At 41.7% G+C, this 143313-nt stretch overlaps 7 protein-coding genes across 9 annotated transcripts in view; 5 read left to right on the top strand and 2 right to left on the bottom strand.

Annotated features, from left to right (window-relative positions):
- LOC104372765 (lipase member M) overlaps window positions 1-4929 on the top strand; it is a 9757-nt gene extending 4828 nt beyond the window's left edge. The window contains exons 6-9 of the mRNA XM_086616193.1: window positions 611-762; window positions 1301-1447; window positions 2519-2590; window positions 4621-4929. Coding sequence (XP_086472319.1) covers window positions 611-762; window positions 1301-1447; window positions 2519-2590; window positions 4621-4929 — 680 coding nt within the window. The remainder of the gene's footprint in view (window positions 1-610; window positions 763-1300; window positions 1448-2518; window positions 2591-4620) is intronic.
- Window positions 4930-11847: 6918 nt separating this feature from the next.
- On the top strand, window positions 11848-22235 carry LOC104370425 (lysosomal acid lipase/cholesteryl ester hydrolase). 3 transcript variants are annotated; one of them, XM_086617045.1, is made up of 10 exons: window positions 11848-11979; window positions 13546-13712; window positions 14443-14447; window positions 14734-14932; window positions 15551-15660; window positions 16985-17121; window positions 17692-17832; window positions 19300-19371; window positions 20939-21007; window positions 22002-22235. In XM_086617045.1, the coding sequence occupies exons 1-10, from the start codon at window positions 11848-11850 to the stop codon at window positions 22233-22235; spliced, it is 1266 nt and encodes a 421-aa protein (XP_086473171.1). The 3 variants fall into 3 exon arrangements, with proteins under 3 accessions (XP_086473171.1, XP_086473173.1, XP_086473174.1); XM_086617047.1 differs by lacking the exon at window positions 14443-14447 and having other exon boundaries at window positions 13546-13660; XM_086617048.1 differs by lacking the exon at window positions 14443-14447 and having other exon boundaries at window positions 13546-13660; window positions 16985-17125; window positions 17696-17832.
- Window positions 22236-24570: 2335 nt separating this feature from the next.
- Window positions 24571-37687, bottom strand: ANKRD22 (ankyrin repeat domain 22). The gene is made up of 6 exons (XM_086616789.1): window positions 37667-37687; window positions 28743-28934; window positions 26811-26918; window positions 26424-26501; window positions 25462-25560; window positions 24571-24687 (listed from the first exon to the last, which is right to left on the bottom strand). Exons 1-6 carry the CDS (start codon window positions 37685-37687, stop codon window positions 24610-24612), a joined length of 576 nt encoding a protein of 191 aa, XP_086472915.1. The 3' UTR covers window positions 24571-24609.
- A 1660-nt stretch (window positions 37688-39347) lies between these two features.
- LOC104375795 (lysosomal acid lipase/cholesteryl ester hydrolase) lies at window positions 39348-52623 on the top strand. Its single transcript, XM_086616835.1, has 11 exons — window positions 39348-39355; window positions 42223-42280; window positions 43992-44198; window positions 44969-45075; window positions 45314-45520; window positions 46233-46342; window positions 47214-47350; window positions 48311-48451; window positions 49409-49480; window positions 50815-50883; window positions 52390-52623. Exons 1-11 carry the CDS (start codon window positions 39348-39350, stop codon window positions 52621-52623), a joined length of 1350 nt encoding a protein of 449 aa, XP_086472961.1.
- Window positions 52624-67835: 15212 nt separating this feature from the next.
- On the top strand, window positions 67836-79616 carry STAMBPL1 (STAM binding protein like 1). The gene is made up of 10 exons (XM_009989103.2): window positions 67836-67916; window positions 68820-69037; window positions 70484-70559; window positions 71953-72048; window positions 73434-73788; window positions 74396-74520; window positions 75401-75538; window positions 76165-76277; window positions 77849-77948; window positions 79560-79616. Exons 1-10 carry the CDS (start codon window positions 67836-67838, stop codon window positions 79614-79616), a joined length of 1359 nt encoding a protein of 452 aa, XP_009987405.2.
- Window positions 79617-81587: 1971 nt separating this feature from the next.
- Window positions 81588-120691, bottom strand: ACTA2 (actin alpha 2, smooth muscle). Its single transcript, XM_086616326.1, has 9 exons — window positions 120465-120691; window positions 88055-88226; window positions 86436-86564; window positions 84993-85103; window positions 84408-84492; window positions 84155-84316; window positions 83714-83905; window positions 82567-82748; window positions 81588-81772 (listed from the first exon to the last, which is right to left on the bottom strand). Exons 2-9 carry the CDS (start codon window positions 88181-88183, stop codon window positions 81629-81631), a joined length of 1134 nt encoding a protein of 377 aa, XP_086472452.1. The 5' UTR covers window positions 88184-88226; window positions 120465-120691; the 3' UTR covers window positions 81588-81628.
- Window positions 105060-119875, top strand: FAS (Fas cell surface death receptor). Its single transcript, XM_086616833.1, has 9 exons — window positions 105060-105203; window positions 113476-113641; window positions 114334-114468; window positions 116437-116548; window positions 117046-117110; window positions 117479-117550; window positions 117689-117762; window positions 118251-118275; window positions 119082-119875. The coding sequence occupies exons 1-9, from the start codon at window positions 105060-105062 to the stop codon at window positions 119495-119497; spliced, it is 1209 nt and encodes a 402-aa protein (XP_086472959.1). The 3' UTR covers window positions 119498-119875.
- Window positions 120692-143313: the final 22622 nt, after the last annotated feature.

Here is a 143313-nt window from a genome sequence, read left to right as displayed (position 1 = left end):
AGCCATTTTTATTATGTAGGCATTTTTAATTTATTTTAAGTGCAATAAAACATAATGCACTGCTCCTCTAAGTCTGTTGACTTAGAATTATAATGGAAATGATTGTGGGCCATACAAATTGTTTCTTTCCAAGATGCACGGGTGTACCCAACACCAGATGGTTAGCTGACCAAAATAAACAAAATAGGAAGATGAGAGTACAGAAAGAGAAGTTGGCCAGTTTGGGCAGGACACACACACACAAAAAAGAAAGTCTGAAATTGGATTGACCGGAAGGAAAACAGATTCTCCTCCCAATAGTATATGAAATACATTAATGTACATCAGAAGTGTGTATTTATGTTTAAATGGCTTTGGAAGAAAGCTGCAAAGGCAAAATATAGCAAGAACTTTCTATCTGAAGAGGATAGTAAAACTACAAGCTGGTAACACATGGTGAAAAGGGGTTTCACACAAATCCAGGCTGAACCATAGTCTTTGAACGATTAACAAGGTTGCTTGTAGGTTTGAAATTGCAGAATAGCATTTATAAACACTGAAAACAGCCTAATGTACAAATGATGATTTTCTTAACTCCTTTTTTTTTTCTTTTTTCTTTTTTTTTTCTCAGCTTTCATTGCATTCTCAACAATACCAGAGCTAGCTCAAAAAATCAAACTCTATTTTGCATTGGCACCTGTCACTACTATTAAGTATGCTAAAAGCCCAGCAACAAAACTCCTCTACCTTCCCGAAAAATTGCTCAGGATATGTGATATCTTGGTTTCAACTGTTTAACCATATACTTGTTTGTTCAGCTCTTAAAATGTATAAACAGAAAGTATAGGGCTTTATGGAGTCTATTCATTTGCATGTGGGTAGGTTTACCTTATGGCTGAAGCCTTTGGAAGTTCAGACTGGACAATAAGAAAAATTTTTTATATAGGGCAATAACACAGCACTGGGACAGATTACCCAGAGAGGTACAGAAATGCAGATCCTCAAAGATTTCCAAGATGCCTGTAGACAAAGCCACAACTGATGTGTAAGCTTAGAGCTAAAACAAGAATTAAAGTTAACATTTAACATATCTCTTCATAAAAGTGATGTAACACAAATTGAGTAATGCCTGAGCAGGCTGATGCAATGGAAGGGCTCCTTCTTTCTTGTTTGTGGGAACATCATCTGGCAAATCAAGAAAAAGTAAGTGAGAACCACTGAAAGTGCTGGAGAAGAGGAACAGGACACAAACACTCTTTAAAACAACAGCACAATGTACAAGTGTACATTCTTAAATTAACGTTACCTTTGTATTTCACAGAGTTTGCTTGGCAAAAGAGAATTCCTTCCCCAGATTGAATGTCTAAGAAGGCTAATAGTCCCTGTCTGCAGCCACCAAGCTTTTGCTAGGCTTTGTAGAAGTGTCTTCTTCAGTCTGGGTGGCTGTAACCTGATAAATATTGACATGGTATGTATAACTCTTACCAGCTCTACTGAGTTTAAGCTCCTGCTCCCAAAACTCACCTATCCTGTGGTGTGAATCCTGAATTTCTATTAGTCAGCATCACATTGCAGGGAACAGTCCCCACTACCATACAGCAGTATCTGCTGGTTGCCCCATCACTGGCAGGGGACCACTTCATCACTCTTCAGAAGAACATTTGGCACCATCCCTACAGTCAACAGCTTCTCAAAGCCCCCCAAAACTCTGCAGTCTGCCTTCTGCCAGACCGTGCCTAGGTCACTATCTCCTGATTCATACTGTGACTACTGGTCTTGTTGGAGATCTTCAGTATGCTGGCACATCACGGAAGAAGAAATAAAACCCCTACCAGCTTCACGTTTCCAGGAGCTCTTTGCAACGGAGAAAAGAACACACATATTCCCCCTTGTCTTCCTCCTCCAAGCCTTGGACTGTCAGGGATGTGCTCAGAGGCACAGAATACCCTGAGGGTACCTGGGAGAGAGCTGGCAGACACTGGAGTTTAAGACATACTTGGGCTATTAATACTATGCCTAGCTGCAGGCCAGACCACCTGGGCATCAAAGTTTTGCTCCAGCATTTTCCAAAAGAATGCCTCAGAGTGTGTTCTCTGAGGAAGGATCACATCATACCTTGTTAAGAAACGCCTGCAGGTCTAGGGTGTGTTTTATTTCAGAGTCATGCATTCCTCAGGCAGTTGCAGTTCCTTTTGCTGTTCTGACAGCCATCTTTTCTCACAGAGGATCTACTTGAGACTCCTGAAAAAATCATCTAGTTTGGAGTCTAAGTTGCTGACTTTCTATTGTATGCTTTCCACCTGTTAGCTTCTTTCAGATTCTTAATCATTCCAGAAAATTTTCTGGTTGGGGGGCTGTTCTTTTGGTGTTAATTCAAACCTGACACATCGCCACATCTGGAGTAACTCTGAAGGAGTCTCCAATCATTCACTCTGATTTCTGTTGGTTTTATTGGTACATGACACTGCTGTGATGGATGTTTTGATGTACATCTGAATAGAAAGCAAGAAGAGAATACTCACTGAATATTTTCTTTCAGAACCGAATCAGTGTTTATATCGCACAAACCTCTGCTGGAACTTCTGTCCAGAACATAGTTCACTGGAGTCAGGTACTAGCAAACTTCTGGAACACAAAATAGGTTCTCACCTCTGGCTGTAGGGTATAGAGCACGGTATTGCTGACATTCTGCTGTGAAGTCATTGCTAACTTCCTGGAAACACATGCAACCTGTGGTTTACAAATTCAATTGTAAATTTTCCTGAATTTACAAATTCAGGAAATTTCAGTTCAAGACACTGTTTTTCATTGATCTTTATCTTTTTTTCAGCAAGACAGAGATACCCTATGTGGTACCAGTACATTTGAAGCCAAGAATGAGTGTTAGTGTAATAACATGTATGCTGGAAGCTGTGTATGCAGATGTATATAGAGCTCTTTTTATTATGTGTCCATTACCTTATATAAAGGATGTCTACAGTTGTGTACAGAGCTTGCCTTAAGAATTGAGTTATGTTTCCAATGCGGGATCAAGAAATGAGCAAGACATAGGCTGTTTTGTAAACAATCAACTTTTACTAGTAAAAGCCCTTGTATTTTCATCTCTTGCTTTCAAAACTCTCAGAGTCTGGACAGCAACAGGACTATAAATAATAAACTCTTTGTTTAGTAGACTCACTATATTCCTTACTTACAATGTACTGTCACAGTACATCCTCAGCAAAACTGCTCATGGAAGCTACCTTTCTGCCTTCAGGCTCACACTTCCAGGATTCTTGAAGTCTGGGCTGAGTCACAGAACCTGCTGCATGCAAGGAAGGTTTCCTGGCAGCACTGCAGGCTCTGGAGCAGAGCAGGAAGCTGTTGCAAGCTCAGAGAACTTGCAAGAGTGTTAATGCACTTCTCAACACAGCGAGCACATAGATGTGTTTGAGTGACATTTGCACAGGCGTTTACTTAAAATCAAACAATACTTTTGGCTGTGAATTTACATAAAATACTAGATTTGATTAAGTTGCTTTTGTAACCATGGCCTACACCTGTAAAGAAGAAGGGTTACAAAGGCACAGTGCAAGAAGCTCTGCAAATTGACTCAGGCTTCATTCAGCATCTAGCCACAGACTGGCAAGTACAAACATGCAACAGTAATACTCCTAAGCCTTGATCGTCATTGCTGTTATTACTGTTAAAGGAGTTAACAGCCACTTTACCTTCAATACTAAGATCCCATTGATGGTGTCTTTCACACATCCCACACTGTAGGCAAAGCCAAGGAGCACAAGGAAAGAACTAGAAATGGTGATTTCTGTATTCAAACCAGAGAGGGAAGAGAAAACATAAGAAGCAGCCACTCACAGAGCTGAGCGATGGCAACATGCCATCTCCTCCATCCAAGACTCTAATCCCATCCTTGACCCTCCTACCCTTTAGGTCTCCACAACAGCCTATCATTATGAGTTACATGTTTTAAAGATGGCTTGCATGAAACACAACTTCCTTTCGTTTGTCTTGAATTTGTTTGCTCCTGGAAAGTCACTGGGTGCCTTCTAGGTTTTGTGTTTGTTTACTTCCTGTGTTCTTTCTTCATACCATTTGTGATCATATAAGCCTGTCACCTGTCCCTGCTCTGGCCTCTGTCTTCGAAACTCAGAAGTCCTAAGCTATTTCTTTCTCCTCCTACAGAAGCCACTCCATGCTCCTTTTCATCCTTGTCACGTGTTTTCCAACTAGACCATGTAGTGTTCAACGCCAGGATGGATGAGGCTTTGAGCAACCTGATCTAGTGGAAGGTGTCCCTGCCCATGGCAGGGGAGTTGAAACTACATGATCTTTAAGGTCCTTTCCAATCCAAACCATTCTATGGCTGTATGATTCTGGGGCTGACCAGTACTCCAAAAGGACCAAGATGGGGGGTTATCCAGAGGCATCCTGATGTCTTCTGTCTTGTTCCGGGCTTCTACCCTATGAATTCCTAGCTGAGAGGGCAAAGACTCAACAGTAACTCTTTGTCAACTCAGGAGACATTTTTCCTTTAGCTGTGCCATCAGCTGGGTCATCCCTGCAAGCATAGACAGAAAAGACAAGCAAGGGCACTTCCTTCCTGTTTGGTTTAGGAACCTCTACTTTGAACATTGACTCAAGAAAACCCCAAATACATTTGTAAAGTTTGCTGTGCTATACTGGATGTTCATTCCTATGCTGCTTCATGTTTTCCAGGCTACTCCTCCTCTTTACAATATAGAAGAGATGACTGTACCAACCGCAGTATGGACTGGGGGACAAGACTTGCTCGCAGATCCCAAGGATGCAGACATTTTACTGTCTCAAATTAAGAGGGTCATCTATCACAAGAGGATTCCTGAATGGGCACACCTGGATTTCATCTGGGGATTGGATGCACCTTTGTGCATGTACAATGAAATTATTGATCTGATGCAGAAATATCTTTAACTGACAACCTGTGGCCGTACCTAACTCATTCAATGACACTTGCTTTCACAGGGTACAGACAAAACCTTCTTTTGCATCAGATAATTTCTGCTGGAATCAGAGGAAGGGTTCCTTCTGATGCTATTTTCACACAACATATCACTGCAATGCCTTCTGCATCCTGATGGTGCACTTCATACTTTCTGGAAACTCTATGGGTCAGTGATTACTTTTTAATTGATACAGCCGAGATTCTGCAATAGCCGTACTTTGCTAACAGAAGACAGGGTTTTCTTGCAGCCTGCTTTAGACCCTCACAGTAATGAAAGCATTGGCTTTCTCTGTATATGGTCAGTGATCTCAAGAGGTTTTCCATTCTTCATATTATTTCTGTTTATTGGGTTGGCCATTCTTCAAAGATGTAATGTAAGCCAAGACCAATTCTAGCAGTTAGGGTACTGGCTAATTTTATTATTAGATAAGATGATTATTAGACAAGATGATGACTAGAAAGTGAAATTGAAGTTCAAACAAAAAACTCACTCCTGAAATAAGGGTGGTTTGTCTTCATTTGAAATAGGGCTTCTCACTCTTTTTCATGAGGAAGAGCAAGGAACACAAGGAGAGTAGACCCAGCAGAAAACAGTAGCCAGACTCGTCGTTCAAGCATGCACCTGGAGATGGGAAACTTGGGCTCAAGGCACCCCCTGTGATAAATAAATCTTGGCAGACTCAATCTCTGCTGACAGCACTTTCAGAGTCTGTGTATATGAACTCCCCAGAGTGGGAGGAAGGAGCTGATTTCATGTTGGCAATGACAGCGCTTCAGTGGGACACTTTGGTTCAAAGTTACACTCTGAACCCAGCAGGAACCTCACATCTGCTAATTCACATGGAAGCTACTGGCTACCATAGAGCTGAGCTGTTCTAACCTTTATTATGGCTCTGAGAAGTCTCTTTGAGGTTTAAACACTACAATGAAAAGTACCCAAACATTACCAGAAACAATCCATTATCTCCACCCCACAGGTATTTAGAGCACTTTGCCCATTTGTGGGAAGGACTGCTTCGAAAACAGTGCTGAAGAAACTGTCATCCTATTTAATTTTCTGGGGAAACTCTGGCTCTACCAATCTTGTTTCAAATAGGTAATCATTGTACAGACACTCGCTTGAAGGGTAGCCTCCATGGTTATTAGATTGTAGCATTATGGATCACTGTCCCTCCACAATGAAATGCCATTAGCTTCACTATGAAAAGAAACACACTGCATTTAGGGATTTCCATCCAGCCTGACACCCTCAGTCTCCATTTGAATGTTAACACGGGGCAAGTCTGGGATGCTAACTAGGACAGGTACAGCTGTTACACTAGGACAATTCACTGGTGACACTATGTGACCAAAGGATCCGTGTGTCACTCTGGAAAATAGATCATTAGCTGAACAAACTAACCATAGCTGACGCCACTTCTGACCCTTTCCCTTCCAAGACAAACAACAGGCCTGTTTCATCTCCTGAGCCCACTGCTAAAGCCTGTCCTTTTCCCTTGTGCTCCACGAATGTAGGTAGATCTTGATTCAAACTGAACAGCTCCCTTCCAGACAAGGACATTCTTTACACTCAATACAAATTCCTGGGGACAAAGAGCCTCCAGACAGTCGGTCCTTCAGCTAACTCACTGCTTATAAAGAAAACGCATGAGGACTTGAGACCTACATTATGAGTTTTCAATACTTGTGATGGAATGCAACAGCAATATACCTGAAAGAACCCAGAGCATCCTCCAAATTCACCTAGAAAAGAGGTTGCAGCTGTGCAGCTGTCTTGCAACCTGAGAGACCATAGAGGAGGCAGTGTGATGAATTTTCTGCAAAATCAGTAAAAACAGGTTGGGCAAGCAGCTTTGGAATCATCATGCGGACTGTTGATCCCACTTTGGGACATGAGGAGGGACTAGACATCATGTTTCAGAAGTCCTTCTGAGTGATTAATTTATGGTTTGATGAAAGTTTTTGTCACTTAGAGACATTAGAGCAGCCGAGTTATAATGTTTTTCACTAAGATATTACCAAATTATCTTTTTCACCTTCCCAAACAATATTCTCTACCTTATATGTAAAACAGAACTGTTACCGCGGCTTTGCTGATATCCTGTTCCTATTTCACTCCTTTCTTTCTCCCACCACCCAAAGGCATCATATTATTTTAATGGTGTTCCCAAGAAAGCATCTTTTTCATCTGATGTTCTTCTAAATGCTCATCAGTCTATGATGAAACACAAGTTCTTCTGAAGACACTTATGAGTTAATTGGCTGAAAGGGCTGGTCCTCACGTAGAAGGATTTTACTTTGTTTCTGGCCCAGCTGCCTAAGGGCACAGAACATGTCCTTCTGCCCGTGGTCATCGAGCCAATTTCAGTGAAGACTGAGCACCCAGCAGGCTGACTGCAACTAACTCAGTAGTTAAGCAAAGAGCTCCAAAGATGCTATGTTTTCAGGGTTGATGAAAATGTCTTGGGAGAAACAAGAACCCTTGTTTGTTCCCTCACTGGGAGAAAGGTTCTAAGATGTGTTGAAGACTTCCTTGGCACCAGAGGGTTCCTACCGGAGCCATGTCAACTCTGAGCGACTAATGTAGAATAAGATGGGTTTAATGAGTTGTGCTGCTCACTGAAAAACAGACTTAGGAGTCTATGTGTAATGTCAAAGGTAACATAAACCAAATCAAAAGCAATAGCAGAGACAGTGTTCCTGAGAGAGCACGTTGGGAGAAGCTGGACACTTCCTTCTCTTCATCCTAAAAGATTACATTCGGAACAGTCCCTGTTGGGCAGTGTACTTGACCTGTACTGTTGGGCAACAGTACAGGTCAAGGTCTGCCACAGCCTCAGGGAACTGGAACACCCATGTCCCAGCTAAACATCCTAACCACTGATTTGTAGGTACTTCTTAAACTCTCCTGCTCCATGGTGCAGTTTGGGTTTGTGAATTTAACCAGAAGATCTTTTTCATCACAAAGATTTCCCCACTCCTGAAAGCACTGCCAAATCAGCGCTTAAACACGCTCTACAATACATGCTGCCAGCTCATGACACTCACAGCTGCTACCCTGAAGTGCTATTGTGTTTTGACTTCCTTTTATCAGGGCAGGTTTCTGCCAGTGAATCAGTCTGCTAGTGGAGACAGGCCAGGAACAGCAGCAGAAGACACAAGCAAGGCAGTCAAAGCACAGGTAAGCTGCTTGCACATACGTATTCACGGTCTTTTTCTCTGTTGCCTGTCTCCATAAAGATGTTCTGTCTTGGTTTTGTGCACTTGCTTGTAAGAATAGACAGCTTTCTGCCTCTCTGATCTGTAAGCCTATTGCTATGCACAGAAGTGCATGTTTGCTCAAGTAAGAAAGCAAAGAAATTTGATCTGCACAAAAGGAAGAAAAAAAGCAGCTATTTCATTTTCCTCTACTTGTTTTCTTCAGTCTGAGAACAAGGGAAGGACAGTCTCAGTATTGCAACAGTGTGTATAAATTGCAATTTCATGCACGTGTATATTTTGTCAGTGAGTAAGGCAGAAGATTCTGACGTGCATTGAGTCACAGTTGCTTCTCTGGTTGGTGTGTGTATGCCTTATAGCTTACACAAAATAAATTTTAGACTTCTTAAAGCAGAAGGATAGATGGATGAATTTCTGAAGGGCTTCTATTTTAGTTTCACCAAATCTTAAAAATGTCTAAAAAACTTTCAAGGGCATTTCTCTCTCTGACCTTTTTTCCTTTGAAACATGTTCTTTTATGACAGCTTACCGTGCCCAATATTTTCTTATGACTTTATCTCACTAGATATAAATGGCTCACGGCTTTTCACGGCTCCTAACAGTCAAGTGTTTATTCCTGAAGCTCAAGGGAGCAGTGGCCTGCCAAGATTGATATTATTTAGCCCACTGTATCTGATTTAAAAGGTGAATAGCTGGAAGTCCATGAGCCATGCCAGCTAAGCCAGTTGATCATACCGTTCATTGAGAAAAGTTTGCCCTAACAAGAAGAATAATTTAGCCTCTGCATTGCCTTAACTAGTCAGTAGTGATTTGAAAACAATCTGAGACATCAGCAGGACTTTTTCTTCCCAAATGAGATTCCCATGCAGGGAGAGGAAGGCATATTTTACTCCTATTAGAACAAAGTAAAACAGCAGAAAGCAAAAAAGAGTGCTGTGCTGACTGAGTAGACAGCTGTGAGGCTTCCTGTTTTGACAACAAAAACTAAGAAGTATTTGATATACAAATGGAATCAAATGGAATGTGTTTTGATGCCAAGTTTAAAGTTTTGGGTGTTTCCAAATGCTACTTCGTTCTAAATGTCTGATGACTCAGGAGGTTTGACTTCTTTAAATTTGTTCAGTCAAATTCGAAGATCACACTGAAGATCAGAAAAAGTTGAAACTCCTTCTCCTATAGTAGATTTAAAGAGTGCAAAAATCTCTTGCTTACCTCTCTCTCATTCCCACAAATCCAGCTCATCTTCCCCATTACTTGCCAGGGAATACTCTTACTTTATCTTGATCTGTAGCTCCATTTGCAAGTCCAAATAAACATCATAGGGCAGCATGACTCGTCATAGTAGATGTTTTATGCTAGAAGCAGACTCCAGAAACATGTGGCTGCGTGAGAACCTCTGTTCCTCATTAAAAATTGGATTCTCCACGGCTAGTGGAACTAGCAATGCCTGGTTTCAGAAAGACTTGTTTCTTGAGTCTGCTTAACTTCCTAATGCAAACTACAGTACAGGCAGGTCTCCCGCGCAATTCTCTCATAAACCCTGATGCCCAGTCTCTCATGCTGACTGCTTTGAAGCTGCACGGACACTGACTAGTCAGCTAGGTCAATCTTGCTGACTGCTCAGCTGGCTGCAGAACACACCACAGCTGCCTTCGATCTGTCGAATAGTCCTCAGCAAACAGTTCTCAGGAGGTTCTGTGAACCCCATTACCTTAAAGACTTGTATCTCCATGCTGAACTTGGCAGATATTTACCAATGACACCAGAAGTTAATTACAGGATGGACAGAAAGATGAACTAACATAAACACACTGCGGTCATAGAAGCATGGCCTCTTCTTCAGACGAAATCAAGACTACAAAAGCAGTAATGTCCCCAGTCATTACTGGTGAGGCAGTCTTACCAGATGCCCTGATGAGCTGAAGCCTTACATTGCATTACGTGTCCCTTTTGTCCAATGAATTCTATTGTTGAATATTTAGGTAGCCTGCCTGATCTTTATGGTCTTTATCCATATGCAGAATGGCTCCTACCTTTCTCTTCACAGCTCTTATTCTCTCCTCACACATGCAGGCACCGCATATAACAACAATTAGAGGTATAAGGGCTTTTCCAGAATGTGTAAGCACAGTCCTGAGCTTCATAGATGAATCCTTTTCCTACAGTTCTTCAGATTGGAAAGAAAAATCTTATCCTACCTACTTGCAGGTCTCTTGTAGACAAGGAGCGCTGAACATGTCAGCACTTCTCTTGCTCTTCACATGGTTTTAACTCATAGTCCCACATCCAGTAACTTTCTGAGACACAGAACCTGCTCTTCCCTTTTCTAGGGAGCATTTAAGTCAACATTTGCATGTTGAAAAAAAGGTCTGGGAAGCTCATAGAGAGCAGTGTTTCTGCACTTACGGACTGGATGCTGGAAAACAAAGACTAAATCCTGGAAGCATACCTACTGTAGGTGAAGTTGGCATAAACTGGTGTTAGAGACTACACTCTGAAATTGCTATTCAGAAAAGCTAATTTGGTACCATCAGTCAACTCAGGAAAGGGCAAGGTCTCACCTACCCATGACCAAGACAAGATTTTCAATAAGGATAGCCATTTCTAAGATATAAAGGAGATAGACCCTTGGCAACATGAAGGCATTTTCGGGGTCCGTTGTTTACTGCTCTAAAACCAAATCAATCCATGGTTTCTCCACTGGTGGCAGCCATGGATTTTGAAAGACAGAGGCTTTGGGCTCAGAAGTAGCAGTAGGAAAAATGCAATTATCTGGAGATCACAGAGCAGGGTCTTGGAAGATGTGGGTAGCAAGGGACAGGTGAAGAAGCCCAAGGGGATGGTATATGGAGACCTAGATCACTCAGTTTCAGTCTGAAAGGCAAGGCTGACTGGGAACTGACTCATAGGGCTTCTGGGGAGCCACACATGGTCACCTTATTTGCTTCATATTCTCATAGGAACTAATTTCAAACAGAATGGGACACATGACCCCATGGTGAAAGCATAAACTGGCACTGATCTGGTCCAAGCATGATCCCCTAAGTCTGTTACATTCTCTCCCAGAGTCCCTAAATCACTCCTGGCCCCTGCACAATCCTTCATGAGCTTCATTGACTGACCCCTTACCCCAGCGCACGACTGACCAGCACCAAGAATGGCATTTGATCTCAAAGGAGGAGAGGGCAGATGGAAAGAGAGCCCATCCCAAACCTCTCTTGCCCTTTTCCTGAGGAGACAGAAAACAAACAGTGCTTTCTTTCCTTTCACCTCTCCTGCTGGCAGAGAAGTGGAGGCAGAAAAAGGCAGACAAGATGGGTGATGGTCATCTCAGGTAATCATGCTTCTTTGTCAAGCTTCTGCCAGACTCATGCAAAGAGCTGATCCTACCTACTGACCACAGCTCCCTTGTCATCTGCAAAGTGCTCAGGCATATTCTCGCATAGTATTCCCAAGTGTTTTCTTCACCTGTTCTGCAAACCTCTCTGTTACACAGTGTGAGCTATGGACAGTCCCTCCTCATGCAGGTACTTATTCTGGCAGCTCCTTGGAGAAGAGACCTTAGCTAACCTTCAGGAGACTCCCCACTTGGGTCTTTCTGTGGAATTCCACACCACTCTCCTCCTAACGCAAACACCCCTGCATCTGCTCTTTCACACAGCCCCAAGATGTGGCGCTTCCTTGTGCTCCTGTGTTCCCAGGGAATTGCCTTTTCAGCAGGAGTCACGACACCCTTCACTGTGAATTCAGACAAAGGCCAGTACATGAAGACTCGCAACCCCGAATGCTTTATGAATGTTGTAAGTTGGGTCACCTTCTCTCTCTTTCTTTCTAAATTATCTCTCCCAGTACCATGACCACCTCATGACTAACAGCCTCTGTCAGAAGGCTAAAAGCAGGACCCCTTCAAAGATCCCTCCAGCACTACAACAGGAGCACTTGCCTAGAAGAGACCTTGGTGCTCCTATTCAAATAGTCAAAGCTGCCAGAGAGAATCATAGAATCACAGAATCACAGAATGGTTAGAGTTGGAAGGGACCTCAAAGATCTTCTAGTTCCAACCCCCCTGCCACGGGCAGGGAAACCCTCCACTACACCAGGTTGCCCAAAGCCTCATCCAACCTGGCCTTGAACACTTCCAGGGATGGGGCATCCACAACTTCTCTGGGCAACCTGTTCCACTGCCTCACCACCCTCTGAGTGAAATATTTCTTCCCTATATCCAATCTAAACCTACCCTCTTTCAGTTTAAATCCATTGCCCCTTGTCCTATCACTATATACCCTTATAAAAGTCCCTCTCCAGCTTTCCTGTAGGCCCCCTTTAGGTATTGGAAGGCTGCTATAAGATCACCCCAGAGCCTTCTCTTCTCCAGGCTGAACAGCCCCAACTCTCTCAGCCTGTCTTCATAGCAGAGGTGTTCCAGCCCTCAGATCGTCTTCGTGGCCCTCCTCTGGACCCGCTCCAGCAGCTCCATGTCCTTCTTGTGCTGGGGACTCCAGAGCTGAATTCCAGGTGGGGTCTCACGAGAGAAGAGTAGAGGGGCAGAATCACCTCCTCGACCTGCTGGCCATGCTCCTTTTGATGCAGCCCAGGACACGGTTGGCTTTCTGGGCTGCCAGTGCACATTGCCGGCTCATGTTGAGCTTCTCATCGACCAGCACTCCCAAGTCCTTTTCCTCCGGGCTGCTCTCAATCCATTCTCCACCCAGCCTGTACTTGTGCTTGGGATTGCCCCAACCCACTTGCAGGACCTTGCACTTGGCCTTGTTGAACTTCATGAGGTTCTCACAGGCCCACAGAAGTGGGGGCAAAGCCTGGTTTCTAGTCTCAAGGGAAGAAAAGTTGTCCCCTGCTCTAACAACCTGTTTGCTCAGTACAGTGGCAAGGGAGGTTGAATCCCTTCTTCACACAGCAGATTCTCACAACACAAAGTAATCCAAGACCCCTTCCCAAATCACTAAAGATTTCCTCACAGTACATGCAAAATTCAGTGTAGGTGCTCTCATGAGTTCCTTTGTGACAAAAGCTCCACCCTTGTTTGCCTTGCGTTCATGGCTTGCCTAATCACTCTTTGGCAAGAAACGATTCATCACAGACCCAAACCCCACAGCTTTTGGCATTCACTTACACAGATACTGCTGCTGTATTTAGTCTATAGAAAGGTACGTGCTGTATCAGCCTTGCAAAACATGACAAACTATCTCCCAAAAGGTTAATCACTCAACACAATTCTGCTTTGTCCCATACTAAGGGGTCAATCACCAGATAACTACACGAAGCAGCCCACATCCACAGTGCTCAGCTTGGTTATCCTCCAAAACAGGACAAGTTGCATGTTAACAAACTCCTTTGGGTTCCCACAGAGTGAAATTATCAGATATCATGGATACCCCAGCGAGGAATATGAAGTTACAACAGAGGATGGATACATTCTTGGTGTTTTCAGAATTCCTGCTGGGAGGAACAGCCAAAATACAGGTGTGACACCATTGAAGGACATAGGAGGGTCTGAGAGCCAACTCTTACATGAGTCTCCCATCTTTCCCCTTTGCACATGCATGTTCCACGTCTTTCCATCTCAGTAAGAACATCAAGTCAGGAACGTGGCCTGAATTCTGAATCCATCTGAAGGCCACATATTCCATGTCCCTGTCCTTATTTCCGACTTTTCTTATAATTTAGTCATATCCCTGTTTTTTTTCCTCATGTGGTCTGGGGGGTGGTTGGTAGACTGGATTTGGGGAGGTTTTGCATTAACACTGTAAGTAACATACATTTAAAATAGAAGCCTGGCAGCAAAGCCTCTCAGGATAGGCATATGGATATTGATTTTCAGTTTTCTGGAGGACAGAGATATTTTTTAGGAGGTGACAAGTAATCATGTCATCAATGAAAAGCAAATGCATTACACCTGTTTCTCTTTTTTTTAAGAATTTTCTGAATGGAATAAAAATTGCTACCTGAAATTTGAGGTACGCTGGATACTGCTATTTTTTTTATTGCTCCTTGTTAGAACTATAGAATAACATGTTTTGGATGCCTACTCGTATTTGGATCTCCTCCTTTGGAGATCATCTGGACCAATCTCATTCTCAAAGTAAGGTTAGCCAAAGTTAGATCAGAGGCCTCTCAGCCCTGCTGAGTTGATTACTGAATAGACCTAAGCATAGATGTTCTTCTTTGGATTAATTATTCTTTGTGTTCCATACACTGTTCTGCCTTCAGTAGTTTTTAGCTGTGGGTAGACGGTTTCAATATAGGGAAGGTTCTGTAGGTTGGCTTTCCAGTGCAAGAGGAGGTGGGGATAGGCATCCTCATTAAGCTCTTTACTTGCTAGTCCTGTCATGAAATGGTTATGAAATGTCATGAAATGGTTCCTGCTTGCATGGAAAAAATCCTTTAGGTTTCTTAGACCAATATCTATGCATAGTTCTCCTGGGAGCTTCTCGAAGAACGAAAGATTTAAAACCTCTCACAACTAAACTCAGCACCCAAATCTTAAATACACATTAAGTACCGCTCCAATATAAGAATACTTTCATCTTTTCCAGGGCAAAAGCCTGCAGTCTTCCTACAGCATGCTTTTCTAGGAGATGCTACCCACTGGATTTCTAACCTGCCCAACGACAGCTTGGGCTTCCTCCTCGCAGATGCTGGCTATGATGTCTGGATTGGAAACAGCCGAGGCAACACCTGGTCTTTAAAGCACAAGACCCTTAAGCCCTGCCAGAAAGAGTTCTGGCAGTTCAGGTACTCTGTGGAGAAAGAATTACTTAAGACAGAAACTCCAAGGGGACTAGATAGCTTCAGCCTGATGATTTTTACCTAAACCAACGTCAGAACAGGGTCTACACCAACCAAAGAGAGTAAAGAACCAGATGAACAAGAATGCTTACTACTGCTCAGAGTTGGGAGCATAGGCTGGGGAAGAGATTTCAGACACCGGGAATGAAATGGGATGCTGAGAAAATGGGAGTCTACTGTGAGAGGGAGAGCAAGAATATCAGCTGGAACAGGCTGAGCAGCCTTGTCTAGAAATCTCTGATGTGTCACAGCTGAATTCAACCAAGAGAGAAACGTGTTTTGTAACCCATGCTAGTGAAAGCACTGATTAAATTCAGTTCCCCAAGGGCTGTAACTGATAGGTGAAACTAGCACCTCATTCTCAGAGAGCCCAAGGCATCAGGCAGCCTGGCAGTGCAGCTGCATCCCTCTATCCGCTTCCCCAGCTCAAGCAAGAATACAGACAAAGCGTGCAACCTCATCTTTCAATGTGTTCTGATTGGTGCAATGAACAAAACTGACATTCAGTAGCTCACACTGTGGTAGCCATATTGTCTGCTAGCTTTTTGTGTTTCTCCCCTGTAGCCTTGATGAAATGGGTAAATACGATATTCCAGCAGAGCTGTACTTCATCATGAATAAAACTGGACAGAAGGATATATACTATGTTGGTCACTCTGAAGGCACAGCATCAGGTAATGTCAGGACACTCACAGTTCACACCTGTCCGTGGGTCTCCCCATTGATTTGGTTGTTTTTCTTGTTTGTGGAGAGCTAGCGAACGTAGAAGTGCCTTCTAAGTTGAGATTCAGGAAATACACAAAACTTTTCTGAAAACAACTTTGATCAACCTTAATAAGCAAAGGAACCTAATAGCAGATTCAAATTTAGTTCAACTTTTAAAATAATTAGAGACACAAAAGTGGTTATTTACTGGGTACTTCAGGTACTGGGTATTTTTCTTAAATTCTCAGCAACAGTAATTTTCATTAAGTTCATCTTTTGTACTAAGATACACAATTATTTCCCTTGTGAGCAGGAAGGAAAAACTAAAAAGATAAACCAGTATATATAATATATAATTTCAAATAACAGAAGGCAAGGATAAAGAACGTCAACATTACTAAGTCATGTGATTGAATGGCAGTCTTACGATTTAAAGCGTAGTTCATGAGCGGCTGTAGCTGCCCACATTACTGTTTAAAAATATATTGCCAGAAACTGAAAATTAGGAAAGAAAAAACATTAATCGCTTATTATCTCTTAGTGCCAGCCTTTAGCATTAGCTCACTTCATGACCTCTGAATGCATCTAACTTTCTTTTAGCATCAGCTGAAAGTTCTTGATATTTATGGTTTATGTGTAAAATCCATGAATGGACATTGATTAGAAATGAGCAACTGCCAGTTCATTAGCGTAAATGTCCCAGAAAAAAAGAGAAGGAAGTGTGGGAAAATCATATATTGTCACAGCTTCAGACCTTTTCTTTCTTTTCCTCTCATAAGAGTATTTCAAGACCCTCATGGCAAAACAAACTAACCTCCTAGGCTTTCTCCAACTGCCTTTGATGCAAACACTCAGTTTTCAATCAGTCGAAAACACTCAAAGCTCCCAGTACTCAGCTAATTATTCTACAGTTTCATGGAAGCATAAACATACATTGACCTGTGGAGACTATAATCTGAAAAACTCAATTTTATGAGAATTTTTTGAACTTTAGAGGAAATTGATTTTATCATTAAAACCTCATTGATATGTTGTCTACAAATACTGTTCTGATAAAGGCAATGTCCAGACATGCTCTAAACTTCAGAGTGAACTTTGCTCCCAAATAAATCCATTTCAGGACTTAGTTTCAACACTTGCCTTAGGTAAAACATGCAGCACAAACAAACATGGACAACAGACAATGGGCTGCAAATCTAGTCTCTTTTCTTGTTTGCTACCTACTGCTTCTTTACTTATTTTGTCTGTGGAAGACGTCTTCACTAACTCAGGCTGTTTCTTCTGTGTTTGCAGGCTTCATAGCATTTTCTACATACCCTGAGCTGGCTAAACGGGTGAAAATGTTCTGTGCTCTCGCCCCAGTAACCACATGCTCACATGCTACGAGCCCTTTGATTAAGTTAGCAAGCATGCCTGAACCACTGCTCAGGGTATGTCGTTTTTCCTTCTGAGAAGCACAAAGCCTGACTTACCTTCACAAGGTTCACTCAACCTGAGACGAAGTGTTCTCAGATGGTTGACATGCTGATTCTGAGTTTGGGATGAATCTAGCGCTCTTGAAAAGTCTGTTCCCAAGCTCTGTGGGGAAAACACTGGAGATACAAGGCTTGTAGCAGCAGCTCCCAGTGAAGTAGCCGATTTGTGAAACTGTCATAGGACTCTTGCTGTTAGCTAATATTTTGCTGGCCTCAGGCAGGAGGAACTAAACCAAAACTGCGATAACAGCCACGACAATCTCTGGGACTTCAGAAACGAGTGAGCAAAGAGGTCACTACACTAGAAATGGAAGGACGTCTTCCTCCGGGATTGATGTCAGCAATATGAAAGGATATGTGATGTGCTATAGGGAAGAAGGTGTTTTAAGGGGTACTGGGAGGGCAAACTGTCTCAGCAATCTTTGGATACTGAGTTAGAAGGCTGGGCTATTAGCAATAGTTTCCTGCATAAAATTCTCCTGTAACAAGAAAAAAAAATAGCTTTGTGCTTTTCCCTTCCCTCAGTTAGTGCTTGGCTGCAAAGGAGCCCTGCACCAAATTGGATTTCTGAAAGGACCTGTGACACAGTTATGTTCAAGCCTGGATAAATTTTGTGGTCATATACTCTGTTACATAGCTGGAGGCAACATAAAGAATCTGAACACAGTAAGTATATGTAAGAACACCTACTCAAAGTAAAACTAAGGTGATTTTGGAAGTTACATTTGCATACTCTGTCCTTTTCTAGTAACTGTCGTGCATGTAAATGTACATAAACATAGTTCTCAGCAGACTGAGGGAATGCCAGGACATTATGCAGGGCAAACAGTGCCAAACAGGACTGGATCTAATGATAGATGGGACCAATAACTAGGCACATTCCAATTCCAGAAAGAAAGGACTGAATTCAGTCTGGAGCTATATTGCACGTGTGAATAGATATGCCCTCTTTTGGGGCTAGCTGACCAGATTTTGGTCATACACAGATGCTCTTTAAAAAGAGCCAATAGATGATGGAGTCAGATTACTTCTTGGTAATACAGTTCCCAGTTTCCTTCTTTAGCATGTGGACACAAGGGTCCTCTGAACACTGGAATAATTAAAAGATAGGAAAAAAACCTCCTTTTCTCTTCCCAATTTTCAGACTACTTGCACCTGAACTTGGTCCCAAAGAACTACTGTAAGGGGTATTTTCCCATTTCTGTTGTCCTTAGAACTGGATCCAACAGCTCAATCCACGACATGTAGAGCTACAGAAAATCCTTGCACTGTGCCTGAGGAATGCAACACACCTACAGTGGGATTCACAAAGGCTAGTGCATCAGTCAGAGGGGACAGGAGAGACAGGAGAGTTGTCCCTATGCTTGCTGACATACGGACACTGTAATGTGTTTTAAAGCCCCTTTACAATGGCCAAAGTATGCAGAAGGTGGCCTATGTAATGTTACATAGTTATTGTAATTACTGCAATATCTGCAAATGTCGGGGTACATCTCTTTCCTCTATAACCACTTGTAAAAGCACATAGGGGAAAGCAGTGAGAATCAAAGGTTAAATGCAAAAACAATTAAAGGTATTGCAGCCCTTTCGAGTTGCAGAGCTAAGCCATTACGGATCTTTCCTGACTTGGGTTAAGTTGCTAACGTGGTTCTCAGGGCAAGATAACAAGTCTGAGGAGGAATCCGAGGAGATGGAATTGGAACATCTCCTTAACGGAACTATAAAAATGAAGCAGAAGAAAAAGCAATCTGTTTTGTAAGCTGGCTTCTTTAGCACTAGGAGCAAAGTGAAGAGAGAAAGAAATCTTCAAAAGACTTATGCATGCATGAGGGTTTGGTGTGAGGTGAGGAAACTACTTTGAAAGGACTTTTTCCCTGCTGTTGCTGAACTGCAGGATCCCACGATAGTACTATCTTCATGGAACAGACTCGCTTTCATGGAAAAAGCATGCAGATACATGCTGCTAATCAGCTATTCCTAAGTCTGCTTCTCCGCTTTCAGTTTAATATTTGAAGAATATCCTATTAAAATGGGGTTTTAACACAGTAGCAGAATGTTGCTCAGGTCCTTCACAGCTTTATTCCATCACAGCACTGGATCCCTGCCTTAATAACACTTCTGCTTTCTCTCCAGAGTCGAATAGATATGTACGTAGGACATTCTCCTGCTGGAACATCAGTACAGAACATTATTCATTGGCGTCAGGTATAACTGTGCACTGACATACAAACAAACTCTTACTACTGCTTTTTATGCATCTGACAGTCTCCAGGGAAGTCCAGAGGCAGTTGATCGAGGAAACCACCCATCACATCTTCTCACATGCTGCTGTGAGCACCTGCCAGAGGGAGAAAACCTGCACAGAGGGTTTCCCATGGCTCACCAGACCATTACCTGGATTGCCCCTTTGGTATCAGGCACTGAGATTTCCCCAGGGCACATCACGCCTCTCTGCACGTTAGGCTCTAATGGCTTCCAGCCTTCACCTTTATTTCTGAAGACATTTGCCTTGAGAGCTGCAGAAGTGAACATAAGCACAGTCTAGACACTTGGCAGGCAGTAGGAGGATAGTGGAAACTTGAGCATCTACAGGATAATCCAGACAAAGAAGTGATCCATGTTACAGCTTTTCTCCCAGAGGGTTAATTGCAGCCTGGATCACCCTCCAAAGTCAGTTCACCACATAAACACTTCGGCTAGCACAACGGCAAAGTAGATAACTGTCTTATACTACTCCAGTACATGACAAGCAACATTGCTCAACAGGGAAGTTCCCAACAGCCAGGTTTTTCCAAAATCCTTTTAATCACTCTTGCCAGACCTTGTCCAGATCCTGGATTCCAGTTCTCTAAAGGTGGGTTTCTACTTATGCACTGGCAGATCTGAGCTTGTTCTGCTCATGGTCTGAATCAGACCAGGGCAAGACATCTCCAGCTGAGAAACATCACTGCATGTGTCCAGGTGCACCTGCTGAACAAGGATGAGCAAGGATATATCTGCATACATCCTACAGGCAGACCCTCCATTTCTGCAAACACTTAATGTGGCCTAGAATATAGGTGTGCTCCTGAGAACACCCCTGACAAAAATTCCCAACAGTCAGTCCCACAGGATACACCTACCCAGAGACAGGAAACGGGGACAAACCATTGACAGCCAGTGGCTTTACAGCTTATTTTGCCAGTCTCTAAAAAAGTCAGGAGGCTACAAACCAAACACAGATACAGCAGGATAGAAGAAAACAGCAAAGACAATACAGCAAGCAGATTTCTAGCACATTCCCACCTACTTGAAGCCTTGAAGTCAAGGCTTTTTAAACTGACAGACACCGACTTTCTCTCATCCTGTATTACAACCATTCACAAACGAAACTACTTGTTAAGTTTGTGCAAAAAAATAAAATAAAAATAAAATGGCCAAAAAAAAGACCCACCCAAATTAAAAAAAACACAGATGCATACTTAACTCTTCATTCATCAGTCCCTGCAGGGAATATATCATGTCTTATAGACAACACAGACTCAAGAAGGGTAATGTCTTGCATCTAATATTCCACCTCAAAACTGCTGTCAGAGCACAACATGTATAGCCAAACTCCTCTAAGTACAGAGCCTCAGGAAATGTTGCCACTACTGTGAGCAACCAGAGGAAGGGGTAGGAGTAACTCATGATCCACTGCCTGAGCCTTGGCTTCAATCACAGGCAGGAAAATGTCTCCTGAACTCTGCTTCTTGGTCTCTCAACACTTACATTTTATCTGTTCTTTTAACAGATAAGATTTGCAGACCGATTTCAAGCTTATGACTATGGCTCAAAAGAAAACATGAAGAAATACAACCAGGTAAGGTGATATGGTTTCCTTGAGAATTCATCCTCACGTTCTGGCAAAACTAAGATAAAAATTCAGATTTTAGCACCTTGAGTGCTACAGAAAGAGGGGGAGAGCGGTCTGAGATAATGTTTCACCAGAATCCGATACTTGTAAGCATGGAAGTCTGTTCATGGACAAGGCATGGACAGATCCTTGCAGACAGCTAACAGAAGTTCGTTTTGCCTCCCCTACTGATGCAGGAATGTGTCGAAGAACATGTCAACATACCTGCCATTCCCAAAAGGCTAAGAGCCACACCCAAGTCCTAAGACTGGATGAGTATGGAGCTCTTCTACTTCCCCCAAAATCCTCAAGATCTGCCTTTCAGTTAAGGGAGGAAATGAATCTCCCAGCTATGGTGACCTCTCCTATTGGCTGACAACTATTTCATGTTCAACCAGCACACTTGACTTGCAGTTTCCTGCACTATATCAGAGCAGGCTGCTTTTCACAGACAGAAAGGCTCCAGAAATGTAATCAGTCACTTCTACCCATGCACACTGTCTTAGAAATTTTCTAGAGTGAAATTATAAACGGCCAAAATCTTTCCTTGCCACTTAAGTCCCAAGCATAACAACTGACCAACAGGTGCATTCCATGCCCCAACAAAACTTAAAGATCTTCCCACTCTAAATATACACGTGAATAAGCTCCACAGTCCTTGCCTAATACACACAGACATGGCTGTTTCAATATCCCCACCTCTGAAGAGCACAAGCAAGGGTCAAAACGGACGACAACTCTGAGGCACTCATTCAGGAAAGACACAGGAGTAGGATGGATCATTCCTTCTCATGGTCAACAAGGAATGGGTTTGTACAATAAACACTAAGAGGGCGGCCTTCATCCTTACTGTTTTTTTAGAGTGAGTGCAGGAGGGAGAGAGGTGCTTGCACAGAATCCTTTCTCTAAACACAACTTCTGATACAACAGCATTCACTCAGGTCTTCTCCCTTTCTTACAGTCTATGCCTCCTGCTTACAAGATAGAGAAGATAAACATTCCAATTGCTGTTTGGAGCGGTGGAGACGACAAATTTGGAGATCCAAAAGACATGGCAAAGCTACTTCCTCGGATTACTAACCTCATTTACCATGAGCATTTTCCTGCTTGGGGACATCTTGATTTCATCTGGGGCCTTGACGCAACTGAGAAAATGTATCGGAAAATCATTGAACTACTAACAAAATACTTTTGAAACAACATGCAGAGTGTTGATTCACTCAGTAAAATCCTCCAAAATTCCTATTTGGCAACAAGGGTGACAGCTGGGGAAGATGTAAACACACAGGCACACATAACGAATACCCGTATAGGTATTTATCTGCACTTGTTTGTTTCTTGCTTTCCTCATAGTTTGAGATTTTCCACGGTGTTACTGTGACTGCTGTCTTCCTAAGAAGTTTGAGGTGTATAGGAATGAAAGCTGAAAACATGAATGTATTTGAGCACACACTGGAGAGATCACTTAATTTGCACAGCTTTTATTTCTACAAGACTGATTTTCCTAAGCCTAAACTCTGTTGTTCTCATGTATATCTTACGTATCCTACAGAGGCAAACCCAAGCTCAATTGTGCCTTCCCATGAAGACCCAAAAGTGGAATTTGCTCGTTTCTCTCTTTAAGTACAACTGACTTTTGTTTAAATTAAATCATTTATCCACTTGACAGAGAACTTGGCTTTTTTTTTTCACCTCCACACATTTACCTACAGTGTCAATACAACTGAGAGATCTTCAGACACGAGAAACGGAGCAGGCAATAGATGACTTCCAAACATCAAGGAATCCAATTGTAGAAAAACTCATAGAAGTATTCTCCTGCCGTCTGTGTATACACATCACCTAAAGTTTTTTTTGCATGCTTTAAACCTCCTAACTTCAAAAACCATGGATGGCAGCTGAGGAGAGAGGAGATGCAGACCTGTCAGGCAAACTGCACTCCAAGCAGTACAGCTTTCCCCCCATGAATTATTCTAGATACCAGCAATGAAGTTGTTGCAAGCACTCTGAGCTATCTTTAGCTTTGACTTTTACATAACTCTGTGTCTTGATCATTCTTTCTGCAAGCAATTTCTACAGCATTGGAAAGCAGTCAGCTGTTTCCCTTTCCAGCCATTAGCCCAAAGAGATAGTATCTTCATTATCCATGTAAGTGCCTCACGTCTACTCACCTACAAGTTGATCTGGTAGGTAAAAGTGTCTGTCCCCAAGTTACACCCAAAGTGCTCATTATTACAGGCTCAGACAGGGTAGCTTTGTTTCCCGGAGGTGTTTCTGGGTGGGGCCTCAAGCTCATGTTGCCCAACCAAGACCCTTTGTAGTTGGAGTCAGCATCCAATAGAATACTTACACTGAAAAATAAGTGTTCTACAACACAGAAGAAAATACACTAGCTGGTTCATGCACCTAGTCTAACAGCCATTAGCAGTGCTGATCATGGCATCTATCTTCTGAACTTCTGACAGCTTACAGGAAATGGCCAAAACTGTCATCAAAAATAAAGATCCATTAGACCAAGAAAGCAAGATACAGCAGCATTTGAAAGGAGATTCCCCTTTATTGCTGTGTTATTAAATCACAGAACACTAGGCCACATTAATACATTGCTTATCACCGCATATTTTCTTCTGCCTTCAACTACGCAAGAGGAGACTCATGAATTTATTATTATTTTTGTATATGCATCCCCTGCTGCATGCACCACTCTGGAAATCGTACTATCCTATCTAGTCTCATGGGAAGGATACACCTGGTTTCCATCAACAGCATTTCATTTATTGATTTTTTTTTCTTTAGTACACTGTTTATATTGGAAAGGTAGTCAAGAGACTTGTTCCTCTATTGCGCCAAACATATTCTCATTATTATTTCTTAATGCACTAAAGCAACCCAGGAATTGGCTTTCTTTGCAGTCTTTAGCAGCTCATTTAATCTCTTTTTGCTATTTCTTACATAAAAAACAAGGAGAGAAGATAATCCTTCCTTTGCAGCAACATAGTGAGAATTAAGGTGTATAAAACTTGTGGCAGGGATGGAAGGAGGAAGTGCTAAGCAGAGAGATCTATTTTCCTAGTCACTTCCATTGTAGGAAGAGAAATACACAGGGGAAGGGTACCAGACTTTGTATAAATTGCTGTGGCATATTGTTCAGTTGTCAAATGCATCCTCTACAGAACAAGTAACACACACTCTAAAAGATATTTTATTTTTGCATTGGCTGTCAACTGTTACGTGCAATGTTTAGGCTTCCAGAAATGTAGTTAGCTTTCAAAATCCACAGTCTGTGCAAGTCAATAAAACTGGGCAAGCAAATGGGAAGGGTGATGTTTTGAACACTATTGTAATAATTCACAACTTAGTAGAATCAAATGAACTTCTTTCAGCCCACGTGGCCTTGAGGGTACTGACAAGTCTCACACAAAATAGTCAAAGCCTGCAGCAAGGAATGGGTGGATTTGGACTGAGTCTTTATCAGGTAACAGCCCTCAACCCTCTGCAGGACTCCTGCTGCTGTGCAAGATGAATTGCAAGATGAGGTAATTTTCTGCATGCTCAAGAGTCCTTGATGATTAAGAAGTTTTCTTTAGCATGCTTTCAATGTTGTGGAACTGTAATCTTCTTGCTATATCTAAGGGAGTCTCCCTGTCCTGAAAGAAAGAGATGAAATATATTGCAATATGATAGATATGGGTCAACTACAAAGAGCTTTCCTGAATTTGACACCCACTTGCAGCGTTCTCCTGTGTAAGCTTCACCGTCACATTCTTGCTCTAAAACCAAGGTTTCAGAATGTGCTGGGTCTAATACTACTCTCACTGAATCTGGGCATGGAGCCCTTCCCTCCCCTTCAGTAGTGACAGTCATTCCACTGTTTCCTGGGGCTACTATCCAAAGTCAGTGCAGAGCTAAGCTCAGAGCTGATTTCAAGAGTAACATGGACAATACATTGCTCACCTCAACTCAGCAATGCAGATACTCCCAGGTCAATATTTATTTGGACAACATTTTAGCTTTTCTGGTGACAGAAGCAGCTTGACTTAGCCTCTCCCAGAAGAATGGTGTCCAGCAGCACAAAAAGCACCTCTTACCACTCCCCTGCAGCCCGCATCTTAGGAACAATTGTAGAGCAGCTCTGAGCTAAGAAGAGGTACTCCAAAGATAACTAAGAGATCTGCCAATCCAGCGGATGTGCAGGTGGTGTTTACTGGTAGAAATTCAGCAGTGAAGGCTTTGGACTTTGAAGTTGCTCTTGCCAACAAAGGCAATGGAGCAAACATTGCTTTATACCCCACAGCAAACAGGTCTGCTGCCAGGAAGCTGCGCACCCATTTTTTTTTAACTGCTGCACACCAGCTAAGGCCTACAACATACCAGTTTACCATCATGATAAGGAAATACAGTTATCAACTTCACTTTCTTACCTGATTCTTTACAGAAGTGTCTGCGTGAGCTTCAAGCAGTAGAGGAATGACTGCCTGGTTTTTCATTTCACAAGCATAGTGAAGGGCTGTGTTACCAGACTGAAGGGAAACAGAAACAGATGAATTTTGGTTCTATTACTTCTTTAGTAGACCTTAGGCAAGCATGACTATCTGTAGCCTTATCAGTTTCCCCCTAACAGCTGGGTGCAAAAGAAACAATATTTTCTGTCACAATACACTACAAGTTAAAACAAATACATTTTTATAAAAGCAACAGGAACAAAAAAATCATTTCTTCCTCAGGGATGCAAAAATGATCTGATACGTTCAGATGGAAGCCACTAGTTCTTTACTAATTTCAGAGAATTCCATGATCCTGATCTCAACAACTATGTCTTAAGCAATACTGTTTGCTCACATTTCACTGTTTTAGAATTTGGTTCCTGCCAAAATTGGGGGTTCCCCTTTTCTACCTTAGAGTAGAGGAGCTCTTTACCACACCTAAGTAGGCTAGTGGATACAGAACTGTACACATAGCAAATCAGCGCACTCTGAAGACCAGGAGAAGACATAGGGTCTAGCACTGTGGCATGACCTTTGCCCACAAGTCTGATCCAGTCCAAGAACTCACAAATGGTGATAAACTCAGACCTTTATATCACTAGAATCTTTATAGGATCATGTATTTAATATCTAAGTATCTCAACCCAGCTTGCCTGGATTCTTTTAAGAGGCCATTTGTCAGAAAGGGAGAATTAGTTGATCAATAGAGAATTATTTCTGTGTACATTACAAAACTATTGCCTAAGAGTCAAGGGAAAACACTGAATCCTCCTGGTACATCACAGTCAGTTCAGCCCCTGATTCTACTCTGAAAGCAAGACTGTGTTGCTAGAAGATTCTCAAGTGTGGTTTTAGTATTGTTGCATGCATACGAGCCACATTTTTATAAACCCACTTACAAAGTCTGTAGCATTAACATCAGCTCCAGCTCTAAGCAACATCTTGACGAGGTTTTCATTCTGTTTAGTCTTTGACACCTGTTTGGTGCAAGAGAAAGAGTAACACAGTAAAACAGTTCATCTGCATATAGTACTGAGGAGATTTTGACTAAATACTGTGTTTATTCCAAAAAGAAGAGTGTCTGGCTTCTGCAAATGCCAGACTGATGCAGTCTTATAACTGTGTTCCTTCACCAGCTATATCCACAGCAAAATCTCTGATCCTTCTGTTGCTCCCCATCAGTCCTTGCTTTAAAAAAGCAGTCCATATTCTATACAGATTCCTAGCCTGAAATACTTCCATGAGAAAGGTGATACAGGGTCCTTCCTGCTTTCATCCACACTCACCATGAGAAGATATCCAATAAGCATAACTGGCATGAGGATTACGATGAGCACATAGTCAAGGAAGGTAAACCGTTTTCTCACAGCGTAATGCAGACAAGTGCGGTCCTTCTAAACACAAAATAACTCTGATTAGTACCATATTCAGTGATATAATTATATTTGTTTAATATTAACAATAGTAGACCGTTTTATATTTCACAAGCTTTCTTTTAGATTATCTACTAGAAATATTTGTCTGATTTTCAAGCAGAAACAGGCATATGCATTTTACTTCCTTCAAGTAGAAGCACATTTTAGCACATACAGGCTCATGGAAATTGGGCCACACATGCAAGAAGGATGTGAGATTCAAAGGATTCCATGTGTATGTCTGCAAACTTGGACATGGCTGCAGAGAGAAAGGGGGCAGAGTGGACACCTCATGCAGCTGCTACTGCTGCCCAGCAAGTTAAATCAGCAGGAAGAATCCCTGCAGCTCCACGTTTTACAGAGGTGCTGGTTACTGAAGCAAAAACATACGAGAACTTATGGCATCTCCTTTGGCATAAGTGAGAAACACAGGCAAGTAGCAACACCCTCAGCAGATTTCTAGCAAGAACAGAATTTAAAAAAATCTTTGAATACTAAGTGTACCCAAGCAACTAAAGGGCAAAGCTGCAAACTTCTGTGTTAAAGAACACTTGTGTTAAACCTCCTACAGTTAAAACTGGAGTTTGACAAGGTATGTTACAGTGTTATATTGGGGCCCAAAATAAGCAGAGAAGCCTTTCTGTGCCATCCTCTGTTCGCTGTTCTCAGTGCTGAGCACCACAGCAGAGCTCTGCACCCACGGGCCTGATTCCATCTGTTAAGGAGAGGCAGAAAGGCATTTACAAAAGCCAGGCACGGCTTTCTTGCCGTCAATGCAATTAAAATGATATTACTGAAAAACACTGAACCCTTTCAAAGGGACTTAGAGGTAAGATGGAGAACCTTCTGCATCAAGAAAACTAGATGGGATAGAATGTGCCTCACAAACTTTTATTGCCCTCCTACGAAATAAACAAATGCACTGGGAACCAGAGATGTAAGATGGTCCACAAACCTGTAAGAACCCTCTAGACGTTGTCTTGGAGTATGAGATGATACAATAGAATTGACAATGTTGTGGATTTTTTCCCTAGCTATTTATCACATCACCCTTAACATAATAAGAATAAATTACCAATGAAGCCAGAATGCACATCTTTCAGCTACTTTTTATTTGTAACCTACAAGGAAATCCACCACAAAACCACACTTCCTCATCACCTTAGGGAAACAGCCAGTCACAGCTGTTGAGCAAGGCAGGTAGGCTTTTTAAAGTAGGGCACAGGGGAAGAACAGGTGGAAGGCTTCCCTCCTTGCCCCTCAGCATGCTATTATGTTTGATGCTACTGTTCTGTAGCATGACAAAAGCAGGTCTGCAGAGGAAATAAGGAAGGTTTTTGTAAAGTCAACCTCTCCTCAGGGATACATTTGTGAGAGACAGGCAGGTTTCCCTTCAGACCTTCCTTTTAACCAGGGTGAAGAAAAAGAGAGAGGGAGACAAAGGCTGCAGAAAGGACACATACAAGCTGGAGGGCAAGACGAATGCAGAGCGCTGCATGGGTAAGCAGGCAGGATCCACTGGGGACCAGGGGTGGTATGCAGTATTACCTGAACAGGGAACATGAACACAGAGGGAAATTCAGGTTGGCCATGTTTGTCGTCTTGTGTGCATTGACAAGTTAGGAAAGTAAATAAGGAGAGGAACAGAAACATACAGGTTTATCAAATTATAATTTAGGGGTTATACTTGTGCCTCGGTTGGAAACAAACCTTGGGTTTGGCAGTACTGTCAGTGCCCCCACACATACACTCCAAGAATCTCAAAGAACAGCCGCTGCAAAGGAGGAGCCAGTGGCCACCTACCTTGTTTCTGAGGTTGACATCAGCATTTCTTCTTAGAAGATAGCTGACTATCCTGTTGTTCCCCTGTTTACATGCACAAATTAAGGGAGTGTCTCCACCAAAGCTGTCCTGGATGTTCAGATAGCTGCTGTTGCTCTCCAAAAGGAGCTGAACTTCATTGAAATCGTTATTATAAGCTGCCTGACAAATGGGCTGAAGAGAGAAGATAATATTCATCAGCACACGTTTCACCAAGACATCCATACTTCCCATTCTGACTTGCACATGCTAAGAAACTCCAAGCGCTTCTGACAGAGGTTGTAGTTCGAGGTACTTCCAGAAGATGGTGGTACACACATCTGCAGCTGCCACACAGCTGCTCTCAGCCCCTGCACGGTGAAACGAACGTTCTGTTCATTTTGGACGATGCGTCTATAATCCAAGAAATAAATTCGGTTCATTTGCAGCCATTAAAAAAAGACTTCTGGTCGCACAGGAGTTGGTCACTGTATTAAGCAGCAAGCGCTGACAGGCCACCGCTTCTTTAAGTTGACATCAGACTTTCCCTTTGGATGAGCACTACTGAACAAGTACCACTTCTAACTCATCTGTTACCAGAACAGAACCACACTCCAGGTGAAAGCTGAAAACCTCAGTCCCGACAGTGTTCCTTTTCTAGGGCTTCAAGTTAAACTTCATACCTAAAAAATACAGGCATGTGTGCCCACAGCCCAGATCCTGCTTGGCTTTTGAGAACTGTTTGCTGTGTTTCTATGCACCCTTGACCTCACCTGCAATTCCTTCCCTTTCCAGCAGCAAGAACTCAGACTAAGGAGAGGCCGAGGATGACAGGAGTACTGTGAGTTTCTAATGGCCTAGATAACAGTGGGAAGTCTGGCAAGCCAGTAGCATTTGGAGTTCTCCAGTCAAAAGAGAATAAGCTTCTTTATTTTCTTCTGTCTTTGATAATAAAGTTTTTATCCACCATTTTCTGAGATAGGCATTTTCTTTAAATAGTCTGCAGTTTTTCCTGCTCATTCTCTTTTTATCACATCCTAAATACACTACATGAACAAGATCTAGCCCTGAAGTCTGAGCCCTTTCTTCGTTCTCCCTGAAATTAGCTTTTTCTTTTTTCTCTTCACATTAAAAAGATTAACCTTATTTACACTTTCACTTCAGGCAAACTTTGATCTACAATACAAGTTTACCTCCAGTATCATTGCTGCTTAGCCTTCTGGACAGTTGCATAAGAGAAGTGGTTTTCCTTTGTAAAGACAGTATTTACATGCTTACCAGACCTTGCACCACTTCTTGTTTTGTTTTTATTATATCAGACAAAAATCTACAAAAAATACATGCAACACTGTAGATTTGCATCATCTGTATTCTTTTAAAAGCCTGCATGTGCCATTTGCTATTATACAGTCCTCCAGAACCAGAACTGCTTTAAAGATTTTGAGGAGAAATCCCTCTTCTAAATCCCTCTTGGTGTAAGTGACCTGCACATCGGTGCCACCTAAATGATAGTTTGCACTAGAACCTCGCTGTCTGCCATGTTGGTGTCTAGTACTGTATCTTCATGTCCAGGAAAGAGAAGATCAAGCGAAGTCTGTCTGTAGCTCTGATTTCTCTGCTATTCGTGCTTTTAAGTATTGTTTTTCTTATTTAAAGATCCAGACTTCTTGTTTAGTTGAACACTTGCTCAAATCCCAGTCATTTACTGTACAACTTCACTCCTTTCTAGTCTGACTCTTCCTAGTTCAGCAGCTCATGTCACCAAATGATATGTTGCAAATGATATGCTGTTGTGCTTTTCTTTCTGTACTGCCTCAAAGAGTTTTACTTGCTAGGCCATTAAGCCCAAGGCATTTCTGGTTGATACTCTCATTGACCCATGGGACCTTTTTCTAAAGAAACTACTGTTGAACTCCGTTCTAGAGCCATGAATAATGACGGAGCACTTGCCACTCCCTAAGAGACTACATTATTTGGGCCTGAAGTCATGCACAGAACCCGGCACACAAGAGTGACGCGTGCTTTTTTACCTTCTGAAACCGATTCATAGATTCACAGATTTCTAGGTTGGAAATGACCTTAGAGATCATCGAGTCCAACCGTCCCTAATCCCCATTAAACCATATCCTCAAGTAGATCATCCACCCTATTCTTAAACACATCCAGGGATGGGGACTCAACCACCTCCCTGGGCAGCCTATTCCAGTGGCTGACAACCCTTTCAGAGAAGAAGTACTTCCTAACATCCAACCTGAATCTCCCCTGACTAAGCTTATACCCATTTCCTCTTGTTCTATCACCCATCACTAATGTAAAGAGCCCTTCCCCTGCCTCCCCACCATCTTTTCTCAAGTATTTGTAGGCTGTAATCAGGTCTCCCCTCAGCCTCCTCTTCTCCAGGCTAAACAGCCCCAACTCCCTCAGCCGCTCCTCATAAGTTTTATTTTCCAGCCCCTTGACCAGTTTAGTCGCCCTTCTTTGGACTCGCTCCAGGAGCTCAATATCTCTCTTAAAGCGAGGGGCCCAAAACTGGACACAATATTCCAGGTGCGGCCTCACCAGTGCCGAGTACAGGGGCAAGATCACTTCCCTATTCCTGCTGGTCACACTATTCTTGATACACGCCAGTATCCCATTGGCCTTTTTGGCCACCTGGGCACACTGCTGGCTCATATCAAGCCGGTAGTCAACCAACACCCCCAGGTCCTTCTCCGCCAGGCAGCTCTCCAGCCACTCTTCCCCGAGCCTATAGCGATGTTTGGGGTTTTTATACCCCAAGTGAAGGACTCTGCACTTGGCCTTATTAAAGCTCATGCCATTGGCCTCAGCCCAACGATCCAGTCTGTTCAAATCCCTCTGAAGGGCCTCCCTACCCTCGAGCAGATCGACACAGCCTCCCAGCTTGGTGTCATCTGCAAATTTACTGAGGGTACATTCAATTCCCTCATCCAGGTCATTGATAAAGATGTTAAACAGAACTGGACCCAGCACTGAGCCCTGGGGAACCCCACTGGTGACCGGCCTCCAGCCGAATTTAGCCCCATTTACCACCACTCTTTGGGCCCGTCCGTCCAGCCAGTTTTTAACCCAAAGGTGGGTGTGCCTATCCAGGCCAGCAGTTATCAGTTTCTCAACCAGAACACTATGAGAAACTGTATCAAAGGCTTTACTGAGGTCTAGGAAAACTACATCCACAGCCCTTCCCTCGTCAGCCAGGTGGGTCACCCCATCATAGAAGGTGATCAGGTTTGATTGGCAAGACCTGCCTTTCATAAACCCATGTTGGCTGGGCCTGATCACCCGGTTAACCTGTATGTGCTCATTAATAGCACTCAAGATAACCTGTTCCATGACTTTGCCCGTCACCGAGGTCAAACTGACAGGCCTGTAGTTCCCCGGATCCTCCTTCCGCCCTTTTTTGTAAATGGGGGTAACGTCTGCCAGCCTCCAGTCCAGCGGAACTTCCCCAGTGAGCCAAGACTGTCCAAAGATAACGGACAGGGGTTTGGCAATGACATCCGCCAGCTCTCTCAGGACTCTCAGACAACCAGGGAACAACAGTTCTCAGAAAACAACCAGGGCATAGAGAATGTAAGAAAGCAATTCCCATCCATTCCACCAGCTAATACGTGGGTAATTGACATACTTAAAGTATTTTTTTTATTATTATTATTATTATTCCACTGTGGTGGGGGTTCTTTGCAGAATTGATTCTTTCACACATTAATCTGTTCCATTCATATTAAAAACCAAAACAAAATAAACCAAAACAAAATCTCCAACTTTTTTCATGGTTTTATGGGATATCAAAACAGTTATAAGTTCATTATTTTGATATCAATAACAATAGGACTTCAGAAAAAAATATGTTAGGAAAGACTAAAGATAAGTAAATTTACAAACAGGTGGTAATCAGTCACCTGTGTAAAAAAAAAAAAAGAGCAACAGAAACAGCAACCAGTGGCAAATGTTATATTAGGTAGTCTTTCTCACATAAAGAGGAGGGAGCTGTTATAGAAGACAATTAAATGGAATAGTTGATAGAGTACTTGCCATCTGGGTCCAAAAATGAGATCAGACTATGGCAGAAACATAAAACCTCTACACAACTGAGGAATATGAAGAGCCTGAAGAAAGATTGATTTGCTTAGCTTGGCTAGAAAGAAAAGAGACAGGGCTGTAAGTGTTTCAAAATAAATTCAAGGCTCAGTATTAGAGAAGAAGATCCAATTAATTTCAACAAACAAGGTAAAAAAAGTGATAAATCTGGCGAAGAAGTTTAGCGTGAAAATTAGAAAGAGGTTTCTATCCATGTGCAGAGTAAAGCTCCAAAACAGGGTTCCAGTAGCAGCAGAATGGACACAAAACCTCACTGGCTCCAGGCTAGAGCTTGAGAAGTGTGCAAGGATTTCTGCAGTTGTGAAGCCTCTGTCACAAACACCTCTTCCACTTTTCACTTTTTTGGGTTGCCACTCTGGCAGTTCTATCTAAATTAGGAGTAATTGTCCTCAAAACTGTTTAAAAAAATTCTCCAAACTTTGCTCAGAAGATAATTGATAGAGTTTCTTACATATACACAGTTAGACAGCACCTGTCTGGAAACTGAGAAATTATGCCAATCGTAGTTAGGACAATGTTATGTACAACCAGTAGATTTCATCCAAAAGCCAAGAAAACACATTCCCTTTATGTCTACAGAGAAGCATGGAGGCTGTAAGTCTAGAAACTGTCAGTTTTATAGAGTGTTAGAAGACCACCTCAACAATGATGTAGCTTAACAACCATCTGCCGATTCATATTATGGTTATTGCACTATTGTTATCCACCCATCACAGGCAAGAGAGAAATAAACCTATGAGATATATACTCAGAATAACTGGGCTTCACACACAAGATGGAAGCAGTATCAGAGGAATCCAAAGTTCATGTCTCAGACTTAGGCTTAGCTGTGGAGAGAGGAGCAGGACTACAAGTGCAGGAGTATCACAGCAGTGTAGGACAGCCAGGAGAACCCCTGCAGCTTCCCTCGTTAGAGATGCACTGGCAACTGGAGAACAGACATAAAGTCTATGGCGTCTCCTTTAGGTATATACGAGAAACAAATGTGAGCGCTCCCACAACATAAAACCCTGAAGAAAGCATTAGTGAGAACAGAGCTCCCAACTTCTGGAGAGATTCACAGTCCAAGACACAGAGTGGCTACTCTTGCCTCACCACATTATTTGTAAACTCGTATCCTCACCACCCCCGAGAACTCAGAACAGACTACCCACCTCCACAACATAGCAGGGCAGACCTGGCACAGGCACAAACATTATACCCGATACAAACACGAGTGCTAAGTCTGAAGGGATGGGGAGCAGGACCAAGAATTCCAGCTTAGGCAGAGAGGAAGCGAGGACCTCTTTGAACTCTCTGGCAGCAAAGCCCTTCACCTCTGCTCTCACTCACACTTCTGCAGCACTATCTAACATTCAGACAAGATGCACAAAACGAACCTGACACCATGATGCTGCACAAAATGTATGATGGAAAGGAGGGGAGGAAAAGAAAGAATCGTAACACCAATCTCCTTCTACCCTCACCAGTGGTGTCTTTTCCCTGCCGCAGCATCAGGGCTAATCATGAACTAAAGCACATGGCTCTGCCTGACTGAAGAAAGCAAAAAGGGCAGAAACTGGGAAGTGAAAGTTAGAGTTTGAGGATTAGGTGTGCCAACGACTGACTGATGCTCACCCAAGTCATAGAATCATAGAATGGTTTGAGTTGGAAGGGACCTTAAAAATTATCTATTTTCAACGCCCCTGCCACAGGCAGGGACACCTTCCGCTAGATCAGGTTGCTCAAAGCCTCATCCAACCTGGCCTTGAACACTTCCAGGGATGGGGCATCTACAACTTCTCTGGGCAACCTGTTCCACTGCCTCACCACCCTCTGAGTGAAATATTTCTTCCTTATATCCAATCTAAATCTACCCTTTTTCAGTTTAAATCCATTGCCCCTTGTCCTATAACTACACGCCCTTGCAAAAAGCCGGTCTCCAGCCTTCCTGTAGGCCCCTTTCAGGTACTGGAAGGCTACTAGAACATCTCCCTGGAGCCTTCTCTTCTCCAGGTTGAACAACCCCAACTCTCTCGGCCTGTCGTCATAGCAGAGGTGCTCCAGCCCTTGGATCATCTTTGTGGCCCTCCTCTGGACCTGCTCCAACAGCTCCATGTCATTCTTATGTTGGAGGCCTCAGAGCCGAACGCAGTATTCCAGGTGGGGTCTCACGAGAGAAGAGTAGAGGGGCAGAATCACCTCCCTCGACCTGCTGGCCACACTTCTTTGAATGCAGGCCAGGACATGGTTGGCTTTCTGGGCTTCCAGCCCACATTGCCAGCTCATGTTGAGCTTCTCATCGACCAGCACTCTCAAGTCCTTTTCCTCCGGGCTGCTCTCAATCCATTTTCCACCCAGCCTGTACTTGTGCTTGGGATTGCCCCGACCCATGTGCAGGACCTTGCACTTGGCCTTGTTGAACTTCATTAGGTTCTCACAGGACCACCTCTCCAGCCTATCAAGGTCCCTCTGGATGGCATCCCTTCCCTCCAGCATGTCCACAACACCACACAGCTTGATATTGTCAGCAAACTTGCTGAGGGTGCACTCGATCCCACTGTCCATGTCGCTGACAAAGACGTTAAAGAACACTAGCCCCAATACCGACCCCTGAGGAACACCACTCGTCACTGGTCTCCACTTGGACATCGAGCCATCAACTGCAACTCTTTGAGTGCAACCATCCAGCCAATTCCTTATCCAGCAAGTGGACCATCTGTCAAATCAATGTCTCTCCAATTTAGAGAGAAGGATGTCATGTGGGACAGTGTCAAATGCTTTGCACAAGTCCAGGTAGATGACATGAGTTGCTCTTCCCTTATCCACTAACGCTGTAACCCTGTTGTAGAAGGCCATTAAATTTGTCAGGCGCAATTTGCCCTTAGTGAAGCCATGTTGGCTGTCATAAATTATCTCCTTATTTTCCATGTGCCTTAGCATAGTTTTCAGGAGGATCTGCTCCATGATCTTGCCTTCAGGTGTTCAAAAGAAAACTGAATACGCAGTTTTAAAGCAAAATCTCTATAGTTAATTAGAATTTCTCTTTCTACAATACTTCCTCTTCTACAAGCCCTTCAGAAGAGGATTTAATTGTTCAGGATCTGAGGCTTCAAGAAGGGTGAGAAGTAGTCATAAGACAGGCAAGTGTTTTCATGGCTGAGGTCACTCAGTACAAGATCACCAGATAAGGAGTGCAAGAAAAGTGAAAAAAAAACACCCAACTTTCACTGTTAGGAAGAAGGACAATACCTACATCTACACAACTGATTTTTTAAATTTATTTGCTTTTAATCTACCGTAGGCCATGTGATTGAAACCAGGACCTGGTAGTTTACTCAGATCCAGATGAACTGCCACATCTGAATTTGTCTACTTGTTTTTAGAGATTCTTCCCTCTGCTTAGCTTTGTTGAGGTAGTGATAAATCATGAGCTATTCAGCAAGTTCTGCCACACATGAAATAAAAGTTAAAGGCAAGGCACTAAGGACAAAGCATTCAGCCAATAGAAAGGATTTTAAGGTAATGCCAGTCTTGCAACTTGGAGAGCAATTTCAGATTATAATTGTTTCCTCCTTTCAGAACTGCAGGTGATTGCCTAAATTACATCAATGCTTTGCAGCAGCTATTTAGACAAAAAGGAGTCTCTTCATAACACCCAGATATTCTGAATCAATCCACAGTCTCTTCCTGTTCACTAAAATTCATCCAAAGGCATGCTGCAAACTAAACAGGAGAGTCTACATCATGTTCGTGATGCTGAGGAATGCAGTAGTATCCAAACCGTGCTCCCAGAAAACAAAATCTGCACTTTTTTATTTGCACTTCTGTAGTTTTCTATGCTGTATAAATGAACCATACTTTACTCAGAAAAATATATGTCAAAAATTTTAAAGGAATAGAACTAGTATATACGAAAATATTAACTAAAAAGGATGGAAGATACAGACTGCATTTGAACATTCTCTGAACATCACTTTAATTCAACTACATGACACTGGTTTCTTGTACAATACTATCTGAGTAGTAGATCAAGAGAGAGGCAACAATACCTCTCAGAATAAGGTGTAGTCTACCTGGCTTATCACCTTATGAATGCACAGACTCAAGCTCCCTATAATACTGAAAGAGGAGAAAATACTCAATTTCATTGAATGGCCTTTTAAAAATGAAAGGGTGGCTTTCAGCATAGCAATGTAACCTTTTACAGCAGCAGCTATGTAATGCTATCTCCAGAAAAAGAAACAGCAATGCAATCCACTTTATTCACAGTCAAAAAGGACCGAAATCCTCATTGTTCCCAAGTGTACAAGTGGAAAGTTTATAAAATAATGAATAAATTTAGGTAGCATTTATGCTGAAATCCAGGGGTAAGCTAAACAGACCGTGGTCTGGGGACGAACCCATAGTGATAAGAGCCAAAAAAAATCACATTCACAAAACAATCATGGAGTGGGGGAGAATATTTCCTTAGGCATTAGCTCTATTAGATATGTTCAACATAAGCTGAGGAGTTGTTTGCAGTTCTTAATTATCCACACGCTGTGCTCAGAATCATTCTGATCTCAACACAGAACAACAAAAATGTTGAAAAAACACGTACTTTGTCTATGAAATCACAACAATTACACTGGTTATTGCATTATCTTTATTCCTACAAACAGTATATTTGTCAAATCTTAATAGCCAAAATATAGCATTTCCAAAGGAAAAGAACTTCCAGATCTGTATAAGCCTGTGTATGGGAGGCTGCGAAGGGAACAAACAAAACTCAGTGAATATCTGTATCTCCAATAGCTTCAGTTACTGTGCAGAAAATGCTCACGTACCTCTGAATAGAGTATCCCCATGCCTATTCTTCACTGCTTGAGTGCGTTCTTGTTCACCAGCCCAACAAGTTAATATCACTTGAAATGCTCTTGAGCTTGTTTGAATCTGGTTAATATTTAACTTAAAAGTATCGCTCTTTCTTAAGCTACATTTCCTTTAAGTGATTTCTACTTGGTAGCGTGAAACAATTGTCTTCGTAAACCCAACCCAGGGAGATAAACCTGAGAACAGCAGCTTGCAGGAGACTGACAGAACAAGTTACAACACAAACATTTTCCTTTGTAATTTTTGCAATAACAGCCTCCAGTTGCCTAAAAAGGAAAGTAGCAAAACAGGCTGAGGAGGGGAGGAGGGAGAGAGAGAGGAAGAAAATTTCACAAGTGAAGAAAGGGAGGGAGAGGAGAAAAAAGTGCATGAAACCTAAAACTTAAAACAAGTAACTATGAATGGTAGCTAGTTGGCCACCCAAGCTACTTCTGACTAAACATATCCCAAGCCCTCTGCAAGAACACCTCAGACGCCTACTGGGAAAAGGAAGCAACTAGATCCCACACCTTTAATGAGAGTTCCCAGTATAATTAGTTTCAGTCTTTTATTAAATAGGCCAGCTGCTTTCATCACCTTTTGCTGAGTCTTCTTTTTCTAGCCCAGCCCAAATGATGAATATGCTTTATGTTTAACCTGCTAATTTTATACATTAATTGCAGTAGAACTTCCTTGGGAAGAGAATTATTCTTGATGTCACCATCCTCTTTGAATGCTCATGGCTCTGAAGACAAGATGCTGATAATATTTCTGTACTATATTCAGACAGTCTTTCCGAGTGAGGCGTACATATTTCAGGTGTCTGCAGGCACCCCAAAATATATTTTCCCTTTATAGTTTAAATCCATGTTTCCTGTATTTCAAGCTATTTTTAAACAAGTTTTAAAATACATGCATGTAACTGTCCATCTTAAATCCAAGCCCTCTAACTTACATTTGAGAACTTTCATTTCCATACAGTTTTCATATTTATTCTCCAGTGAAGTGAAGGACCATATAACATTACTTATACTGTCTTTATCCTTCTCTGGTTAAAGTAGTGTAGCACCACTGACTGTAGTGTTAGTTAGCTGGCACCAGTTCTAACCCTTTCAACAGCTGTTTACCTGAAGAAAATCAGGTTGGCTTGTAACACTACACCTACCTGTGACAAACCTCACTAGGATACTCCCAATAGATTTATATTTCAGCATGTGGTGAATATTCTGTTGGCCTGAAGACATGGAGGAGTGAGTAACACCTCAAAGGTGAAAGGGTATTCCTTTCTTTACATCTAGAGCCTAAGGAATGGACATCCTCCTACATCAACTGGCCAGGTTGTTGGAATTTATAAACTACAACTTACTGACAAAAATCTCAAATTGCTCAGCTGTTACATGCAACAACTTAATAGTTTACTTAATCTTCTCATAACACCAATATACAAATGCGTGGTAACATGGAAAAATATTTTCTAAAAAAAAAAAACAAACACACCTATCTCCAGAAAGCACAGGGATAGCTTCTGGCAACACCTTCCCCAAGATTGTTTAAATTACCATTTAATCCATCGTCACATCTCAGGCCTTCCTGAAAATCACTTAAGTGACTGCTTTGGTCAGAGCTTCAGCTAGAGAACAGATAAGCAGCCCAACCATGATCAGGTATGAGACTCATGCAAATTTAGGTAGTCACAGGTTCACTTCTGCTTCACATATCGCTTTAATGTTCTTTATCATGCTTATAAATGAGGATTGGAATCCTGAAAATCTTAATCTTTTTTTGCTGAATAAGTCTTTTCTCTAAAAGGTCCCAAGACTCAGTGCAAGGACAAACTGTCACCTACTCGGTCTGTGTAGGAAATGTAATTCTTACTTCCTGAAAGAATTTAACGACACTTCAAAAATTTAGTGTGAGCCAGAAGTGAACTAAGAGTTTGTTAGAAGAGCCTTCACCACAGAAAGAATAAGGGCAACTCATTTTTTAAACTAAATATCAATTAAACTTCAGAACAGCACATTCAATAAAAGACCTGGAAGATCATTTGTCTCTTTAATTTCCAAGCACTATAAACGATATTGCTCCAAATGGCATGAGTTACACTACTCTCAGGAAAGAAATCTGTGGCCTGCTGGAGTTGTGTGTGCAGAACAGTCTTCAGAAACGTGCATTCCCAAGAAATGCAGTCCTGGAATGGCTGGTGTCTGGACAAGAGGAACACCCACCCCTTACAATTCCCCTTAGAAGACTGTTAGCTACCCAGACAACATCATTCCAGCACTGCAAGGGTCCCTTGCACCTCTGCTTTAGGACAGGATTAACTCAACAGCCCCACTAAGCACAAAGAAAGCCTTTCATGGCACGGATGGGAGCCTATATTTTATAATACTTTAAGCCAGACACAGTGAAGCACTGGTGTCACATGAAAAATGCAGGACTTCCCAGCCCTCCCCTTGTCTCCTGATGCTCATATGGTCACTACTGGATTACTTCTGTTACATTCCTCCTGTGGATAAGCTCCAGCAGCTCATCGTTCATATAGACTGATCCTGGCCTGCCCAAGATTCTGTTCCCCATAATCATTTCACAGGCAGTACTGCACAACGTGGAACACAACAATCCTATAAAAGTTGGTGGGGCTACTCATCTGCACAAACCTGCTGACACATGGATAATTTTCACGATCAGTGTTATCGTACGTGGCAACTCTTAATTTAAAATTGGTGATGTAGCATAGTAAGGGGATGATGCCTCAACAGATTGAAGCATTTGACAAACAGCTCTTTTCCCATACACGCCTATTCAAACAACAGGTAATCATCTGGCAAACAAAGGGAGAGAATTCATGAGAGCCACAAAAGTACTTGGGAAGAGGAATAGGATTCCAAGACAAAAGGAAGAACATATACAGACCATTTCCTTAAATAAACTCTACTTTTTTATTTTACAGGTTTTGCAAAGGAGAAAGGAGCACATGTTTTTCCCTTTGTCCTCCCCCTCCAAGCCTGCAGACCATCAGAGATGTGTTTAGAGGCACAGGATACCTCCGGGGTACCTCAGAGAGAGTGGGCAGACAATGGGGGTTAAGAAATACTTGGGCACCTGATAATATGTTCAGCTGCAGATCAGACAACCCAGCCATCAAAGTTTTGCTCCAGCATTTTCAAAACAGAATACTTACTATCTCAATTGGCATGGTCCTCCAAGTAAGGACAGCACATCCTGGTATACAGGTTCTGTATACGTTTTAGGTTTGTGTTTCCTATGCTCTTTTTATAAGCATCTTTTTCATTGTCTCTTTTCCCTGTTCAGGTGCACTTACCTACCTTTTGCTCTTCACTTGATTCCTGCTAACAGTATCAGAAACAGTACCATACATCCCATATGCTGGCATGAGGTGAAAGTAGGTAAAATGTTGCAGATCATTCCATTCATCATGATAATTCTATAAAATAAAACAATGTAGTATGGCGTTAGCTGGAAACACAGCAGAGAAATGTCTTCTGTATCTCTCACTAAGAAGGGGTATCAGGCTTGCCGAGCTGCAATGTTTTTCATTGAAAAATCACTTTTTTGGCTTTTCCACAGACTACACTCTGCTTTATGAAGCAAAATTGCTTCTGTGGTGACTCTCAGGTTCTGTTTACTAACAAAGACTTACTTCATCCCTTTTGTTCACAGAAGACAGGAGATGATTGGCACCCACATTCCAGAGAATCTGCTGCACCAGGTCACCAGGCCAGTGTCAGTGAGCACTGAGTCCCTGGACTGACTACAATTAATTCAGCAGTTAAGCAGAGGTCTCCAAACATATTGTGTTTTCACAGAGTTCATGGAAATAGCTTGGAAGAAGCAAGAAATCTTGTTAGCATCCTCTACACAATGTTTTCAAACTTAATTCAATATTCAAGAGTCCTTACAGAAGCAGGCTAATTCAGAGTAAACTGGTCTTTGTGTGTTAAGGTATTAAATGAACGACAGATATGGGAACGTGTGTGTGATGCTAAATACATACCTTTCAGATCACTAGTATTTTTATTCTAAGATTACCTAAAAAAGAAGAATTGTTCCCAAGCAATCTGCAAACAGCAGTTCAGAAAACAAGTGACAGGTGTGGAACCAGTGACCACGCCAGCTTCTGTAAAAAGCACAGCAGAGACCATGTTCATAGGTAGAAAGTGTTGAGAAAATCTGGATCCTTCCTCCTCTTCATCCCAAAATAATGTGGTCACAGCACTCCCCGAGACAGGCAGCGGTACAGATCAAGATCTGTCACAGCCTCAGGGAATAAGAATTCTCATGTCCCCGTTAAATATCCTAACCACAGGTTAGACACCTCTTCACCTCTCCTGCTCCATGGTGCAACTTGGTTTTTCAGAATGTTACGCAATGGTGTTGTTTATCATAAAATAACTCCACTCCTTAAATACTGCCAAATCAACACTTAAACACTCTCTCCTATACTTGCAGACATCACACAGCACTCTACTGCTGCTCCTAAGTGAATTTTTATTTCCTTTTGTTGGCAAAGGTTTCAGCCAGTGCATCAGTCTGCTAGAGGGGACACAAGCAAGGCAGTCAAAGCACAGGTAAGCTGCTTATAAATATGTGTTCATGGGCTCTTTCTGTGTTGCCTGTCTCCATAAAGATGTGCAGTCTTGCTTTTGTGCAGTTGCTTGTCAGAGTAGACAGCCTGCATCCTTTCTGATCTGCAAGCCTGATGTTATACATCAAAGTGCATGTTTGCTAAAGTTGAGGAGAGGAAGAAGTCTTTGACCTGTACAAATGAGAAAAAGGAGTAACTGATGGTTTCATTTTGTTCTACTTGTTGAGTTTTTTCCCTAGGGATACCACTGTGAGTGCATGAAAATCTCAGTACTGAAGGTGTGTGCCTCAATTAGACATTTTGCTCTCATAGTTCCAAATGCCTTTAAGCTTTCCTTGATAACTTAACCAGGAGATTCTGAAATCTGCTAGCCACATTAAGTGCCCTGGTGCCTTTCTGTCCCATTTACAGTGTATATAAAAAAAATACTATGACTCTTTCAAGAGTACACTGATGAATTTCTAGACAGTTTAAAGATTATTTGCTTTAAATATCAAAAGTCTCCGGAAATCTCCAGAAATCCCCTTTTGAATGTATCTTTCAGGTCTCTACTCTTTTTTTTTTTTTTTTTTTTTTAATTAAATATTTCAGTTAATTCCAGTTTACCATGGTAAATGTTGCTCTTTGGCATTGTTTCATTACATAAAAAGACTAAATTGCTGTTCAAGGCTCCTACAGTCAAGACTTTGCCACTGAAATTAATGAGACAGTGCATGCTAAGCTTTAGAGTCAATCGGTGCACTCAATCTGATTTACAAAGCATTCCTCTGGAAGTATCTTAAAACATGCCAGCTAAGCTAGATGATGATATAGTACATAGAAAAAAGTGTACCCTAAAAAAGAAAACAATTTAGCTACTCCATTGCCTTACCTTTAGTACAACACACTGACTTAAGCTAGGCTTTTCAGTTTTGTTCCCAAATAATGTTCCATGTGCAGAAACAGAAGAACATGGTTTACTTCTGTTTGAATGGAATAAAAAGGCAGAAAGCAGTGGATTATCTACTATAAAACTGTCATTCCAGAGCACACAGATGGGAGGATTTCTGTTCTATTGACAGAAGAATGAAAGTATTCTCCTAAAAAGCAGATGAATATTAAAACTAAGGGTATATCCCAGTTTTGGTTTAATCTGAATATTCTGGTGACTCAAACGGTATGATAGATTTATTCAAAAATGAAAAGAACTGAGAACTCATGAAGAAGTTCAGAGGAAACAAATCCTTTGGCTATCCTTTCCAGGCTCTCCAAATCATTCCTCATGCATGTCAGATAACACACTCTGGTTTTATGACCTGTCTGTTTTCTCTATCCAAAAAAAAAGCAGAGTACTAACTAGATAGACTGCACTTTACAATTCACTTTACTATTCAGAAAAGCTTCTCTGTGATCATCAGTCAACCTCTAAAAACCATGAAAACGCAGTCTTTCCTCCAGGTGGCCAAGACACAGATTTACAATAAGGAGGACCATATATAAGAGAGAAAGAAAGGAACCCATGGCACAAACTAGCACTGATGTCATAGAAGCACATTTCCCCATGTTGGTTCCACATCCTCCTGGAGCCTTTTACTCACTTCTGGCTCTTGTTAAACGGGGTGAGCTGTGGACAGTCCCTCCTCACGCAGGTACTCATTCTGGCAGCTCCTTGGGGAACAGACCCTAGGTAACCTTCAGGAGACCCCCCACTGGAGTCTTCCTGTGGAATTCCACACCACTCTCCTCCTAACGCAAACACCCCTGCATCTGCTCTTTCACACAGCCCCAAGATGTGGCGCTTCCTTGTGCTCCTGTGTTCCCAGGGAATTGCCTTTTCAGCAGGAGTCATGACATCCTTCACTGTGAATTCAGACAAAGGCCAGTACATGAAGACTCGCAACCCTGAATGCTTTATGAATGTTGTAAGTTGGGTCACCTTCTCTCTCTTTCTTTCTAAATTATCTCTTCCAGTACCATGACCACCTCATCACTAACAGCCTCTGTCAGAAGGCTAAAAGTAGGGCCCCTTCAAAGATCCCTCCAGCACTACAACAGGGAGCACCTGCCTAGAAGAAACTTTGGTGCTCCTATTCAAATAGTCCAAGCTGCCAGAAGAAGACATCCTTTGCAGTGGGGGCAAAGCCTGGTTTCTAGTCTCAAGGGAAGAAAAGTCGTCCCCTGCTCTAACAACCTGTTTGCTCAGTACAGTGGCAAGGGAGGTTGAATCCCTTCTTCACACAGCAGATTCTCACAACACAAAGTAATCCAAGACCCCTTCCCAAATCACCAAAGATTTCCTCACAGTACGTGCAAAATTCAGTGTAGGTGCTCTCATGAGTTCCTTTGTGACAAAAGCTCCACCCTTGTTTGCCTTGCGTTCATGGCTTGCCTAATCACTCTTTGGCAAGAAACGATTCATCACAGACCCAAACCCCACAGCTTTTGGCATTCACTTACACAGATGCTGCTGCTGTATTTAGTCTATAGAAAGGTACGTGCTGTATCAGCCTTGCAAAACATGACAAACTATCTCCCAAAAGGTTAATCACTCAACACAATTCTGCTTTGTCCCATACTAAGGGGTCAATTACCAGATAACTACACGAAGCAGCCCACATCCACAGTGCTCAGCTTGGTTATCCTCCAAAACAGGACAAGTTGCATGTTAACAAACTCCTTTGGGTTCCCACAGAGTGAAATTATCAGATATCATGGATACCCCAGCGAGGAATATGAAGTTACAACAGAGGATGGATACATTCTTGGTGTTTTCAGAATTCCTGCTGGGAGGAACAGCCAAATACAGGTGTGACACCGTTACAGGACATAGGAAGGTCTGAGAGCCAACTCTTACATGGGTCCCCCATCTTTCCCTTTTGCACATGCAATGGCATGTTCCACACCTTGCCATTTCAGCAAGAGCACCTAGTCAGAAATGTGGTCTGAATTCTGTATATAGGTTAAAAAATGCGAAACTAGACTCTGCACTCTAATTTTAACTACACATTACTTAATACTACAGCATAAGAAAATCTTCTTTTTCAGGGAAAAAGGCTGCAGTACTGCTACACCATGGTACTTTAGGAGATTCTATTCACTGGATTTCTAACCTGCCCAACAACAGCTTAGGCTTCCTCCTCGCAGATGCCGGCTATGACGTCTGGATGGGAAACAGCCGAGGGAACACCTGGTCTTTAAAACACAAGACCTTTAAGCCCTGCCAGAAAGAGTTCTGGCAGTTCAGGTACTCTGTGGAGAAAGAATTACTGAGGAAAGCAACTTTTCGGGCACTAGCAAGATTGGGCAGTTAATATTGGGATGCAGAACCTTTCCCCTTCTGGTTATATGAAAAAAATCTCCTCCTGGATTGTATGAAAACCCTTCTAGTTTTCATATAATCTAACTTCAAGCGGGACATGCAACATCTAAGGAGACCAGATCAACTCCTTTCCCCAGATGTAGCCACTTCTGGGCATATTGAGGAGTCAAAAGAAGGGTTTGGCTACATGATCTGGTTTCTTTGGGGGAAAAACTTCCAAAACTAGGAGGCCTTTGTAACCTTGAAGTCTCCCACCAGATACCACATCCCAAATGCAGACAGGAGAGAAGACTGCTCAGCTCAGTCGAGAAATCTGATCTATCGCAACTGATGTTACCTGAGAAATATTTTTTTGTAACCCATGCTGGTGAGAGCAATGATTAAATTCACTTCTGCAAGAGCCTTAGCTAATGATCAAAACTGGCACATCCTCCGCAGAGAGCCCAAGGCATCAGGCAGCCTGGCAGTACAGCTGCATCCCTCTACCCTCTTCCTCAACTCAAGCAAGAATACAGACGAAGTGTGCAACTTCGTCTTTCAATGTGTTCTGACTGGTGAAATGAACAAAACTGACATTCAGTAACTCACACTGTGGTAGCCATATTGTCTGCTAGCTTTTTGTGTTTCTTCCCTGTAGCTTCGATGAGATAGGTAAATACGACGTTCCAGCAGAGCTGTATTTCATCATGAATAAAACTGGACAGAAGGATGTATATTTTGTTAGTCACTCAGAGGCTTCAGCTGCAGGTAATGTTAGGACTGCCTGGATATAAAAGTGTTATTGTTGATGATCCATCAGTGGATATTGGGGTTTATGTATGTCATGGTGTGCCATTGCCCTTTTACAAAAATAAAGTCAGAAACAGAGGATAAAATGGAGGGAAGTGGCATGTGGCCACATTCTTAGACAATTATTTTCCTTTCTTCTCATATGTGCATTCTAAGGGTCTTTTTGCAGAACAAATCATTCAGGCCAAGACAACACCTTCTTTGCATTTAGGTACCTATGTTTTAGGCAACCAGTCAAATTTCTCACCAAAACTGTCAGTGGAGAAATTTATACATGTTCAGAAAACAGGATGGGATGCACCCTTTTTGGTTTTCCTTCCTTTCTTCCTTCCCCATAGTCTTCCTTTATGTGCATGTTCACTATTACCTCAGTTTGCACCTAGTTACAAGTAAAAATTCTGCTTTTAATCTTCAGATTAAATATTATATTACTGTATGCCAGCATAAACATGTACAGTCTTTTAGAGACTTCAAGCTGAAAACTTCATTATTTTAAAAGAGTTTGGGGAACTTTGGAGGGAATTTGAATTAAGAAAATCTGATCGATACATTTATTTCCTTAAAAATCTCCTTTACACAAATTTGTCATTTCAGAGAATATCAACATCTAGATATGCACTAATGAACCTATATCCTTAGAATGAATTCTGTCTCCCAAATAAAAGTTGCAAGAATCAAACACTTTCCTTGTGTCTGCAGCACAGAAATGGACAATAGCCAATGAGCTGCTAATCTAGTCTCACTTCTTTGCTGCCTACCGCTTTTTTTTTGTTTGTTTGATCTGTGGAGATCTCTTCACTAACTTGACTGGTGCCTTCTGTGTTTGCAGGCTTTATAGCATTTTCTACTCATCCTGAGCTGGCTCAAAGGGTTAAACTGTTCTTTGCTTTGGGACCAGTAGCCACAGTCACACATGCTACCAGTCTTCTGGTAACACTTACGCGTCTTCCCCAACCAGTGATCAGGGTATGTCGTTCCTCTTTCTAAAACACATAATTGTCTGCTTTGTATCTACTGGACTCACTCAACCTGAACTGATTTTAAGGGGGTAATGAGTTAAGAATGAATGTAATGCATCAGAGTGCTGAAAGTGCTGGTAGACTTCAGACTTCCCACAGAGCTGAGCTGCAAGGCTTGGTGCCGCATCTCTTTTGCAGCTTCTTTAAGATAACAGGCATACTTTCACCATTATTTGTTTAAATCAAATATTTTTGAAGGAAGCTCACAAATATCAGAACAAAAGGAGTCTAACAGTCTACTAAATCTAGCCTTAAGCACTAGTAGAAAACTACAAATAAGACATTTCATTTCTTAATTTTATTAGACATGCAGTTCATTCGTGCTTTTGAAATATTTACTTGTAAAATGATAAAGGAAATTTAAAGGGAAATACTTATTCCATGCCAGAATTTGCTAATTTAATAGATTTTGCTGGGAATGGTGGAAATCCTGCGATGCTATACTTTATTTCAAACTGCAGGGGCACATCCTCATTTTGTCCAAGCTGTACCCATTATGTGACTATAGAGTATCCAGCTCTACACCCTTCTTATTCATCTGCTCCCTCTTTACTTAACAGCAAAGCTAACAGTACAGTTTGTGCACCTGCTTTGAAGAAATATTAGGGCAAAAAGGGAATTCCTATACTCTGCAGTCATGAGTGCAGCCAACTGCCCTTTCTCGCTGAGATCAGTGCACTAAAAGCAGATGGATAGTGACCTCCAAGACTCATACCTAATAATAAGAATGAGGAAGATCATGTGGTGTGCTCTTGGAAAGAACAGACTTTAAAGGATATTGGGATGGCATGCAGTTTCAGCAATCTTAGTTAAGAGGCAAGGCTATTAGAGAAGAGGGAGTGACAATTTTCTGCATGAAATAATCCTGCAACAAGAAAAAAACATTTTTCACTTTTCCTCCCCTCAGTTAGTACTTGGCTGCAAAGGAATTCTTCGCCAGAATGAACTGCTAAAAAGACCTCTAACATGGATATGCAGATCTCTGGGAAAAATTTGTGGCAGTATCTTGTGCTACATAGCTGGAGACAGAATACAAAACCTGAATGTGGTAAGCATGTTCAAGAACACCTGAATATAAGTAAAGCTAAAGTAATTTTGAAGAAAGACAGTTTTTCTGCCTTATGTCTACATACAGTTGCAGGGACATAGGGAAATGCAAGGGTGGTTTCAAGTAATGCCAACTAGGACCTCGGCTAATGATGAGATGTGTCACCTGACACACTCAAATCACACACGGAAAGACTGAATTTAGAATGTTTCCACCTTGCAATGATTTCTCTCAGTGTCCCCTCTTTGGAGGCTAAGCCAAAGAAAAGTTGGATAGATACTAAAGCTTTTTAAAATGGACAAATGGATGAAGGAAGATCTTTTTTTTTTTTCTTTTGCACAATTTGTATTTCCTTCCTAAATAGAAAGACATCCAGATCATCTGAACATATGAGATTTATATGTAGCAACCGAAAAGAAACTAAACATTTCCAGCCAAAACTCAAAGCTGTTTCTTCATACTTCTCTCAATGGCAAGATCTCATTTCTTTAATCTGACCGCTACCTTTTTTTCTTGCAGACCTTCCACATGTCTGTTCTCCAGTGGCCTTTGGTCTCTCATACTATTGAACAAGTGTTCCCATAAAAAGCTCTCAAACATGTAGATTCACTATGCTCAAGCAAACAGTCTATTAACAATCCTCTACTGATTAAGAACAGCACTATTTAAAAGCATCATAGAAAATGGGAAAAGCAAAGGCCATACACATTCCCCAAATGATGTTTTCCGTATGACTTTGGGAAAGACTTTCCCAAAGGTACAAAATTCCACGTATTCATTCCCACTGTAAACTCACGTATTTGTGAGGCTATCCTCAACTTTCTTTTTCACATTTGAAGAATATCCTATTAAAATGGAGTCTTAACACAGTAGCAGAATGTTGCTCAGGTCCTTCACAGCTTTATTCTGTCACAGCACCGGATCCCTGCCTTAATAACACTTCTGCTTTCTCTCCAGAGTCGAATAGATACGTACGTAGGACATTACCCTGCTGGAATGTCAGTACAGAACGTTATTCATTGGCATCAGGTATAATGCACACTGATTTATAAATAGACCCTTACTACTGCTTTTTATGCATCTGACAGCCTCCAGGGAAGTCCGGACGTGGTGGATCAGGGAAACTGCCCCTCACATCTTCTCACATGCTGCCATGAGCACCTATCACAGAGGGAGCACTGTTTCCCATGGCTCACCAGACCATTACCTGGATTGCCCCTTTGGTATCAGGCACTGAGATTTCCCCAGGGCACATCATGCCTCTCTGCATGTTGGGCTCTAATGGCTTCCAGCCTTCACCTTTATTTCTGAAGACATTTGCCTTGAGAGCTGCAGAAGTGAACATAAGCACAGTCTGGACACTTGGCAGGCAGTAGGAGGATAGTGGAAACTTGAGCATCTACAGGATAATCCAGACAAAGAAGTGATCCAGGTTACAGCTTTTCTCCCAGAGGGTTAATTGCAGCCTGGATCACTCCCCAAAGTCAGTTCACCACACAAGCACTTCTGCTGGCACAAGTGGCAAGGGAGGAACTGTCTCTTCTCCTGGCATCTTACACCACTCTCAGACCTAAGCTTGCTCTGCCTATGCTCCTAATCAAACCAGGGCAAGAGTGTTTCGGCTTCAAAACACTCGACTGTATGTGCACAGAATTGTGGCCACTTCTGCCAGCACTTAAATATGTGCATGCTTCTCCACACGTCCTTGACTAAAATTCCCAGGATCCAGGCCACCAGCACTCAGAACCAGAAAACAGAGTCAAGCTAGCAGATTTCTAGCATATCGTGACTTACTTAAAGGTTTGGATAAAAAAAAAAAACATGCAGGCACATTTTCAGTAAGACAGATTCATCTTTTATTATTTTTTTTTCCTTTTAGACAAAGCACATTTAAAAAGACAATGGTTTAGTGTTAAGCCAATCACACCCTGCTCCCAATAGCCAAATTCTTGTAAGAAGTACAGAGCCTCTGCAAACGTCACCACTGCTGTGAGGAGACCAGACAAAACTGATACACAAAAGTCAAAGTGTGTGAGAAGGTATCTGTCATATGTTACACTAGACTAGTAAAAGTCCTGACACACTTCTACATCACAAACAGGCACTCCAACTTTAGCTAACTAAGATAGTCAAGCAAAATTTTAATAACAAAACATACCAAGGGTGGTGGCTGAGGATCAGGAGAGAATGTTAGCAATGGGAAAGGCGATGAAGCCACTCACCCTACAATCCACCCTCAGTATCCCTGGAAGCCTGTCTACTGTCTGAGCCTTGGCTTCAATCACAGGCAGAAAAATGCCTTCTGCACTCTACTCTGTCTCTTAACACTTTCATTTTATCTGTCCTTGTTATAATATTCATAGCTAACACGTGCAGACCGATTTCAAGCTTATGACTATGGCTCTAAGGAAAACATGAAGAAATACAACCAGGTAAGGCGATATGGTTTCCCTGAGAATTCATCCTCATGTTCTGGCAAAACTAAGAAGAGAAAAAAATCAGATTTTAGCACTCTGAGAGCTACAGAAAGAGGGGGAGAGTGGTCTGAGATAATGTTTCACCGAAATCTAATACTTGTAAGTGTGAAAGTCTGTTCGCAGACAAGGCATGGACAGATCCTTGCAGACAGCTAACAGAAGTTGTTAGTTTTGCGTCCCCTACTGATGCAGGGATGTGTCCAAGAACATGTCCATTTACCTGCCATTCCCAAAATGCTAAGAGCCACACTCAGGTCCTAGGACTGGATGAGTATGGAGCTCTTCACTTCCCCCAAAATCCTCAAAGTCTACCTTCCACTTAAACACTAGATTGGAGAAGGGTGAGGGAATGTGGAAATGTATACCTTGGTTTTGGGAAGCTACTTATAGCAAAAATAAAAGAAGGGATGATTCAGCACAGCACAGCCCAGACCACTGTTGTGGGGAACTAATGTACCCTGTTCAGAAAAAAAGAAACAGACAAAACTTGGTCACTAGGAGCTTTGATTACTGCCTAGTCAGCACTCAGAAATGCTGTGCTCCTCCTGCAACACTGAAAGCATGTTTGAGAATTTTTTCAGATTTGATCGGATCAGTTGAATTCTAGAGAGCTTTTCTGAGTCAGGGCAGGTTATTTCATGGGTGGCATATTATTTTACAGGTCGAGAAAGACTCCAAAGATTTCTCAGACACCTTCCATCCGCACGTATGGTCTTTAAATATTGAAGTTTGAGTTTTGGAATGGTCAATGTTCTATTCCCAATACTTTGGATGGTTAGGAAACTGCCCTCAAAAAGCAGTCAATGAGAAAAATAACAGAACCACTCTTAGATAATAGGGGTCAATTTAAAAGCATCTTGTGCATGGTCCCTTACCACCCTGTAGAAAAATAACCATCCTACATTAAGTCATTTGGCTCAGGTCTCAGAAGATCACCATTCTACTCTTCTGTGTTTCTTTGATTTTCTCTGTGATGATACTTAAGGCAAGTATGCTCACAGGCTATCACTCCATCAGTAGCAACACTGTGACCTCGAGACAGTGTCAAGTGAAGTCTGGAACCATACAACTAAAAGTCTTTCATTCTATGCCCCATAAAATCATGAAGAGGATCCTACATAAGGCAACAATGGGACACACATGAACAACTCTGCAGTCCTTGCCTGATACACACAGACATGGCTGTTTCAATATCCCCACCTCTGAAGGGCACAAGCAGGGGTCAAAACGGACGACACTCTTAGCCATTCATTAAGGAAAAACCCAGGGATAGAATAGATAATTCCTTTTTATAGTCAACAGGAAATGGGTTCGGGCAATAAACGCTAAGAGGGCAGCCTTCATCCTTACTGTTTTTTTAGAGCGAGTGCAGGAGGGAGAGAGGTGCTTGCACAGAATCCTTTCTCTAAACACAACTTCTGATACAACAGCATTCACTCAGGTCTTCTCCCTTTCTTACAGTCTATGCCTCCTGCTTACAAGATAGAGAAGATAAACATTCCAATTGCTGTTTGGAGCGGTGGACGTGACAAATTTGCAGATCCAAAAGACATGGCAAAGCTACTTCCTCGGATTACTAATCTCATTTACCATGAGCATTTTCCTGCTTGGGGACATCTTGATTTCATCTGGGGCCTTGACGCAACTGAGAAAATGTATCGGAAAATCATTGAACTACTAAGAAAATATCCTTAAAGCTTCACGCAGGGAATTTATTAATTGGGTAAAAACCTCAAAGATTTCTCTTTAGCAGTTGCATATGGGTATAGAGACACCCACCCCTTACACTTCCCCTCAGAAGAGTGTTAGCTACCCAGACAACATCATTGCAGCTCTTCAAGGGTTCCTTGTATCTCTGCTTCAGTATGGTATTAGCTCAACAGCTAATAACACTGATTGGTATAGGGGTTTACAAACCACTGTCGATTGGTTAGCTTTTTTTTTATGTTGTTTTCCATGGTGTTACATTATTTTGGTGACTGCAGTCTCTCTGTGAAAGTTGAGATACATGGGGATGGCTGCTGAAAATACAAACATATTAGAAGGAACACTTAAGGGATCACTTATTTTGGAAGATTTTAGCTTTTACAAAACTGATTTTGCTACAACTGAAATCTCATTTTCTCTTCTCTTCTAGATTAATACCACATATTCCACCTGAGACATAGGTCTTATCCCATGAAAACCTAGAAATGAAAGATACCAATTTCTCTGTTGAAGTATTACTGATCTTTGTTTAAATGAAGTCCTCTGTCCTCTTGATACAGTGTTTCACCTGTTTTCCTCTCCTCGCTTTACCAACAGCAGCAAGCCAGACACAAAAGACCTTCACTTATAAAACTGACAGCTAGTGAAACTGTAGTTGGCTTTAATGGCCCAAATGCCAAGGAACCCCACATCAGAAAACTTATGTCAGAGAGAAATCACTTGATTGTTGGACAGAAGCAAATACTTGCTTAACCTCATACTAACTAATGGTTTGTTAACGCCCTTACTACAAGGAGCATAACTGTCTTCATGCTTGTAACCTGCCAACTGGGGTTTGAGGAGATGCAGACATAGCATCAGCCTGCACACAAAGGACGATAGCATCCATCTCAAGAAATATTCCTGGCACTGTCAGTAAAGAAGTTGTTTCAAGTTCTTCTAGCTTTTCAGTTCACTGTGTTAGTGTGTCCCACATGCTCACCTACATGATTATTCCAGGAGGTGAAAGATCACATCCAAACGGTTCATCGTTACAGGCCAAGACAGGGTAGCTCAGGCATTGTGGGTGTTTCTGGGTGGGGGCTTAAGCCCAGATTCCTCAATCAAGACTTGTGGCAAATGAAACCCATTTGATGATAATCTAGGAGATAGACATCAATATATAAGCAAAACATGTTTGTCTCATGCGAAACAGAAAACACATGCTAAGGAGATGACACATATTCTCTAGCAGCCTGTGGTACCACTGGGAACTGAGCTCATGACTTCTGGAGAGATTCACAGTCCAAGACATAAAGATTGTAAAGTGGCTACTCTCACTTACACATTATTTATAAACCCGTATCCTGATCACCCCAGAGAACTCAGAACAGACTACCACCTCCACAACATAGCAGGGCAGACCTGGCACAGGCACGCCAAACATTATACTCGATACAAACACAAGCGCTATGTCTGAAGGGAGGGGGAGCAGGACCAAGAGTTCCAGCTTAGGTAGGGAGGAAGCGAGCACCTCTTTGAACTCTCTGGCAGCAAAGCCCTTCACCTCTGCTCTCACTCACACTTCTGCAGCACTATCTAACATTCAGACAAGATGCACACACTGAACCTGATATCATGATGCTGCACAAAACATGTGATGGAAGGGAGGGAGGGAGGGAAAACAAAGAATCGCAACACCAATCTTCTTCTGCTCTCACCAGTGGTGCCTTTTCCCTGCCGCAGCATCAGGGCTAATCATGATTTAACTCAGATTCTCCATGAAACAGAGCAGATGGCTCTGCCCGACTGAAAAAAGCAATGGGCAGACACTGGGGAATGCCCTTTCTGTGAGATGAATGAAGCGGGATCTAGCAGTTCCTCAAAACCTGGTTGTGTGGACACAGGTCTGAGATTAAGCTCACTCAGCTTGGAAGTAGATACCAAGGGGCACTCCAGCACATCAGGTTCAAACTTCTCCAGAAGGCTTCCTGTGCTGTACAAGAAGAACCAGCCACAGACACATCCTGCAAGAGGTTACAGGGGAGCATTCAGGTCAATGACCAACACTACTTGGGAAAGAACGCAACATGCAGTCTTCCATACTGAACACCTAAACCAGCCTAATGTTCAACCTAACATCAGCTCTGACCTGAGTCTTACAAAAGATTGCCAAATTCTCTAATGGAAGACAACAATTTCGAAATGCTCATCAAATAGGCTCTCCACTTGTCAGAGTTTCCTGCAACCAAACGTTATCTTCTTATTGCCATCCATCAGGAAAACAGTCCTGGAATGGCCAGTGTTTGGACAACAGGAACACCCACCCCTTACACTTCCCCTCAGAAGACTGTTAGCTACCCAGGCAACACTACTGCAGCTCTGCAAGGGTTCCTTGCATCTCTGCTTCAGTATGGCTTAGCTCAACAGCCCCACTGAGCACAGACAAACCCCTCCATGGCATAGACTGGAGCCTGTATTTTATAACATTTTCAGTCAGCCTCGGTGAAGCACCAGTATTGCATGAAAAATACAAGATACTGAGGTAAGTGTTCAAACAAAAAAGACTTTTGTTGCCTGCCCAAATCAGTCCCTCCTGTTCTTAAAGCCAGGACCAAGATCTGTTGCCCCACACCACAGCCACCAGAACCAAGAGTAGTACTTCAAGGCTGGGATGCCAAGCAGCCAGAACAGCCACGCACACAATGAAAACAAGGGAAATGCTCTTACCATGCCTCGGGGTGCAGGTTGAGCGAAATACAAGAATCTTAGACCACATCTAGACTTCTGTGTCCAGGTTTGGGCACCAGGAAAGACATCAGTATGATCAATATCTGCTGAACAAGTTCAGTAGAAGGCCATCCAAACTTATCACGGAGCGACTGCTGTGTTGGCTAGACACTGCACTGCACTGCCCTCGCAGAGACCCAGGCCGACAGCCACTCCTCCTGCAACTCCTACCTCCTCCACCCTAGGGGGGAAAGTCCCCTCCTCTCCAGAGATTCCTCTTCCCAGGTACCACAGCCCCACACTGACCACCACACCTTCGCTTAAACCTTCCTCCTCTTCCTCCTTACCCATAGATACCTTCCTCAGCAGCAGCACTAATTGTGCTCTCCCTCAGTGAGCCGCAGCCCAGGTGGGCAGCGCTCGCCCACCGCTGCCCGAGCAGGTAAGTGATGACACCAGAGGCGTGGGAAACGCGGAGGGGACACCCGCCAGGTGAGGACGGGCCCCTCCGCCCTCGCCCGCCTCCGCTCACGCAAGGCAGCTCCGGCGCTCGCCGCCGCTTCCCCTCGCCCCTCCCCGGGCAGCCGTAGGGCTGCAAGGGCGGCCCCGGGCGGCGGCGGACCCCGCGGCGCAGAGCCGAACGCGGTCACGCCGCTCGCCCCGGCGCCGCGCAGGCTCCTCCCTTCGCCCCACACCGCAACCTGGGCCGGCTGCAGCGGCGCAAGGCGCTCGGCTCGGCTCGGCTCGGCTCCTCTCCGCCGCGCCGCCGGTACCTGCCGCCCCGCCCGCCGCTCCTGCGCAGGGCGCCCAGGGCACCGAGTCCCGGCGGGACGAGGCCGGGCGGCGGAGGCCCAGGCCGCTCCTGCCTCCCTCCTCCCCGCACCGCGGCGGGGCGGGCGCCCCTCGCTTTGTCTCCAGGAGCACCGGCCGCCGGGCCGCTCACGCGGATGCGAGACCCGGTAAGCAGCCGTCGCCTTCCCGGTCTGGGGTGCGCGGGGCAGGGAGCTGGCGGGGCGCTGCCTCCCCGCCTTCGTCCCGCTGCTTTGCGCCAATGGTCCCCGCGGGCAGAGGGAGAAAGAGGTGGCGCCGCGCCGCGCTGTGCCGTGCGCTGCCTCTTCCGGGGCCGGGGAGCCGCGGGAGCCGGGGCCGGTGCGAGCTCCATCAGCTCCGCTGCCCAGGCCAATGTCCCCGGTGCGCGACCGGTCCGGCCCGTCCCCGCCCCGGGTGTCAGGTGCCGCGATCCCAGGAGGCCTGTCGGAAATCGCCCTCCGCCGGGCAGGGCGGAACTTTCTGTATGAGCAGCCTCAGGCGGGGAGCGCCTTCGGGCACGGAGGAGAGAGGGAGCCGCTCCCGGTGCGCGGGAGCAGCGCGGGCATCGCGGTGTCACTGGCAACTTCTGGTGCGCGGGGAGGCGGGGGAGCAGCGAGCCCGGGCTGGGTAAAGCTGCTGGTTTCACTGCGTCTACAAAAATAAATGATTATAGCATGGCGGGGAGCAGAGCTCCGAACGTTATCCTGGGAAAAAGTGTCTTCTATGGGAATTCCTTTAGGTTTGGAATTTTTTTATTTGATATGCACATGTTTCTAAATGCTTGTCTGAGAAGTCATGGGCAGGAAAAAAAAAACAAAACACCTTTTACTGAGAATGAAAAGTGGGGAAATTACGAGGTCTTTCATGGACTGTAGTTCCCGGGAAGTTCATTTCTCAGGCAAAGACCAGCTTTGATAAAGTCTTCACAGAAGTGGGTTTTTCTCCTTATTGCAGGCTAAAGTGGTTGACTGTCCAAAGCAGTAGTTACCATATATTTGATTAATTGCCTTAGATTCTTGGGCCCTAGAAAATGGGATATAGACCCATAACTTGATGAAATATTCCTTGGACAATGGTGTTCAGGTTTGTTGTTGTGGATGTTGCTGAGGCAATATGTTGTGTTATTCTGTAACAGCTGGATTTTCTGACGAGTGAAACGCATTTCTGCCTGGTATATTGCATGCCTAGGTGCTGAAGGTACGAATAACTAAACCAAAGGCCAGTGCTGACAAATCCAGAGTTTGGTAGATCACAGGAGAGTGTAGGAAGCATTGATCCCAGATGCCGTACAATTCTGTAGGTGCAAATTTCATGGTTACCTTTTTTTTCGGTAGTATTTTAAATAGCTGTAAGTGCAGGGGGGTTCTTTGTAGTATTATGTTTAAAACTAGGATTCAGTATCTTGGTCAATTCTGCAACCGTGTGTATCACTAACATTGTTATGGGAATACTGTGAAGGTGTTTATCGTGTGGTTTTCTTTATGTGCATGAAGTAGCTCAAGGTCAGGCCTTAAGGCATTTCCTGGAAGTTATCACCAAGCTGAGGAAGAGTATAGCTCAAGGTGAGAGGTGTTGGGAAATCTTCAATTGCTGAGGGAGCGACAAGGTGACTTATGCATGAAGACACTGAGCAAATGCTGTATAAAAATAAATATTTGGTGTCTGTTTGCCGGACTTGTATGCATAGTGGAAGGTTTTTTTCTGTTCTTATCTGACTCCTGAGATTTTATTTCTGTATCAAAGGTTACATTCCAGTTTGTGTTCTGAAACGTAGTTTGATGCCTTGTCTTTGTCTCTATTGTTTTAATCAATATTTTAAATTTAGACTGCCATGCCAGAAAACGTATTTTCTGGTCATAGTTTCCATTATAACACAGAAGCATCAGTCCATGAAAGCAAATTATCTTGCTTGTGCAGTTCCTGAATGATCCATATGTGATGGCTTAGTATTGTTGTTGCATAGGCATCCCTCTTATAAAAATCCAGTGTTATAAATCTTACATAGATGATGATACCTCATGGTAATGCTGTGAATCAGGCACCTGCTCAGACACAATCCTTTGGCTACCACTTCCTATTGGCAGCTCTACATGACTCATAGTTCAGCAAATAACATATGGAATTGCATTAGGGAAGCTGTGGGCTCACTACGGTATCAACATAGAAAGTATCTTCCTCTTTTATCATCTCTGAAACACTGTCAAAAGGCCTTCAGAGATGTCTAATTCCCTCCTTTGATATGAAAGGAGCTTGGACAGGCTGCAGAAATCATTGGACTCAACTTGAAGGGAAAAGCAAGTAATTGGAAATAGGCTCAAAGGTAGTCTGTGCATTGCTTTGCTGGGATGACTAGCCTGTTGGCCTGCAAATGTATAAAATTTTAGCCATTGTGCTCAGCTCTGATGTTCTGGAAATTCAGCTGACTTTCAAGCAGCCCTGTGAGCTGACTGTGTTACAGTCAGTGCTGCTACAAAACATGTGCTTACCATTGTCAATCTTAGCACACTTACAAAAGAGAAGTTAAATATTGTAACTATCCAAGTAGAAAAAAAATTATCTAAAGCACACTGAATTCTTCTTCTAGAGCCAGACATTCCTGTTTTATTTTCCCATCTGCTCATAGCATGAGACATCCTGAATTATCTAGTATAGGGCAGGAGGTCAAAGACTTCATTATGAAATCAACTAACTGTATTATCTTAATATAAGCATTGTACTGAAGAAACATGCCAGATTAACTGGTAGTTATTTGTACTGGTTGACCACACTCATCCTGCAGGTGACATCACTGTCAGTTTTTTACTCACACTTTGCTTACTTAACCGTTAGTGTACAAAATAGTCAGAGTCCATTGAACTAATGCCCCAAGTTATTTTTTCTATACTTGTGGCCACAGGACAAGCTTCCTTCTTTATCGACTATTTAATAGACTTCTGATGAACTGTGAATTTGTATGTCAGAAATGTCAGTTAAATTTAATTCTCCTTTTTTTTTGGTCGCCTGCATTATGAACCATAAAGAAGTAAGACAGAATAGGAATTTGTCATCAGATAGACACAGAAATTGATTGTTGCAACTGGTTATTCATTGAATTAACAAGCATCTTTATTAGAGGTTATGGAGTCTGAAAGGGTTATAAAATTAAGTAGCAAATACTGCAAGAAAAAAAATTCCTTTTATAGGAAGAACAGGAAGGTTCTTAACCCTTCTATCCTAGTGGGACTTTGCCTCTGAGAGAAATGGAGTTACAGGCAGAAAAATCTGTGAAACCTGAGGATTTGCAAGGAATCACACTTTCTTTGTTTCTTAGAAGTCTGTGAAGTGTTGCAGTCTTCTGATTTTAGCCTCTCATTTGCTTCCCTGAGCAACACAGCTTCTTGTCTTCATGTTGGAAGTTAGTTTTATCAGTGATGTTATGTATTGCAGGTATCTCTTTTTTCAGTATTTCAGCTGAGTCATCAAAGAACAAATTATATAACAACAGCTATTTCTTTCATTTCTGCTCTTCCTGCTTACTGTGCCCTGGTACACTAATTTTGATGGGGGATTGTTGTGGATTTCCTAAAGGAAGGAAATGTCACTTATTTTTCTGCTCCATGTCTAGAACATCCTTTTAATGGGTCACTGGAATGATACTGTTCAGTGTTGCATAAGCATATTTCAGTGCCTGCCTAAGATGGCTATTGCTTGTTATCCAAGACATCATATCATTGGTGATACATTGTTCGTTATATTAAAAATGCTTTTCTGTTGAAACTGAATGGTGTTACAAAAAGAGGGAGAGGGAAGGAGGGACCATGTTTTGTTTTGACACAAGAAATCACAAGAGAAAACTGTCAGCAGTTCGCAGATGCATGTTTCAATGTTCGATATTTCCTGTCTGGTTTTTAGCACATTCTCTTAAAAGTGGCTCATATCTTTGTAGACAGAACATATTAATAAATCTAATAGTGGGCTATCACCTATGCATAGAGCTCAAATGCATAGGGTTATGTTGTAGGAGCACAAACATACAAGGTTTTGACTTCAAAACAGTCTGCATAGAAATGAATGAGAAAATGGATGAAGGTCAGACATCTCCTCCATGCTCTGAAGCAATGGGAAAAGCCTCTAAGTTCTACATTCATATTCTGTGTAGGGAATACAAGTCAGATTCTTGCATGTGTCATGTTAGACATTATCTACATATTATAGTGGTCTATCAGAGTCTTATCAAACCCAGTAACAAACTAATTTTATTGCTGTAGCTTCTTAATGCAGTAATGTTCATATTTGTTCTAAAAGGAAAACTGTCCCTAGAAATCAGCCAGACAATTATGTTTAAGTAGCTACATTAACTAACTGCAGTCACCCAAATATTTGCAGAACAATTTTAAAAGTCTTCAAAGAATTGCTCCAACTTTTGTAACTGTGGAAAAATAAACCCTTGTGTCATCTACATTTTCTTTAGATGATGAAAATAAAAGCTCATTTTTGTCATGTAAGATACAGCACTGAATGGTGTAAGCTGTACAGGCAAGACTCGGATTTGGCAGATCTGAGCATAGAGGACCTCTGCACATGATTTCTCCCTTTCAGTACCCAAGGAGGTGAAGATGCTTCTCTCTGTGTGCCACTGACACTGTCTACAGAGAGACCTCTAGGCAACATGCTGGGAGGTGGGTGGGGGACTGGTCCTTCACAACAGGTGAAAAAGGCTATAACCTTGTCCCATTTCTGGGACAGATGACTGTGTAGCTCAGCAGCTGCCTCTGGGAGCTAGTGGAACCTGGGAGGAAGTCTTGGCAGTGCTGTTTAAATGGATCCATGGAGCTAAGGGTCAGTGTTAAATTATGAACCATTTCTGAGTCAGGGTTTTCTAGAGCCAACCTTGGTAGCTCCTTCCATGAAGAACAACTTCTCCAATGAAAGGTGTGGGGTTCTCAGCAAGTGGCTACTTGCAGTGCTGCCTTTTGCTGAAAGGCCCTTGTGTTGGTTTTGGTTGATTGGGGTTTTTTCTGTGCACAAGAGAATGATCTTGCTAGTGCTTCATTTTTGTTTTTTTTTTTTTGGGGGGGGGGAGGGTTCTTAGTTTATTTTTGTTGTTTGTTGTTGTTTTTTTGTTTGTCTGTTTGTGGTTGGTTGGTTTGTTTGTTTGTTTGTTTTCCCAGAAGAGACTGCTTACTATACTAGCTGAATCACTTGCTGTAATGGTGAATGGTTGTTTCAAAAACTGCATTGACAGATGAATATGCTGTTTCTTTTCAGAGAGAACCAACAGAAGGCAGTTTGCTATTTAGGCTGCTTTTTAGCATATTTTGTATCAAACCCAAGTGTGTGTATAAATGATTATGTGCTGTGCCAATGGTGTGGCATTTCAAAAAGAACTGAATGAGTAAGATGTCTGTATTTCTAACTTATTTTTCACCAAATTCACTGGAACATCCTCTTCAAAGTACAAAAGTACAGATATCTGCACCATGGGTAATTTATTGGTGTGAAACTGTACTTTTATCTTCATCTGGCAATCATTGCATGTGCCCTATCTCAAGTTTGTTGAGATAATTTCGTTCCATTATGGGTAATTAAAATATTTGATTTTTTGCGCTTGCTAATTTGGCTGGTTTAGTCAGGACTGACCCTTTTATTGTTTGAGACTCATCTGTATTCTAGAATTCTATAATCATCACATTTCCTAGTGTAGTAAAAGAGTATTAATGTTTTACCTTCTCATGACAACATTGACGTAAGCTTTTTCTTAAGACAGGATGAATGCAGAATAGTGCTCTCAAGTAGTTTGTAAAAAGTGAAACTATGCCACATTTTAGCTCCTATATTAGCAAATATTTCTGGATGTACTTAAGGATCCCGATCCCAATGAACTGAAATGAATTATTTTGATGGGAACCACATTTAGATTTTACATTCCACCAAAATATCAAACAAAAGGATGAGTATTTCTGAAATAACCCACTATTAAAAATATACAAAGAGTAAATCACTGCTAATGCCCCATGTCCCTTTTCTTTTTAACAGTCTAAGCTTTGAATGAAAAAAAAAAAAAGTGCTTTGAAAAATTTTACCAGTGATCATTTTAATGTAGCTTTTTAGTAAGACCGATAGTAAAAATATTGACAAATGTTCCTGACAGCAGTGAAGTTAGTGTATTACAACTAATTCCGCTGGAATTTAAAAATATCTTACAAAGGGGAAACTAATGTTTTGAGGAAACTCACAGCAATATTTTGACGAAACTCGCAACACTGTTTCGAGGGACTGGCAACACTGTTTCAAGTGATTAGCAACACTGTTTCAAAGAAACTAATGTTACAAAGTAGACACTAACGATTAAACTAATATATTGAATTTAGGCAATTACTTGTTTATAAATCTAAAAAGCTCATTCAGCATTTAAAAACTGCTGAAGAAGGAAAAGCAACCTTAAGATGATGAGGAGGAGTTGAAATTCAGTCCTCATGCTCTGCAGTCAGCTAGTTTCTGGAAGGCACTGGTACTCTGAGCTCCCATTTGGGGCTGTGTCTTCTCTAGAAGTTTTAAGCAGAGCAGCTTTTGGTGGAGTACTGCCAGTCACTGTGTGCATCCTTTGGCAAAGCATGGTCCTGCTTGGCTTCATTGTCTTTGCTGGTCCAGTCATCTCACATAGTCGGGTTATATCAGCGAGGGATGTACGATACTAAAACACACATCTCAGAGCCCATCATAGGAGCACATGAAAACTGATACAAGCTCTTTCTGCCCAGAACGTGAGCTGGCTTCATACAAGGCATTGCAAACACAAACTGTGTAAATCAAATAGTTCGTACTGCACTTGAGCTAGCTAGCCTCGCTGTGCAGCCATGTGTACCACCTTCTGCTATCACAGAGCACAGTTGCATAGCTTGCAAACTTAGCTGGGTCATGCCTCTTGGGCTCTCAGCACAGGTTCTTGTATGTCCACATCCGTCCATCCTGGGAATTGTTTGAAACATGCCAGCATGCAGCGAACTGTGAAGGCATTGGAGAATTTGTGATAAATTATGATATCATACCTCTCAGAAAACTATGAGAGGCTGTGTGTGCATTCTCCAGATCTTCTCATACCATCTCTGTCTTATTAGCCTACTCTTGAGGTACTTGTTATGTCTTCATATGCTTACCCTCTCTTCATGTACTACTATTTGCATATACTTTTAAGTTAAAGTTGCACGCTACTTTTCACTTCCCTGATACTTGGTACCATGCTTGTTAGCCTGAACAGAAAGAATTACTTTCAATGCCATTTAAAATGCTGATTTTCTGACTTTATTTTCTGTGGCTGAGAGCCTTGGACTTACTAAAGCTGGATTTTACAAAGGATTAATGCGTAGTATAATAAGCTGGATCATATAGGAAAACAAATGTTCTTTAAGGAGGAAAAGAGATTTGGTGAGGAGTGCCAGTATCAATGAAATCAAGGAAAGTTTCTTAACTGTTGAATGAATGTTGAATTCTGGTATTCTGATAATGACTTTCAGAAAATTCATCATTAGAAAAAGCTTGATTTTCATGCTAAACGTCCAGACATTTCTTCTTAATCAAACATTACCTAGGTTCATCTAAGCTAGTTGAAATGTCTGAAATTGTAAAGCAGAAAAATGCATGTTTACTCTTAGAATTTAGATCACTTTGCACTCTAATAGATTAAGACAGCTCCAAGCTAGCATGGCTACTTATCCCCTGTGGTTGAGCTTGGAGCGTATTGTGTTAGTATAACTATTTAGTACATCAGAGTATAATTAGTTCCAGTTACACAGAGATGTTTGATATTTGAAATTCTCTTTGCTCTTGTAGAGTTTAATCTAAGTGTATTTCCAGAAGACAGAGTTACTCATCAGGACTGGGCAATTCTTGTAGGTACTGTACACACTTTTAGGGTGCGTTTTCAAAGCTAGTTCATATCAGCCTAGGACAGCACTGCCTCGGAAACGGGCAAGTCTCTCTGTTTTACTGGCTTCATGTTTCTGCCTCCTCCCTTGCATTCTGAGTCTGAGAAGGAAGTAATTAATTTAAGAAGTCTATTTGCTTTTAATTTAGATCAGCTACAGCTTGCTTTGAAGATACTGGTGTCACCAAAGCAGAAGTACAAAGAAGTATGATGGGGCTGTATGGAGCCCCTTGGAAGTATCATGGCCTTTGGCCAGCTGAAGGTGATTGTGAAGCTGTGCCATGAGGAACATTATGCACAGAGGCTTTTCAGGGAGCTGACAGACATGCCTATGGCAGTGTTTTTAGTAAAGCCTAACTTTCTGCATTTTAATCATTTATAACTCTGGCCAGTGTGTCCGCGTGTTAAGGATAATAAACTGGAGTGTAGTCATAAGACAGCCCATGTTAATTTTAGGATTTTTTTTTTTTTAAATTATGCTGCCACTTCTAATAGCTCATATATTTGAGTCTTATTTGACTTTTGCGTAAGTGATACAAATTAATCCTAGTATTTCTTCTTTATGTACAGTGCCTGGTTTCTAATGTGTTCCTGAAGCCAAATTTAAAGTTAGTTTCCTCTTTTACTTGCAGTGGTTCTTCTGCTAAGCTCTTGCACTGTGGCTTGACTTGTGCTCTCTGCAGTGCCTCTTCATCCTTTTAAAGCTTTGACACAATTTTGAGGAAGTGTGAGGTTTCTGCTGTTACCAGATGTCTCCTCTTTAAAATACCTGATATTGCACTCTTTTTCTTATTATTAATGGTTCTTTAGGTTAAAAAAAAAATCACTGAAATAACTTATGTTTATAACTTTGACATTCTTAGAGTCAACTAAGACAACAAATGTTTGCAAGTAAAGGGTTCTGCGATGTCTCCCTGTACAAGTTTCAAAGAGATTTTGTCTGGGGAATACCACAGGCTTTTTTAACAAAGACCTCTTCGGGAATACTGGCTCCCAAAAAACCAAACCAAACCACCAATTAGTGGTTTTTGTGTTTCTCACTTGCTGCACTAACATTTTTCCACTTGTCTACCAGCTAGGCTGAAAGATCTTCAAGGTGTGGTAATAGTTGAAAGAAGCATATGATCTGTATCCCATGTCTTCCATAGGGAAGTATCTCAAGAGCATTCTCTTAAATGTCCATTTCCTCACTTGGTTTTGGAGAAAGTCCATTAAGGGAGAAAGTCTTGAAAAGCAGTTTTCTTGCTCAAAAGCTGCTAACTGAAATAGGGAATTGAACAGAAATACATTTCTGCACCCTTTACTTTTTAAAGTTGAGGGTTTTTTTTTTTTTGTTCTGTGTTTTGGGTTTTTTAGTGTGTTTTTATATATATATATATATAAATTGAATTACTAGAATATTCTGCAGTTTGTTATACTTGGATGCATACTTTAGACCAAAACCAGCCCTCCATTCAGATATCATAGATCTCCCAGTTGTTTCCAGGGGAAATAAAAACAAAATAATCTACAAGTGATGAGTGAGTGAATAAATGGTTTTAAAATTAAAAATAAATTCTAAAATTAAAATAAATTTAAATAAATGGTTTATATAATTTTTAATATAATTTTTTTCGCTCTCTTTTTTCTTTTTTTTTTTTTTAATTGTTATTCTTGAGTCACACAGAGCGTATGAATGCAGAGACTCTCATTGTGTATTTTATTTCTGCTTAGAATCTGAGCTGCAAGGGCAGAAGACTAACATGAGCTCTGCACTGGCCAAGCTTTTAAGCCTCTTCTTTCACAGTTTACCACATCTACAGTGGTCCAGCTGAAGAAGGGTTTCAGGTGGAACTAGTCATAAGAGAGTGTGTTTCTTAGTGTAGGCTAAAGTAAAAATACTTCATTATTGTGATCCCATGGGGCCTTTCTACAGATCATAAATAGGCTCTCCTGCCAAGCTGATGATTTACACCAGACCTTCATGTATATAAAATAAAACTGTTCAGAGAACTGTTTCCATTAGCACTGCAACCAGAACTAATGTTGATGTCTTGGGTGTATAAGCCATGCTCTTTTTTTTTTTTTTTCTTTGTCACAAATTGTGCAAACATTTTGAATACCTTAACTTCAAAAAAGCATTGAAATTGAATTCACAGCCCTGTGACATACCTGATGATGAGAATAATAATTTTGAAAATGGCAAACATGGGTATAAAGTCAAGCAAGAAAATGTTCATTGAGATTGGGAGGTCATACATAAAAGCAGAGTAAGATTAATTTAATAAGGTGAAATGACTATATCAGTAAGAGCTTTTACAAGTAAAACAGGATTATTCTAATTATTTTAAAGAAAGTATATTACTTAAATGAGTTTAATGTCTCCTGCAGTACTTGCACTAATGGTTAAAATTAAAGACTGATCTAACAGATGCTGTTAGTTTATGGAAAAAAAAAAAAAAAGAAGACTTAAATACAGAAATCAATACTTGAGAAATGCAGCCAGCTAAAAACACATCAGGTTTGTTTTTCTCAAACCCGGAGTCCTCTGGCCTCTAGAGAGATGTGTGCTGAGAAAATATCTTTGCTGAACCCACTCTTTATGCTTTACAAAAGCATAAAACATATTTATTGCAATATATAAAGGGCCTTCAACATTCAGGATCAAATCTGTTTAGACTGAGTGCATGGAAGTGAAAAACCATGTTAGGAGCTTCATTTTCATATTTCCATTGTAATCTACATGATTCATTTCCCTTTTAGAGTTGGGATTTTTGGGGTTGGGTTTGGGTTTTTTTAGCTGATGACCACAACATGTCTGAATATTTGTCTTTACAAATATTTAGAGGAGTGGGACTTTTTACAAGGACATGTAGTCATAGGACAAGGGGTAATGACTTTAAACTGAAAAAGGGTAGATTTTGATTAGACCTAAGGAAGAAATCCTTCACTACGAGGGTGGTGATGCACTGGAATGAGTTGCCCAGAGAAGCTGTGAATGCCTTATCCCTGGAAGTGTTCAAGGCCAGGTTGGATGAGACTTGGAGCAACCTGATGTAGGGGAAGGTGTCCCTGCCTGTGGCAGGGGAGTTGGAACTAAATGGTCTTTGAGGTCCCTTCCAGTCCAAATCATTCTATGATTCTATGATACTTGTTCAGAGCTACGTGAGGAGCAGTTACTTTCAGTTGACTCATCAAAGTTCATTGTATTTTGAGTATTGTTGAAGTCAGCAAGCTGTGCAGGTGGAATACATGGTGCTCAAAATATTTTCTCTGCTTTGTATTACTGATATGAGTTTGTGTGCTAAGTTTTATTTTTAATTATAGGCTTAGCAGGAAAAAAGATGCCAGATTCACATTGCTTATAAATGTTTGTCGATTCTGTGATTAGTCTTTGAACTTTTCAGTTTTTCACTTAATGCTTGAAAGCTGGGTTTTTTTTTTAAAGCTGCTGTGAAAATTGTAAAAATAATTTGTTATATTGTGTTCAAATCCACTGTAATAAGATCAGAACAGGTCAGCTAGTCCACAGCTGTCCTGTAAGTCCCCATGCATTCCCATTTCAAATTCTAGTTATAATGTGGAAATTCTAGTTAATATGGAAGTACTGTGATACCAAAGTAATGAGTGGGTGCAGGCATGCAAACTTTCGTGACGTTTGAATGTGTTTCTAATCTGAATGACTTGTCATATTTTTTCCAGCACATGACCACAATCAACATATCTATGTTCAAGTTTCCCTTGGGCTGATAAATCCTGAGAGACTGAGCGCTGGATTGGTACTGCCTGTTGCAGTCAGATGGAGACTTTGGAGGAAAAGAGTGATCTCCTTGATTTGCAGACAGAGAACATGGAACAACCATTCAGTGTCAGCTCCTTGGTATGTATTACAAAGAAATGCTGTAATGGTTGAGCACCCTCCCTTTCAAACAGGAAACAATTCAAGAGAGCTGTTTAGCAGTGTCAGCTACAAGGGTCTCTTCTGCATGCTGCCAGTTCCTCCCACCCTCTGTCTGATGATTTTGTTGGAATTAATTTTATTTTTATATATGTGGTTTATGGGGTTTAGCTTGTTTCAGTGATCAGATTTTTAAGTGAAGTGAACATTTTGAATAGAAAGAGTAAAAATTTTAATCGAAGTGAGAAGAAACAACTTGCAGTACGCAATTATTTAGCCACTTAACAGGAAGATAATGATTATAATAAGCAGCTATGATTCTTCTTCAGTACAGTTAATTCTAACTTCTGACGCTTTAACTACTTCGCTTGAAACTGGAAATTAACATCTGAAGGGAACAGTTGACTGACCAGGAAAACTTCTTGCTCTTGGTTAGCTGAACTATACCCAGCAGTCACACCATATACATCATGTGTGGGAGTCTGAGTATTCAGGTCCTCCCCAAATTATTTCAATAGCTTAATGCTGAACCTTATAGAATTTCATATATAGGGAGTTCTAAAGAGCACACACTTTGTGTTGCCTTTGATCATTTCTGCATGGGTTTACTTAATTGTATCTTAATTTTTTTTTTCTGATTTTTTTTTGAAGTTAGAAGTTTTGGGGAAAGGGATAAGATCACTTTTTAATTGTAATTGCAATCACAATTTATTTGCAATTAAGAAACATGTTGGAATGTTTCAACTGTGGCTAGCAGCAGGGAAACCAATACCTATTTTGAGAAAAAAAGCTGAAGATTTCCCTTGAGTGTCTTGAATGAGATCACTTACTGAAAGTGAAATGTAATATATGGTTCTTTTTGCTAATCTCTCTTTTCTCTTTCAGAAAAAGCTGGTAGCTATTCCTGACCATACAGACATCTCTGTGACCCCAGAAGAGAGAGTACGTGCCTTAAGCAAACTTGGCAGCAATATCACAATCAATGAAGATATCACTCCACGTCGTTACTTTAGATCTGGAGTAGAGATGGAGCGAATGGCATCAGTATACATGCAGGAGGGAAACCTGGAGAATGCTTTTGTTTTTTATAATAAGTTCATAACGTAAGAAACCATTTGTAGTAGTAGTCGTCATTACAGTAGTAATTCTGAGTAATTACAGCTTGTAGTTCTGAGTAAACTGAAATAAAAGTTTGCAGTGAAAACAGGGCACCCCTTTATATTAGGAGAAAAATGTTTAGTGTGTTTTTGGAGAATAGCTTTGTTCTCTGGAGATCTTTGCTTTAACCACAGGCTTATAATTTCATCTCAACTGTTAGTATGGTAGTTCTATCCATCTATTAACTGCCAGGCATGAGTTGCTCTAATATAAGGAGGTTTAAGTTTACTGTACCAGGCTATACTATGAGCACTGTTTCCCACAGTTTATTTTGTATCTATCAGCATGTTGTTTAAATACAGTGCACGGCTTGAAAAGCGATGTTTAGATAAGTTTTCTGAGCCTTTAATAGTTACACCCTATGAGCTTCTGCCGATCTTAAATATGGTAGTATTTCACAGCACTTTAAACAAATAATGAAAAAAAAAAAGGCTTTTGCCTCTTTTTACTTTTCTTCCCCCAAAGGATTAAGTATAATTTGTTGCTTCTTACAGGAGCAAATGCAAAATCCACAGTATATGTTCATTGTATGATTATTCTCCCCACTCAAAAAAACTCAAATCAGGACAGCTTTCATTAAAACTCTCAAAATAGCCAGCTGAAAAATGTATCAGTGGCAGATTTAAACTTTTTAACTAGCTAGTTTTGCTGTAGGATTGATTAGTTTGTTTTTTTACTTCTGAAATGGTTTTGGATTTTTTATATGCATATTTTAAAATTTTTATATTAGAAGATCTCCTTCCTCATCCATTACCTTCCTCATACTCTGAAAACTAGACCAAATCTTTCTTATTCCACTTAATTTTAAATGTATGTATCTCTATTAAAAAAGGGTATGGAGGTGAACATTGTACAAATTGCTGAAAGAATGATAGCAGGTGTGTATTCCAAACTCTTTGCAGATGAGAGTTACTATAATTTAGATGTCTGAGTAGGTGAGTAATACTGAAGTTAGCCGTGCAGCTTGGTCTGGTAAAAATAACCTCTTTAATGATAGTCACAGCTACATTTTGGAATTCCCATTTGCGATTCAGCATTTCAGCTAAGGACAGATAAAGACAGTAGAAATAGGATTTATTAACACTGGCTAGGGTGGAGCATGCTTTTAGGTGCTGGCTGCTAGTTAGTCCTTTTCTTAATCCAACCCACTACTAATGAAAACCAAAAAATGTTCAGATGTAGAAAATAATCTCCTGTCATTACCCTATGTGTCCCGTATGAGTCTATACAAGAATTTAAGGGCTAGTTTAAACAAATGTGTAGAAATCTGCTCCAAGTCATCTGGAATTCAGTATTTAAGTTATGTGAAACTGATCTTTCTGCCAACATAAAAGCTATTGTGGATATTTTTCTGGCTATTGAGGCAAACACATGCATGTTTAATTTTCTAGGTTGTTTGTAGAAAAACTGCCCAGTCACCGAGACTATCACCAATGTGCAGTACCAGAAAAACAAGATATTATTAAGGTAGGGTTATGTTTTCCTGGCCTTCAAGAAACATTTCCCCCAGAATCTCTCTGTTCTTTCCCAGCACTCTTTTTGCCCCAGTGCACACATAGCCCATGGCAGCCACCACAGCTTGAATTTCTGATACCTTTCTCCACTAGTCAGTCATGTTTTATTTTGATTTAATCATCTGATCATTACCAGAAGTTAAAACATAATTCTACAAGGTGAACAAGAACAGTCCATGAATCAGTTGATAGATTGTTGGAAACTGAGGTACATCTATTTCTGAAAGTTTACATATTAAAAATACACTAATTTAACAGTACTTAGAGTTTGATTCTGGTCCCAATTATGTGAGTGGATAATGGTCCAAACCAACCATTGCAAACAGTGTGAAAGGGAGATGCATGGCATTACTGATATCTGTGCCATATTTGCTTACTCTGCTAAATAATCAAAGTATATTTTTGCTTTCTTTATTACCAAATATTCATTCACTTAGTTTTTACCAGATTTTTTTTCTCCATTTATAAACAAAATAGTTTTACTTTTTTGTTTTATTTTCTAAAAGGGAAATTTCAAATACAGCCTTATAATGAGCTTAAAACATCTGCAATTGCCCAGACAGAATTGTTAGAATAAGCATAAGGGTCTCTTGCTTCATCCTGCCATATTTGCATGCTTTCTCTACTGTTAAAGCTGAATAATGTTATATTCAAAGCCAAAATGCTTCATGCCAAGTTTTGACTGTGGCCCACATTCTAAGAAAACATCCCTATTGAGAAATGACATCTAACATGCTCCCTCTATGGCACTCAGTAGGAATAAGCACGTGGTCTCTTTCACTCCTTTGCCTACAGCATCTAAATTATTTTGTAGTAGCCACTGCATCAATAGAAAACATTGGGCATTGATTTTGTATTACAAACAAAATTGTTTTATCTGCCAGGGCTGCGACAGGAAGCTACAGGTGTAGTTATCTCTGCAAATGAACTATTTTTTTCCCACCTGGAAATGAGCATAAGTGATGATCCTAGCTGAAACATTGAAAGTTGGACTTCAGTTTTTTTTATAAATTACACCTACAACAAAACTGTTAGTTATCACACACCTACTAAACAAAACAGAGATAACAAATTGTTAGAAAAAGGACGAATGTTTCCTTGAGATAAGATGTGTCACACTTTTCACTGACATAGATTAACATAGCTTTATTGAAATCAGTGGACTATAGAATTTTCATAAGCTGATGATTTAGTCTGTATTTCTTCCTTTCTTTCCTAAAGAGCAGTATTTTTTTCTGGTTTGTATTTTTTAAAATCTGTATTACAGCTGAGTTTGTTTTCCAGGTGGTTCTTTTAAAAAGTGAAAAGTAAACTTATCTATCTTTCTCCCTCATCCCACCCCAAAGAAATTGAAGGAGGTTGCATTTCCACGGACAGATGAATTGAAGAGAGATCTTTTAAAAAAGTATAACTTAGAATATCAAGAATACATGCAAAACAAAGTAAGTTTTAAATGGTTATTAAATAATTGTTGGTATGAAGATTTTCCTGTCATATAAAACTTCTTCAAAATTAAGCAGTGAAATGCCAGTTCTACAAGAACCTAATCATTTCATGGGCTGCTTAGAATGACTTTTCACTTCTCAGAATCTAATCAGTTGGCTGTTTAAAAACAAATAATGCAAGTGTGTGCTTGGAAATAAACATGCTGTGATATTTACTTAATAACTGTCTACAAATATCTAAATAGGCCTTTGGTACACTCTGATTCTGTTTTATAAAGAGGATACTGTTTGTACATGAATATGTGGAAAAGGTCCCTTGGCTCTGAATGTGCTCCAGTTTGAAATCAATCCTGTTTGAGTCTCTAAGTAACTATAAATACCTGCATCTTATATATCGAAGTCACTGAAAAAAGGATCTGTAGTTTTAAAAACTGGTCTTGGAAAGAGCATCTGAGAAAAAACATCTTTTTCTTTCCTTCCCTTAAAATTGACCTAGGGAATTATGAAAAAAAACACAAACCAAACCAATCCAAACCAAACACAATCACCCAAACCACCCCACACTCCATATTCCTGTCACTGTTTGTTTTGAGGCTTTCTTTCCCAATCAATTTTGTTAATGACATTTAAGAAATTACTTTGCTCTGTTTTGTTTTTTTTTTTTTTTTCATTTGCTTCTGGAGATACTTGATGCTCTCCTTTACCAGGGAGCAGGAAGGGCTTTTGAAACCTGAAGCTTCCCTTGCAGTTTGTGGAACAGCAGATGGCTTGGGAGCAAGGCAACATCGACCAGAGCAGAGAAGGCACTTAATGTGTCTGAGGCTGGGGAGGCTATGCACCAGAGCGAGGCTAAGCAATCCAGGGAAAGTTCAGGAAAGAAAGTAGCAAGAGAAAGTTGACCAACCTATCCAAACAGCAGCAACAAGCAACAAAACCAGATAACATCATGGATTATGAAATCTATCCAGAAAACCCATGTTGCTTGCCGATTTCTCGTTGCATTGAAAATTATAAGGCTTGCATCTCATCTCCTTACCATTGTTATTCTGAAAACTCTTTTTTTTTCTTTTTTTTAAATGACTTTACTGTAATGGGCAAATGAGGCAAATGTGATTGCTACTGAAGCAAAAACACAAAGCACTGTAGGTATGCAGATTGGAAGCTTTGTGTTAGGAATTCCTTACTTACTGTATTTCTTTCCATATCATATTATTTTGGGAGATACAGTTGTATTTGCCAATTCAGCAAACAGGTTCCAAAAGACTTCATTTTTAATGACAGGATTTGATGGTTTTATTAAACAATTAGATTACTTCTTTCCCTTCATATTTTGTAGCAGTTTTTAGTGTTCTGAGAATGTCGCTATTTTGCATATGTTTCAGAACAAATGTAAAACTGAACTTCTGAAGAAACTAGAGCATCAAAAGCTAATAGAGGCAGAGAAGAAACGAATTGCGCATATGAGACAACAGCAGCTTGAGTCGGAACAGTTTCAATTCTTTGAGGATCAACTTAAGAAACAAGAACTAGCTCGAGACCAGAAAATCAAAGGGAGCGTGGTTATGTCTGAACAGATAGATGGAAGTATGCTATCTTGTATTTCTGTACCGGAGAACAGTTCCGTATCTGCAGCACTGCTTGAGAAAAAAGAGGGGAGTGGCACATCTGGCTGCACTGGACATTCATCTCCGGTAAACCGGGTCTTAAGGCCAGCGGCCACTTTAAGTGCTGTTCAGAGTAAGTGCAGAGATTTTTTTTTTTTCCCTTTTTTATCTGCCTCTGCTGCTTATAGCAGTTGCAGTGATACATATTGCATATGCATGTGTATTTATTCACTGTGAGGATGTCCATAGTGAAATAAGCATGAACAGCTTGATGTACACACAACAGTTCCATATAGTTTCTTTGTTTTAAGAGATAAGGATAGTTGCACAGTTTCACATTTTCCAGTTGAGTACCAATAGAAGGATTCATCTATTGGACCTTAGTGTTCCTGTGGAATTAAGTCTGAATTTTGCCATGGACTTCAAGGAAACAGAAGCAGAACCTGCAGTGGTTCGCCTGGAAAGCCCTGGCCTGGGAGATGGTATCAGCTCACCATCACCCTCAAAGGCAGGCTGGTGAGCACATCTTATGGGCTAGTGACCTCAATTTAGGGTGAAGTGCTTATGCAGTAGATTTATTCTCATTAGAAATCTGTGATGTGGTAAGTGTAATTCTTTCACTTTTAATAATTTCCTGTAACTGTGTATATTTCCTTATTTTAGAGAACTTCACTGTGCAAGCTGCAAATGCCTTTTTATCTCTCTCTCTTTCTATTTCTTTTTAATTTTTTTTTTGTTAGCTCAATTGGCCGAAGCACTCAGAGGCGTCATTTTGCCCAGGGATCTCTGTCACAAATTTCTACTGCTAGCAGAGGCAAATACAGTAAGAGGAATAGAGACATGTGGAATTCTCTGTGGAAAACTGGTACAGTTTAACCCTCACGTTTGTATGGGGAAGACATATTTGATAGTTCTGTATTTTCCTGTAATGTATTGATTTCGGAGCAAAAGCAGATCTAAACAATTAGTCTTTAATGTAATTAACCTCACATTATACCCCGAGTGGTCACTTCAGCAGTGTGGACTTGCCTTATTGGGGAAACATCTGATCAAAGTACACTGCTGTCATTATAAAATGTAGCAAGTTTTTCAACATGCTGTACAATACAGGCTTTTTCCAGTGCTTTCTCTGGCATTCATCTAAGGTAAGTGAGGTTTAGTTACAGGACAATGAAATATAAAGACTGTTAGAATCTACTGGAGTCATCAAATTCATAATGGCACAACAAAACAGAAGAAAATCCCCCCCATCAAGCTGTAGAACATCTGATTTTCAGGCTGTTTTTTTTCCCTTGACCTAGATAACACTCAATGACCTTTCAGAACAGAGAAAGATGTTGTGCCTGATGCTGGCATACAAAGAATTTTAAAGATGATGTCCAAGTGTATGTGAATTGTATGAAAAGGAAGAATAGCAAGAGTAGTGATGTTCCACAGAAAATAATTATAATATCCTCAAACCTCTTTTTTCATGTTTTTAATTATTTTGAAGGACAACCTTTTCACATTGGTCTCCGAGAACATTTCAATACAACAGTCTTGTGTTGTTGCTAATACTACTCTGTATGTTTTCATGATAAAATGCTAAGGCAGATTTTCAGGTGCAGTAGGTCAGTATAGCTGCATTGGAATCAGTGGAGATATACTGCTTTGTTTTAGCTGATAGGCTGACATCTTTCAGATTCTGATTCAGCATTTATTTAGTAGTTCATTTGTTCCACTTTCAGACAATGTTTCTTTTACAGACACATAATGAATTTACTATTACCCATGTAATAGTGCCAAAGCAATCTGCAGGACCAGACTACTGCGACATGGAGAATGTGGAAGAATTATTTGGTATTCAGGATCAGTATGATCTCCTCACTTTGGGTTGGATCCATGTACGTATGACTCGTAGATTCTAGCTTTTCTATATTGGCTCCGCATACCCTGGAAATAACAAACTAATGAATAACCGGAATTAGTTTGCTCACTTAATTCTAATTGTAGTGATGTAAATGAGCACTAATGGTCTCCGCAGATGAGTATTGCTTAATGCATTTGAGGCATCCTGTTGATGCAATGGGCCTGCTTTTGCCAGTGCAACTTTTGTTTATGTCAATTTAGGGATGTTTTATTTCTTTCTAATGCCATTTATTTTTCTACTGTATTCAAAATCTGGGGGGGGAGGGTGTTGTGTTGTTTAAACTTGATATTAATTTCAGTCTTTGGGATTTTGGACAATCAAGTCATTTCCCTTTGTCTTGTGCTTCTTCATTCCACCTTTTTCCCTCCCATGATCAGAAAATTGCTTGTACATCTGCTTGTGAATGTGCCTCCATAAACCTCGTACTGAAAAGCCATCTTAACAATGTAGAATCTGGGTTAATTTAAGAACTTAAGAAACCAGCCTGGGGAAGTACTGACACTTTCACTTGTTACAAATTATTGTTCCTTCTTGAATGTATGTCAACCTTGATTTGTAAGAAATATTTCATGATGTTGAGTTTTCCCTTTCTTTTTGTAGACACATCCAACACAAACTGCATTCTTATCCAGTGTTGATCTTCATACTCATTGTTCTTATCAGCTAATGTTGCCAGAGGCCATTGCAATTGTTTGTTCACCAAAGCATAATGAGTGAGTCCTGATTTTTCTAAGTAATATTTAGATATTTTCCCTTGTTCTTTATCGTAAATTTGATCAAATGCAAACAGCACTTGTCAACTGGGATGAAGGGCAGTAATATTGTATTGTGAATTTATTTTCTTTAAGTTGTTTAGACTTGCATTCCAGTCAGTCTCTGTGCACAATATTGTTTCTGGCTTCTTTCTCCTCCCTTCCTAGCCCCAGGTTTTAAATTTTATTTCTTTTTATGCTCTGCTCAGTTGAGTAGTAATGACAGGAGCTGTTCTTCTGGAGACCTCATTGCCAGTGTCCTGCCACAGACCTATCTTCATTCTGTCTGATGAAAGAAGTGGTGGAGTTAGATCTATTTCTCTAGGATGATATTAAAATTGCAGTTTGGGGAGTAGAGAGATAAAGATAACTTTTTTTTATAATGAAGTCCTAGTTTTTGTATTTCATAAAATACAAACAATAACTATCTGGAACAAACCTGGAACTATTTAAATATTATTGTGAATGTTTATAATGGAACAGGTTGCCCAGAGAGGGTATGAAGTCTACATCCTTGCAGATATTCAAAACCCAACTGGACATGGTCCTGGGCAACCTGCTCAAGGTGATTCTGCTGTAGCAGGGTGCTTGGACTAGGCAATCTTCAGAGGTCCTTCTAGCCCCAACAATTTTGTGATTCTCCTTTGGTGTGCTTGGCATTTCAAGGCTCCAGGGCTAACTCCAGAGTTTAGACTGTGCACTTCTTCAGCCTTTCTTTCTGGCTGCCTACTTCTGTAGGTGACTTCTATGAGTCCTTTTCTGGTTGCCTAACTTCCTATATGGGCCATTCAGGTAGCAGAGCTGTAAATACAGGTTGAGTGGCCAGTGTACAAGCACTAGGCTTTGTAACCCGGAGCGCGTCTGTATACCTTTTCAAATCTCTGGTCTTCCAAACTTCTTTCGTAGTTTGTGCTGTTACCCTGTAACCAGCTCTAACCTGTTACTCTTACCTGTAACATTTATTGATCAAGTGCTGTCCTGTAGTTACTAGGTATTAATATTCTTTACAAAAGCGTGCGTTTTCTAACGTTTTTTTCAATACTCAGTTGTTAGGTCATACAGATGCAGCAGTGCATTTTCTAGTGCTTTGATTACCTGAAGAGTGGGGAGGACGTGTACTCTCATTAGTGATTTACACAACTAGCTTAAAGGCTATTCTCTTTTTAAGTTGCTCCTCTAGAGTTCAGTAAGTGAAATGCAATCCAGAACACCTAAGTTTCTGGTTTGTATCTGTCCCTGTATGAACTAGCCTTGGCCCTTAGTAGGCTAACCTGCCTAATGGGAATAGCACCAGTACTGTGACTTTTTTTTTTTCGTCTCCCCTTCCCCTCATCATCTCTTCCTTTACAGGATTACAACTCCCTTTCATTTCAAATACTGTAAAGAATCCAACTCAGACTTGGCTCCTGTGTATCAAAAGTCACTGAGTACCATTCTGTTATCCTTCTGTTAAGCTAAGCAATTTGTATGTAAACCTTGGACATGTATTATGGGAGCAGTATGTAACAGGAGTATCATCTTTTGCTTTCCAGCACTGGCATTTTCAGACTTACAAATGCTGGCATGCTAGAAGTTTCTTCTTGTAAAAAGAAGGGATTCCATCCACATACAAAGGATCCTAGATTATTTAATGTAAGTATATAATCCATCATAGTTTTGACTATTCAAATTCTTGTCCATGATTCTGCTGCAAGCAGAAATTATACATGCTTCAGATTAGATTTCCTTATAATTTTTCCTTTGTTTTAATAATTCATTATGCTTACCTCATTGACCAAGGTAGACATCAGGAGTCTACTTAAGCAGTCAATAGCAGCCATGAGATGATTGTTACACCCTGCCATTCAAATGGTGGCTAAGCAGAGAGTTACCATCAGCCACCACTTTTGCCTGCTTTCAGAAGCAGCAAAAGCCACAGTTTCAAATGGGAGTTATTCCTGTGCTCTTCAGTTTTTAAACAAAGAATTCAGTTCATCTCTTCCAACTGTAGTGTCTCAACAGAACATCCTAGCTTCTAAAAAGTGCATCTATGAGTAGATCAAGCCACATTTCCTTCAATGCCTATATTTTCCCCCGCCTTCTCATAAGACTTTGTCAGTAACTACCATATCTTTTGATGTTTTAATAGCATAGTGTGTTATATGTACGGCTGAACAGTATAGTCAGTCAGAATTATCAAAAATGTCACTGTTATCTGGAAGAAAACAATCTTTACCTTTGAATAATTAAGATTTTTTCTTTTTAAATGGGGCTCGCTTCAAATACAGAGTATCTCACATAGCTTGAAATAAAAAGATCAAATGCAGAGAAGTAATGCTGAAAGACACTGGAAATTACTTTGTTGTAGAACTCTGAATGTCAGTATTACTCCTCAAAAGAAGGAAAGGTTGGGTTTCTTTGTTTTGTTTTGTTCTATTCTTTTATTATTTAATGTAGAGATAATGAGAAGGTAGTTCAACTCTGAAAAATTTTAAGACTTTTATTCCAGATGAGCTCTTTTCAGTGGTCCTTTACAGACTCAGTTCATCAATGAAGATACTGGCCACTTGAGCTCATTTGTAATCATTGGACACACTGTTAGTATCACGTATCACACACAAATATCCTTTCAAGTACAACACCCAAAACACATTGATCTTCCAACAAAAACAGTAAGATTGCAGCCTCATTTCCTGGAGGAAAAATATCAGAGGTGATAATAAAGGAAGCTTTATGAAACCTGACTAAACCAATCCTAATCTGCATCTGTTTTCTGGTAAAGACTCTTCTTCACAGACTCAGTACAAGCTGTTACTTAGTCATGACTGTGTCTAAAGACACAAACCAGTCCTAAACACTTAAAAGAAAAAATCCATCATGTGAGCAGACACATCTGAAGCCACTGCAGGAAGAGAACTTAGTTCATGCTTTCCTTCCAGGCACCCATTCTAATGCAGCACACAACACCTTCCTTCTCCATTTCAGGTATCCCATGCTGAAATACAGAAAGGATAGCACAGAACAATAAACTATAATCTCTTTAGAAATTTATTTCTAATTGATGTTGTAGTCCTTGCTTTATTCAGCAGCCTATACCTGTGATGGTCAGGTTTACCTGTGAACAGGCACAGTGACAGGCATAATCAAAGTTGGAGATATAAGCATAGTATTAACAGGCTCAGAAAATCAAAAGGAAACAACAGCCCTTATATGCTATTTTACTGAAACTGATTTCTGTGAGTAATGTGTTCACTTCTTCTGCAGCCGTGTACTCATGTGGTTGGAAAAGACATAAAGATAATTGTGCTGGATCTGAGGTAATATGGATGGACAATAGCAATGTTACTACACAAATGGCCAAAACAGAAAAATGGATTCCTGTTTTTCCTACATTTTCAGAAATGACTTTTATATTTATATATTTTAGATTGAATGGTTTGCTATTTATTGCTCTAGCCTGTTTTGGAGTTATTTTGTTGCTCTGTCAAGATGGAGTTCAGTGGCATTACCCCTGAATCTGTAAACAAATCTTACCTATGAAACACAACAATAAAATGAACTTCAAACAACAATAACTGTGTTGAAATAAGTAATGCATCTTTTGTCACTTGTTGGCATCAATTGCTTTCTAAGAATTAGAGAATTTTATTTGTGACTTCCAGCTATGTACATCTCTTCACTGCTTCAGTGAGTTTACACTATATGTAGTAGAGACAAATACATCATTTTGAGTGATTTTTTTTTCATCCTTTTCCCCATTCCATCCTTGTATATCTCAAGTTTCAACTAAGTTATTAAGCAGAAAATACTTAAGAAAACACAAGTCCTTTACCTGAGAGCTGACCCTCATCACATCTTGGAATAACAAAGATGCATCAGAGTCCCTTGGAGAAATGCATCTTCTCCAGCAACCCTCCAGTAGAAACTTTAATTTGAAATCAAGTTCTTATCCTGAAAGAGATTCCCTGGATTGATGCAGAGTTAAAGATCTAAACAGAGTTAGAAAGAAGAACCATACAAAGTGATTTGCTCTTACAAGAGTTTATTATCTGTTCCAAGAACCTAGATGACCTATACTTTAAATAATAAAGTTAGTACAAAAAAGTTTGGAACGTGTGCTAACAGTCAGAAGCTGGACAACATCTGGAACCCAGGGGTTACAGACATGGTAAATAACAGGTGCTGCTGCAAAGAGCTTACAGTTTGAAAGATAACGAGTAACAGGCAAGTGAGGTAAACTATTGAGTTTAGACAGGAAAATAGATAACAAAAATAAATAGTATGCTTTATCCTGAACTCTAATGAATACAAATTTCAACAAATTCCTTAGGACCAACCTTTTCTAGGTCTGTCTCAGTGAATTCTTTATTCATATATATACTTTTAAGACAGTATTACTGGCTTTAGCTTCTATGCATATACTTCTAGTTGAATATCAGTTTTGATGTATTGAAGATTATAAATGGAATCAGAAAAATCACAGAAAAAGGAAATTTTCTAAATTATTTTATCTACTTTGATTACATTACCCCTCAAAAAAAAAAACCCCACAACAGTTCTGAATAGAAAGTGTATTAAGCCAGCTTAATTACCCTTTAGACCTTGCCAGATATCACAACATAAAAATAATAGGCTGCACTCATCCCGAGGGCTTATGATAGGAAAGTCATGTGTTCAGTCTAATACTAGTGTTTGGATATGCTCCCAAAGGAACAGATTTTGTTTCTTTAAAGAAAACATACAGAATTGTAGTACACATTGTACATCTCTGGGCCACACAGTGTAAAAAATTAGCTTTTCCAGCATGACAGCTGTGAATGAAGAAGTGACATGGCTAGATAATATTTCTGGATAGAGAAGATACAAAGCTGAGTTCTCATGCTCATCCTGATAATGAACAGATTGCTATGCTCCTCTGATACTATGCAGAACGCTGGAAAAATCAAGACCGGTTTTATTTTCAGACTGAAATGTTTACTGCGGCTAAACTTTGACAACATGCGGCCTGATAGCTGAGCATTTTCCAGCATTGCACAAAAGGTACCACTTTTTCTATCAAGCCCAGCATAGTGTAGTAACAGATTCGTGTCACAAGATGGAGCTTCAAACCAGCCGTAATGGTATCGCCACAAACGCACGGTGTTTTGTGGGTTTTTTTAAAAAAGGAGCAGCAATTTCATAGCATATTTAAAACTTATTAAAAAAAAAAATACATAGCATCCAATTAATTAGAGCCATTACGATGGAGGATTTATGAATGAAATTGTAAGAATGTATTTTCCTGAATACATTCACAGTAATACACTAAGGAGACATATAAAAGATAAAGCAATTTAAAAGCACTTGCGGTGAACAATGGATGGTCCAGCTTCATCATATTCCTGTTTGCTGATCCACATCTGCTGGAAAGTAGACAGGGAAGCAAGAATAGAGCCTCCAATCCAGACAGAGTACTTACGTTCAGGAGGAGCAATGATCTGTTTAAGAAATAAAAGCACTAAGTACAACTGTCCACTGTGAAAAAAAATACATTTGTTATACAAAAATATGAAAGCAGTGATATTAGCTATTAACGAAACCACTGTATCTATGTGCTAGTGCCATCCCTGGCATTACAGTTAGCCACTGCTGCAAGCAGTGAAATTAAAAGTTGTTACTTAAGTCTGAGTCTAAATCCTCAGTTTCTCTGCCCAAGTCAGTCTGCCAGTAAGAGTAGTGCATTTGTGTATTCACGGCTGCACATGATAAAAGGGGAGATAATTGCTCTGGAATCATACACCTATAGCCTAGGAGGGCTTGGAAAAACAAGTGACCTATGGAGCACTCTTATTGGTATAGCTGATAAAATGCTTGCAAAGCAAGGACTGGAAGAGTTGAAGCAGCAGAAGGAAGGTTGGCTTGTCAGAGACTCTTCCTTTTCTGAACTTGTAGGCCAAGGACAAACCCAGCATTTTCTCTCTCCCATCTCCATCTGTCCAAATGGGCTGAAGCAGCTCACATGTAGCCCCAGATGAAAATTTATGCTGCTGGGTCCATGCTTCTTTGGCCATGTTGGGGCAGTTTGCAGAATTCACCATGAACAAGGAAATGAGAGGAGAGAAGGCTCTCTTCCTCCAGCAACAAAGTTACCAGGGGGTGATTATTTGCTAGAAGATACAGACATCATTCAAAATATGTACAAAGCATTTTGTAAAGTGTTGCTATGTTTCATGAGATTTTTGAGGACTTTGTACATGCCAACTCAAATAGTCTACAAATAATTTCGCCATACCTTGATCTTCATAGTGCTGGGAGCCAGGGCGGTTATTTCTTTCTGCATCCTGTCTGCAATACCCGGGTACATTGTAGTGCCTCCAGACAGCACGTTGTTGGCATAAAGATCCTTTCTGATGTCTATATCGCACTTCATGATGCTGTTGTAAGTGGTTTCATGAATGCCAGCAGACTCCATGCCTGGGAAAGTCACAGAAGAACACTGAGGAAGCAACTCCATACAGAGACTTAAAATTGTTACCCCAGAACTGACAACATGAACTTCAGTTGTCTCTTTGGAAGATAGCCGTCTTCAGAGCTGTGGAAAACTGGAAAGTCATTCTGCATCTAGCTAAAATATTTGCTTAGGAGTTCGTTAGTGCACAGCCCTCCTCTGGCCCTTACACACACAACTTCCCCTTAAAAAGAAAGCTGGGGGTGTGGAATAGTAAAGTTTCCACTAGGCTGTTGCAGGCAATCTCAAATGTCCCAAGAATTCCTTATATGGTATTGGAATAATTTGTGTTCTTTTCCTTTTATTTATTTTTTTTAAATAGAGCCAGCTCAGAGACAGAACAGTCAAAATATGTCCTAATACTTCTAAGTATGCAACTACATCTATTTCTGAGCTGAAATTTTGCTGATTGGCAGAACCGACACTGGATTTCTGTGTGACCTTGTTGCAAGTCTGCCTTCATGGCTGTTGATTAGCACGCACTGTGTTGGCTTTGCTCTGCAAACGTAATGAGCTATGGCTTCAGGATTTGGAGCAGTCTTTTTGAAAATTAAAAGTAGTGCTTCCCCCTCACACTACCTCCCTCCAAGCGCATTCACACTACAATCCTCATACTACTTAGAAAAGTGGCTTTGCAGCCATACTTCTTGTAGCAGCCAACTGCACAACACGTGAAATGGCATGGACCCACTGCCAGAAGCCAGGAATAAACAGCCAGGGTTTATTTTAGGAAAGCATTTTGCCTTATTGTTTGACATGATGTTCCTCCCACCATATTAAATAGTGCTGTTCTAAAAGATTATTGTATAATGGGTGCCAGGACATACTAGTGTGAATATCTAAGTGAGTTAGCAATGGGATGCAATCAAAAGAAAACAGAAACTTGATATTTATGTGCAGTTTGCCAAGGCAGAACAATCATTCTACCTACCAATGAAAGATGGCTGGAAGAGGGTCTCTGGGCAGCGGAAGCGTTCATTTCCGATAGTGATCACCTGACCATCAGGAAGCTCATAGCTTTTTTCCAGAGAGGAGGAAGAGGCAGCAGTGGCCATCTCATTTTCAAAGTCCAGGGCCACGTAACACAGTTTCTCCTTGATGTCACGGACAATTTCACGCTCCGCTGTCAAGAGGATTCAATCTTTAGAATGGCATTCAGGAAGGACCCAAACATGTTGAGAGGTTGTTCCATTTCATTCTCTAACACCCCCCTTGTGTTTTAGACAAATCCTCAGCTAATCTCACAGGAGACTTTCCTGTTGGATTCCTTCTTGTGTCTAACCAACTGCAGAACCACTGCTAGCCTCTCTAAGGCTGCTAGAAACATTACGCATTAAAGAACTCTCCTCCTCAGTCAGCAGCATGTCCTTACCAGTGGTCACAAAGGAGTAGCCACGCTCCGTCAGGATTTTCATGAGGTAGTCTGTCAGGTCACGGCCAGCCAGGTCCAGACGCATGATGGCGTGCGGCAAGGCGTAGCCTTCATAAATTGGCACGTTGTGGGTGACACCATCCCCAGAGTCAAGCACAATCCCTTTGAGGAGATAACACACAATTTATTCCCAGGTGGACATCGACACACTGAACTATTTCAAATGTCTATGCCATGTTCCCCAGAGGCCTACCTGTGGTACGTCCAGAAGCATAGAGGGACAGAACGGCTTGAATAGCTACATACATGGCAGGCACATTGAACGTCTCAAACATAATCTGAAATGCAATTAAAATAATTGCCTTAACACTAGCGGCTTTAGCTTAGTTGAAGCAATATACTGAAAGAGAGGGAGAAGACAAGATCTTCGTATTTCTTGATGGTTGGTAATAACAAGAAAGGAAAATACAAAATCTAAATCAAAAAATATTTGTCCTCTAAGACATCTCTCTATATCTGGCCTATACCTTTAACATATGAATATAGACATATGCACATATTAAAGATAATTTTGTAATAGGCCTGAACATAAACACAGATTAAGATGACATAAAACTTGGACAGACTGAAGTATTCGCATTCAAAGTTGATACACAGACTTTCTAAAGTAAATGTAATAATATGCAAATATAGCAGGTGGTCACTATGCACTTTCCATCTTCCAGAACTAAGAGAGAAAGACTACTGGGCAGCATGACTAACTGCAATAATGAAGTTCACATTCTGTTGAATTCCAACACAAAGTTGGAATTATTACACAGCTTTAGTGTGAGCTTACCTGGGTCATTTTCTCTCGATTGGCTTTGGGATTCAATGGTGCTTCAGTCAGTAGAGTCGGATGTTCTTCAGGTGCAACACGGAGCTCATTATAGAAAGAATGATGCCAGATCTGAGAACAATGAGAGAAGCCAAAGGAAAGAAACACTATCAGCCAGCATCTCAGAATCACTTCCAGACAGGTATTGTACTCCATCGCTCTGTTTACGGCCCTAGAGATAGGCTAGTAATGTTTCTCATGCAGTTGTTGTTATTGCCTTCATAGATATTACCAAAGTAACTGGAGGAAGAAAATCACTATCCTCAGGTTTTACTGCTAGTAGTATATGACTTCTTTTAAGTACACTGAAGTTAATGAGATTAAATAGGTTATTCTTGCAGTAGAAGAGACAGAGCAGGACAGACTTGGTTCTTGCAATGCTATTTCAATAATGATTGAAAGTTAAACAGTTCCAGAACGGCTCTAGAACATATGCAGACCTATGCAGTAGAGCTCAATAGATAAGGGGTCTCTTGAAAACGGTTCCTTCTTTTGGTTTGTAGAGGCCAGCCCAAGAATTCATAAAAATAAATGAAGGCAAATGGTTTGTGAGGCTGAAAGTCAGCTTGTGTTTGTTGCCTCCCCCTGGCTCATTCCTGTCAGCTATAAAAATCTGAAGCCAAATGGACCACAGTGAGAGTGTTAATGCACTAATAAGAAATAAAACTACAAGAGACTTTCTAAAGACCAAAAAGATTTTTCTAAGCTTATTTTCAAGTTGGTGGTGATTAGAGACTAGTTGATAGGGTAGGCATCTGAAAGGTTTTGCTGTCTTTCCAAGTAAAACGTACAATGCTATGAGAGTCAGTAAGTCCTGTGTGGCTCCATGCAATTGCAGTGTGTTATGATGTCCCAACTGTTCCAAATAGCCCTATTTCCATAGCACAATATTGAATAGAAACACCGTCTTAGAAATTACATCAACCGTATAGACTATGACTGTAAACATGGTTCTGGAAGCCTTTCATCCAAGTAGTGGCTCTGAAATGGATGCATTGCACAGCAATACTACTAATCTTTCAAGCATTAAAAAGTATGTGTATAAACCAAAATTACATATGTGCTTTGCACTTTTGCAGAAACAGACACCTTAAATTCCATTTCTTTACTAGCAAATTGAGGATATTCCTTTCCTTTATTTTTTTCTTTCTTCCCCCTCCTTTGCTATAGTAAAGATGTATAGATCACACTGGAGTAAAATAACTCTCAAAACTATTTTGATGTACTCCAAGTGATACTTCAGCTTTAGGTGCAAGTTAATCTTTGTTGTTAACAACCTTCTCATCAAATCACACTTAATAGCATGACACTTTCATCTAAAATTTAGTGGGTATTCTGTAAGTATTTGGTTCAAGTATTTCTGTTTACCAGTGACAACACATCAACTTTTCAAAGCTGAAATACCTTCTCCATGTCATCCCAGTTCGTAATGATGCCATGTTCTATGGGGTATTTCAAGGTCAGGATTCCTCTCTTGCTTTGAGCCTCATCACCTACGTAACTGTCTTTTTGACCCATACCAACCATCACACCCTATAAAATAACACAAATGGAGTTAGTCTCCCAAGGAGTGGCATCACAAAGTAGATAGAACATTAGCTGTGAAATAAATTCAGTTGTCAGTGATACTAGTTACAAAATACTTTACAAATACTAAAGAATGGAGAATTACTCATTGCTTTTTAATTTCCACAATTAAACATTTAGTTCACTTAAAGCTCTGGAGTCCATGTTTCCACTACAGTTTGAGTAAATAGCACAAGAACAATATTAAATTCATCAAGATAAATTGGAAAAATGTGGTTGTTCTAATGTTCGTTATTATTTAGGGATGAACTGTCTGCTAAACTGTAATAAAGTGGAGGAAATGCAGGAAGTGATGTTGTGCCATCTAACGGTCAAAACACGGGAATACACACTTCACATTTCTCAAAGCTTAAATTTCAACATTTTTTAGCCTTCTTTTTGAACACTATAAGATTGCCATTACAGACAGACATTGTAAAACTACTGGTATAGGCTTCTTTTTAGGTATTTTAATGGATCCTGAAGAAACTGTCCATGGACCAGAAGCTGGAAACTACTCTGGATATACAGTAATCTTTATGTTAAAGTTAGAAACACTGGAAAAAAATAATATATAGTAGGATGTTTTGAGTGCATAGTACTCTCCTCAGAAATTAGTCATTACATAGTCCAAACCTTGGCATCTCTAACTGCCTTGTCTTAGAACTAAGAAAGCTGGATTTGCAACTTATGATGGGATGATCCTTCCTTCAGGGCACGAAAGTGCTGCATCTTACAACCAGTTTACCTCTTCCCATTTCACCAGGTTCTTAGATGGCATAGAACCAATTAGGTGGATCTACTAATTAGGGGGATTAGTCTGTCATGGCTTAGACAAGCTGCTCTAGTTCATGTCAATGATAATCTGGCTCAGAAACTCTATTTTTAACAGCACAGATAATACATGTATTTTGCAAACCATTAAAATTGACTGGAATGCATCATATACTCAAATGAAAATCTTGAGTCTAAAGAAATTCAGCCCTTGACAGGTGCTCATTTGTGATACAGTTAAATGAATAAAGTCAGGAAGGTTAATAGGAAGCTGACTGAAAACTTCTTCCTCCTTTAGTTTTCCACACATCACCTGTCACCATCTTTTAGGGCAGTCAAAATTTCCAGATACTTCTGTGTTGGGCTTTTGTGTTTGGTTTTTTTTTTTTTTTTTAAACTAGCTTTGCTCACCAAGTTCTCTGGGTAATTCAAAATTAGTGGACAGGGAGAAGAGGGCATATAAGGGAGTGAAAAATTTTAGAAGGACTGCTCTCACAAGACAAGAGACCTGCTCTCACTCAGGTAAGTGCACTGCTGGACCCATTTTGCCTGGAAATGCTGTGTTACACAGATCACCCAGGGCTGGGCACGAACACAAGAAAAGGCGGCTCTGGGATGGAGGGCTTGGGACAGGGCAGCAAAGCCTACAAACCCGGTATGGAATAACCAAAGCAGTTCATCACCTGGTGCCTGGGACGACCCACAATGGAAGGGAAAACTGCTCTTGGAGCATCGTCCCCAGCAAATCCGGCTTTACAGAGCCCTGACCCATTGTCACAAACAAGGGCAGTGCTGTCCTCTTCTTCACACATCTTCTACGTTTATGTCCTCAGGCCTTCCAGACAGAAAACGGCCCTATGGAAACAGCAGGAAATAATTTTTAAAAAATCAAAAACAACAACAAAAAAGCCATACTCAGGTAGCAGACCCACCCTTGAAGACAGAGGTGGCTGTATGAAAGCAACCAGCACCAGCAAAGAGAGGTATGGCACCAGTTTGGCAATCACAAAGCCTGCAGGGCCATACAAGGGAACGGGCTTCCTTCTGAAAGTGCAAGAGGCTCCAGCCATGTCTGCCAGAGCGCTGTATGCTCTAGAGATTATCCAGGGGATTCCAGAGGAGACTTCTAGTCCTGCAGCATGGGCAGACAGTTCAGGCAGTAGCAAATGTTTATCTAAATTTGGTCACAGAAATCCACGGCTGGAGGTGGGTGCGAGATAAAAGAGAACGTTGGACTGACAGCTGCAAAAACAAAGACCCCTTTGCATTGGCTTCAGCACAACTCCCCCCCTTTTCTATCACCCTGACAAAATCCTGACACATGTGGAAAGCTGTCAAAGGTGAGAGCACTTCAGTGTTCCCCATCCAGTCTTGGGTTACCCAAAGACTAACCACTTTAAATGCTAGGCACAGCATTTAAACACCAGTGGTGTTTTCCTGATGCAGATATTAACCCACTGAGTCTAGGTGACCAACTAAGTTTACATTTAATCTTTCACATTTAATCTTTTAAAAGAGAAGAAATGTTCCCAATTAAAATGTCCAGCCCTCCCCTAGTCACTCAGACAAAATAACCTGCCTTTAAAATGAAGTCAGGGACAGTATGTGTTTTAAAAATAGGCCATAGCGTATGGTCTATCATCATTTCAAAGGGACTAATAAACTGCATTTGTAGAGTGGCAGAGTAATTTACGTTGGCTCCTTGTCTCAGTAAAAAGAAACTGTTTTTCTCCTCTGGCAACAGGAAGATAATATGGGTAATAAAAATGCTTTGAAGGCTTTGTATTAAAGTCAATTACAGAAACAAGCACTGAATATGAGGACTCAAGAACTGTTTGCTCGCAATTTACAGTGTGCTAGGGAAACACTTGGCTAGCTCTGAGCCTGGGCTTCCATGCAGAGTTCAATGAATTGCAGCGTGTTAACAACTAAAGGAGACAGCTGTCGTCCACAGACCAGCTGGCTCCGCACACAGTCTGCAAAACCTTCTGCCACAGGAATACTGGAAGTGGAGGATGAAGCAGAAAGGGAGTCAGCGAGAGCCATGGCCAATGATCCAAGGAGCCCACAATCCGTTCAACCTCTACGTCGGGTGGAGCAAGCATGGATGGTCCTCTCGAATCCTTCATTTGAGATCCTCTGTGTCTCCCCAGCCAGGAGACACAGCTGCAGCCCTGCTCCTGCAGGCTGCTTGGGCATAGCTCCCAGGAAAAGACAAGGATAAGGAAATCCTAACTTGATGTACTCCTAATATTTTATCACTATCGTTGCAAAAGAAAAGCAGCTTGCAATTTTTGTATTTATTGAACTCCTGGGAAAACAGGCTCTTTATATTCAGATATTTACTAAATGGAGTATAATTGTTTTCTAACATGAATGAACAGACCAGTTTGGACAAACCATTTCCTAATTAGGAAATAGGCTTTTCAAAAGTCTGTTTTCGGAACAGAGTTTGAGGTCAGGGGGTTTGCTCAAACCCATGCAGCTATCGTGATGCCAAAAATCACTTGGGGGAGGGGAAAGAAGGGGGCAGGAAAGGCTGCATTTCTGAGCTTAGTGGACTCTAAATGAAAACCATATTTAGTAATGAAGCACAAAAATTTCAAAAATCAAAGCTGATAGATTTCAGACAGGGTGCTCTGCTGCCAGCCAGTGAGTTACAGCTCAGTGCTGCCATGACATGCAGTAGTAACATCTTACAGCAGCAAATGTCACTCAGCACTGCGGGAGAAAGAAAATTTTTCTCCCAAGTAAGTAGTACAGGATTTAGCCTCTTTCTTCTACTTGCTTTATATCGAAAGATAACTAATCACCTCACCAATCTCCACAACAAGCTACTAAGAGAACTCCAGCCCTTCAAGAAACACTGTGTGTACCCTGTTCCTTAATGAAATGTTTGGCATTTTACAGAACAGTGGTTTCATATACAGAGAGACAGGACAAATACACAGGCAGCCTCATTGTATCCTATTAGACACTGCTATTTTACATACTTCCAGCTCTTTTTACTGTCACGCTCCTCCAAACAATCACATTCAATCACATTACCTTACACTGAGTTAACAGCACTGAAGCAAACCTGCCAAGAAACTTTACTACACAGTGGACAAATTCACCTCTTCAGGAACTCTGTTCTGTACAGAATTAACACTGCAGGATCACACAGGTTCATTTAAACATTAATATAAGTATAATTCCAAGCATGTCATTACACAGACTGTGTCTTTATGCTATTGCTGGAGTACTGGTGGAATTGGCAAAAAAGTCAGGTAAAACTTTTAGTTCTCTTTCAGAAGTGCTATAAAATAAGGACAACTCAGTATAAAGATTACAAGCATTTTATCAATTCAGTTTTAACAAGTAAGTTTGCTTAAGCAAACCACAGCACAGCACTACATCCTCCTGAATAGCCTCCAATTGACATTATTTAATTGAAGTCCTTCAGCAATCTGTAAATCATGCTGTTGGTTCAGTGTCACTTACCCTGACAGTGCCTGGCTGGGGATAGCTGCTCTGGGATGGTGCACTCCGTATCTGAAAGCTCTGAGGTTATATAGCCCCTTCAGCTCTTCTCCTCCCACTAGCCTCCCAAACAAGGAGCAGAAACAGACAGAGACAGAGCTGAAGTCTCTAACAAAACCATATAGGGACCTTATTACAAAAACCTCTAATCTGGGTGGCCACAGGCCCTGGGTCTCTTCCACTGCATTCCACTGTAGAGCTCATGAAACAGGAGGAGACTTTCAGCTGTGTAAGATAAACACTTCAAAACTTCAGGAGAGTTGCTAAAATACAGAGAGATGGAGTGTGCCTGCAATAGACACTATCTGGCAGAAGGAGCACATGTTCAAACAAGAGAGGTCCAGGCCTCCATAGTAACACCCAAGAGGCAGAGAGATAAATTGGAAGAGCAGTCTTTTGTAACAGGGAAGGTGTATTTAAAGAAACACTTAGCTTTCATTAAAGATTTTAATAAAAACAATGAAAACATTCCTGGCAAGATAAACAGTCACTGAATTTGGCTACAAAGTCTCTTTAAAAGCTCAGTGTTTTGCTTGAATGCTAAATATTGCCCATAGGCTTAAGGGCAGTGAAAAAAGTACTTGCTGTTGTATAGGGTTCACAGTGAAGTCTCTGAAGGTTGTGAACATGTTCTGTTATAAGATTGTTTGCTCTCCTCTGGATGGTGACGGGTTAGAATCCTTTCCGTTTCTCTGTCAGCTTATTTTCAAAACCCTAAGACCTGCAGGCCAGCTTTGCCCTAGTGCTGCTCCACTGATGGCCACAAGTCTGGACCGTGGTAAACTCATCTCAAATTGTTCGTAATAAAGTTGTTAAATTTTATAACCCCCATCTAGCTTTCCCATTGAATGTATTTTTAGCAAATAAAGCAAGGGATCTCACTGTACAAGTTATTTGCAGCACAGGACTGGATTTTTACAGCTGTAGCCAGCTGTTCTCTGAACAGGCTGATTCTAGCGAAGCAGCCTTTTCATAGTCAACAATATTTTGTCATGAAGTTTGTACTAAAGACCAGAAATCAGCATCTCTAAACTCCAGTACTAAACCATTACAAATTCAAAACTGCTCTATGCACACAAGCCAAGAAAGATGTGGGAATCCAAGTGAGATCCTTGCTTTGTAAGTCTTGTTAGAATGGGAAGGGGCATCATGTGTTTGCTTACAGAGTGTTTGCTGCCTAATTGAGTAGTCTTAATGCAAGAAAATCTCCCATACAACTGCAGTGGGAGTTTTTCTGATGTAGAGATTTAAGGATTAGGCCATTAGTAGAGACAGCAGATAAGCACAATTATGGATTGAAGACCAAAAGGAATTTAACTCTTAAGGAAAGGAACTTTTAAGGAATGTAGCTGCCTTTGAGAGTCAGAAACAGAAGCTAACAAGTGTTGGAACACGAGCCATGCAAAAGCTATTATTTCACTTCCAGCACTGTGGCAAAATATACGGGATTTTTTTTTTTTTTTTTTTTGAAAAAACACCAAGGTAAGCAACCTACAACAGAGGATATAAACAGATCCTTTTTTGCATATCTCCAGCTGACATTCAGAGGACAGCCAAAATCAAATTCATTCTTTTCAAACAACACTCAAAAACACAGCTGAGAAAAATTACATACCTCACATAGAACGTATGGTATTAGATCAGGGAACTCAGGTCAAGCGGAAGGAGAATTTCACACAGCAGAACCCTTCACTGCAATATCATGTCTGATTTTGGTACAAACATCGATTATCTCCTAGATTGGAGGAAACATAATCCAAGGTTTTTAGAAGAATCATCTGCTATTACTCCTTGGAAATACCAAGACTGGGTCAATGATCCAAAAGAAACCAAACTCTTCACCTTAATGAGAAGAGGCTCACACTGCCAAAAAAGCTTGCTGGTGATGATGGATTCATTGGTGATTCCCAAAGATGTGGGAATCCCAGCTTCCAGAGTGCTCATGAAAAAAGATACATCTGACACAGAGTCTCATTCAGAGCAGGCAGTTGTTGATATGGCCATAAAGGGGAAACACCAGTTGTTTGGAGGAACCTACCATATGAAGGACACTTGTTGGAGACAAGGCTCTGAAGATTAGTAGGAAGAAGTAAGCGCAGAGGCTCACTGAGCAGTAGTGATGGATACATAGGGACAGCACAGAAAAACATAGAGACGCTGCACAACCATGCCTCCAGCACACAGCACTCAGCTCGTCTTGGGGGCATGACGTTATGGAAGGGCCCAGGGCAGGAAGGAAGGAAGGCAGGCAAACAGGTGAACTATGCAAGGAAGTTAGGTCAGTCACGCTCAAGGGACATCATAGAATATAAGTATTTCTTTTCCTTTTGATGATTCTATATTCGAGTTATGATCACATAGATATTAACACATGGGGAAAAAATGACATTAGTAGTTTACACCTTTCCTTCTCAGCAACATAGGTCGCTGTCAGAGATGTAGGGGGAAGGGGAGAATGCACTTGGCACGATACAGGAATAAGAAATCAAAAAGAACAAGTCTTCTGAGAATCAACACAGACATGTACCAGCTTGGCCTAAATATATATATATATTTTGCAAGAAAAAGGACACAATACCATTCCTGAATGTAGTTTAGCTTCCCCTCTGGAGGCCACTCCCATCATCACTTTTTGCTGCCTGTCTTTCAGTATTTATTCTGCTCAGTTGTACAGAAACTACCACAGCACAGTTTGCCCAGTGTGTCTACACCCTGAGGTTCTAGTTCTTTCATTGTATCCATAGCCAAAACCCATGGGTTTTATTTGGCTTCCTCTGAGAAATTATCTTTGTCCATGCTAAACCCTTTCACAGTCTCCATCATAGTCGCACGTCCAGAGAAACAAAAATAAGTAGAAAAAGTAATTTGGCCTCTTTCTGTCATACCCTTTTCCCTGCTCTCTTTATAGTGATACTAGTAAAGCTCCTATGCACATTGGAAACTTCCCTATTGACATCAAGCATCTTTCAAGACATCAGCGGAAACTCTTAGCTACGTGTTCCTTAAAATCAAGTTCTTTGGTTTTCCGTAACTTGTGCAGATTGTTGCATGGACAGAAAACGTGCTTGGGACTCCACAGCAGCAGGAGCTGTATAGTCACCACACCTAGGAAATGAGCTTCAGCTGGCCTGAAGAATGCTGTTTCAGAGGCCATGCAACATTTCGCAGATGCCATACTTTTTTGGTAAAGAAGGGCAGAAGCTGCAGTCCTATTCCAACTGCTATAGAAAACTGGGAATAAAGTAACCTCTTTACTCATAACATTACAAGCCATTACTTTATAAGGGAAAACAACTTCTCAGACATGCGTGGAGACCTTCCTGCCTACATTCAATTGGCTGTTTAGGAAAGAAGCTCTGCTAAATATGTCTCTGGCTCCTTTTTATTTGGGGATTCCTTTCATCTTCATAGCATTAGCAGAATCTCTAAATGTTTTTGTTTGTCTGGCTTCAGGCCCTCTCCTCTATCTCATTGATAGGCTTTACACTTCCCCACCCCCACTTTTGAGAAAGACAGGAATAAATAAGCCTTAGGGGGCAGAAAGTCCCTCTAACAACCTGATTCATTGCAGCTGTCATGCAGTATGCATCTGTAAAGTGTCAGATCAACCATAAGCTGTCAGACCCATAGACTAGCTTTCTCTCTGATTACCAGGCTCTTGCACTGGTATCTCTCTAACAACTAAGACAAAATTACTCTAATCATTCTCCAATATGGCAGTTTTCAACCTACAAAGTTTGGAAAATAGTTTGCCAGTGCTATTCACGAGCTACAGGATACAGTGTTTGTCTTCTGAGCCTCTTGAGTGAAGTGATGAAGTATGCTAGTCCACAACCTTCCTTTGTCCTTGTGACAAGATATTTTTCCTCCATGGTAATGTTAGGTAAAGATATTCCTCATTCAAAATCAAAGGAAAATATTCAAAGTAAAAATGAGCTAATAGCTCCCTCCCCGTCCTTCTTAGATAAATAAATAGGACATGAGAATGAGCCCTGCTGGGTCAGGCTGATACTCATCTAGCTCAGTATCCTGTGTCTGAGATTTCCTGATAGCAGATGCTTAGGAAAGAAATGGGACGCCTATAGTCATTATTTTCTTCCTATATCCTTTTTGCTTCCTTACATGCAGCATAAGGATTTCTTGAGACAGGAGTTGGTACTTATATCTTGATATGTAATAGAAGTGGACAGATTTTTCCTACATAAATTTGCCTAATTTAAACACACAGTTTGGAGATAGATTACCCTCCATGATTTCTTTATGAAAGTAAGCTCTACATTTATCTGCAAGGCAGCACCCATAGCTCACACTCCAGCTAGTGTAGACTTACCTAATGTTAGAAAGAAAACATCAAATATATCAGAAGCGCAGTCAAAGGAGCACTGTCTTTATAACAAGAGATGCAAATTCACCAGCGCTCCTGGATGAGTCTTCAGGCCACTGGCCAAGGCTGAGCTCTTCCCCACTGTGTGTAAACTCTTAGCAGCACCTCAGTAGCTTGTTGACAGTTCATGCAGACATATCTGTCCTAAATGACACATCTCCTATTGAGATGCGATTCCCCTAGATGATTATCAGAACATATCTAGTAACATGCTATACAAATTCGTCAAAATGTAAATGAAATCTTCTCACCATACCACTGTGAAAAATAAGACCTGTGCTCCTAAGGAAGCCAGACCTACACAGTGTGTGCGTGGGGCAGGCAGAGCACAGAGGTCTTTCCTCCACAATAACTTCTGAGCTCCCCAACAAACGTATTCCCAGACTGACAGCAACAAGGACACCAAGTTCCCACCACATTTTAGGAAGTGGTTTCCCTGTTCTTATCCCACCAAAAGAAAGGCTTCAGGATGAGCTTGCACATTATGAGAAATCAGATCTAATACCCACCAGAGAAATGTGCTGGAAGCAGGTTTTATAAGGCTATTACAGATAAAGACTGTGGACTCGTTGCATGCCTAGTTATATCACACAGCTCAAGGGCCTTTATCAGCCAATTTGGCTGGCCCTCCAGCAACAGCAAGGAAAAGGACCTCTACAGGGTAATTTCTTTCACTGTCAAATCAAAAAATTGTCTGTAGTGTCAGAGTTTCCCTTTTTGAGACCGACACGGCTTCTTTGCCCATAGATTCTGGATGATGACAAACTGTGGAGTCTCTCTCACCACAAATACCAACAGGCAGGCACCTATCTCTCCAGATGGCCCAGCTCTGGTCTCCAGCCCCTTTCTGCTGGCACCTGGGCTTGTCTGACTCGGTGCGGTTAGGTGTCGCTGCTGGGCAGGACGAGGAGACATGGCCCTGCTGCAACTTCCTTGTCTTCTCTATGAGTCACTCAGCACAACCTATACACAAACAACTCCCCAGAGCACAGCTGAACTCTTATTTTAAACATCCATGAGAACCGCTGTATCATAGTAGGAATGAAGGAATGGGCGTTATACGGCAATAAACAGAAGAACAAGCTAAAAATACAAGGGGAAATCTACAACCTACATGATTAAAGTGAACATATACTTTGAAAAATACTTTAGGGTAAAAATGAAACGTACTTTTGGAATTGGCATGCTATTACATGGAAATATATGCTGTTAAATGGAATTGTCAAAAATAATGTCACAAACGCAAACATATTTAATACATATGAATTTGCTACATGAGGAAAAAGTCAGATGCTAATTCAAAGGATTGTGAAACAGTTTGGGGCTTTCTGTTTCAACACTATTGCAGGAGGGTGCGAAAAGAGCCAGCAGTAAAGACAGGCACACACAGTGCAGCAGGTTTGGATAGCTTGCATCCATCCAGGTGTTTCAGGCAAAAGGCCAAAGTGTCTCCAAAACAATTAACATTTGCAGTTTGACAAAAATTTCAAGCACATAATGGCGAGAAGTAGCTAATTACAAACTTGCCAGATGAACACACCACTCTGTAAGTCAAACTGTCACAGCTGCCAATATAGGAGCCAAATAATAAAAAATAAAAGGAGATAATATAATAAATGCTGACAAATAAGGCTTTATAAAATTGACTTCCTGTCAAACTTTTTTTTGAAATATATTGCAAACTTAGTTGCAAAAGCCCTCTAAAGCCTTTTACTTTCTAAAATATGAAACAATTAAAAATAAGGCGAATGCAGAATTGACCTATGCAGAGTACCACGAAAACCGTCTAGCTGAAGTCTCACTGCACAGCAGTGCAGGGAAATCGCTGCTGAGTGGGTGACTCTGTGGGACCTTCCCTACCCATCACTGGCTATGCACTTTAACGCCTTTATCAACGATCGGAACAATAACATAAGTTACAGATAAACGTCACAAATAAAGCACGCGTGTGTGTATGTGTTTTCATAACTTGCTACAATCTACATTATAGATCTAGGATAAAACGGAGTCCTCCCCAGCAGAATCCTGTTTATAATATGAAGCCTTGAGAAAACTCTTTGCATCTCTGACCTGTGCAAAAGGATCCCTACCCCCACCCATCATGCTTTTGCTGAGTGTCATTTTGGTTGATGAAAACCAGGTGCAGACAAACACACCCAGCAAAGTGGTGCCTAACTCAATGCAGCTTGCAGGAAGGACAGGACTTCACTGATGCTCTCCTGTGTCCTGTGTGCAGTGTCAACCTTCCTCTGACACACCTTCCTGCACACATCCTGGCTGCTGCTTAGGCCTGGAAGACCCTCCTGTTATCTGCTATGCTGCTCCAGGAGACTGACAGCTGATGATGGTTGTCACTTAGCCAGGAGGAACTTAGCACACAGCTATTACTCATGCTCTAGCACATTCAGTTTATGAACCTCTCCCTGAACAATGCTCAAGCCTCACAAGAAGACAGAAGTAGGCAGGTTTTTCACCCTTGCTTTGCAGATGCATTTTAGTTACGTAAGATAGTTTCTTCCACTTTCCTAGAGACAGTCACAAGAACTATGGAAAAGTACAAGATAACATGCTATTTTTGTTTAATAATCTGGTTGGTTTTCTGAAAGTGTGCCAGCATTTTCCAGCCAAATGTGAGAGTTTTTTTTCCTCTTCCACTAAATGTGTTTTACATGCCCATCTTTAACTGTTGCTCAAATTCCCTATCAGACCAAAGAACAATTATCTGTTATTATCCTTTTACGACTGTAAGTTTAACTTAGACACATACTTTTGAAACAAACATAACCATCCTTCAGAAATAAGTAAAACCACAGAATTCTGCAAAGCTTTTGCTCATTCTAGCCCAATTGTTATTCCTCTGGAATCAACGGCAAGACTACCTATGGCCTTATGAGAGATGAAAACTGTCAGGACTCAGGTCTAATCAGCCTGTAGTCCAGCTGGAGATTTCTCCAACCTCAACTACTTTTGGATCCATTTCTTAACCAGGATGAGATCACAGATGCTGCTCTGTATTGCGCACACACACAGAGTGTGCCCATAGGGACCAGCAGATACAGCTCTAACTGCACACAGCTCTCCATCCCACAGATGGGAGGCTAACATCTGCCCTGTTTCACTGTGGTTTTCAGGACTTTGAGAATATCCCAAGTACCTACAGACATAAAATGCTAAATCCTGATGATTCATATTCTGTTCTTCTTGTAAGTCAGTAACAGCATCAAAGAAAAGGCAAGGTTTTGCATATCTCTGTCTCAGAATTATGGTTTCTACCATGTTGTCACTCCTGTAGGCACTTGCCAGGTTTTTTTCAGTTCCTTGCTAGTAACTTGTTGAATAGGCGTAGTAACTCCTTTCCCTGCTGCAAAACACTGTTGCCCAAGAATCTTGAAAATGCCTGGATAGCTTCCGCATCAGGATACCAGAGCTACAAACAATTCCTTCAGCTTCCTAATTAAAGCCTGTTAGTTACTGCATTGTATTTAGCCATCTCTGGGAATTCACTTACAAGGTCAAACGCTCAGACCTCTTCAACATAATATAAGTCTTTCCTCTGCACTCTGATTAGTCTGTGTAACACAGCATGAACACATGGTTTAATAAAAGGAGAAAATTATGCAATTAGCAGGTCTTCAGCATAAACATGTCCCCCTTTCTGAATCACATTTAAATAAAACAGTGTTGCTATAGTATTTTATAGCATTAAAACCTCAGTGCTACTTGCACTGCAAATGGCCAGGCCTTCTCAGAAAAACAGGCTGGGGGCAACAGGGGACAATCGCACTTGGGAAAAAGGGCTAATATCTGTATCTGTTTTCTTTTTTTCTGCTTACACAACACAAGCTACTGTTTTCCTGAGGGCTAAACCTTCCCTATTAACTTGATTTTAATAATTTGTAGTTATTCTTCTGCAGACATGTTTTTTTCAGATCCTATTTTTTCAGGTCGGCCCTCTGAAAAGAAAACATGGGGTTTGTATCAGGTCACTCAGGAATAGTGGAACAGTAGCTGGAAGAGCAAGGAACAAGTTCCACATCGCAACAACCCTTCACTGCACCAAGCGGAGACACTCTGGGCTCTGACACACGGCAAGTGCAGGGTGGCTGGGGGCTGATGGAGAAGGGGGTGGTGGCCAGCCCTGCCTCCCAGAGGGTGGGAAGTCCCCAGTCACTGATATAATGTATCTTTACATCTGCTTTATGCACATGTAGTGAAACCTTAGCTTCACTCAAAGCAACATCAGAATTACCATTGATCTCATGTAAAATCATGGCTCAGTGAAGTGATTCAGTAGGAGCTGAGAATCCAGTCCAAAACCTTTACTTCAAGAAGGTAAGAAAATTTCCTTACACTGTTACAGCAGAGAGATGTTAGTCCTTCTTCATTTCTCACACAAAACTGAGGAACTGCTCTCGTCTCAGCAGGCTGCCTCCAGACAGTGGGTTCTCTGAGCGTCCTCGAGCTGGAAGAAACACCCGAGAAGCCTGTGGATGTTAAAGCTGTGGCCAGACTCTCCAGTCCAGCCCAGGGAACCAGAAACACACATTCTGCCGTCCACCCCTCTGTGGTCCCCCATCCGGTCTCCCATTCTTGCATGTGAGCCGTCTGACAGCAGGAGAGGCAGTTACAGCGCAGTGTGGAAACGATGCCTCTTCTGAAGTACTTGGCTTCAAAGAAGTATTTGAGAAATGATTCAGCTGAAAAATACCACTAATATCTCATCTGGGAACTTAACAGACTGCTTCAGACAGCAAACATTAGTGTATTCTTTCTTGTTATGACAGCTCTGGAGATGCACAACTTTCTAAGCCCATCATTTAATTGCTGGTGAGAACCACCAACAGAAAACAATCGACTGTTTTTTGATAGAAATATAAATTAGTCTGTGCTACGTACTCATTTCATTCACTTCATGCTCAGAAAAGCTTGACTATGTAGCAGGCTGTGAAGCCAAACAGAGAAGATATGACTCACTCCTGTAGCTACATGAGCTACCCAGGGCTCTTGTCTGTTTGTGCAGATGTGTAGTAGAAGTGGGTGAGTAGGTTAAGGTGGGGAACTTTGACAGCCCCACCACCTCCAAACCTTGCTTATAGCACAACAGCCCCTCTCTACCAGAATTTAACTCTTGATCTACTCCCTGAAGCACCAACCCTGGTTAAAAGCTCACAGCAGGAGGCAAACATTCAGAGCAAGATCACTGCATCCTGTTCTTGCTCTGAAGAACGTTTGATGTCACAGAGGATGCCAAACAGCATCTAAGATGTTAGTGGGAGGGATAAAACTTTTCACACTGTGTCCCTCTCTGCCCCACCCTGCCAAGAATTTCAAAGGTTAAGCAATATAAAAAGAAAACTGAGTTTGGAGTCTCAGGCACAAAGCATTGCTTCATCTAAGCGTGCCAGTCTCACTTGTTAGATGATATCCCAGAAAGAGGAGCATGACAGAGCAAAGCAAACACGTGGAACTAAATCCCAAAAGCCATAATGTTTCTTACAGTTTCAGAAATTCTGATCAACTACAGTATGGTAAAATCTTTTAAAATGTTTCTTTTAGCTTCTCCTCCCCACCACCATGTTTAATGAAATTTGTCTTAGTTAACATTAAAATTGTTATGCAACTTTTTCCTTGAAGAGTGGCTGTTTGTCTGTCACTTACTCAATGTTGGAAATAAAGCCATCTGGTGCACCTGTTACTGCCATCTTCAGATCAAAGGTTAAAGGCAGAACTAAAGACCTTCTTTTACTCACATTTATCTTTTAACTCCAGACATTTCTCTACAGATCTTTCCTCTCTCATCATCACTATGAAGACTCAGCCTTGGATTTAACTCACAAATGCAGGAAACTAATACTGCTCACCGACTAAATCAGCCATGCTCTGTCCAAGCAGCGCCTGAAGGGAAAAGGTTTGAACACTTCCTCACTGACCACTGGAGAACACCTAGCCTCCCCTAACACATTATCTCAAGAGCTTTTACAGTTCATCTGTTACACATTTGACAGCACTTGCTGTACACCAAGCTTTGCAAGTATAAAGCATAATCTTGGTATTAGTGATACCATCCTCAAAAAACAACTGAGAGCTAATCAGGCTGAAAATAAGAGAAAAGAGCATCAGCCAGCCTCCGAAGCTAAGCTGCCTGCTGCAAGTTCTGGATGGAGATAGAGCTCTGCAAAACATTTAAGAGAGATGCATTTGCAATATATCAAGTCACAAAGTAAAATTTTAAGTGAGCCTGTGTGATGTGCAAGATGTTTGCTAAATAATGCGACATTCAGGATCTCAGCACTCACTGGTAGAGTGCACACACAGAGGACTGGGACAGGATGGTCCCATGGCTAAAATAAAGTCAAATATCAACCCTAAGATAGAAACACATCTACATTTATGGTAAGGTTATAGTGATTGGCTGTAGCAGCCACCAGGCATCCAGCCAATTTGCTTTTCCAGTCTAAGGAAATGCTCGGTTTGTTTGAAAAATGATTTCTTTTCCTGCTGTGAAGAATGCATTGACGTCATGAAACTGGGTCTGTTGAACAACAGCATGGATCCAGAGTTGGGTCAAAAAGTTGAATTACGAGAAAAAGGACACACACTTGTCTCAGATTTCTTTTAGAGTGACAGGGACTGTTCCCAATTCTCCTTCATCACCTTCTCCAGAGGAGAACTATTAGAGGGAACAAGTGCCTTGCTACAAGTTTCAGTTTCCACTCTGTTAGTTCCACCCTGGTTTTGCTGCTAGTTTTTTTTTTAGATAAACACTAACATCCGTGGCTCCACAGGCCTGTGTATCAGATCACTATTACTTCTAATAGGTACACGTTGCACACCAGAACTCCCTGATCAGGTCTGACAACACCATGCAGCACCCTTACAAAACAAAACCACAGGGTGTTCATAAACCTCTTGATCACACTGCTTTCCCACTTCTATTGCTGTTATATCAGCTTCTCTACTCGCAGAATGGCATGTTTTGTCCAATACAGCGCTTTGCTACCACATCATCAGACCAAGTACCTTTGACATACCACTAACCTAAGCAATTATAAGTAGTATCTTAGAAAGGGAGAAGGATAACCTCCAATTGTCAGAACCTGGCCGTATCACACTGCAACAAAAGAGCCAGTAGTACAGTGGGTATAGATCATTTCTGGTCCACAAGACCATAGAGCAAAGGGTGCACCTGGTGGGTAAAGGAAGGTCACCATTTTAGTGATTTACAGAAGAATTGGAAAACACGGGCAAAGCATTCCACCATAAAACTGCACTCAGTAATAGCTGATGATTTAAGGACTGATGCCACTCTGATCATTCCCAATAGGGTTATCTGATGCTTGTGACAAGAGTTACAGAACAGAATAGGTTTGAACCAAGGATGAACATGAGGCAATAGAGCTGCGCAGTAATGGATTACTCAGTCTAGTACTTGAACCAAAAGTCAAATTAGGTGTTCTGAACACCCATGAGGGAGGGGAGAGGCAAAACAGAAAAGGTAAAATTAAACAAAAACAGACAGTGAAAAAACCTACTCTGCTTTGGCCCCAATTGGAAGTGTTTGAGCTTTTTCCCCCCTTCTCTTTAAACATCAGGTTATTTACAAACCATGAATCATATAACAAAACATATATTCTGTATTCTCTCCTATTTCCTCCCTTTTCAGACAAATCAATTTGTACAAATACAACAGTTGTGTCCCCTAATACACATTTTAAGGCAAACTTACTACCTACTAAGAGACAGGGAAGTCAACATGTACAAGACAAGAAAAGGCAAAACTAACAGGAAGACAAATGTAGTGAGGAGTTCATAACTCTTCTCAAATTCAACGCTCCTACATTTATTATATTAAGGTATCCAGTGTAAGTCTTCCATGCAACAATAATCTTCTAATGTGTATTGCAGGTCAAAGAAGAATTTAAGTTTGAAGGAAGTACTCTGGTAAAGTTACACTACATTAATCTAATTGATCAGTCTTAGCACAAAAGAACTGCTAAATAATTACCAATATGCCAAAACAAAACTAAACCAAGTATTAAAAAAAAAAATCTTTAACAATTTAACAAAGAAAGAAGTAGTAGAAAACAACTCAGATCTTACGCTTTCCCCCACCCTGTTACTTTCCCCCTGGAATACAAATATGGATTTAACATTCTGAGCTGAGACCAATGCAAGGCACAGGCCTCTGGGCTCTCAATCATGTTTTATTTCACCTTGACAAATTTTTCTTCACTTGCAGAGACTAACTAAGTTAGCACTCTCAAAAACTTAGCCATTCATAAGGTCATAATACCCTGATGGAGTCAGTTTCTCCAGGTGCAAGTAGGCTCCTGGGGAGGGAAGAAAAGGTTCGATGCCAGTTGAGGCATGAATACAGATTCCGACTCAGTGACTTTCAAAGCCAGAAACACTGCGGTCAAGTGTGTCCAAAGATTATTCCTTGGGTGTTTTTGCTATCTGAACAGAATTTCCTATGATCAGTGCACCACACGTGGATATAAAACAACAACAACCAGGGGAAAAAAAATCAAAACAGCACAGTAAATAAATCAATAACTTCACTTTAATTCCAAAACCTTACATTTTTAAGGAATCGTGCAGGAACTAAAAAGTCAGTCTCCTGTGTGTTAACCGTTCTGGAGTTTCATCCCATTGTAGTCTGATCCCTTTGCATGCTAGGAAAGGGCAAAGCATCTGCTGGTAAGAAAAAATAGCGCAGCGTCTTGTACTGCTTAGCAAGCCTCAATTGACACCTCAATTAATCTATAGATAAAGGGTGACTAAAGCAGACAGTCAAGGCTGCCACTTTCACCAGCACAAAAAGGCTGCTGCAACCCAAGGAACAGTGCAAAGATGAAAATATTGGCCTCAAGTACCCACCAATACCAACTCAGGATAGTCAAACAACAACAAAAAATGCTCCAAACACAATACTCTTTCTCGGTTTGTATCCATTATAGGAACATACCAACATCAAAACAGCTACAGTTGCTAACTACAAGAGGTATGACTCCAAGTCATATGCAGACACTATTGTTTTGACAAGAATCTGGTGGCTTCTGAAATGTCTCTCAAAGCTCCCTACCATGACACAAACACTCCACCGCAAAACAGATATACGCATGCAGTCATCACACCTCTGCGGGGGTGGGGAGGAGTGTAAATCGCATGCGCCTGATAGACATTAGCTATATGAGCAGAAGATGTCGGATAATTAGGGCAAGAAGCACATCAAGGTGTTATTGAATGGTTTTGGGTTTAGGACAAACCACAATCTCCCAAGTAATGAATTTGGAGACAACTCTGCTGAGCTTTCTGCTGCAGCAGCCGTCCAGATCCGGACAACATTGCTTGCAGTCCCTACTCCACCCCTAATCGCACACAAATTTCTGCTAAAATTAACAGCCTTGGGTCCACACTGATTCGAGTTAGCCCAGTAGGAACAGCAGATGTGCAACACAAGCATTGCACCCAAGAGAGGCGCCTCTCGTTCATCGCACTCCGTACTGCCACCGGGAAGGCAAGAAGTTAATTGTTAAAGGATACTCCAAAGGTAGCATCTCTAAAAATGCATCAGCAGTATGTTTTGTTTTATCCGGAAGTGGTTAAAAGCCTGAAATATTTAAAACAGCAGCTATTTTCTGATGATATTATGAACCCAGCTTATCTGTATGGCAGCTAAGAGCAATACCAGCAAAAAAATCTGAAGGGTTTCCGAAAATCTGAGTCATAAACCACTGAAAAATGGTGTTTAAAATGAAAATGCCAGCTCAATTGCAACCATGGCTTCCAAAGGCAACGACATCCTGTCAAAACCCGAAAGATTAAAACATGTATCAATAACTGACACCATCGCATTATTTCTAACACTACGGAGGAGGTCAGACTACTGGCATTTCAAACCACCGAAAGCTTGCAGGAAAAACGTAAGGAGTGATTGGAAACGGCTATGAAATAGAAGTCACAGGCTTGAGCAATGCTTTCAACAGACAGCAAAAGGCAGTATCTTCTGCTGCAGTAAATTTAGCCTATTTTGAAAGACTGGTCCGCTCCTATGGATTCAGGACTCCCTGCCCCAAGCCTGCCTTTACCAATACCGAAAAACTGGAGTTTCTGCCCTTGACAGGGAAGCAATCGATCTACCCGGCAGCTGAAGCACATGAAGCCAACCCCTTATGCCCAGCTCCAAGTCCGTTGGCGTTTTGCTCCGTGACCCCAGGGCCGTGCCTGGCATCCACAAGCTGCCAAGCGAGAGCACCCGACCCCATACAGCCCAAACACTTCAGACTCCCGCGGAGAGCGTGCTGCCCGGCGTGCCCGTGCCTCCCTGTCGCAGAGGGGAGCTCACCGCAGCGAGCAGGGGGGCTTGCCCCGGGCAGAACCGCCGTCCACGTGCCCGCGGGTCACCCGGGGGGGAAGCCGCTGCCCGGGCTGGCTCCGGCGCCGCGGGCACCTGCGGGCACGGCGCGGAGAGGTAGCCCTGCCCGCCACCGGCTACGGGCCAGCCCTCCGCGCCGGGGTGTTTACTAAACATGGGAGGAGCCGGGCGTGGGCAGGGCGCAGGCAGGAGCGGGCTGCCGGCGGCCGTGGCGGGAAGGGCCACTTTCGCTTTGCCGGAGAGCGCTGGCCCCGCTACGGCATGGCCCGGGGACTCCTTCTCTGACTTCCTCGTAAGTGCCTACCTGCGCGGGTGAGCGGGACGGGCACCCGGTAGGCGGGCGGGCCGGGAGACGGAGCGCGGGCGGTGGCAGAGCCAGCCCCGGCCGGGCCGCGGGGTGCTGCGGCGGCTGTGCCAGAAGCGCTTGCTGGTTTTGGTCGCCGCCGGCCGCAACAAACATTTTTTTCCCCGAGATTTCAGGTAATTCATTCAGGCAGTTTCTTTTCTTTTTCTTAAAAGAAAAAAATCCACCTTCCAATTCAGGCATTTTGTGATTTTACAGTCACAGTAGGGCGCTAGGTGGAGGGAAGTGGGCGTTGTGCAAAAGCAGAGGGAAAGAAAAGGGGGATGGATGCAGGTGGTTGTCAGGGACACCAGCTCGTGTGCCATAGCTGCAGGGGACCCAGGGATATCTGGCATTGACCTCAGTCCACAGCCAGCCAGACCCTGCCGGAGCTGTTGGTGAGGCAGGTCCAGCATACATGCGTAGACAGTACGGTTCGATCTGTGGCTAAGATAGAAGATCTTTGCCTGGGCAAAGACTGCATTAGTGAAAGCTGACTTGCACAGCACCTCAGGGGTCTGTGACAAAGTGATCCTGTAAAACAACATAAAAGGCAATGCCTCTGGGAGAGGAGTTTTGAACCACTGCTGAGGGCAACCCAGGAAAAGCAAGAGAAACAGCCAAATCCAGTGGCATGAAGTGCAGCGTTTACTGGAAGCGAGGCAGGGCCTTCCTTTCTTGCCTTAATCATCCCCCATGCACAGCACTGAATCTTTCCAGCTTCAGAGCTTAGGTCACGTGTCTCACTTTGTCATCAGTGAAGTTACCTTCGCAATCACTCGTTTCGCAAGGCTACTGTCAACAAGAAGGTAAGGAGGTGTTGCAGTTTCTGCAGCACAGGGATCTCCACCGCTACAGGTGCATTAGCCCAAAGAGCAGTAGTGGCAGCAAGCTGCTGGGCAGCAGACCTAGGTACGTGCAGATCCGCGGGCTCTGCCTGCACCCTGGCAGAGCTGACCGAGGCAGCCCTGCCCCGACGCCCCAGAGGCAGGACAGTGGGGATCAGTAAGCCCTGCTGTGTAGCAGAGCCGTGACCTGCCTGCAAGCGTGGAAGCAGTACACACGGCTTCCCCAGCTCCAGTTCTCACCTATTTCAGAGAGAACTCATTGGAGTTCACATGGCAAATCTCTTCACAGTGTAGTTACGTTGCTAATGAATGCAGTTTGCTTTGGGGTTTGGCAGGTTAAAATCAGATGTTGAGGTAAAAGCTACTCAAATTCTGATCTGATTTACTAGATAACACATAGTAAACTGCTTAAAGTGATTCAGAGGGTTATATCCATGCTCTTGCACAAAATACCAGAGCATAGTTAAATACAAAGAAGGATTTTAATCTGTAGACGGAAGTGTGTATTATCTATTTCTGTACAGGAACAGCAAACAACTAGCAGAAATGTCAGTCTAGCTCATTATCTTAGAACTATTTATAATATAAATTAAAGTAAAAAAATACTTTCTCTTATCACACTGCTCCCAGAGAATAAACTTAATTCTATTATTATTCTCCACTTGTTTTCAAATTTTCTTGCCCTTTAAAAAGACTGTGGCACTTCAATATACTTTGTATTTTTAAAAAATTTTGGGTTTTTTTTAATTAGCGTGTTGTTCCACTACTTATAAATCAGTAAACCTAGGCAGCGTTTGACATACTAATTTGATTATACCAGAACATGAAAGTAGTTTGTTGAATGAGGCCTCAATTTTACAAGCAACTCCATGTTGCACTGAAGTAGAAGCTGTTGCAGGGATAGTCATGCAAAATAGCAGTGGCCTACATAGTTAGAAAACATCTAACTTCACCCTGTAAAACAAGCCGCAAAACCACATACCACTCAGAGACACACTCTAAAGGAACAGGCCATCTTAAGAGAGTGAAGTGTTATCTAAATATTTTGTAATTATCCGATCTGACTACAGAGCAGGAAGTTTTCTGGAAATTTAGAAGACGTACCTTTGAAAACAGGCCTCCTACATTACTGCACTGACCCTTCTTTCTCATTTCCCAAACAACTAATGCACACATTTAAATGTATATGTACAAACAGCCATAAGGTCATGGGACAAACAACTCAAGACTCAAGTGAAAAGTTTAAGGGCCTCAATCCTGGAAACATTTGTCTGCTCACATTTCCACAGTTAACCGCCTTTATCTTTAAGGCAATGCACTGAACAAAGAGAAAGTTCCAACAAGAAAATTGTATTGAGCTACAAAAGGAAAACAGGGAAGGGTTGCTAAATTTCTACACTGTCCAACTTTTATTCATCCTTAGCCACATCATCATCAGTTAGGTGGGAGCTGTTAAAATTACTATACAATTTGGAAGAGCTGGAGAATTTATTAAGTGTTCGCTAGTAGAGTACTCCTAAAAAACAAAATTAAAAAAAAAACAAAACCAACTGTATAACTCCCATCTACCAATATATTGCTGTAATTTGCATGTGACTCAGCTGAGATGTTAAATGATTGAATTTGGACAGCAACTATTTTAAGACACTGGACAGTAACTGAGACTTCTTATTCTCACAGGCACTGAACATATGCATCTCACTTGAAATTTAAGAAGTTCAGGATTCTTCTGGTTGTGGGGAAATAACAACTCCCATTGCTGGGCTTCAGAAAATGGAACTGGATTCTTTTTGTCCTTCCCATAAAACATTTTAGAACAAAAAATACTATTCTAGTTGTTATTTTGGAGCTAACTATCAACTTCTGCCTTAGTAGGGGAAAAAAAAAAAAAGAGATGGGGGAAAATTATACTGGAGATACTGGAAGCAGAAAGTACTTATCATTGTAAAAGAACTGGAGTAGACAATCCTCTTAACAAGCAGTGTGACGTTACTTACTCTTTGAAAAAGCCATCCTGACAGGGTTAACTCAAGGGAGATTAATTTCATGGAAAACCATTAAAATAAAGCTAACTCTAGCAACCGTTTGTCAAAAGTACCAGAAGCAAATAAAAATTCAGAAAATGAGCTAGTTTTTCTTGACTCCCATGAGGCAAAAAAGCAAGAAAAATCCCACACCCTCCCTTTTTTTAACACTTAGAAAGCCCCTGATTAGCTCATGCACATTGCCCCATGTAACAACTGTGGAATGGAAAAAAAAAGCCACCAAGTTCTGCAGGTATCAGACCTCTCATCCATAGGTATCTATGGATTAGAAATGAGAGAAGGGGTTTGTTAAAAATAAAGCGCATCATAAAGTTAATAGGAGCAGAGACAATTTTTTTCCCCTCAGGGTTAAAAGTTATAAAGCTTTAAAAAGTCCTGTATACAAATAACAAGTTTGCACACTTCCAAAGCTGAAATTACATTCCATAAGGTAGGTCTGCTGAAAGAGTTGAAGGAAGTTGACCCATTATGAAGAATACTCTGATACAGGAAGAACTGGAGGCCTGAGAATCGCCAAAATCACACAGGTTTTCAAAGAAACCAAAGCTCCTGTCCACAATGCCCTGGGAACACAGATGAAAACAGGCTAAGTCTCCTTAGCAGATGCCTGTTGATGAAAGCATTTTGGAGGACTCTGTAGGAGTGAAGGAAAGGATGGTAGAAAGGTCTTTTAAATGCCTGGGCAATGCAAAAGGAGAGAAACCAAAAAATCTGGGCTCGTGTTAATTTTTATGGATTCTGCTAAGGTTAGATATTCTTGATTTATTTATTTTAGTCCCATTAACTGCTCATTTCAATTTAAGTCTTCAGTTTAGATAGGACACTGTTTTTCAGGTTAAGATGAGAAAGGTAGAGGGAGCCTCCATGAGTCATTTTAGGCTGAAACATACAGCTGCTCTTTGAATATACACATCACAAAAAAAAAGCACCTATCACCCAGCCTCTGTGAAAGCCCCTAAAGTGCTTCCTTTCTGCTGTTAGCACTCACTGCTCAGTGGCAACAAGGAAGTAATAAGGTGTGTGCAGAAGCTAAAATGACTACTACATTTTTTTCCTATAAGACATACCAAATTTCTCTATAGCAATGGATTACTTTTCAGAGGGTGCATATCCAGGAGGACAAAAAAAAGTTGAAAAATATTATGGTGTTGCTTTGGAAGCTAGAAAATATCCACAGTTTTCTCACTATTCCTGGTACAGGAGGTTGTGGTAAGACGTCCCTGTGAGCAGAACTGATGTAGGTGTTTTAGTGCTGCTTAAAAGTCAAATTCGGAGAAGTGATCCCCGCTTCTTGTAAGTGTACCAGGAAGTTCATCTCCATGAGCGACAGCAGAGGCTTCCATCAAAAAGCGTTACATTTCTGTTCCCCCTCACTGTACCAGCATAGCTTGTTTGTATAAAAGCATAAGCAAGAGGCTTGTTCGCGTGAGGAAAGGCTGTGTCTGTGCACGCACTGTGATTACGGGCGTTCAGTAAACACAAAAGAAACCAGCTACATTTTACTGATTTTAGTAATTAGAAAGATGTTTCCTTCTTTCATTATATCCGTTTTCTGCACAGCTCTCTGTATGTTTTCTTTCTTTGTGTCTGCCTCTGTGCTTTGCCAGTGCCATTCAGTTTCTCTGCTGTGCCCAGGTACCACTTGTGGGTGCGTTCTGCCTGTAGTTATCTTCACTCTCCCTCTTCTCCTTACTGTTGCCCAGGGCCTTTTTTTATTTTTTTTCTCCCCAAAATGACTTGAGTTCTCTGATCTAAAGAGGGGAGATTTGGGTGCCGAAAGCAGGACGGAGAGCATCCCTGTGAGCGCAGAGCTTTGCCTTCAGGGCTGGAAGCTGTCTGGCGCCATTGGCTTTCCTAGGCTGCCAGAGATCCATTGTGCTGACTCAGGTCCTCCTCACGCCACTGACCACTTCCTTCCAAACCCTTCTGCTGTCTGGGGCCTCATGGTGGGCAGGCCGTTCGGGGCATCGCAATCCTGCAGCTCAGAGAGCCAGTACAACATGTATCCTCCCAGTGTTGTCCTGTGACCACCTCCTCCTCCGCCCAGTCTAAAACATGTCGGAGAAGCAATGGAGGTGTGGGGCTTCACCTTGCTTCAGGGAAAGGCAAACCAGGACCGGACACATGCCTCAAAAACAATTACTAAGAAGTAGTCATTCGACTTTCTATCTCAGTTTTTAGTAGACAGTTCTCCCAGGCACAAGGGAAATAAATCACTTTAATTTGGCACTTCTGTTAAGGCCTTGCATTAACTTTAACCTTTTAACATCATTACACTGGGATTCAGAGAAGAGCACCCTTCCTTTGGCAGCCAAGGAAGAGAGTCAGAGCACTGATCAGGGGAAGTGGCGGCCTGGGCATTTGTACCCACAGCTTCTCATGTCCTAAACTGCTTTTTCAGCAGCTGAAGCTTCTCCAGGTGCAAAGAAAGGCCTTCTTAATTTCTGTCTAGTAACTAATATTATATAAATTTTAAAACAGATTGCTGCTAAAGAAAGAAAATGCTTTTCACGTTCCCATCTCTGAACAGACTAGAGGATCAAAAGAAGTGGCTACTTGTAGAAGTCAGCAGACAGTGGTCATAGTGGTTACTTCAATTAATTAGCCACAGATAACACTTCCTACACTTGGGAGCCCAGTTTGAAATCCAAACCCCTTTTTCAGTAACTTAGTATTCCAGATAATTAAAGAGTTCTCTACATCTAACAAGTTACAGTCAGCATCCAAGCAGTTTCACACAAAATCATGAAGACTGAAGTAATTGGCCATTAAATATCACCCCTGGTGGGGAAAAAAAACAAACACAACAAACACTGTAACAGTAAAAATAACCAGTCCTCAAATTATTAGAGAATTCCTTAAATATGTATGTCCCTTATTAGCATTAACAGATAGAATCAAATTTGTATTAAGCTGAAAATCAAAAGCATTCAGAGATAACCAACAATTCAGAATTAACCTCTTTCAAATATCCAAGACAAAATTAAAAATAAATTATTCTAGTCAAGGTGTTTTGCATGCTGATTTAAAATGTGAATGAATCGGTGATCGGCAGGACTTTTAGTCCACACACTATTGGTATGAGGATTTGCCAGTTTCTTTGTATTGCACCTCATTCCCCACCAGTCTCCTTTACAAAAAGGTACCCTGCTGTCCCTCTCTTTCATAACTTTGCCTGTCTTTCATTTTGCCAAGTAAACTAGCATTGCTCCATTTCTTCCGAGGCATCGCTTCCCCCCCTTGCTCAGTATCGCTCACAGTATATATCTTTTGAATCTTTTGTAAAATGTGAAACAATATTTTTTAATTAAAGAAGAGCGAGAACAGTGAATGTAAAATCCGGCTTAGATGTTAAGACTTCAAACTCTTCAAGACAAGGACTGTCTTAATTTTTTTTTGTTACAGCTGCATACAGATAGTTAGTAACACACAAATAAAACAAATAGTGAAAATGTTCACATCACTCCAAACTATCAGCAGAAACTGGGTGAAGTAAAGGTAGGCTGTCCTGCATAATAACATTTCTAGGAGGGAAATAACAACAATAAAACCAAAATAACAATATTTCTAGGAGGGGGGAGAAAAGCAACCCAACAAGGGTTGGCTTGTTCTCCAGCCAACAAGCATTACATACCTCTATTATATACACATCTCATAATAAGTGCATGCAAAATATATACAGAATTCCACACAAAACATTCCTAAAAGGAAGGCAAACTATAGCAGAGCTAACTTTCTCATTTTCCCGTCCTACTCCCAAAATGGAAAAAAAAAGAATGACTTGGCCTCTGGTCCACAGTGCTTTCTTATTATCATGAAAAGAGGCAGGACAGTGATGGCTAGTAAAGTTACTACTGACTAGTAACGGGAAAAAAAAAAACAAATAAACCAAGCACTATGTGATTTAACTTGACAGTGCTGCATTCAAAGAAATGGATCATGGTGTAAATTAATTTGAAAGGAGAGTGGTTCTTCTTACAGGAATATATAGGCATCATCTACTAAGGAGAAAAATAATTGCATTGAAAAACAAAGTGAGAACAAGATCGTTTTAGAAATCAGGTATTTTTGGCTGAGATTAAAACATTCCATTTTCTATTCTTCAGAGGTGTATTAACACTTCAGTTTGCAAGCAACAGTAGGATGGCAAGAAATTAAGAAAGATGTCATTTGAATTAAGGAAGTTCTCTATGGAAGATTATTATTACTGGCTAAGAAAGGGCAGATTTAGGCACAGTGATCTGGAGGCAGAGAAAGCTCTTCAAGAAAATAATGTGAGTTCTTTTGCTTTGTGCTATGATTAGGCATATGGGGTCAGCTGTTACAATGTAAATGTATGGGCCTGTTCTCAAGCATTAATGTTCAAATGATCAGTACTTGTAGCGGTAGGGTCGATATCATTAAATCTAATATGTCCTCATTGCCCATTAACTCTTTCAAAGTAATGAACAACTTTGATAATAGGGTGAATATCAATAAGTTTTGCAATAGAGTAATGATACTGATGCAACTCTATGCTAGTAGTAAAATGCACCTACAGTCCTGGACAGTTTTTTTGTATAACTTGCTGTTCTTCTCTCCTAGGTGGTTGTCTTAATTATTGCAACACAGTGCAAAAATGATCCTGAAGCTCTAATACACATAGGGTACAATAAATTAATTACAAGAAGGATCATTGCTAAGAGGGCAATTCAATGTAACCAGGATGAATACAATTTAGACGATAAGTGTTGCAAGAAATGTGAAAGCGGTGAGTATCGTTATAAGACTATTGAAAAGTCATTAAGAGTGGAAGTCACAACATGTACAATAGCTTTCTGCTGGGATAGCTAAGTGGCATGTTGTGGTTTCCTGGATGCAATGCTGTATCTATTCTAGCTGTATCTTTCTCTGTTACAGAACATCAGACACTTTAAAAGTATTTCTTGAGCTCAGTGCACCAGTAACTTTTCGCTACAGGTAGTAGTTCTCACATAACATGCTTGTCACGAAAGAGCTGAGAATTATATAGACATCTTTGAAAGAGGTTTAAAACGTGCAAGCACAGGCATTTGCCTATGAGACTCCATATAGAATCATGGAATCATAGAATGGTTTGCATTGGAAGGGACCTCAAAGATCATCTAGTTCCAGCCCCCCTGCCATGGGCAGGGAAACCCTCCGCTACACATATATTCATGGATTTTCCAATTTTGCCTGTACAGTTTTGTTTGGTGTGCTCTCCTTCAGTCCTGAATTGGAGGAAGAGGAGGGATAATCAGATCTTATGTATACTACATTCCTGAAGAGCATATATGTATGCATAAAGAATATAGATTCTGTCCATGTTCGTAGATCAAAAAGTATTAGAGATTAAAAAGAAAGTCTGACCTAGATCTTAGAGCTGATGGCTTCTATCCAAAAGTATTGCAAATCTTAATTCTTGTTTTTCTGTCTCTGCAGGTTTTGTTAAAAAGACTGACTGCCCAACAAATATTAGTGAACACTGTGTTCCATGTGAAAATGGAAAGGGGTACACAGATCATGTCAATAATTTGGACAAGTGTATGAGATGCTCTTCATGTGACAGCATATTCGGTACGTCTATAAAAATAGCAACTCTAGCAACGACTCTTTTTTGATACAGGATTTGACTGAAAAGTCTCCTCAATCCCTGCACAGTGGGGTAGCATGCAGATTAAAATGTTTTAGTGGTAGTACATGAAGGAATTTATGACAAAATGATAAGCTTATCCCCTGTTCCCTTTTGTCAGGCACAAAGTAGGAAGAACAAGCCATGTTGGTCCGTTATTTCTCCTTGTATCTGCCTTTGCTCAGTCAAAGCAGTCCCTATACAAACTGTTTAGAGTCAAGGAAGAAAACCTCTCTCTCTTCTTTGCCCTTTATTTAAAAGAAGGGTGTTATAAGAAACAGGGATGGGAGAATTCCCAATGGTTTCTTTCATGTAATTAATAACATTATTTAAAATTGCTGGCACTGATAGAGTGATGTCTTTTGTACATGCAAGATGCTGTGCGGGTTACAGAATCAAATTAGGAAACTATGAGGCATGCCCTACTGGGTCAGACCAGTGGTCCACCTACCCTGGTATTCTCCGTTCAGCAGTGGAGGCAAGGGATGCTATTTAGAGAAAACACAAGCCTGTCTGCTTCCTGTGGTCTATTCCCTGCAAAGTCTACCAGCATCCACAGCTGTGGGAAAGGACATTAAAAGGTCCATCCCTATCTAGTCATTTTAGTATCCATTTATGAGCCCTTTGTGCATGAACCTGCTGGGAGACACCAGGTTCCAGAAATTCACTACTATTGCATAAATATCCATAAGTTAAAAATTTAAAACTTTAAAAAAAAAAATCTGTTATGTCCTACCAGTTCCACCAGGTGTGCTGTAGTTCTAGTATACCTGGATTTAGGGAATCATAGTTCTGCATTCTTCATATCCAAAATCAAGCTTAGTGAGCAGAGAGACAGCTCTCAACTTCAATATGGTTATACTCAGATCACCTGCTGGAATATCAATCTTTAGTGCTTTTCCTCTTCTGTAACACCTCCATATGCATAGAAATTTCTCCTCTCATTAGCTACTATAATAAACATTTTTGGATGGGTAATGAAGTTGAATACAGCGAAACAATTCAGCATCTTATACAGTGCCACAAAGGAAACTATTAGTTATACTAAAGGGGAAAGAAAGGGTAATGGGATGACTAGTCACATTATCTCACAGACAATAATGTAGTTGAAGACAAGTCAGTAGAAAACATTAGGCAGGAGTAAAATTACCACTGAAGTTCCATGAGAACCATTCTTAAGATCATTCATGTTTGATATTTCCATAAATGGCTTCAGCACTGGTTTCACAATAGGGCTTCATCAAATTTTGAAAGATAACATATTTTCCTGTTACAGCAGGGCACTGAATGCAAAAACTCAAAAATTCACTTTTATTCCTATACACCTATGCAAATAGCTTTCATAGTAGGAAGATACTTAAAGTAATAATTAATACGGAAATAATTTTTCATAGATGGAGATAGTGTCATCATATGCACTGAGGATAGGAGAAAATTCATTCACTTTCTTTGATACTTAACAGGGAATACGTTAGCTAAAAGAGAGAGTGGAATTCCTCACCATTGGAGGTCCTCAAGTAAAGATAAACTTGTCTGTCAGGGAGAGTAAAGGACTTGTCTGACATCAAGCAGGGAGACGGGCTACATGATCATCTGAGTTTCCTTCTGGCTTTACACTTCTGAATGGGAAAAAGAAGCTAACGTTTGGCAGTGCCAGACGAGTCCTCTTCTAGCAAGTACTTCACTGTGTGATCAGTTTTTGAGCTTCTGGCCCACAGAGGTCTCTCTGCCATCTCCGTATTTCCAGTACTCTGGCAGCAGGGCTCCTAATAAAAGCTATGTTTTTCTTGCAGTTAAGCCTCACCAGTGCCAGCAGTGATAGAGCTAAAAGCACGTAAGTCTGAGGACAAGAGCATGTGAGGCCTTTAAGGCCTACTTTTTCAAACTAACAAACTTCAAGAAATTTATTTTAGGTTTGGAGGTTGCAAAGAACTGCACCCCAGCACGGAACACAGAATGCACCTGTGCAAAAAACTATTTTTGCAATTCTTCTGTCTCATGTCAGCACTGTGATCCATGTACCATGTAAGTTCATGCCTTCATTGTTAAATATGAAATCGTTAATAGCATATGTTATCACTCTTTTTTCCAGCTAGTTTCAAGACAGCAGCTAAGGTAATATATAAGCTAAGGGAAAACGTACTAGTTTTCCTTTGCAATTAGCTTGTTGAGCTGATTTAGCTCAGTCGACTTAACTTGCATCCGTCTAGGCTTTCCCAAGGCATGCAGAAAAACTTGTATACATTCACCAAATCTGTATATGCTTTTCAAAAAAATGTAAGCTTTCCTGTTGTCTTTGTGTGATCTACTGTTACATCTAGAAAACCATTTCCACACCTTTTTCCACTCCCATACCTTTCCATACCATTTTCATACCTATTAAATAATTCCAAACTCCAACATCTTGATATAGGAAATATTTAGCTGATAAAAAGTGCTTGAAGATTTTGATTTGCTCTGTTGACAGAGTTTATAAAGAGAGAAACAAACCCCATAACAACTTTTGTTCATCTTTTCTGCAGATGTGAAAGTGGTGTAATTGAAAAACATTGTACTTCAACTTCAGACACTGTGTGCGGAATTAAAGGTACCATTCTAAAACCTAGCATGGCCTAGCATCTGCTGTATTTTGAGAGGCTGTTGCAATTGTGCTGTTCTACACAATGGCCCATAGTGATTCCTGACAGCTAAGGACATCGTATCTACCCTGTACTGACCTGCAATGCACGATTGTCCTTTTCCCTTACCGCTGTGCAGATGTAGGAGGTATTACTCCTTTTTAGGGGCGACTCATGATAGGCAAGACTTTAACAAAGAAGTAACTTCTGACGTTAAGAGACAACAGAAAGGCTGTTATAATACAATGCAATCTTGTTCAAAATTTAGAGTGTGTTGCTGTATTGCATTTTTTGACTTAACTTTCAGCTAATGTTTCCAATGTTCCAATAGAAACAGGAATGCCGTGGTGGGCCACTGCTTTGATAATTGTGTTACTACTATTAGCAGCAGCTGGAGGAATATTCTGGTGTAAGTAATTCCCTATTCCTTATCCCTCTCATACTCCAAATAAAATATTCAGCTGCTTACTCAGATGTATTATATTCTTGGAGTGCAGAGGAGAGATGTAGTCTGTCCTGAATTTTAAAAATGTCTTTTTTGTTTCAGATAAGAGAAAACAGAAGGGCCTTACTAGCACAGACAAACCAAGTAAAGTAGTCTCCACACCAGACGTTTCTTATGTAAGTATTGTTGCTTAAATCACAAAACACTCAGCTTCATGCAAAGAATTTTGTTCCACTTAAATTACACTGAGACTCCCCAAGAACATGCATGCCTCTCTTCTATGACATTAATGAAGTAAATATCACCATGAGGACTCTTTGAGAGAAGTAAGAGAAATCTTGTATTATTTCTTCAGGATTTGTTGATGTTCTTCCTAAGTTACACCACCAAGATCAAAACTTTATCAATCATCAGGCCTTCACTGACCCAGGGTGCCTGTCCCCATGCATACTTTTAGGCAATAGCAATTCTGACATAATTCCCCAAGATTACTCAAGTCAAAAGAGGTCTGTCCATCCAATCTGATTCACTTGCTCATAAAACAGGGCAATCATGGAGAAAACTAAAAGAGAATTACAGAATTGAAGTGTCATGAAATGTGTTTATTATCTTATACAAGGTTGGTGTTTTAAAAAACTTATTTCTACTAATTATCTCTTCTCAGGAGAATGTACCTCTCATATACACAGGTAAGAAGTGATTTCTCAAAATTCAGTAGAAGAAAAAAATAGAGACAAGTAAATCCTAAACTGAAAAAAAAAAAGGTGTTTTTGTGTAGACTTTGCCATCTTAGAGCTATCATTCTAGTGCAACAGTGAACACTGATTAAAGAAATGCCAGTTCATATTGTACTTAAGGCATTTAGTGGTATCATTAAAGTTTTGCCTCAAGAGGCATTTCTGTTGTATAGGAAGTAATTACTAATTGACAACAGGTGAATTTCTGTTCTGCGTGTGATACAGACACTAGGAGGGAGCAAGCTGGATTTCTAGAATCACGGATAATTATGATAATAGACTAGTCCCACACCCAGCATTGTGACTGCAGAAATACAAACCTACCTTATGTTCAAGGGCAAATCCACACTAGTAACACAGAATAAGAAGAGAACATAAGCTCCAAGGTTCTATCATAGCAAAAGACTTGTCCTGTTCCAGGACCTTTCCAACACTATTGTGAGGAAAACAGGTACATGAGGCATAACCAGACTTTATTGATAAAGAAGGACAGAAGAGGTTACAGAGGTAACTGAGACTCTATTTCAAGTGGTAGAGAGCAATATAGATGCAATCCTAAATATCTGAATTAGCTGGCATTTGGTAGGAACACGTAAACGCAGACCTACTACATATTGTAAAAAATCACATATAAAACATACTAAGTCATGAATACCTGAAACTTAATTTGTTTTGGATAGGAAAAGTGTCTGAGCACAGGTGACAAAAACCAGTAATATACAAGTGCCAAGAGCATTAATTTTCTTTTATATTTGTAGATATTGACCTGAGCAGCCATGTTGCTGGTATTGTGGAGGAGATGACACTCCAAGAAGTCAAGACGTTTGTTCGTCATCACAAAGTACCAGAACCTGTCATAGATCAAACGGTTCGGGATTATTTTAGTGATACGTCTGAACAGAAGATTCAGCTGTTTCAAGTCTGGTACCAAAGACATGGGATAAAAGGAGCCTATGGAACCCTTATAAGCAGCCTGAGAGCGCTTAAAATGTGCACTGCAGCTGATAAAATTGAGGAAAAACTGAAGGCAACTGTTTCCAGCTGTCAGGAAGGGGGACAGTCTTACAGTGATGACACTGAGCAAAGCAAAACCTGCAGACAGGAAAGTAGAAACTCTTACAATGACAGTGCTAAGCTAAGTAAAACCTATTCTGGTAGTTTGGAAGAGACATAGCACAGAGTAATTTCAAAATTATTTCTGACTGAATTAGTATTTTTTCTAATAATATAAATAACAAAGTTTTTAAATGCCATTTTCATCGGCAGTTTGATTCAAGGAAGTTATATGAACAAGGAATAATTTGTATTTTTGTAGCAGTATCTTCCTTTTAAGAAAGTTTTAGCTTTTTAGTTTTTGAGTTGTTAAGAGCTGGGAGGAGAAGCTTTATGGCTTATTTACTAAAGACATAAGAGTCTAGTTGTAGGATTCACTGCAAGAAGAAATAGCTATTATTTGAAGAAAAGCTTCAGTCTAAATGTATGGTCCTGCATTGCTTAATCAATGTAATGTTTTGCTTATGTTAAAGTTGTGGGATGTTGCATTTTTCAAAGTGAAAATTCTGGTGTTAAGTCTATGAAGTGCACCAGAAAGAACACTTGAACAAAAAAAGTTATATAATAGACAGCTGATTAACTTTTAACATAGGTGTTCCTGTATAATTAAATTCTACTCTTTTGTAAATGGGATTTCTCCCTTGTATAAAAGTACCTCTGTGTATGTGTGCATACAGAGTTTTGTATATGTGTGCGTGTATTTATATGTGTGTGTATAAATGCAAGTTTTCTGTGTAAAAGCTCCCAGTGCTAAGTAAAAATTATTATTTTCCTCATTCTCTGCAATGATTGCAAGCCTTTTCTCTTGTTAAAACTGTTCAAAGAAGCAGGAACTGAAGCAGCACAGCAGAGCCATGGTTTTTGGAAGGCAATCTGCACAGGCTAGGAAGTCTCCATATGCAAGTGTGCAACACTAGCTTTTCTAATGCAGGAACTGATACAATAAAAAAAATAAATCCACATAGTGCATGACTTCTCTCTTTCCTTTTTATCATGCAACCTATAGATGTCATTTTTAGGTTTTCTTTTACATGGGTCATTAAATCACAAAAAAGGAGATCACTATTCTGAAAAGAAAACCACCTTACCTTTCTTCTGCCACAGAGGGCTCAGCTCCTAAATTCAAAGCACCAGTAGCACAGTGCTGCTTTGCAGTGAGGCCTTTCCAGCTCACACATCCATTTGTCCAAAGCCTCACAAAACCTTTTAACAGAAGAGGACACCTTGGTGGAAATGTTTAAATTTTCCAGGTCATGCAATAAGCAGGTTGACTTTCTCCTTTGGCTCTGCTAGCAGTTCCCTAGAGAGAGCTTCCAGCCAGTGTCTAGACTCAGCCAAAACATAAGGAGCCCAGCCAGGGCATGCTCCCAGCTGCCAGCTGGGGTGTGCCGGCATGTGGGGCAGGGTCCAATTGCTGGCACCTGGCCCTAGGGGTGTGGAACAGGCAGGGCAGGTCTGGCAGCAGCGTGCCAGGAGCCAGCAATCAACCCTCAGGCAGCACAGGGCACCCACAGCCAGCTGGGGTGGCTCCACAAGGCCATGCTGCTAGAAGTGAGGTGCCTGGAAGGGCAGCATGTGGCCCTTGAAAACAGCTAGGAATCTGTGTATGGTGTTAAGCAGGAGCCCAAAAGGAAAGGCAGGACTTAGATTAGCTTCAAAAACTTGAATCCTTTCATAGACTTGACCAGTGGAAGGTCTGCAGGGCACAGAGCATGTTTTGTTACCAAGCCCAGACCTGGTTTAGGTAGTACAGCTCTTCCCCAGGTCTCAAGCACCACATAGATGCTGAGCACTTGTAAAAGCCTTCTACCCAGCTTTGGAGCCTCTTACTTTTAACCCTTCTGCATTTTCTAAGTGTCTAATCAATCAGCTTGCCACTACTATACTGGCAAAATCCCCATGCTATGCTGCTTTTAAAAGAAAACCTTCAAGCTCCTGTAGCTGGATGGTTTAATAGCCATGCACCTATGGACTGATTAAGGCATAGCACTGTATAAATGACTTGTGTCTGTGCTATCTGTATACAGACCTGATGTGCTGCGATAGTGTGTTGCTCATTCATTGCCATGTTCTGGCCAGGTCCCACGTATATAGGAGAATAAAATGTCTGCCTTTCAGAAAAGCAGCACGGCAGTGGTGTAGGCTGTGCCATCTGTCCTAGGTTGAAGCTGTCTAGAAACACAGCCAAGACAGGAAGGAAGGAAAGCTCTGTGCTTTCACAAGCCCTGGTAGACAGGCTGCTCCCTGTACCATGTCCCACCCAGGAAGACATAAACGTAGCTTAAAGGTATGTTGGCAGATGCTTGACTTGAGCCTTGGGCTTACTTGGCTTCTGGCTTTACCTCTCAGAGTGAGCCACCTGGCCATCAGAAACTAAGATTGTCCACCTCTCAGGGCTTCAGTGGGTCAGCTAGTGTAACTGATCTGAACTAGGCAGATCTTAAAATGGAGGTACCAAAACTCATAAATTTGTGGCGGTGAAACAGAATGAGAAATTTTTCTTTCATCACACTGGAATTCCCCAACCTCAGTACAAGGATGGTTAAAAAAAAAAACAAGTCCCTGAGCAATGAGTCATATTCTCCTTAGGAGACGTCTGCAAGGCTGAAAACAGACTGCCATTAGCTCTAGTGGTTAGCATACATCACCATTTTTTTTTCTTAATTAGAACACTGTGCATCAAACGAAACAATTGATTATATTGTGCAGTTGGTTTTCCAGTGGACTGCCTGAGTGTGTCTACATTGCAGTCAGCAGTGCAGTGTAGAGATATCTGATGAAGCTTAAAGTACCCGGACCAGGGACAGGAAGAGATTGAGTTCTGCTGACCCCTGGTAACAGACCCAGATTTCCATTGCCTCCTGCTTCTGGCCTCATTTTGAAACTAGGACTGCACGGGAAAATCACACCGAGCAGGTTTTATTAGCACTGTTTCACCTTTTGCTCTCACCTTTCCTTCTCAGAAGTAAAGTCTGTGAAAAGTCTCATGCTGATGAACACGATGATGCCACCGCCTTAGCTGCTGGCTGAAATACAGTTCTGGTGTCCATGCACTGCACCTTACATGCTTGCAATGACCAGCCTCTTTCTCCCAAACAACAAGGCTGTGTCATAAGCAGTGTAAAATAACTTTTCTCAGCTTTAGGTAAGGGAAAAAAATAGAAAAAAAAAAAAAAGAAAGCAACAGAAATTACTTTGAAAACGAAAACTCTCCTGCTTTATGAAAACCCAGCATCAGAAAAGCAAGTGGAAACTGAAACAGAAACTTGCCCAGGGAATGACTTGGCACATTGTGAAAAGCAGATTTCAAAGGGGAAGCTCCCTCTTCAGGAAGCCAGAACTTTGCAAAAGTACTTGCATTTGTTATTTAAATAGTAATACCAGAACAATTTTTATTTAAAAATAACAACAAGAAGAACAGGAACATAGAAATATAAAGCCAGAAAGATGGTCTCACTTCAGTCCCCTGCAAATCAAAAGTGACCACACAATCGAGAGGTCTGTTCAGAAATTCCACAGGTGGTTTTACTTGTGCGTCCAGACCCGATTTGCTCATCCACACTGTAAACTGTAGAATAGTTCCTGCTGCCCTGCGAGAAAACCGAACACCTGCGAGGGGACAGAAACAAGATCACTATTACAGTGTGGCACCAGAAGAAAGCATGAGAAGTTCAAGACAGCTCCAGTATACAGGATTGCTGCAATAGGAAATAAATTATTTTTAAAGTTGTCCTGAAGGCTGCCAGTTCTTGAAAGGACTTGCCTGAGAAATGAAGTGCTGAATACAGAGTCTGAAATCTTTCTGCACAGATGGCATGACAAGCATATTAAAGTGTGAGAGAGCCGTAGGCTTATTTCCTGTATGGAGAAGAGGGAAGGAAAACAATACAAAAAAATTTGTGAGAAGAATAAAACTGTATTGGGAAAGCCTTGGAGTTGGATGGTGCTCTTGTTTTGAGGGAAGACACAGCCTCAAAACTCACATTCCTCTCTTACTATTTGTCAATACTTTGATTTTGGACTTGAAAGGGAAGCTTGCATTCCTGCTATCCCTCTGCTAGCAAGAAGAAAAATGCCCACCATGTGCATGTAGCCTCTAGGACGGAGCTGCGGTTGGGAATTACGAGGGATATGGAAACAATCACAAAACTTTATGTACAGTCAGTACTTCTCGATAGCTTTTTGGTGGTTTTAGTTCAAGTTCCTTTCCAAATTGAACGCAAGACTTTTAAGGCAGACAGAGTGCTAGAGGGCCCTTTCCCACAGCTTTTAACAGAGGTGTCTCACTCCCTCAATAAACCAGCAACTGTGACAAAGTGCTGTTTTCATAGCAGGCAACCTAGTGGGGAATCAGCAAAAAACATCTGTGATCACAGGGATGCTGAAAAGACGGTCCTGAACAAACGCAGGGGAGGAGTTAATGATGGAAAGCAATGACAGGATAGAGCCAAAGGTGCAGTCCTTGGAGGCACAGCACGTGGCCTCCTGCACTCAGGGGCACACAGCAGATAGAGGTCACTGACCCTGCCTCCCATACATCTTCCCACAGTGGTGTCCATACGTCTGGCTCTCCACCTGTATGTGTGTCATTGGGATATGAACAAGAAAGGATGAGGCAGAAGTATCCAGTTTCAGTTCCTGCATATTTATCCTGCAGTCACTAATTAATAATACATTTTCCAGATTATCAACATCTGAAGATTGACATTCTCTTTTTCCTCTTTTCCTCATACTATAAGAAGACCCCTCTCCAGACATATCTCTGGGATAGCTGAAGCTGCAGGGAACATTTTATGACATCCCCAAATCGCTCTGATGCACTGTCAGCCCTCCAGCAAGGCATCCCCCAGCTGTGCTGGGACTGGTTGTGCCCTGGCACCTCCGGTGTCCTGGCTGGGGATCTCAAAGGGTCTTAAGGTTCAAGGTCTGTTTCTAAGACTCGAGGACAACACTTCTTTCTGTACCTTGGGGGACAGGACGGGGGCAACTAAGTTTATACCAGACAGTGCCCCCTCATTTATCCAAGAATGGATAATGGTCACTAAACAGTGCAGTATTTTCGAAACTCTCAGTCAAATCTCTTCAGATTTAAATTCCTTTAAACTTGTTTAAACTTTAAACAACCACCCCGGGAGGTGGTAGGGGTTGTGTTTTGGGGAGAGAAGGGAGGTAACAGCCGGAGCCTGCCCCGCCCCGTTGCAGGAAGCCGCCCCAGCCGCAGCCTGTCCCCCTGCCGCTGCTCAGCAGGTGGCAGCCTGTGTCCGCGCAGTGCCGCGCACCCCCGGCCCGGCTGGGCAGGGGCGGGCATCCTGCCGGAGCTGCCTCCCCGCCGCCTCCCCCTGCTCCTTCCCAGGCTCCGGCTGGCCCCCTCTCCGGGGGATGAGTTATTCTCACGCGGAAAAGAGATTTTATAAATGAGCTAGCACATGGAGCAGGCAGCAGCCTGGCACGAAGCCTTGTCCTGGTAGAGCTGAGCCTGCCATTGGGCTAAGCCAGTTCCAACTGCAATTTTACACGCGATCCCTCAAGTCTTGCTCCACAAGACTTAAAATGACACCTACAATGTCACAGAATGTGTGACAGCTTTTGTAACACTCCTCAGCTTTGAGGATTGGAACAGCCTGACTCCCTTCAACTAGCCCTAGGATTAAGCGGCTCAAGAAAGTCCCACGCTGCAATGCCAAACTCTCCTGCAACACAGCCGATGACTTGGCGTCACCAGTTTTAAGTTTAATATCACATGGAAAAAACTGTGTCATAATAAAACATTTGGGCTGCAAATGGAACACTCTGAAATCTGGAATTGGCACTGTTACTGAAATAAGTGCAGCATTACCTGTGCCAACACGAATGTGCATTGCAGTAAAGTCTTAATAAATACTCGTACATAAAAGAAAACAGTCGAGAGTTAGACATTGATTTGATTGTTATTTATGCAACTGCCAAGATACCAATCAAAGGTGGAAGTTAGCAGGGGCTGAGAAAGTCTAGGAAAGACAGCATGGCTGTCCTGAAATTTGGCCCTCCAAAGGGTAGTCTTTGTATCACCATAATCAAGTGAAAAAGCAACTGGTGAAGACGGGGGAGGAGAAGGGGTGGGTGGTGACAGTTTAGAGGCTTTGTGGAGGAACTGGCTTATGAATAATACCCTTAATTGCTACAACATGCTATTGTGAATAGTCTTGTCTTCTTTCTCTTCCAAGCTTGTAAGTTAACCTATCATTTTAAATAGCTATACATTAAATGCCATTTTGACTCCAGTTCTAGCTATAGAAATGTTGGGAATAATCACCTCAGGATGCTTGCTGCCAAGATTTTTTTTTAATCTTACAAAATCTGTGACTGTTGCTTCCATCAGAAAAACTGGAATGACTATGAGTGCTTGAAACTATATAATCCTGTACCATGAGACATCAGAGTTGGCAAAGTACTCCATGTATTATGCTTTTTGTTACCTCTATTTAGGTATCTTTAGCAAACAGCAAATCAGCAACTAGCTGTGCAAGGTACACAGCTCCCTTACCGAGATATCTTTCCTGAGAAAGGGACTTTATGCAGATCTCCCTATAGCACTCAGAAGGCTTTCCCTGACATCAGGTACATGGGCATGAGGAACTTTGAAAGAGCACTCCATAAAGTTGCTGTAAGGAAAGTAAAGAACAATGTTACTCAGTGCTATTTAAATAATAATAGTCACATGGGCAGGCACTCTTAGTCACCCTTTAGGGAGCCCAGGTTAAGTAATTTGTTGAACAGTTACACCAACAGGTGCTTCCAAGTATTCCTGAGCTGTGGCTCCACTGCCAGGTGCTTGGGGCTCAATGTCTATGGACTGCAGGACAGAGTAATATTTACTTGATGACCCAGGGAAAATGTACTGTAGGGGAGAGCCAGAGATGCATAGAAAATTCACGAGGTTATTTCTCCTCTCATCATTGCTTGCCTTTGCAATTGTAAGACTCTATTAACCTGCTGTCAGTGCAACTTTTTAGGCTCCCTTTTTATTTGTAAATGAAATCAGATGAGTAAACTCATGAGCTGGACACAAGATAAAAGCTCTGTTCTGTGTAAAGGCTGGCGTCAAATAGTCTTTCAGAGACCAGCTTCCTCCTCCCTTCTCCAAAGGCATTCCTACATACATCACAATAAAAATGCACAGATCCTCCAGGAAATGCAGTTTTCAACATTTCCTAACTCATCCAACTACCAACAGAATGTGCAAAAGCATTTTTCAGAAAGAAATACTGTTTTCCTACTTTATTCTCTCAGCTGTGGATCTGTTCCAAACAAGGATAGTCATGTACTCATTTTTTGCTTAAATAGAGGAAATTGTTCTTCCAAATGTGACTGAAAATATTGTTGGTCAAATTAAATCAATACATTATGTCTGGACGGCAACCAGGTCCAGAACATTTCAGCAAAGAAAAGAAAGCGTTAGAAGCTTTCAAAATAGGACTTCAAGTGAAATCCTGGTCTACTTGGATTCAAATTAGCGATTAAGATCAAAGGGGCAAACTATTATCACTAGAAAGCAAGAAGAATTTTTCTTTTCTAGGCAGCATTCCACCTGAGGATCTAATCAGTCATCAGCTTATACTCACTACTTACCTTCAACAAAACTGGGCAGACTTACAGACAACCTTAGTGTAGACAAGTCTATAGGGGAGTCCCTGACAGAAACAAAAAGCAGACTCTTAAAATCTAAGAATACTAGAACAGCCTTCTTGGAACTAAAGGCATGACTTAAAATGGAATTATGGTGGGAGGGTTGGAACTAGATGATCTTTAAGGTCCCTTCCAACCCAAATCGTTCTATGATTCTGTGATGCCTGTCTCTTTGGTGTCTTGCCACACTGTCAAACACAGAAATGCAAGTCAGATGTTCCTCCTCCTTCCACTCTAACCCAATACTACTTGGAGCAGTAGATGTTAACATTCACACGAGATGTGGCAGAATCTGGCTGGAACTCCCTTCTCTGGTCTGGAAAAGAAAATTGCATGCAAGTTTCCCACCTCTCAGAAGCACGAGTCTGGGCTATTTGAGGACATCTCTTCCCGGATCACTCTTGTTAAAGCTGTTCCACTATGTGTAATTAAATATTCATTGCTGTGTACATTTAACATTGATTCTCCCTGTTCCAGGGGATGCCTAAACTACTAGGTTATTCACATTAGTTATCTAGTGGGCTGCATGCCACAGGAAAGGCAGCCAAGGAATTATCTAGTTTGTCAACCCAGTTAAGGCAGAGGGGCTCAGCACAGAGAACTCACTTGTGAACACTGGCCTCTACTGAGATATTAGGTACCTAAATTCTCCTGTGAGACTAATTTGGGTTAGATTGCAGGAGGCAGCGAGAGCAAATAACATGCTATGAAGGCAGCGTTACACTATGAAGTTTTTTACTGTGTCAAACTACATTGTCCTTTGGGAATATTTTTGTGTGTTGTTCTTCTTTTCCTAATAAGGTATCTGGGACTTTCTTCTTTGAGAATACAGTACTGTTTATGATATCAAACAGGAAATTAAGTCGTCTAGCTAAGGTGAAACCCAAGAATTTTTCCTGTTGAACAATGGACTCCACAGAGAGTTCCTATTTAAAAAGAAAGGGCTGGAAATTCCAGCCACCTTAAAATAAATGCACACAGTCCTTCTGCTTTAAAAGCTACTGGTTACTTTCTGATACTGCTAAGACTGGAAAGGACTTTGAAAGGTCATTTACTGCCGTCTTTTGCTCTGAGGCAGGATTATTAAAATGTTTTTGTTCTATCTCTAGAGGTGAACACTCCAAAAGTCTCTAGGTAATTCATACTGATGTTTCACAACCTCTACTCTTAAAAAGTCTGTCTTAATATCAAAATGAACCCTTGGTGTATTTTCAGTCCTCTACATCTCACCATACCCACTGGGACATGTAGAAGATATTGCTCTCTTCCTTTTTACAACAGCCTTTTACATATTTGCCCATCATTATCATGCTTCACACCTCATCTTTTTTGCTCCTTTACGCTACACAGCGACAGCTTGTTCAGTCCTTCATTGAAGGGCATGTCTTCTGCACAATGACGAGCATACAAAAACGAAAAGAATATGTTTTTTTGCTTTTCTGCATTATAGCATTAGCATGATTAAGAATGCTAGTTCAGATACTTTTGAATTTCCTTTTGGTTATCTGTCTTTGAAACTTGCTAATTAGTCCCCAAAGTAGAAGTGTGTTTTTAGAATCATGCATTTCTGTGTACATTGCAATCCAGAATTAAACAAGAAGTGACTTCTGACTCTCCCCCACATAGCAGTAGGTGTACTTAGGGGTACATAATGGCTAGTCCAGGATTCTTTTTTAAAATCTTATGCTCGAAAAATTTCAGTGTAATTCTGCTAAATCTCCTGTGTTCATTACCACCTCAGTAAAAGAAGGAGAATTTATGCAGTTCAACGAATAGCTGGCAAAAATATAATGGCTGAAATGAATTTCCTTCACTCCTAAGCAGGCACCTTTTGCAAATGTGAAGGCATTTTACACATGACCAAGTTTGCTGTCACAACCAGAGCTTGGCCTATTCTGGCTCATTTTCACATATCCTCTAAATATTGCTCTGTGAGGAGCCCCATGGAGTTGGGCTCTCTACTAAATCATTGGGTATTACAATGCTTTGGATTTGATTTCCAGGTGACACATTGCTTTAATCAGGATAAAGTCTATATTCACCTAGCTTAGATATATGATCTAAAAGAGCTCTGTGCATATGTTTCCTTTACTCTGCTGTCATGCTAAGGGTCTTCTGAGGAATTCTCTCTTTCCTGCTTCATCCTTACTGTAACAAAGGCCACAAATATGCAGTTTATTTCTTTAAACGGATGCCCTTTTCTGTTATTGTGCCAGGTCCTAAATGCCTTTCTTAATATTTATAGGATCATTAAATCCCTGGAAACATTAGGAGTTATGACTTCAAAATCACAAGAAAAAGATATTAACATTTTGTGCTAAGCAGAGTCCTTTAACCCCTGCCCCTTGCTGTGACAGCTTTGCCGCTTTACCCATTTTCTCAATATTTAGTTACAGGATACATCCAGGCAATTACCAGTGTCATGGCTTAACCCCCACCAGCAACTAAGCCCCACACAGCCACTGGCTCACAACCCCCCACTGGAATGGGACAGAGAATCGAAAGGGTAAAAGTGAGAAAACTCGTGGGTTGAGATAAAGACAATTTAATAGGTAAAGCAAAAGCTGCCCACAGAAGTAAAGAAAAACAAGGAATTCATTCCCTACTTTCCATCAACAGGGCTCCAGCGTGCGTAATGGTTACTGGGAAAGACAAATGCCATCACTCCAAGCATCCTCCCTTTCCTCCTTCTTCCCCCAGATTTCTATGCTGAGCATGACATCATATGGCAGGGAATATCCCTTTGGTCTGAGTAGGTTGGCTGTCCCAGCTGTGTCGCCTCACAACTTCTTGTGCACCCTCAGCCCACTCGCTAGTGGGGTGGAGTGAGAAACAGAAAAGGCTTTGATGCTGTGTATGCACTGCCCAGTGAGAGTCCCTTGGAAATTAATGGACTGAATTTTCCTCACATTTAGATGGCTGGCATAACTCATTCATTTCAATAGAATTTCTGTTAATTTCTACTGGTGTAAGTTAGAGTGGAATTATAATAGGATGATGTCTCCTTACCACAGGACTCAGATCAGATCTTCCAGACAGCTGGTAGCACCTAATGGCTGCCTGTAGCATTATGCAACAGCTACAGAAACTTTCAGTTCCATCTATGTGTGGAAAGAATAAAAATAGAGAACTGAAGAAGACTCTGGTTTCAAGATGTGTAGGAAAAAAGCCCAAACCAATGGCTACAGTGTGTTGCATCATGATAAATCATAGGAAGAGAACTTCCTAGTACCTAATATAGAAGGAGAAAGGAAAAGGAAATACAATACATACAAGTTGGACAGTTAATGAGATGCTGACCTGAAATGATTCCAGGATCTAAATTTAAATAGAAAGATATATTTGGGGTTTGCTTTTATTGATTGGATAAATATCAATATTCAGTTTGCCCATTTTTTAAGCTTTAAAAAAAATGAAACAGCATAAAGATCTTACTGTCCTTCAGAAAGCTAGACTGTTTAAACAGCTACTGCTGTACCACTTCAGGTGGAAGAAAAAATTTCTGCACTGCAAACAATGTGACAGTGGCTCTGCATAGGCTACAGCTGCAAAAACATGGGTTTCCTCCTTCACTATTAAATGAAGGTGACAAAAATAATAGCCAAACTGCACATTTGGCCACATACCTTTCTCCCTGTTCTACACCTACCATATTCTCAAACTTCAGGCTTTCTCTTTTCTTGGGTTGCACTTAAATGTCCATCATGGCTTCTAGCATCCCTAGTGTTGAGGACAGAAATACACCAGAACATCTAAGCTTTTTTGGTTGACGTTACTTAGAGGTCTTCAATTCAGCTGTATCTTAAAGCCCACAAAGTCCTATGCTAGCCTTGTGCGTTTTCTCCAAGGTGCAGCTGTCTAGCCCTCGGTTTCCTTACTACACCTCTCTTGGGAGAGCAAGTTTGAAGGCCCTGTACATCAACGCATGGCACACCAGTGCCCAGCCAGTTCCCTTAGCTCACTCTGGTAAGCCACATATGCAGCTCTCCTTTGTCACACGACTGCATCAGCTGTGCTTGGAACAGCACAGCCTATTTCTACAACAACAGCGGGTCTGCTGCTGTTGCAGAAAAATGGATTTGTTACATATGCACACACAGATTGAGTGTGCAATGCACATGTGTTTAACGTGGTGCTCCTTGAAAGCACTGGAGCTATCGTTCAGCCACCCAGAAAAGCGTGTGTGTGCTCGGGGAAGACACCAGCAAGGAACACTCTGCCATGGCCAGAATAATTGATGCAAGTTACTGCTGGCTATCTTCTTCCTCAGGAGTAACCTGAGAGCACACAGAGACTGAGCCAAAGAATTGTTCTAGCAACAGAAGTAGCTTGAACCTGGCCACCTTTCCCTTCTCAGCCCCTCCTCTCCAATATATGCCCATCTCTTTCTATCTTGGAAACCACCATATGTGAGGTTCTGGATGACAGACAAGGGGACAGTTCCCAGCTTTGTTCACACAAGTTGCTGAGATACATACCTGGGGCAAACAGGAAGAAGAAAGTTGGACGCTTTGCCTGGTCTTCAGGGCATCTGCTTCTCACCTGGCAGCGGTGCATCCTTGCCAAGGATCCTTTTCTGCACAGAAACTTTCCACTGATCCTGCAAGACTGCCCGTGGAAGAGGAGGAATTATATCAGCCTTTCCTTGAAGTATTTTATTTTCTCTCCTCTGTCACAGGTATATTCTAGGACAGTAATTAGTCCAGAAAAGCTGTGGGCGCAGTAGAAGTATACTTTCTACCAAGCCCACAGCATTTCTCTCCTAGTCAGCAGAAGAGATCACAAGTCCTGCCTTTGAGGACACATTGTGTCCAGCACTTGTTTCCTCCCACAGCATCCACCCTTACCAAGGGAAATAGACCAAATTTCAAGGATCTTCCTAGAGCATTTCTAAATGTTTGGTTTCCCACTGTGATAGTCCAGTGTGCCTCTTTGCTCTGTTCCCCCAGGGAAAGGCAGTGACTCTCTGTCTGGCAAATTTACCATGACATACGCCACCAACGCATCTCCCAAAAAACACTCCACAAAAAGACCTTATTCCCAGAACTGTTGTCCAGAGAGAGTTTGTTGGAGAAGAAACAATAAGCTATTTCCGCAGTGTCATGACTATTTTGTTTCCTGCGTTCTCAGTGGAGCAGTCAAGAGGTCTACGCTAAGTAGAAGCAACAAGACTAACACCAGTGAGGTGAAATAAAAGACAGGATATGTCTGTGGAGCAGACTGATATCAACTGAACCAGGGACAGAACAAGCATGCTGGAAGCAGAGATGGGAAGAAAATTAGTTGAGTAAACAGCAAAAGAAGATGACTGATTGTGTCATGTTTCTGTGGCAGCAGCTAACAGAGATGCTATAGAAATGGATAGGCCACTGCAAAAAGGAGGATCAGCTATATCCCTTGACTGGGGCAATTCTAGAGCATGCAGACTACTCAGCTGTCCTGACAAGAAGCTCTGGGATGCTGTGCATTCTTGTTTTGCCAACAAGAAGCAGAGTATTCACCTGTTAAGCAGCAGCACCGGGCATGTTTACCCTGCTTCCATCATTATTTCATGACAGAGGAAGATATGGATCTCGGCCCAAGCTCCTCCACTGCTCACCTGACCCAGAAGCACATCTTCCTCTTCTTTAAAAAGATGCAAGAAGGATCTTCCCCCTCTGCCCCTTACAAACCAAACATCTGGTCACTCTAACCAGAGCTAGCTAAGCGTCTTCATTTTCCCACTCCACCACTTCTCACTTCCCCTCTGGAGCAGGGTTTTATAATTGTGTCCATGTTCCACAACGCTGGTGGTACAGGCTCTTCCACTCCAGATATTCCACTTGATGTGGCTGAAAAAGAGAAGTAAGATGTTGCGCATTGAAATCAGTGCGTGAAGGTCTCGTGTGCTCCCTTGTCCTCCGACCTTAGCACGACATACTGGCTGCAGTTTCCAGGAGTGTTTACATGGAAGTGGTTTGGTTTTGTGTGGCTCCTTGCTTGTCATTTGCTTGCTCTATTTGTCTGTTTTGTCCACTCTAAATTGTCATCCTAAGCAAAAGTTTTATTGCAGCGATGTGCAGATCTTTTTCTGACCACTGTAAAACCATGCAGAGGCTGCATCCCTTTGCTCCCTAGTCTGAGCTCGCTTAAAGCCAAGTGCAAATACAAGCAGTAACACACCGCACCAGAGTGTCATCTCAGCATTAGAGGAAGATTTTTTTGGCTGTTTTTTTTTTGTTGTGGGTTTTTTTGTTTTTTCAACTGACCATGCATGAGGCCATTCAAAATCAGGGAACAGTTGCTTTATTTCCTCCCACCACAAGCTAAACGACTACTTCTTTTGTCTTCTCGAAGAGTGTGCCAGCTCCGTGCCCCCGGATGCCACGTATGCCAGGATGCTGCTGGAGCCCCTGTGTCATGGTTTGATGTGGAGGGGGGGGTGGTTCTGGTGGCAGGAGAGGGATTTTGCTCCCTGCGACCTCCCCGGTTTTGGATCCGGGTTAGGCTTAGTTCTGGCCACCGGATCAGACTGCCGTCCCCCTCGGGATTGAGCCAATAGGGCGCCTCTGCGAATTGCCCTATTTAAGTCAGGACAAGGGAACCGGAAAAGGTGCTTCGCCCAGGATCGAGCAGAGAAGGGAGGAGGGCACTGCCCCCGCTCCCTGGCTCCCGGCCGGGCGGCTGCCTGTGTCGGGCCGGCGCCGCCCATGGAGAATGGCGGCGGCGGAGCCAGCTGGGGAACTCGGGGGCACCCCACTCCCAGGGTGCCCACTGGGCTGAGTTCACCTGGAGAGGACTGAGATCTGAGAGAAACAGCTGCATCGACAGCAGGTCAGTGAGGATGGAGCGGGAGGAGGTGTGCCGGAGCCGAGTTTCCCCTGCGGCTGATGGTGAGATAGCAGGCAGCCCCCCTGCAACCAGGACGGCCTCGGTGGAGCAGCGACCCACTCGCAGCCCGTGGGGAGAAGATGCCTGAGCCCGAGGATGGTCGTGTTGGGGGCACGGCAAGGCAGAAAGGCATCTGGAGTCTTCGTGACGACCCACGCCGGAGCGAGTGGCTACAGCTCCCTAAGTACCCGAGACTGTGGTATAGCCCACACCGGAGCAATCTGTGGGGAAGGATTGTTTCCAGTGGGCTGGACTCACGTTGGAAAAATTTGTGGATTTTTCCTCGTGGGTAGGGGATCCATTGGAGCAGGGGAAAAGGGTGTAAGGACTCCTTCTCCTTTAAGAAAGAAGCAGCAGTAACAGCACGGAATGAACTGACCTGCACTCCCCCAGTCCCTGCCCCCTGTGCTGCTGGGGGGAGGAGGTAGAGCCGGGAGGAAAAGGAAGGTGGGGGGGGAAGGTGTCGGTTTTAAGATCTGGTTTTGTTTCTTTCTGTCCTCTCAAGTAATCGGTTTTTATTTCCCTTTGTCCTTCTAAGTAATCATTAATAAACTGTTTTGCTTTGAGAAAAGCGCTGCCTGTTTTGCCCAGGACCATGGTTGGTGGGTGCTCCCTCTGTTCTTGCCTCAACCCTCAGTCCTTTTGTTTTTTTTTTCCTCTCCTCTCTACTTTATTGGAGAAGGAGAGACTGTGAGTTTTAGTTGCTGGATCAGCCTAAAACCACGACACCCTGGCATGACAAGACCTGCACAAGGCTGCTCACCGAGAAGGTGCCAGGCACCGGCCCTGCACTGCTGCACCCACACAGCTCTGCCTCAGAGACTCAGCAACGAGCTGCCAACAACACCCCGTACCGCAGATGCTGTTTCCGCCGAGTCCATCCAGCTTTCCTTGCACTCATGCTGGAGTTCTCCTCCCACCAGAAACTGGGGTACTAACACCCCTCCACCCCCACAAGGATCACTGACAGCTGCTGTGTGCCTCAAAGCACAGCTTTCTCCCTCATTGACCCAGAGGGTCTGTGGCTGCCAACAAGGCCGTGGACCTACATCTGTACATATAGAATAAAAGACCAAAACTATGTAGACATCACTGAGAAAAAAAAAATCTTACTTAGCAATTACAGAAGTAATTACTTATATGCAAACCTTACTTTCATTTGTAGTTCGAGCTCACAGTGAAATCAGTAAGAGTTTCCCAGCAATCAAGAACAAAAGTAAGACCAAAACTATTCCAAAGTTTTCAGAATTCAGAAGAATCTATTCAGAAGAATCTAAATTCCCAGCTGACTAAATGGGAGAAGCTCTGCTGAGTTCAATACATCTTTACCAATGCTGCCCGGATTGCTTAAACCTGTGGGCTGGCACCTGTCTAAATCATCAGAATCTAAATGTAAGTTTTTTGTCTGGTGATTGGTGACAACATTCTAGTTCTTACCACAACGAACAGATCAAACCCAGTGATCCCTACAAAAGCTGCAATGAGTAGTCACAGTGGCTTGGCCCTTCACGTTGCAGAGATGTTTTCCTATCTCAGACACTCTCTTCAGAACAATTTTTGGTGGCAAATTAAGATCATGATTTTTTCTTTGTTGATTAATGTAGCAAGTCAACTTCTACACTATTTTTTCTCTCACGTAGAGTATGAACAGTCCCCGAGGGAGGGAAAAATAAACCAAACAAACAACAAAAAATCAAATATAACCTTCGTTGCAAACTTAGTACCATCTGACATTCTGTGTCTGCTTACTGTTAATAAGGAAACTATTAGAACATTTGGTCAAAGGTCAGGAAGCAGGAGGGCCTACTTAGGAACTTTGCCATAGCAAATTAATAGATTCAAATGGAAATGTGATTGGAAAATGTGTTTTCTAACTCAAATAAAATCACCTGACCAGGAAGTCTCATCAGAAACAAAAGTATTCTACACTCTGAAACAAACAGCTAGGCGAGTCTGATCTTGTATACACTGAATTCAATGGGAGCAATTCCAGTAAGTTCCCTGGAAGCAGAAATAGATCAAATCTACCCTGACTAGTGATAAGCAAAAAGAAAACCTTTTTAGTGAAGAATCATTGTTTTAATAGAATGCCTTAAACTTTACCAATTTTCACAGAACACTCAAAAGCTTGTGGAAGAGAAATTTTAATCTCTCCTATCTTGCCAAAAGACAAAAAATAAAATCCCAGTTTTGCATCACTGAGGATTCCTGAAGCCCTGGCTCCTTGGAGGATAGCCATCAGGTAGCAACGTCCATTTGCACAGCAAACAAAACCATGAAATGCCCAGGTTTTATTCTGAACCATAGATTAGTCACCACTTACATAAACACACAGTTCTACTGAATTATACCCAAGTCCCCTCCAGCTCCCAGAAGAATATGAATAGGACTTCCACAGCCTACAGCTCACTGTTTTGTATTGCATACCTGAAAGGCACAGCCCAAACTTTACCTTTAGACCTTCCTAAAGCTATCGCTTAGCCAGAATCTTCCAAGAGTCTGCAATTGCTAGCACAGGTAACAAGGTGCCCGTAGTTGGCAGGCTCCTTAGTTTTTAATCTTGCATACTGTTTTCTTTATTCCAAATTGTTGTCTCAGCAAGTTGGTCTGGACATACCATTCAAATTAGTAAAAGAGTCCCAAGTATTTTTCTTTAAGGATGCCTTTAATGCTGTCTAACTTAGCTGGCAATAACATCAATAATGATTATGTAAGTGTGATTCAGCTGCCTATTTTCCAACAGAAAATTCATTAGGCATTAGCTATTGTTCTGACACCAAATGGTGAAACTTCTCCCCAATTCCTATTCAACTTTTCCAAAGGAAAAGTGCCTGTGGCCTTGGCAGGTGCTCTGTATGTTGTTCCTGGTCCGTGGCGACTTCCATGGATCTGCTGTGCATATAAATGCACAGTTATAAGACAAGGAGCTATAGATCGTATGGCAGAGAAGCAAACAGATACTAAGAAAAACTACTCAAAAAGATTGGGGAATAGGAAGTAATTTCTACCCATCGCATTTTGTTTTCACAGTTACCACCATCAGAAAACTTTTAATAAGTGTTTCATTTTTACTGATCTCACACACACACAATAACCAGCACAGAGGACTGGAATCAGTCATGAAGAGAAGCCAGCAGAGCCCCTATGGATTCAGAGTTACCCCCAGGGCTAGGCTAGAGTTATATAAAAGGATGAAGTCTGGCTTCTTCCACTCCACTCAAATTAAATCCAGCCAAATAACAGCAATAGGCTTTTTAATCTCAAAGGAAAACATCAAGAGATAAGAGAGAACAGACGTTTGCTGTTCACAAACGGATCAATTCTATGGCTACATTCCCAAGGCAAGGGCTTCTGGAGATAGAGAAATTCTGTAGAGTGAACTTTAAATTCTTGATTCCTGGAAAGAGATAGGGGGAAAAGTCAGCAGTTTCTTCTGACACTAATGTTCTCTCCTCTTTATAGCAACAAAGATTTAAGGGTTTCTGTTGTCCTGCAGATGAGAGCTCCTCAGTATTTGGAGGTCTCCCCAGAAGCAGAAAGACAGAATACCCTGTGCCACTTGCATGGCTGGGGAAAATGCTCCCACAGTCCATAGCTGTGACCTACCCTAGAGTTTTATGGCAATAACTACTTAGCCATTGCCACAGGCAGGCAGCTCACAAATGCCACTGTCTACTTCAGTGGAGAAAGCTATCCAAAGAAGGCTTTGCACAGACTAGAGAATTTCCCTGCATCACTTCCTCTGCTCCACTCTGCCTCCCTCTCCTCCCATCACTGAGCCGTAAAACTGCAGTTCTGTCACACTTAACACAAAGGTTTATATGATCACTCTGCCAGTGTATGGGAGTTTGTCTGTCTTCCATGCCTTTGCCTCCTTTTCCCAATAGCTTTACACTTTCTGACCAGTTTCAAGCAAATCTGACAACAGGATCAGCCAAAGACAAGATGTTCTCTAGGTTGCAGAAAAACGGACAAGAAAGGAGATTTTACAATGAAGAAAGGGCTACAGTGTGGGTGCGACTTAGATTAGACATTGGGCAATCCAGGCACAAGCCATGACTCCGCAAGACCAGCAATGCCATTAACTCTGCTGCTTGTGCAACACTTTGGCAGTTGTGCCCGCAGGAGCATTCAGTCCTTTGGTTATTTATCTGGGGCAAGTGGGTACGTCATCAGCACAGGAAGTCAAAATCAACTATTAGTGGCATGGTGTTTTCACACCTGGGGAAACTTGCTGTCTTTATGATTATTATGCCACCATCAGATTTGCTTGAAAGTGGCCAAAGGCTGGGCAGGAAGCTGTTGGGAAAAGGGAGCAAGTAGAGAGCAGACAACTGTATTAGTCACTAACATAATTCTGTTTAGACAAAGATTACCGAAATATAACAGCAGTAATTGGTAAAAAATAAAACTACTTCTAGAACAGTTTACTTATGAAGTAGCTTCTGTAAACACAGGGCTTTCTCAGGACCTGAATGTAATTAAGATCATAACATTTTCGGAGCAGTACAAGTTTCTTATGCAAGCAGAAGAATGTTCAAGCGTTCTCTGTTTCAAACATGGCAGCATTAGGGAAAAGTCATACATTGTCATGGATTGTCATTGTCATAGACAAAAGTCATAGATTTGTTGGAACATGTTCAGAGGAGGGCCACAAAGATGATCCAGGGGCTGGAGCACCTCTGCTATGAGGACAGGTTGCAGGAGCTGGGATTGTTCAGCCTTGAAAAGAGAAGGCTTCGGGGGCACCTAATAGCTGCCTTCCAATACCTGAAGGGAACTTACAGGAAGGCTGGGGAGGGACTTTTTACAAGAGTGTCCACTGATAGGACAAGGGGAAATGGGTTTAAGTTGAAGGAGAACAGATTTAGATTAGATCTTAGGAAGAAATTCTTCAGTACGAGGGTGGTAAGACTTGGGAATAAATTGCCCAGAGAAGTTGTGGATGCCCCCTCCCTGGAGGTGTTCAAGGCCAGGTTGGATGGAGCCTTGAGTAGCCTGATCTATTTGAGAGGCGTCCCTGCCCATGACAGGGAGGTTGGATTAGATGATCTCTAAGGTCCCTTCCAGCCTATGCCATTCTATGATTCTATGATTGTATGAGAAATCTTGCATTGCACTCTGTAGAAAGCTTGTTTCTGTTTGTCAGGCTCCTGTCTTCCTCTACTTTTTCTGCTCTGCTATTCAGTAACTAATCAAACATATAATCAGCTCTTTTGTGCCTATAAAGAAGTTTATGTGAAGGAGAAAAGATTATTATAATGATTCTGTAAAACAGAGAAGCAGTGTGGTTATCCACCACCACATCATGGTCATTCCAGCATCTGTAGGAAAATTCTTATTACAGTTTTGTAACACAAGGCTTTGGTAGCAAGAGTGTTTTAAAGTAGCCCTGCTCAGGCCTGTTGGCCACTTACTCCTGGCACATCGGCCCCCACCACCATGCCAGACCATACCAAGGAACAGATTTGACTTTAAAAAAAAAACAAAACAACTAAAAATGACCCTTTTTGTTTTTTCCCCTGAGTTATTTTTCCAGGGCAGATCAACTTCCTGAGGTGGCTCGCAGGATAGCTGGGCAAACACTTGGACCAACACTTGGACCAGTGTTCCTGCAAGAGCAGCAGCACACTGCAGGTACCTGGGGTCTGGAGCTGGATTTCATCATCATCTTTGTTGACAGGATGTTCAGAACCTCCTGCTGTAAAACCACAGCCTCGGACTCTGGCTTGACTCTATGCAAAAGCCAGCTGCGGCCACCTGTTGCCAGATTGGGCATGCCACAGGCAGATCAAACAAACTGTTGATCCTTTCTAGAAACATCCTGACATCTCCAAAAAGTTTTGCCAGTTTGCAGCTGTGCCTCCATGGTTTATGCGAGCAGATGCTGCCTTTGTGACCAGGGGCTACCCTGCATGTATTCCCACTGACCCATTCGTTCCCTCTGGTGCTTTCTGCTCTTTTTTAAACACAGGTTTACGCCCTGTGTTTTCCATTTCAAATTTTCACTCAATTTCTAGTCATTTACACCCAGATCTTGACCTCAGATTTCTTCTTTGACTGTGACTTTGAGTCACTTGCCTCAGCTCCTCTCCAGCCCTTCGTTTTGCGTCCAGCACGCTGTGTGACGGCATAACATCGGCGCCAAGCCAGAACCTCTCCCTCTGCACTCCAGAGGCTTACCCTTCTGCTGAGTCTCATCCCACACAGCCAGCCCTGCATGGGAATGCAACCAAGCCGACAGACCTGTTGGCTTTGTGGCAGGACACTCTGGGTGGCTTGGGCACCCAGCGAGATGTAGCTTCGCAAAGGTGGCTCAGTGTGTGCTCCAAAGGGCGCTGGCAGAGACCAGAGCCTGAGGTTTTATCAGAGTGCAGGACAGCATGGGACGCCAAGGATGGCTGCATGCAAGGGAAGGCATCTTGCCTGTACTCCTGGGAGTTTAACCACATCCTGAGAGGGACCATGGGTCCTGAAGAGGCCCCAGGGACTTCATGGGAGAATCTTAGGGCTTTCAGGGATAGTTTGTTTACCTAGGAGGAGGGGGAAGGATTTACAAGGAAGAACTTGGAGGGAGGAATCCCTCATAGATAAAGACAGTCAGAATAACCTCAGTTCCCCAGTAACTCCAGAAGATAACCGAAGGGCAGCATAACCTGCTACCTGGCTACTAAAAAACTTGACCTTCCCACCTATTTATGTTTCTCATTATTTTCTAGCTTTACAGCTGAAAACAGCTCATAGAGAGAGTGTTGCTGTTCCCCTCCCCAGCTGGCTCTGGCCTGAGCCTCTCTGCCTCTGTGTCTGCTCAGCCTCTGGAGCAGTGCCGCATCCTCCATGACAACTCCCAGCCTGATCTCGCAACACTGTCTGGTCCCAGATTTCATTTCTGCCCCACCTCTGGAGCAGGTCTCAGAGCCATACATCTCACCATGCCTTCCCAGCAGCCTTCCTCACTGCCACAAATAGTCCTCCAGTGGCATTCTGCTGTCTTCCACTGCCAGCTGGATCACCTTTTCTGGGAAGAGATGCAGACACAACACAGGCACAGCCCCAGCAATAGCTTGTTGAACAGTAGTTTATGACAAGGGTGCAGTATATACCAGGACAGCAGGGTTCCTCATTAACCCTCTGGGGACACTTTTCCCTGTCCACGTGGCCTGCAACCATCTGCTCTTCTCTTGGGCAAGTCCTGACATGGATGGGTGCTGTATTAAGCTAGCTTGCAAAAAGTAGTTGTAGGTAAAGTGTAGAACCTTCTTTTTCCATTGCATCTGACTCCTCTGCTCCTTGGATCCCATTCTATCAGTCCATCCTGCACACACAAGAGGTCCAGGCCAAACATTACAGTACCACTGAAGCTACAATGAAACCATGCATGTTCCAGAAAAGCAGCATTCACTTTCCCCAGGTATACTCTGCACAGGATCAGCACTGCTCAGGACCATTCAGTAAGTGCCAACCATCTCAAAAGAAGGCCCAAGCAGAGAACTGCAGCACTTTGAGCAAGTTAGTAGAATGAAGAGCCAATGGGGAGAAAATGACAGGTTTCTCGCTTCAAGAGTACTGACATCCTCAGCCAAAGCTGGATGACCGCTAGTGGCTAATCTACAGCCACAGAGCCCAGGCACGTAGAGTTTACTGGAAGACACTCTCTCTGATCGTGATGTGGATTGAATCAGTCTGTGGCTGTCATGAATCAGAATCACATAAGTGCCCTGAGGTCTTCCACACCAGCATCGAATCAGAGCAGCATGGGGCAAGACAATGTTGAAGGCTGTGGGAGATGTCGTGCAGTGATAATAAGACTCCTGGAGCAGTTACCTCTTCACCTCTCCAAGACTTGTACTTATCTCTGTTCCATGGACCCAACTCCTCCAGCACACACTCTAACACAACAGGATCAATGATCTGGTGGACCAACAGCAGGCTGCAAGACATACCTCGTGTCTGAGCATCAGCAAGACTCCATCTATGATTTAATCCAGCACTGTAGCTCTGCAATCTCTCTGTATTACATACAGCCTGACACTGAAGGAAGCCAATGGCCAGCAACACATCTCGCTCTGTGCAGAGACTGGCAGAAGCTTAGCCAAGCCAAGGTCCATGCTGCGAGGGTTGCTGCAGCATTCCTTGGTAGGTCTTGTAGAGGGCAAAGGGAAACGTTACTTTCACAATGACAGATGAAAATAATGACTACTCTGAGATTGCTTAGGAAAGCTACTTCCTGAGATAGTGACTGATCTGAGAACCAGAAGGGTGAAACATTAAGAACATCTCCTAGAAATCCCCACAAGAGAACAGACTATACACCAGGAAATCTGTGATATAACACATCCCTAACTCACACCAGGACAAAATCAATCACTGTCATAGATCTATCTTACAGGGCCAAAGGGAGTCAGATCCAACTACAACCACTCTTAGACTGTACAAACTTTTCAAACTGGCAAATCTGCCATGCACACGGTTCTAAGCACCTTGTAAAGCACATCCTCAGTGATCCTGGCCTTCCACATGGTATGTAGATCCTGCCACATCTTTTTTCCAACTACCCTTTCTCAAGCGATCAACATTCAGCAAAGTGTTCTGTTTATCCCTCCAGGGACTGAGTTACAGATCGAATCTTGGATATTTTATGCTGATCCAACCTGCATTAACCAGGCAGAAATTCCAAAAAGGAATGCCTCAGTTTGCCAGGAATGCGAGCTCCACAGGCATCAGAACAGTCACTGTTCTCTGCTGTGATACTTCCTGGCCCTTCACACTTACCTCTCAAAGCCAGGGAACCTCACAAACAAGATGTTCCTGGTCAACATCTTCTTATGGTCAAGTAGAAGGGCTTGTTGTTCTACCCCAGCCAGTTTTTGGGAATGTATTAGTATTGTCCAATTCTCTGATATAACATAATAAAGCAGATGTAAGACCGAACCCCTGGTATTTAATTAATTGATTGGTCAGTATCTCTCCTGAGGTTGTTACTGGAACATTACTACAGCATCTTCATCTGTCTTCTGCCATAGTCCCATTTTGCAATGCAGAGAATGGTGACTTGTGATAGTTGCCCCAAAATTGATCTTTTATAGTTTTGTATAATTCTGGGGCAATGAAAGGATCTAGGTAGGAAGCAGAGAGAGTGAAAATGTATTCCACTTACTATGTTTCACTTTGCTATTCAAGTGCCAAGTCCACAGAGATAATTTAAGTAAACACCAAATTACTATTTAGCTACCAAACATGTAAATTATTTCAGTGAAGATACAGGTACCCAAGTTCCTCTGTGTGTCTCAGTTAAGCTTTTTGAGACAGACCAAACTTATAATTTTACCCCAAAATAGAAGAATAAGGCTACAAAACTATGTGACCAGGAAGAATAAGAACGAAGGGCAATGAGAACAGAAA

Source organism: Tauraco erythrolophus, chromosome 9 (assembly GCF_009769465.1).
Source record: "Tauraco erythrolophus isolate bTauEry1 chromosome 9, bTauEry1.pri, whole genome shotgun sequence".
NCBI classification, from domain to species: domain Eukaryota; kingdom Metazoa; phylum Chordata; class Aves; order Musophagiformes; family Musophagidae; genus Tauraco; species Tauraco erythrolophus.
The sequence above is the reverse complement of the archived record's forward strand: the minus strand, read 5'-3'. Positions and strand labels throughout refer to the sequence as shown.

What these genes read in the sequence shown, in the direction of transcription:
- STAMBPL1 (XM_009989103.2), top strand. Translation starts at nt 67,836, where the DNA reads ATGGAGACTTTGGAGGAAAAGAGTGATCTCCTTGATTTGCAGACAGAG. An exon ending in TTTTATAATAAGTTCATAAC is followed by an intron (nt 69,038 to 70,483) that starts GTAAGAAACCAT and finishes TTAATTTTCTAG; the next exon opens with GTTGTTTGTAGAAAAACTGC. An exon ending in TGTTCACCAAAGCATAATGA is followed by an intron (nt 76,278 to 77,848) that starts GTGAGTCCTGAT and finishes TTTGCTTTCCAG; the next exon opens with CACTGGCATTTTCAGACTTA.
- ANKRD22 (XM_086616789.1), bottom strand. Translation starts at nt 37,687, where the DNA reads ATGGGGATACTCTATTCAGAG. An exon ending in TTATTGGATATCTTCTCATG is followed by an intron (nt 26,502 to 26,810) that starts GTGAGTGTGGAT and finishes TGCACCAAACAG; the next exon opens with GTGTCAAAGACTAAACAGAA. An exon ending in ATGTTAATGCTACAGACTTT is followed by an intron (nt 25,561 to 26,423) that starts GTAAGTGGGTTT and finishes GTTTCCCTTCAG; the next exon opens with TCTGGTAACACAGCCCTTCA.
- ACTA2 (XM_086616326.1), bottom strand. Translation starts at nt 88,183, where the DNA reads ATGTGTGAAGAAGAGGACAGCACTGCCCTTGTTTGTGACAATGGGTCA. An exon ending in ATCGAGAGAAAATGACCCAG is followed by an intron (nt 84,493 to 84,992) that starts GTAAGCTCACAC and finishes ATTGCATTTCAG; the next exon opens with ATTATGTTTGAGACGTTCAA. An exon ending in TGCTTCTGGACGTACCACAG is followed by an intron (nt 84,317 to 84,407) that starts GTAGGCCTCTGG and finishes ATCTCCTCAAAG; the next exon opens with GGATTGTGCTTGACTCTGGG.
- LOC104375795 (XM_086616835.1), top strand. An exon ending in AAAGAGTTCTGGCAGTTCAG is followed by an intron (nt 45,521 to 46,232) that starts GTACTCTGTGGA and finishes TCTTCCCTGTAG; the next exon opens with CTTCGATGAGATAGGTAAAT. An exon ending in GAATACAAAACCTGAATGTG is followed by an intron (nt 48,452 to 49,408) that starts GTAAGCATGTTC and finishes CTTTCTCTCCAG; the next exon opens with AGTCGAATAGATACGTACGT.
- FAS (XM_086616833.1), top strand. Translation starts at nt 105,060, where the DNA reads ATGGCTTCCAAAGGCAACGACATCCTGTCAAAACCCGAAAGATTAAAA. An exon ending in CACTGTGATCCATGTACCAT is followed by an intron (nt 116,549 to 117,045) that starts GTAAGTTCATGC and finishes TCTTTTCTGCAG; the next exon opens with ATGTGAAAGTGGTGTAATTG. An exon ending in AGCTGGAGGAATATTCTGGT is followed by an intron (nt 117,551 to 117,688) that starts GTAAGTAATTCC and finishes TTTTTGTTTCAG; the next exon opens with ATAAGAGAAAACAGAAGGGC.
- LOC104370425 (XM_086617045.1), top strand. Translation starts at nt 11,848, where the DNA reads ATGTGGCGCTTCCTTGTGCTCCTGTGTTCCCAGGGAATTGCCTTTTCA. An exon ending in CCGAATGCTTTATGAATGTT is followed by an intron (nt 11,980 to 13,545) that starts GTAAGTTGGGTC and finishes GGGTTCCCACAG; the next exon opens with AGTGAAATTATCAGATATCA. An exon ending in ACATTATTCATTGGCGTCAG is followed by an intron (nt 19,372 to 20,938) that starts GTATAACTGTGC and finishes TTCTTTTAACAG; the next exon opens with ATAAGATTTGCAGACCGATT.